Source organism: Apodemus sylvaticus, chromosome 2 (genome assembly GCF_947179515.1).
Source record: "Apodemus sylvaticus chromosome 2, mApoSyl1.1, whole genome shotgun sequence".
Lineage (NCBI taxonomy): Eukaryota > Metazoa > Chordata > Mammalia > Rodentia > Muridae > Apodemus > Apodemus sylvaticus.
Window position 1 is genome coordinate 166,755,181 of NC_067473.1, and position 144,179 is coordinate 166,899,359.

The 144,179-nt window shown below is 37.9% G+C and overlaps 2 protein-coding genes, 1 non-coding gene and 1 pseudogene across 5 annotated transcripts; 1 reads left to right on the forward strand and 3 right to left on the reverse strand.

Moving 5' to 3' along the window:
* Nucleotides 1-31,577: 31,577 nt before the first annotated feature.
* Nucleotides 31,578-34,700, reverse strand: LOC127679311 (killer cell lectin-like receptor 5). The gene is made up of 3 exons (XM_052175080.1): nt 34,565-34,700; nt 32,678-32,767; nt 31,578-31,807 (listed from the first exon to the last, which is right to left on the reverse strand). Exons 1-3 carry the CDS (start codon nt 34,659-34,661, stop codon nt 31,578-31,580), a joined length of 417 nt encoding a protein of 138 aa, XP_052031040.1. The 5' UTR covers nt 34,662-34,700.
* A 17,442-nt stretch (nt 34,701-52,142) lies between these two features.
* On the reverse strand, nt 52,143-68,034 carry LOC127678130 (T-cell surface glycoprotein YE1/48-like; annotated as a pseudogene).
* Nucleotides 68,035-79,287: 11,253 nt separating this feature from the next.
* LOC127679492 (U6 spliceosomal RNA) lies at nt 79,288-79,396 on the forward strand. Its single transcript, XR_007976797.1, has one exon. It is a non-coding gene; the product is annotated as a U6 spliceosomal RNA (small nuclear RNA).
* A 2,296-nt stretch (nt 79,397-81,692) lies between these two features.
* Nucleotides 81,693-110,700, reverse strand: LOC127679307 (killer cell lectin-like receptor 5). Of its 3 annotated transcripts, none has more exons than XM_052175072.1 (8): nt 110,481-110,692; nt 108,630-108,769; nt 107,136-107,225; nt 106,060-106,281; nt 103,924-104,066; nt 100,940-101,043; nt 81,987-82,127; nt 81,693-81,907 (listed from the first exon to the last, which is right to left on the reverse strand). In XM_052175072.1, exons 2-7 carry the CDS (start codon nt 108,742-108,744, stop codon nt 82,007-82,009), a joined length of 795 nt encoding a protein of 264 aa, XP_052031032.1. In that variant the 5' UTR covers nt 108,745-108,769; nt 110,481-110,692; the 3' UTR covers nt 81,693-81,907; nt 81,987-82,006. The 3 variants fall into 3 exon arrangements, with proteins under 3 accessions (XP_052031032.1, XP_052031035.1, XP_052031034.1); XM_052175074.1 differs by lacking the exon at nt 81,693-81,907 and adding an exon at nt 102,370-102,422 and having other exon boundaries at nt 82,029-82,127; nt 110,481-110,700; XM_052175075.1 differs by lacking the exons at nt 81,693-81,907; nt 100,940-101,043 and having other exon boundaries at nt 81,995-82,127; nt 110,481-110,698.
* Between the last annotated feature and the right edge of the window lie 33,479 nt (nt 110,701-144,179).

Sequence of the window (144,179 nt, forward strand, 5' to 3'; positions counted from 1 at the left end):
AAACGGTTGCTTTAAAATTATTTATACATTTTGATAAACACGTGAATATTAAATGTTCTTTCAGTCTTTATATTTATACATGACTCTTAGAATTTCCCAGATACTACCTTCAAAAGAATATTTGAAAGTGAAAACTGCAGGTGATCTAAGACACATAAATATCTTTTGGGTTGAAACCTCAATCAGCTGAGATGTTCAACCTCTCTACCCTGCCATAGTCTACACATTCCTCTCCATGGTTAGACCTGAAAAATGGATTCAACCAGAAAAGTTCCTACTGAGTGGAATAATCAACACCCAGAAAGACACTACTGAATATTCTCTCTCATCTGAGGGTTCTGGCTCAAAGTCTTCAGAAATTATTTACACTCTTTAGTAACAGCAGTGACCAGGAAATTGGAAAGGAGACATTGTCTGATACAGTATGGGGGCATCATAGCAAGCCATAGAGGATACAATATGAAGTTTTAATCTCAAATCATTCCATTTACATAATCATGTCACAGATAATATACTTATATATGATATTGCAAGAGGAAGATATATTAAAATAAATTTTGTAACTCTGTACCATACAAGATCTAATAATGCTCATGAAGGATATAATCTGATAGTAGATATCAATGTATTAGTAAACAGTAAGTATTTGTAACTGAATTTGCCCTTACATTAATGCCTGCGAAGGAAGCTAGCAGATAATATGGACAACAAGCTGGACATGTAACAGCATTCTTCTATCATTTTTTTTTTATTCATCAAGTTTCCTGACATGATTTATGCTTTGCCTTATTTCTTGACCAAAAAGGAATCCTTCCAGTAAAGAATGCTTTTACAAATTGTTATTTTTTTATTCTTGCTCTTGGGGTGGTTCTGGCCAAGTGAAGGTGCATGTGTCCTGAAGACAACTTTACAATGTCAGTTCTCTGACCCCACATTCAAGTCAGTGTTAGAGAAATTACCCTTTCACACTGACCTATCTTATCTGGCTCCTACTATGACATCTTTCAGATGGATAATATATAAGCATATGATGAAGTTAAACCGTAATGAATGCCTTAGCTCCCTCTACCTTAATTTCGTACAACACAACACAAGTCAAAAGATATTCTGAAATAAAATAACCAGTGCAGAATAACAATTTTCACATGGTAACAGTTAACGTGATCTAACACCAACAACTGGGCTTCCACATCAATCCAGCTCTCATGTTATAGCATCTGAAATTCTCTATAGTATATTTGATCATTTGATAGAAAAACAATAAAAGCAATAAAAGGTATTGTTACCTATGTCTCTATTCTGAAGACATTCTGATGAATGTAATTGATCCCCCATTTGTGGAAAACAGATTGGCTTTCCTAGTCTATATTCATAAGAGTCTCTAAGAAGAAAGACAGAATTAAATTTCCTCAGAGACATGCAGCCTTATGGTTTTCTGCTCCTCCTCTTGACCAAAGCAAAAAGAGGGAATTACTTAAATAAATCTGACTCAGAGAGCAAAAGAAAGAAGTAAAGTATTGTGCCAGATGCTGCAAAAGAAATGTCCATAATTGATCCTAGAAGTCTAAGAAGATAACTCTCCTGCAGCGAGAACAAAACCAGTGTTCTCAGCAAAACAATTAGAAAAATGAGGGACTTAAGTTCCTTGGCTACAGTTTTGTAATAAACTGTTAGAAATTTTCTCTAATGTTACTATGTTTTAAGTTACTCCTTGATTTTGAATTATGATAATTGCAGCTACGTATGTTTTAGGAATGCCTTAAAGCACTCACATTTCCACTGGTAAAGTCTTCCTCTTTACTCTTCTATTTATTTTAACTTTATTTTATTCTTTTTTTGGTTATTTTATTTATTTTCATTTCAAATGTTTTCCCCCTTCCTTTCCCCTCCCCAAACCCCTATCCCATGCCCCCTCCCCATATTTCTAGGAGTGGGCTCCCCACACCCACTCCTGCCTCACTGCCAAACATTCGTATACATTGAGACATTGAGTCTCCACAGGACCTAGCCTCCCTCACATTGATGCCAGATAAGGAATTCTCTGATACATAAGCAGCTGGAGTCATAGGTCCCTCCCTCTTTGGCTGGTGGTTAAGTCCTTGGGAGTTCTGGGGATCTGTTTGGTTGATATCTTTGTTCTTCCTATGAGGTTGAAAATCATTTCAGTTCCTTCGGGACTTCCCCTAATGCCCCCATTGGAGTCTTCATGCTCACTATGAAGGCTGGCTGCACGCATCAGCAAATGTATTGGTCAGGCTTTTGCAGAGCCTCTCAGGAGACAGTCATGCCAGGCTACTGTCAGCAAGCACTCCTTGGCATCAGAAACAGGATCTGGGTTTGGTGGCTGCATATGGGATGGATCTTTGCCTAGATATGGCAGTCTCTGGATGTCCTTTCCTTAAATCTCTGCTCCATTCTTTGCCCTTGCATTTTCTTTTGACAGGAGCAATTCTATGTGAAAAAATTTGAGATGGGTGGGAGGCCCCATCCCTCAACAGGACGCCATACATAACTTCTGAATATGGTCTCTACAGGTTCTCTCTCCATTTTGGAGGTTATTTCAGCTAATGTAAATCCCACTGTGTCTTGGTGTCATTCTATATGCAGTGGTTTACTGCTGATGTTTTCATTTTTCTGGGATATTGAATCAAGAAAATGAGCATGCTTAGAAAGTCCCTTTCACTGAGCTAAAGTCTCAAACCTTGGTTTTGTTTTGTTCTGGTGTTTTATTTTGATTTGTGTGTTGTTGTTGCTGTTGTTGTATGATAAAGTTGTTGTATATTAATATGTAGAATAGGTCGACAGCATACTCACAAGTCCCCACCCTTATACTTTTCTTTCTTAGAATTATAGCTGTACACCACTACAGCAATGTACTCCATTTTTCTGAGAGCATTTTTTCAAATAAATACTGAGTATTTCTTCATTTTATATATCTAGATCTCAATGTATTTAAAGTCATATATATTTATTAATCACATATACAGCATAAATGGATTAGATGATCTTCCACTGCTGAATATTCCAATTGTTTTATAGTTTTGTTTTTTTAGTTTAAAGAATATGTGGGATATACTTTAGAACACATAAAGAAAGACATTTTATACATGAAGTAATAGGATTCATGGAGAAATACATTTAAGGTACTCAGCCATAGATTATTACATGATACCTAGCTAACTTACAGTCTATCAGTTGACATGAAAATATTCACAAATGAATTTTTAGAGATGAGCTGGAGTGATTTTTCTTTTTTGAATTCTAACCATGGATTTGTGATGAGAATTCCTGTAAAGACACTGTTTCAGCAAAGAATGATTTAAACAACAGCGAAGGGGGATATTGTAATGGTGTGGATCTGGGAGTAATTATCTTATCATGGCTAGCTCTAGCCTTCTAAGTAACCTGTGTCACGACTAACATCCAGTAACTAATAGATAAAAATTTCAAGAAAGCCATGAGCATAGAAGACCACTAAGATTACCAACCTGAATGCTAAGAATGTCTTCTAATGACCCATAGAAAAGATTTGCCCATCCTGTTGTAACTGCCTCTGTGATGTACCTACTAATGTATAGTGGAATTCCCTAAATTTATTATTTTTTTAAAACTGCAAAACTTCATGAAATTACTTCCACATTGGAACACAGAGCCATGGCCACTCACAATATTTCTAGAATACACTATATTTTATTCATTTTAAGGTGAAATCTGTTTTTTTGCATGGCTAGGCCTACATTCAAAGTTCTTGCTATAGATACTGCAAGTAAGGCTGCATATTATAGGGAGGCTGCATATGCAAAGTACTTTAGATACATCAATAAGAATAATATTAATGACAATGATAGTAAAAACCAGTGATAATAATAATAGAATAAAGAGAGGATATAAAAGACTATCTGATTTCCATGGTCTGTTCTCATGACCCACCCTTTTCAGAATATGTTCAAGTCTCTCATTAATCTGTACTTCTATTTGATTGTAGACTTTCCAACTTGCTGACTTGTATTTTATGAAAACAATTTAAATTGTTCTTCAAATCAAGTGACAGAGATTAACTGAGCACTGAGAAATGGCAGGTGGCTTGAGATAAGAAAAGGAACTGAAGATGCACTGACAATGCTGATGTCTAGTTCTCTCTCTGTCTCTGTCTCTGTCTCTGTCTCTCTCTGTCTCTCTGTATCTCTCTCTCTCTTTCTGTGTGTGTGTGGGGGGGCTGTGTGTGTGAGTGAATAAGTATATATGTATTTGAGGGAGAGAGATAGAGAAAGAGTTTGATTGCATATAAGCTATGTGGTGTACATGGTAGTAGTTCTTCTCTTCTACCAAGGATTCTATGGATAAAATTTGGGATGTCTTCAGGCTTATGCAGCCAGTGCTTATATACACAGAGACATTTTTTAAAAAAAGCCAATTTTTGGTTTTTTAACCCAAATATCTAAGTCACCACTCATTCTGAATTATCATATACCTGAAGTCCCTTGAAACAGTTGACAGATATTAAATCATCTTAACAGTATAAGGAAAGTTTCAAAGGTGCAATGTAGATGCTTCCATAATACCTCCAGCAAGTCCGATTTGTCTCTACACAATTTCCCTGGATGAATCCCCCCCCCACACACACACACTCACACACACATACACACACACGGAGGACATGGAAAGTGAGGTTGATGAGCAGCAGTGTTCAAAAATGTATTCACAGTTTCCCAGTGCAGATAGAGACTTGTGTTGTCTCAGCTTTCCACAAGAAAACATTGAAGAAGTCAACTGACTTAAGTAAGGACACTGTATAGCTAGTACTAGACCTATGGCTCAAATACAGCATTAATGCATGCACAAAATATGGATACAATGAACACTTAGAAGGGCCCAAGTTTTAGCTTCCCACAATGCAGGAATCTAGGAAATGGGGAGACATGAGTAGAAACATCACACCAAGCTCTTGTGAATTCATGTAAGTTCCATCATTCACAAATTCCGTGACCACAAAAAATCAGAAAAGCTATATCTTTACAATGTTGTTGTGAAGGTTTAATAAGATACCCAAATAGCTTTTGTTTTGTTGTATCTGAGACAGGGTTTCACTATTTAGCATTGGCTGCCCTGGAACTCAGTATAGACACCTGGTTGACTTAAAAATCACAGAGATTGCCTTAGTCTGTTTCCCAAATGCTGGGATAATATGTATGAATCACCATACCCAGTTGCAAATGATTTTTAATCATAACCTGGCAAATGGATTGTGAGTCGCATCCACATTAAACATTATGATTTCCAGAACAACACTCCAATCTTTCTTTAGCATGTAAATCTGAGCAAAGTACTGACTCTTCAAGCCTGTGTTTTCATATGATCATCAAGAGTGTGTCATGTACTTCCTAAGTTTAGAGAAACTATTTTGGAATCTAGACAGAATCTCATAGTTTACAAGACAACTTTTTTTTCATAGCCTTTCACCTCCCAAAGATTCTCTAAAACAAAAAACATGCTAGATTTCCTACCTTACCATTTCAAAGAGTACAGGTATTTAGAAGAACAGGATAGGAAGTTTACATGAGAAAATGACACATTTACAGCACTGAGCCATTGCTGCTCTAGAAATCTGAGAGGTTCATGTCACACTGCCCATGGAAATACAAAGAGTGGTGAAATCATTTGTGAATCCTTATCACTACATAAAGAGTGCCATCCTTATCATGAAGGTTAGGCACATACAGAGGGCACACTTCTCTTTATTTTCAGCATATAGGTTGCCTACTCTAACATCATGCATAGACGTGAGCAAGTAAGTCAGAGCAGTTATTTTCATTACTGTGGTCATAACATTAGTAGGAAATGTGGGCCCTAACAGTATGCTTAATGAAAATGAAGGGTAGTGAATTGATACTGAACACAGAGTGGGTATTTTTGTTGTTGTTGTTGTTGTTTATTTGTTTGGACAGAGATAGGGCAATGGTCATAATTGTAAGTCTGAAGAGCAGAAACTTCCACTAAGCTCTGTAAAACTGAGCTCTGAATATATAGAAAGCTAAACTATTAAGGAGCACAATTAGCATAGAAAGGTATAGTGACTTCAGATGGAATGGAATTGATTGACACTCCAGTTTCATTTCTTTGACCAAAATGCAGCATGGAACAGGAAGTACTGATCACACATGACCAGGTAGCAAAACAGAGGTAAAAAAGGTATAGAAATTATTGTTTTCTTGAGTTTGTCTACTAAATTCATTTTTGTGAAAAAACAAACAACAAAAACATACATAAATACACACACATGTACTTATGCACACACACACACACACACACACACACACACACAATGAGTGAAAGATAGACTATGGAACTACTCCAAGGGTTGAGACACCAGCCAGGGGGTCCAAGCAAATAAATAGGTCTTCCACTCTGCCTGGTGATTCAGCTGTTGTTAACCTATATCATGTGCAAAACTAATAAATTCTAATATATACTGTCTTAGGGTTACTAGTTTACATAGAAATGGCCACCATAGGTGTCTTCTAGTTCCATATCCCCATATAGTGAGTCACAACTAAGGCCACCCCCCTCCCAGTGATTCTCTGTCTCATTCTGGACACTCACCCAAAAAAATCTTAGGAGGCAAGGAATTACTTCATTTTACATGTCATTCCTGAGCTTTAAAGGAATATGGAATAAGAATTTTGGTGAAGGCTCAGAAACCACAGAGGAACTCTTTATCTGACTTGATCCATGGCTCAGGTTTACCTATATTTCATTTCTTTCTTTGCTTTCCTTTCTTTCTTTTTCAATAATTTATTCACCACTCTCTCCACCCCTCCCACTCATACCCTCACATACCCTTCCCCTCGTTAACTTTTCTGCATTTCCTCTGAGGAGAAATCCTCCATGGATAAGAACATAATAATCAAAGGAGTAAGGAACTTGAGAATGACAGAGGAGGGAGGAGGAAAAGAGGAGGCTAGACCAGGTGTGGTAGGAGTCTAGTGAGATGTACAGAAGGTCAGAAAATTGAACAGAGGTGTATAGAAATGGGAGATGTAGAACTGGGGGTAGCCACCAAAATGCCCAAATGCTAGGAATGAAAGATGCACCCAGGGCCCTACAGGTATGACATTTGCTGAACCACTCAACAAAGGGGAGAAAGAACTGGTAGAGACCATATGAAGGGGTTTGGCATGGCCCCTGACTGAGGGATGGGACCATCCATGCTTCTCAAATATTTTAACACAGAATTGTTCCTGTCTAAAAGAAATACAGGGACTAAGAGTAAAGCAGAGACTAAAGGAAAGGCCATCCAGAGACTTTCCCACCTGGGAATCCATCCAAAATACAGACACCAAACTCAGACATTATTGCCAATGCCGAGAAATGCTTGCTGACAGGAGTCTAGTTTAACTGTCTCCTGAGAGGCTCTGCCAGAGCCTGACCAGTACAGATGTTAATGCTCACAGCCAAATATAGGACTGAGCATAGGGACTACAGTAGAGGAGTTAGAGGAAGGCCTGAAGGAGATGAAGGGATTTTCAGTCCCTTAGGAAGAACAATATCAACCAACCATATCCCCCAGAGCTCTCAAGGATTAAACCAACAACCAAAGAGTACACATGGAGGGATCCATGGCTCCACCTGCATATGTAGCAGCAGACAGCCTTATATGGCAGTGATGGGAAGGGAAGACCTTGGTCCTGTGAAAGCTCAATTCCCCCACCATTAGGGAATGAAAGAGTGGTGAGGCAGGACATGGTGTATGGGTAGGAGAGCACTCTCATAGAAGCTGGGGAGAAGGGGGATAGAATAGGAGGTTGGCAAAGGGAAACCTGAGAATGGAATAACCTTTGAAATGTAAATAAATAAAATATCCATAAAAATTAAAATTTAAAATGAAAAAAAGGATCATAAAAAAATATCCTGAGCTGGTACCTCCAATTACAGCACACACATCCTCTACCACTAAAGTCAGACAAGGCCTTGGGGAAGGGGATCCAGGATAAGCAACAGAGAGGCAAAAGCCACCTCTCTGATTCTTAGGGGACCTATATGAAAACATGCTGTACATCTGTTAAAAATGTGTAGCGGTTCAAGGTCCAAACCTTGCATGATCTTTGGTTGGTGTCTCAGTCTCTGTGAGTCCCATATGTCCAGGTCAGTTGTCTCTAAAGGAATTCCTGTGCTGTCCTTGACTTCTCATTCTCCCTCTGTCCTATTCCCCTCTCTTCCACAAGACTCTCTCAGCCTTGTCTAATATTTGACTGTGAGGTTTCTACATCTGTTTCTATCAGCTGCTCAATGGAGATTCTCAGAAGAAATATATGCTTGGCCACAGTCTGAATGCATGGGACAGTATCATAAATCTTATCAGAGTTTGGGTCTTTCCCAAGGAATGGGTATCAAGTTGGGGCAGTCATTGATTGGCCATTCCTACTATCTTTCCTCCATCTTAATTCAAGTGTATCTTGTAGGCTGGACAAAATTCAAGACAAAACAATTGTGGATAGGTTGGTGTCCATTAACTTCCACTGGAAGTCCCACTTGGTTGCAGGAGACAACCACTTCAGTCTCCATATCTCTAGCTTCCAGGAGTCTCAACAATAAACCCATAAACACCAGGAGCTTCTTCCATCCCAGGTCTCAGGCTATTCCCAGAGAATCCCTTCTATTGATTTCCGATCTTCTCTCAGCACTTAACTATACCCCAGCACCACCACACTGGATCTCTATCCCTATTCCTCTCTTCACCCACTTTCACACCTAGTTCACTCTATTCATATACCTATAATGCATATTTTATTTCCATTTATGAGTGAGATATAAGGATCTTGACTTGAGTCCTCCTTGTTATTTAGTGTCTTTGAATCTTTAGGTTGTAGCATGGATATCCCATTATTTAAGGCTATTGCTCACTTATAAGCTCATAGCATTTTTCCTTTCTGCAGCAGGGTTACCTCAGTTGGGATGATATTGTATAGTTCCATTCATTTCTCTGCAAGTTTTGTGGTATTTTTTGCTTTTAATGGCTTAATAGTATTCAATTGTTTAAATATAACACATTTTCTTTATCTATTCTTCAGGTCAGGGGCATCTAAGTTCTTTCTTGCTTGCTTGCTTGCTTTCTTTTCTTTCTTTCTTTCTTTCTTTTTTTTTTTTTTTTTTTTTTTTTTTGCTATTACCAATAAAGCCATTATGAAAATAGTGGAGTAGGTTTCCTTGTGTGGTGGTGGAGCATCTTTTAGGTACTGTTATATATTTTTACTCAATTTGTTGACCCTCTGTACTCCTCTCCTGTCCTTCTACCTCCTCTCTCTCCCTCCCAAGTTTCTACCTCCTGTGATTATTTTGTTCCCCCTTCTTTATGGGATTGTAACTTCTACACTTTGGTCTTCCTTCTTCTTTAGTTCCATATGGTTTGTGGGTTGAATTGTGTGCATTTTGAGTTTTGGGTTAATATCCATTTATCAGTGAATACATACCACGTGTTCTTTTTTGTCTGGGTTACCTCATTCAGGGTGATATTTTCTATTTCCATCCACTTGCCTGTGAATTTCATTGTTTTTGATAACTGAGTAGTACTCCATTGTGTAAATGTTTGATATTATCTGTATCCATTTCTTTCTTGACAGATATCTAGGTTCTTTCCAGTTTCTGGCTATTATAAATAAGGCTGCTATAAACATAGTGAAGAGTGTATTCTTGTTATATATTGGAGTATGCTTTGGGGTATATACCCAGTAGTACTATAGCTTGGTCTTCAGGTAGAACTATTTCCAATTTTCTGAGGAACTTCCAGATTGATTTCCAAAGAGATTTTACCAGCTTTGGCAACACATAATTAAATTTGGAATGATAAAGAAAAGATTAGCAGGGCCTCATTACAAGGTAGATTTAATTTTTCCCATGTTTTTTAAACATATTCTTTATTTAAACTTCAAATGTTATCCCCTTTCCCGGTTTCTCTCCCTCTCAGAAAACCCCTAACACATCCTCCCTCCCCTTGCTTCTATGAGGATTTTACTCCACCCAACCTACTCCCATCTACCCTTCCTCAATTTTCCTACTCTGGGGCATCTACAGAGCCTTCACAGGACCAGGGACCTCTCCTCCCATTGATGCCCGACAAGGCATTCCTCTGCTACAAATACAGCTGGAGCCATGTGTACCCTTTGGTTGATGGCTTTGTCCCTGCGAACTCTAGAGGTTTGTTGGTTGATATTTTTGTTCTTCCTATGAGATTGGAAACCCCTTTAGCTCCTTTAGACCTTTCACTAATTCCACTATTGCGGACCCGACCCTCAGTCCAATGGGTGGCTGCTAACATCTTCCTCTGTATTTGTGAGACTCTGGCAAGGCCTCTCAGGAGACAGCGATATCAGGCTCCTTTCATCAAGCATTTCTAGGCATCCACTATAGTGTGTGGGTTTTATAATTCTTTATAGGATGAATACCCAGGTAAGAGAGACTCTGGATGGCCTTTCCTTCAGTCTCTGCTCTATGCTTTATCTCCAAAATTTCTACTTTGAGTGTTTTGCTTCCTTTCTCAGACAAAACAAAGCACCTACACTTTGGTCTTCCTTCTTCATGAGTTCCATATAGTTTGGGAGTATCTTGTTTATTCTGAGCATTTGGACTAATATCCACTTATCAGTGAGTACCTACCCTGTGTGTTCTTTGTGATTGGGTTACCTCACTCAGGATGACACTTTCTAGTTCCATCCATTTACCTAAGAAATTCATTGTTTTTCAAAGCAGAGTAGTACTCCATTGCATAAATGTACCACATTTCTTGTATACATTCCTCAGTTGAAAGACATCCAGGTTCTTTCCAGCTTCTGGCTATTATAAATGAGACTGGTATAAACATAGTGGAGCAGGTGTCTTTATTACATGTTGAAGAGTCTTCTGGGTATATGCCCCGGTGTAGCATAGCTGGGTCCTCAGATTGTATTATTTCTAATTTTCTGAGGAGCTGCCATACTGATTTCTGGAGTGGTTGTACAACCCTGAAATCCAGCCAGCAATGGGGAGTGTCCCTCTTTCTCCATATTCTCACCAGCATCTGCTGTCACCTGAGTTTTTCATCTTAGCCATTCTGACTGGTGTGAGGTGGAATCTCAGGGTTTCTTTTTTATTTGAATTTCCCTGATAGCTAAGGATGCTGAACATTTCTTTAGGTGCTTCACAACCATTTGAGTTTCCTCAGTTGAGAATTCTCTGATTAGCTCTGTACCCCATATTAATAGGGTTATTTGATTCTCTAGAGTCTATCTTCTTGAGTTCTATGTAAGTATAGGATATTAGCCCTCTATCAAATGTAGGACTGGTAAAGATAATTTCCCAATCTGTTGGTTGTTGTTTTGTCCTCAGGAGGCAGAGACAAATGAATCTGAATCCTACAGAAAGAGTTCCAGGACAGCTAGGGTAGCACTTAGAAAAGTTGTCTCAGAACAAACAAAAACAACCCAAAAAAACCAAATACCACCACCCCAGAAAACACACACACACACACACACACACACACACACACCATTTAGGACAAAAGGACATTAAAATGACACCATCACTGAATGCACCTGGTTCTGAACATAGAGGAAATACCTAGAGTGGCATCATCCAGTCAGTGGACAGGTACACAAATCCTAGATTAGAAGAAGTTACTGTATCAATAATAGCTCTCCTGAGTTCAATCATTTGGGTACAGTTGTATTATAAAGTGGTGTTCCTGGAAAATACAGAGGAACATTTGAACCTCAATTTTGTTTGGATTGTTTAGTTCTATGACATAGGCTCTTGTTATATTCATTTTTCAGCATTCATGTCTTAGATTTGTAATTGCCAGTATCACAGTGTAAGCCACTAAATTAGCAAATTTGAAGTATTACCATCTTTTCTATAAGCCCTGAACTCATCATACAGTGTAGCCGCCCGCGGCCACATGCGAACCGGATATCTGGAAGAGAATTCTGGGGGTAAATGGGAAGGGGGAGAAAGAGAAATTGAGTCGAGGCGACAGTTGCTGGTCAAGACTGACTTTAATATTTTTTTGCCAAGATATATACTCTTTAGAAACAATCTTGCCCCCCAACATCAAGGAGCAGGCCAAGAACTCCTTGGCTCCATTTCTCAGCGGGTCGCCTGCTTCAAGTCTGGCTGGTCTCTGCTGGCCTCCAGGTGAGACTGCCCTGAGGCAGCCTTGGTCTTCAAGGTGAAAGCGCCATATTGTTCCCAAGGAACAAAGGCCGGAGATAACACCAGCGGAAGAGTGGGGGCTGCCAGCCAGCTTAATGCTGTGGGGGAAGGGACAATACAGGGATTAAAGTGGGTAGATAGGACAATTGATAACTTGTGTAAAAAATATTCTGCATTTCCTTGAACTATCCTTGCACCTGTTCATCAAACTTGGTATTATATTTTATGGACAAATGAAATGTTTATAACAACGGGAAAATTTTCTACATGAAAGAAAAATCAAAAGAAAACAAAATGGTAATCAACTAACTTGAGAAATCGAAGCCTGCAACAACATTTCATCTCTTAATTGTGCTTTCAATTAAGAAAATTTATCCTATCAATAATAGAAACACAGGCTGTTCATTAAAGTTATTTATGTAGTTCTATAGGAGTTTAAAAAAAACAAAAAGAACAGAATCTTTGAGGCTTTGGGGCAAAGGTTGTCCATGTACCAGAGGAGATGTGACCTGTATCCAAAAGGAAGGAGGTTGGCCTCTCTTCTGTCAAGACAGATTCCAGAGGGCATTCTCAATGCATTTGAAACTTTGTCTTTCTCTTTGCACAGCAGTCTATGTTCTGAGGTCAGAATAGTTATTTGTTAGGAGTCACAAATTATTACAGGTAACAAGTAAGGATCAACACATTTCATGTTTACCTTTTACACTTGGTGGAAAGTTATCCAGGGAAAATATCCATTCTCTTTCCACAAATACAGGGGTAGGAATTCTCACAGTTAGTATTTTCTAGTCTTGCTTTAGAAAAAAATCCACATCCTCCAGACTTAAAATTGATTTTCCTGAATTTCAAGGCATTGAAGAACAAAAACAAGAGTAGGCAACTTTGTAATGTTGAACATTGACTGAAATAATGCATGATTGAAAGCTGGTACAACCACTCTAGAAATCAGTATACCCAAAGCATTCTCCAGCCTATAATAAGGACACATGCTCCACTATGTTCATAGCACCCTTATTTTTAATAGCCAGAAGCTGTAAAGAGCCCAGATGTCCCTCAACATAGGAATGGATACAGAAACTGTGGTATATTTACACAATTGAACACAAATCAGCTATTAAAAACAAGGAATTCATGAAATTCTTAGGCAAATAGGTGAAACTGGAAAATATTATCCTGAGTGAGATAACTCAGTCACAAAAGAGCACACATAGTATGCACTCACTAATAAGTGGATATTAACTCAGAAGCTTGTAATACCCAAGATTCAATTCACAGATCAAATGAAGCTCAAGAAGGAGGAAGAACAAAGTATGGATACTCTGGTCCTTCTTAGAAGGTGGAACAAAATACCCACAAAAAGAGATGCAGAGACAAAATGTGGAGTAGAGTCTGAGGGAAAGACCATCTAGAGACTGCCCCACCTAGGGATCTATCCCATATACAGTTATAAATCCCAGAAACAATTGTGGATGCCCACAAGTGCTTGATGACTGGAACCTAATATAGCTGTCAACTGTGAGTCTCTGCTAATGCATGACAAATAAAAAGGGGGACACTCTCACCCAAACATTGAACTGAGCACAGGGTCTCCAATGGAGGAGCTAGAGAAAGGACCCAAGGAGCTGAAGTAGTTTTCAGAGCCATGGGAAGAACAACAATATGAGCCACCCAGTACTCCCAGGGATCCCAGGGACTAAACTATCAATGAAAGAGTACACATGGAGTTACTCAAGGCTCCAGACATATAGGCAGCAGGGGGTGCCCTTGTTGGACATCAAAGGGAGAAGAGGCTCTTGGTCCGGGGAAGACTCAATGATGCTGCAGTGTAGGGGAATGCCAGGATAGGGAAGCAGGTGTGGGTTGTTTGGGGTACAGGGGGAGGGGAGATGGGTTACAGGATTTTCAGTGAGGAAACCAGGAGGGGACAATATTTGAAAGGTAAATAAGAATATATTTAATAATAATTCTGAAAAAAATTATAATGGCCAAAGTATACAGAATAAAGAACTGTTTATCTAAAGTTCATCACCAAAATGTTTTCTTTTCTCTAGGCTCATTAAAAACCATATTTCATACTCACAAATTATGATCAGCAGATAAATCTGATTTTGACCGTTTCCCAAGAATTATTTTACCTCAACCTGCTATCACATTTATATTTTATCAATAAAAATGCTAGGACAATAGTCAAACAGATGTGTGTGGCACACAGAACAAGGTCATATATATTTATGTTTTGAGGAAAAAGGAGAGATTTGAAATTTCTCCTCAAATACCCACTTTTGGGAATATTCACTTTCTCCTGTGAATAGTCCCAGATGAGGGCTTGTAACTAATGATTTGGAGTCTTTCCCTTTCTTCCTGCCCACCTCATAGCTAAAGAGTCTTCACAGAAACATGGTAATCTACTGAATTCCCTGTTTGCAACAGAGCTCTGATTTCATCAGGATGTTATAGTAGAGGCCACAGCTACACTTTTTAAAAAAAATAATAATGCAGCAGCTGGGCAGTGGCAGTGCACACATTTAATCCAAGCACTTGGGAGGCAGAGGCAAGCAGATTTCTGAACTCGAGGCCAACCTGATCTACAGAGTGAGTTCCAGGATAGCCAGGGCTACACAGAGAAACCCTGTCTCAAACAAAACAAAACAAAAACTGAAACTAAATAAAACAGTAAATTTGAACACAGACCAAATTACCATCAAAACAGAAGGACTGTGTGTTTTCTGCCACCTGGACTACATAGCAAAACAAGAAGCAAAAGGGGAATTATATAATAATTGATAATTAATTAAGATCCTCTTTTATAAATCAAAAGAAATGAGATTTCCCCTCAGGTTAAAGTATTAGTAGGAGTTGGAACAAACCTCAGATGGTCAGGGAAGCATTATTGCTAGTATTTTTTTTTTCGTCTAATAGAGGAAACTGACTAAATAAGGCACTAAAATGGAGCTCCTCAATAATAAATCCAGCTAGGCCTATTGGGACACATCCCACTCATCCCAGTTTCGAGAGGATGAAGATGGGGGATAACGGTTCAGGGATAAAATTCAATATGTAGGAATTTGAGGCTAGTCCAGCTTAATGAGATTCTGTCAAAGGAGAGAAACAGAATTAGATCCACTGAAACCATATGGGACATAGACTTCAAAAGGATGAGTCTTTAGAAAAATAAAACACTCTTTGGATTTTGGACTTAGGATGAGGAGAAATGGAATATTCTAATTTACCAAATTTAGGAATGTTTAAAAAGAAAAGGAAGATAAGTTAAATCAAATAGATTGTTGGGCAAAGACAGAACAAGTTACATTACATTAAGAATGACTAAGTGTATTAGTCAACCATGAAATATGTATGTCAAACAAGCAAAAAGAGGTTCCTAGGAGACAACAGCTGTTCACAAAAGATAATTAATATGAAGAAATACCATGTATATTCACTAAGTGACTTCCATATGAGTGGACATAACTTCTTTTCTAATTGTCAAAGAATCATAATTGTCAAAATTTAGAAATGCACTTTATGTTCACATGTCAATGCAGAAATATTGTTAAACACATGTGCAATACAAAAATGCTTCTTAAGAAGGAAAATGAAGTATCCAGAAAATCAAATAACCTTATTAAAAATGGGGGTACAGAGCTAAACAGGAAATTCTCAACTGAGGAAACTCAAATGTCTCTAAAGCACCTAAAGAAATGTTCAGCATCCATAGTTATCAGTGAAATGTAAATCAAAACAACACTGAGATTCCACCTTACACCAGTCAGAATGGCTAAGATAAAAAACTCAGGGGACAGCAGATGCTAGAAAGGATGTGGGGAAAGAGGAACACTTCTCCATTGTGGGGGGATTGCAAGCTGGTAAAACCTCTCTGGAAATCACTTTGGTGATTCCTCAAAAAATTAGACATAGTACTACCTGAAGACCCAGCTATACCACTCCTGGGCATATACCCAGAAGGTGCTCCTACATGTAATAAGGGCACATGCTCCACTATGTTCATAGCTGCCTTATTTATAATAGCCAGAAGCTGGAAAGTACCCAGATGTCCCTCAACAGAGAAATTGATACAGAAAATGTGGTACCTTTACACAGTAGAGTACTACTCAGCTACTAAAAACAATGAATTCATGAAATTCTTAGACAAATGGATGGAACTAGAAAGTGTTATCTTGAGCGAGGTAACCCAGTCACAAAAGAACACTCATGATATGCACTCACTAATAAGCGGATGCTAGTCCAAAACTCAAAATAAACAAGTTACAATTCACCCAGCACAGGAAGTTCAAGAAGTAGGAGGGCTTAAGTGAGGGGTGCTATGGTTCCTCTGAGAAAGGGAACATAATACTCACAGGAGCAATAAGGGAGGCAATGTGTGGAGCAGAGACTGAAGTAAAGGCCACGCAGAGACTGCCCTACTGGAGGATTCATCCTATAAACAGTCAACAAACCCCGACACTACAACAAGAAGCATGTACCAAAAGGAGCATGCCATGGCTGTCTCCAGAGGAGCCCTACTAGAGTCTTACTAATACAGAGGCAAAAACTAGCAACCAGCTATGGTATTGGGCTTGGGGTCCCCAATGGAGGATCTGGCGGGTGGTCTGGAGGAGCTGAAGCGGTTTACAGTCCCATGGGAAGAACAATGACTTTGGCCACCCAGACACCCCAAGACTCCTAGGGACTGAGCCATCCATCAACCAAGGGGTACACATGGTTCCAGCTAAAAATGTGGCAGAGGAATGCCTTGTTGGGCATCAGTGGGAGGAGTGGTCCTTGGTCAGGTAAAGGCTCAATAGAGGCCCCAACAAAGGGAAACTGATGTGGGAGGAGAGAGGTGGGAGTGTGTTGGGTAGAGGGGCATATAGGTGGAGGCAGGGCTTGGGAGGAGGGGTTGGGAATCTTTGGGAGGGGGGATTTGGGGAGGGGGGTAATTGGGGAAAGTTTTACCATTGGCAATGTAAATGAAGAAGATACTCAATAAAAAATAAAAATAAAAAGCAAACATTATTAGAAAAAAAGAAAATGCTATCTAAATCCTCTTCTTTCTTGGATAGGCATTAGTGACATTATTTTGGAGTTTAAAATTGTGGTCAACCTCTCTTTAAAAAGAGAGTTTAAATATAGCCTATTTTGCATAAAATACTCCAAATTTCCATCAGTATGCACAAATGACCGAAAGGAAGGTAGAAAACAACTTAGGAAGATAGAAAACAACTTGCAGATTCTACACTTGTAAAAGTGATCTTTCCCTTTCACAGCATGCACAGAAAAGAGCTTTGGAAGGTGACAAAATTGCTGTGTTTCAATTTGATTATTTCTTTTGCTATGATGAAACACCATGACCAAAGAGCATCTTGGGGCAGGAGAGGATTTAACTTGTTTAAACTTCCTCATCATTGTCCATCATGGGAGAAATTCACGGCAAAAACCAAAGTGTGTATAGACCGGGGAGCCAGGAGACTCCACAGCCTTCTGTGCACAGAACACTAGGAGAGAGTGTTCATCTAGCAGAGCTTTCACTTTTGAGAGTAGAGATGAGATCTCCACCTTCTATCTGGAGGAGACCTGCTAGGAGCACACAGGGCCTAAGATCAGTGGTGCAGCTGGGACAGAAGTCTTCTGGCCACCATTTGCACCAGGGAACCAGGAGATTCCACAGCTTCCTGTGCATAGCCCACCAGGAGGGAGTGATCTCCCAGCAGGCTTTCACTTTTGAGCCCAGAGGAGTAAGGACACAGGCTTACATGCCCACAGGAGGAACAAACTCCAGCCACAGACAACAATACCAACTAGCAGCAGTAACACCAGATGGCAAAAGGCAAGCACAAGAACCCTACCAACAGAAACCAAGGCCACAAAGCAACATCAAAACCCAGTTCTCCCACCACAGCAAGTCCCAGATACCCTAACACACGGGAAAAGCAAGAGTTGAATTTAAAATTGTATATCATGATGATAGAGGGCTTCAAGAAAGTCTTAAATAATTTCCTTTAAGAAACACAGGAGAACATCGGTTAACAGGTAAAATCCCTTAAAGAGAAAACACAAAAATCCCTTAAAGAAATACAGGAGATCATGGGTCCACAGGCAGAAGCCATTAAAGAAGAAACTCAAAAATCCCTTAAAGAATTACAGGAAAACACAATCAAGTGAAGGAACTGAACAAAACCATCCAGGTAAATCTTTGGTTTAATCACAAATGTTTCTAATTCCACCTTCAATTAATAAAGAGTTTTTAAGTCTACCATTTTTTATGTAAAATTTTCCATGAAATAGTCAAATGTTTGTCTATTTATTTCTTGAATTTTATCAGAAATATTTTCCATGTAAATCTTCAATTTTATCTGAAAATGTTTATAATTCCAACTTTAATCAACTTAGAATTATCTTTATGCCTATCATTTTATCTATATAATTTCCAGGATAATCTTTAATTTCAACATGTTTTTCTATAAATTTCTACAATTTTATCAGAAATTTTTCCATGTATTTTTCCATGAAGATTTTCCATAAATCTTCAAGGTTATTAGAAAATGTTTATAATCCCACTTTGAATCAACTTAGGAATGCTTTTATGCCTATCATTATTATATCTATATAAAAATTTCCATGATAATCTTCAATTCTAACATGTTTTTCTACATTTTTCTACAATTTGATCAGAAATATTTTCCACATAAATCTTCAATTCTATCATAAAATGGTTCTATCCCATATTTCAATTAATTTAGAAATGTTTTACATGTCTACCTCTTTATTCCTTAATTTTTCATGAAAATCGTCAATTTTAAGGTACTTATCTGAAATATTTTCACGTAAATTTTTAATTATATCATAAAGTGTTCTAACATCCCTTTACTTTCCTTTTCTTTTTTTTTTATTCGAAATAAAGAAATAAATATTCTTTATTTACATTTCAAGTGATTTTCCCTTTCCTGGATCACCCTTCCCCAAAAGTGCCATAAGCCCTCTTCACTCCCCCTTCCCCAATCCACCCCTTCCTGCTTCCCTGTCCTGGTATTCCCCTACACTGCTACACTGAACCTTCCCAGGACCAGGGGCCACTCTTTCCTTCTTTTTGGGCACCATTTGATATGTGCATTGTGTCTGGGGTATTCCAAGCTTCTAGGCTAATATCCATTTATCCGTGAGTGCATACTATGAGTGTTCTTTTGAGATTGGGTTACCTCACTTAGGATGATGTTCTCCATTTCCTTCCATTTGTCTAAGAATTTCATGAATTCGTTGTTTCTAATGGCTGAATAGTACTCCATTATGTATATATACCACATTTTCTATATCCATTCCTCCGTTGAGTAACATATGGGTTCTTTTCAGCTTCTGGCCTCTGGCAAGAGGCTTCTGGTCTCTGCCTCTGGATAGGGAACATCCTTGGTCACAGCATGCCATATCCAAGCAGTACAGGAAGCCAGCTATACACCCAGCAGCCACCTAGGAAGAGGCAGCCTGCATAGGTTGAGTCCGGCCCTGCAGAGTGGAGGATCCAGTCCACAGGCCTCTAGCAAGAGCCTTCTGGTCTCTGCCTCTGGATCAAGAACAGTTTCATACTTCCCTTTTCAATAATAAATAAATAAATAAATAGAAAAAATGAAAGAAAACTGGTATTACTCTTGACTTCCAATGGGTGCATTTACATGAAGATTCCAATGCCAAGACTTGAATTTTTAAATTTAACTTAAGCTTTAGAACAGGAAGAAGCTAATACACCCAGGAGGAATAGAAGGCAGGAAATCATCAAACTCAGGGCTGAAATCACCAAGTAGAAACAAAAAGAACTAAACAAAGAATCAACAAAACTAAGAGCAGGTTCTTTGAGAAAATCAAAAAGACAGATAAACCTTTAGCCAGACTAACCAGAGGGCACAGAGACAGTATACAAATTTACAAAATCAGAAATGAAAAGGGAAAAATAACAATAGAAACTGAGGAAATTAAATAAATCATCATATCCTACTAAAAAAAGCATACACTCAACACAACTGGAAAATCTGGATAAAATGGACAATTTCCTAGAAAGATACCAACTACCAAAGTTGAATCAGTATCAGATAGACCATCTTAATGGTCCCATAACTCGTAAAGAAATAGAAGTGGTCATTGGCAATCTCCCAAGCATAAAAAAAAAAAAAAAAAAAAAAAAAAAAAAAAAAAAAAAAAAAAAAACAGGACCAGATCAGATGGTTTTAGTTCAGAATTCTATCAGACCTTCAACGAAGACCAAACACCAATACTCTTCAAATTATTCCACAAAATAGAAACAGAAGGAACACTGCCCATCTTGTTCTATGAAGTCACAATTTAGCTGATACCAAAACCACACAAAGATACAACAAAGAAAGAGAACTTCAGACCAATTTCTCTTATGAATATTGATGCAAAAATACTCAATAAAATTCTTGCCAACCAATCCAAGGACACATCAAAACGATCATTCACCATGATCAAGAAGGCTCCATCCCAGGCATACAGGAATGGATCAATATATGGAAATCCATCAATGTAATCTACTACATAAACAAATTCAAAGAAAAAAAACCACATGGTCATTTCATTAGATGCTAAAAAAGCATTTGAAAAAATTCAGCAGCCTTTCATGTTTAAGGTCTTGGAAAGATCAGGAATTCAAGGCCCATACCTAAACATAGAAAAAACAATATACAGCAAACCAGTAGCCAACATCAAACTAAATGGAGAGACATCCAACTAAAATCAGGGAATAGACAAAGCTGCCCTCTCTCTTCACATCTATTTAGTAGAGTACTTGAGTTCTAGCTAGAGTGATTAGACAAAAAATGGAGGTCAAAGAGATACAGATTAGAAAGGAAGAAGTCAAATTATCACTATTCGCAGATGATATGATAGTATAATTAAGTGACCCAAAAAACTCCACCAGAGAACTCCTACAGCTGATAAATAACTTCAGCAAAATGGCTGGATATAAAATTAACTCAAGAAAATAAGTAGCCTTCCTAGACTCAAAGCATAAACAGTCTGAGAAAGAAATTAGGAAAATGACACCCTTTGCAATAGCCCAAAACAATACAAAGTATTTTGGTATGACTCTAACAAAAAATTTAAAGATTTGTATGACAGGAACTTCAAGTCTTTGAAGAAAGAAATCAAAGACCTCAGAAGATGGAAAAACCTTCCACGCTCACGGATTCACAAGATTAATATAGTTAAACTGGCCATTTTGCCAAAAGCAATTTCCCCCATCTCTAAAGACCTCCAACCCCTCCTCCCTCCCCTTGCCTCCACATATATGCCCCTCCACCCGACACACTCCCACATCCCCACCTTTGTTGTTTGGGGCTCTGTTGAGTCTTTACCTGACCATGTACATTCCTCCCACTGATGCCCAACAAAGCCTTCCTCTGCCACATTTTTGGCTGGAACCATGTGTGCCCCTTGATTGATGGTTCAGTCCCTGGGAGTCATGGGGTGTCTGGGTGGATGAAATCATTGTTCTTCCAATGGGGCTGTAAGCCCCTTCAGCTCTTCTGGACCACCCTCCAGCTCCTCCATTGGAGACCTCATGCCCAGTCCAATAGTTGGTTGCTAGCATCTGCCTTTGTATTTGTACGTCTCTGGCAGGGCCTCTCTGGAGACAACCATTGCATGCTCCTTTTGGTATACACTTCTTGTTATCCTTAGTAGAGTTAGGGATTGTTGACTATTTATAAGATGAATCCCCAGGCAGGGCAGTCTCTGGGTGGCCTTTACTTCAGCTCCTGTTCCACACATTGTCTCCCGTATTGCTCCTGTGAGTATTTTGTTTCCTTTCTTAGAAGAACCAAAGCACCCTTACTTAAGTTCTCCTTCTTGAGCTTCCTGTGCTGTGTGAAAAGTAATGTGTTTATTTTGAGCTAACTTTTGTGTATTAGTGAGTGCATACCATGTGTGATCTTTTGGGAATGGGTTGCCTTGCTCAGGATAACACTTTCTAATTCCATCCATTTGCCTAAGAATTTCATAAATTCATTGTTTTTAATAGCTGAATAGTACTCCATTGTGAATATATATCACAGTTTCTGTATCTGTTCCTCTGTTGAGAGACATTTGGGTTCTTTCCAGCTTCCTGGCTATTATAAATAAGGCAGGAATGAACATAATGGCGCCTGTGTCCTTGTTACATGTAGGAGCATCTTTTGGGTATATACCCAGGAGTTGTATAGCTGGGTCCACAGGTAGTACTATGTCTAATTTTCTAAGGAATCGCCAAACTGATTTCCAGAGTAGTTTTACCAGCCAGAAATGCCACCAACAATGGAGATGTATTCCTTTTTCCCCACATCCTCTTCAGCATCTGCTGTCCCCTGAGTTTTTCATCTTAGCCATTCTGACTGGTTTAAGGTGGAATCTCATTCTTGTTTTGATTTGCATTTCCCTAATAACTAAGGATGCTGAACATTTCTTTACTTGCTTTAGGGCCATTTGAGTTTCCTCAGTTGAGAATTCCCTGTTTATCTCTGTATCCCATTTTTTAATAGGATTATTTGACTCTCTGGAGACTAACTTCTTGAGTTCTTTGTATACATTGGATTTTAGCCCTCTATCAGATGAAGGATTAGTAAAGATCTTTTCCCAATTTCTTCATTGCCATTTTGTCCTCTTGACTGTTCTTGTTCTTAGAGCATAAACCATTGGCATTCTGTTCAGGAACTTTTCCACTGTAACCATGTGTTCAAGATTTGTCTGTGCTTTCTTCTCTATAAGCGTCAGTGTGTCTCATTTTATGTGTAGATGCTTGATAAACTTGGACTTGAGCTTTGTACAAGAAGCTAAGAATAGGTCAATTTCCATTTTTCAGCATCTCCAACTGATCCAGCACTATTTGTTAAAAATGCTGTCTTTTTTCCATTGGATGTTTTTAGCTCCTTGGTCAAATATCAAGTGACTGTATGTGTGTGGGATCATTTCTGAGTCTTCAATTCTATTCCATTAATCTTCCGGCTTGTCTGCATACTAATACCCAACAGTTTTTATCACAATTGCTTTGTAGTAGAGCTTAAGGTCAGGGATGGTGATTCCTCCAGAAGATCTTTTGTTGTGGAGAATAGTTTTTGCTATCCTGGGGTTTTTTGTTATTCCAGATGAATTTTAGAATTGCTATTTCTAGATCTATGAAAAATTGATTTGGGATTTTGATGGGGATTGCATTGAATCTGTAGATTGCTTTCGGCAAGATGGCCATTTTTACTATATTGATCGTGCCAATCCATGAACTTGGGAGATCTTTCCACCTTCTGAGACTTTCTTTGATTGCTTTCTTCAGAGGCTTAAAGTTCCTGTCAGATATATCTTTCACTTGCTTCATTAGGGTCACACCTAGGTATGACATTATTTGGGACTATTGTGAAGGGTGTCATTCCCTAATTTCTTTCTCCTCTTGTTTATCCTTTGAGTAGAGGAAGGCTACTGATTTGCTTGAGTTAATTTTATATCCAGACACTTTGCTGAAGTTGTTTTTCAGCTTTAGAAGTTCTCTGGTGGAAGTGTTGGAGTCGCATAAGTATCTAGTTACAGACCAAACTCTGCCACCGGATAACCAGGATTCTTTGGTCCAGGAAGGCACAGGTCCGGCAGGATGATAGACAGACCCACCCACAGAGGCAGTTTCAACCTGAATGTATTTTGGAGCTCTAAAACAAGGATTTTTATACAGAGTTGGTATTACCATTCCAAAAGATTTAGCCAGTAAAGCAGGAACAATTATAACCATTTGGCACAAGGAAATGCAAAGTCAATCAGGTACAATATTTCTCATGTAACAGATACAGAGGATCAATTTATAGATGCCATCAAGCTTCCTAATTAGAATACAGCATCACTCATAGTTTACAGTAACCTTCAACGAGTTTGAAGTTTCTTATACCCCTGGGTCTTAACAAGTTTTTGAGAAATCCTTATTTAACATTTAGCTTCTACCTTGCAAAAAACGTCCTTACTTAATCAATGCTTTCTTTACCAGAGTACCAGAGCCACCCTCACTCACATACGCACAGCCATATAAACCTGCATGTGGTTGGAAGGTTGTAATTATGTAAATGACTATGAGGCAAAGTGTTGCATTCCTTTTTTAATTTTTTTTCAATATTCTTTGTTTACATTCAAAATGATTGTCCCTGTCCTGGTTCCCCCCTCCACATAAGTTCCCTAAGCCCTCTTCCCTCCATCCATTCTCCTATAAACCCCCTCCTACTTCTCTGTCGTGGTATTCCCCTACAATGCTGGAACAAGCATTTTCAGGACCAGGGACCTCTCTTTCCTCTTTCTTGGGAGTCATTTGATATGTGAATTGTGTCTTGGATATTCAGAGTTTCTGAGCTAATATCCACTTATCAGTGACTGTATTCCAAGTGTGTTCCTTTGTAATTGGCTTACCTCATTTAGGATGACTACTCAGCAATTAAAAACAATGAATTCATGAAATTCTTAGGCAAATGGATGGATCTGGAAAATATCATCCAAGTGTTGCATTTCTTAAAAGGTGGCAGTCAGTGAGTCGACTTCAAAGACTGGATTATCAGCCAGGCCATAGGAATCCTCATGAAGAGAGAAAAGGAGGGAGTCCAGAGCAAACTGCGTCTTGAGAACTAGGACCCATCTTAAGTAGATTGGTTTTTCTTGGTCCCGGCCAATAGGAAGAAGGATAGTTTCAGAAGTATAGTAAATTGCCAAGTGAGATTATCAACTTCTGTGGAGGGTGTTCCACATATTCCTAAGAGACAATTCTTGCCTCTGTCTGTAAAATTTTGTTTTACAGATTTCACTGGGCCACTGCAGCAGTATCCTATCCTATCATCTGCAAATAGTGATAGTTTGACTTCTATCTTTCCAATTTGTATACCTTTGACCTCGTTTTCCTGCCTGATTGCACTGGGTAGGACTTCAAGTACTATACTGAATAGATAGGGAGAGAGTTGGCGGCCTTGTCTGGTCCCCAATTTTAGTGGGATTGCTTCAATTTTCTCTCCATTTAACTTGATGTGGGCTAGCAATTTGTAGTATATTGCTTTCACAATGTTTAGGTATGGACCTTGGATTCCCGATCTTTCCAAGACTTTCATCATGAATGAATGCTGGATTTTGTCAAAAGCCTTTACAGCATCTAATGAAATGACCATGTGGTTTCTTTCCTTTAATTTGTTTATGTTGTGGATTGCATTGACAGATTTCCATATATTGAATCATCCCTGCATCCCTGGGATGAAGCATACCTGATCATGGTAAATTATAGTTTTGATGCATTCTTGAATTCAGTTGGCCAAGATTTTGTTCAGTATTTTTGCACCAATGTTCATGAGGGAGATTGGTCTGAAGTTCTCCTTCCTTGTTTTGTCTTTGCTTGGTTTAGGTATAAGCATTATTGTGGCTTCATAGAATTAGTTTGGTAGTGTTCCTTGAATTTCTGTTTCTTTGAAAAGTTTGAAGAATATTGGTATTATTTAATTTATTAATTTGGATACTGTCTCTGTGCCCTCTGGTTAGTCTGGCTAAGCATTTATCTGTCTTTTTGATTTTTTTCAAAAAACCAGCTCCTTGTTTTGTTGCTTCGTTGTGTAGTTCTTTTGTTTGTTTGGTTGATTTTGGCCCTAAGTTTGATTATCCTGCCATCTACTCCTCTTGGGAGTATTTGCTTCTAGAGCTTTCAAGTGCACTGTCAAGCTGTTAGGCACTCAGAGCTATGAATTTTCCTATTAGCACTGCTTTCATTGTGTCCCATAAATTTTGGTATGATGTGTCTTCATTTTCATTAAATTCTAAAAAGTCTTTAATTTCTTTCTCTCTTTCTTCCTTGGCCAAGCTGTCATTGAGAAGAGCATAGTTCAAGGTCTATGTGTAAGTGTGTTTTTCATTGCTTTTGTTTGAGCTTAAGACCACCCTTAGGCCGTGGTGATCTGATAAGATACATGGAATAATTTCAATATTTCTGTATTTGTTGAGGCCCATTTATTGACTAATTATATGGTCAGTTTTGGAGATGGTACCATGAGGTGCTGAGAAGAAGGTATATTCTTTTGCTTTAGGGTGGAATGTTCTATAAATATCTGTTAGATTCATTTGGTTCGTAACTTCAGTTAGTTTCACTGTATCTCTGTTTAGCTTCTGATTCCATGATTTGTCCATTTTTGAGAGTGGGGTGTTGAAGTCTCCCACTATTACTGTGTGGGGTGCAATGTGTGCTTTGAGCTTTATTAAACTTTCTTTTATGAATGTGGATACCCTTGCATTTGGTGCATAGATGTTCAGAATTGAGAGTTCATCTTGGTAGACTTTTTTTTTTTGACCAATACGAAGTGTCCCTCCGTATCTTTTTGGACAACTTTTTGGTCACCATATACCTCTTAAGCCATGTTCTTTCAGTTCCTTGAATATATATTGCCCCTTTGTAACAGTTGTTGGAGACTTACTTATACAAATTGTCTTTATCCATGAGTTCATAGAAAATGAGGAAAGCCATGTGAAACAAGAGAAAAACTTTTTCACACAGTCCTCCCAATACCCACACCAGTGTTATAGTGTGAAGGGTCCAGAAACTCACAGTTTAGATGGGCCATTGTCAATCCATGTCCAATCCTTTCTTTTGTTATCATAAGACAATCCAATCCAGTAACTGTTTCGAAAAACCTGGAGCTGAAGGAACTTCTGTAAAACAAACAAACAAACAAACAACATACCTTAAGATGAAATTTGTGTCTGTATGATGAGAGAAGAACAAGCAGGAAAGTTCCCAGGATTCCTGTCATTTTCCGATTTCATTTCTTCTCACCACTCAGTCCAACCATGTTCATTTTCTTTTTTTTTAATTGATATATTTTTATATACATTTCAAATGATTTCCCCTTTTCTGGGTCCCCACTCCCTGCAAATCCCATAAAAGGACATTCTACTAGAAGAATGTTTATATCAAAGCTGATATGAGTTCAATACATTATATAAAAGAAAAAACTGCAAATGTCCAGACACACTGTGTTAATGACATGACCTGTGACTATGTTTCTTACACCAAGTCCCACTGTGTAGCCAAGGCTGTCCTTGAACTAACAATCTTCCTGCATAACACAGAAAATTTTTAGATTTAGCTTTCTCTTTGACAGGTGTATCAATGTAATCTATTGCATCCTCAATGCCTGAGCTAAACAGAGAATTCTCAACAGAAGAATCCCAAAAAACCAAGACACATATAAATAAATGTTCAAATTACTTAGACATCAGGGAAATGCAAATTAAAACAACTCTGACATCCCATCTTTTACCAACAGGAATGGATAAGATTAAAAAGTCAAGTGATAGCACACGCTGGCAAGGATGGGCAACAAAGGGAACATTCCTCAATTGCTGGTGGGAGTGAAAACTTGTACAACTATTTTGGAAATGAATTTGGAGGTTTCTCAGAAAATTCCCAAAAGTTCTACCTCAAGATCCAGCCTATATACCACTCTGGAGCATATAGACAGAAGATGCTTGAACAGCTCTCAAAAACACTTGCTCAGCTATGTTCATAGCAGATTTATTTGTAATAGCCAAAAATTAGAAACAACATAGATGTCCCTCAAATGAAGAATGGATAAATATGAGGTATATCTACACAATTGAATACTTGTTAGCTACAGAAAAAAAAAGAGACATCGTGAATTTTGCAGGCTAATGTATAAAATGAGAATATTATCCTGAGTGATATAACCAAGCCCCTAAAGGACATGCATGGTACGTATTTACTTATGCATAGGTATTAACCATAAAACCCAAGATGCCCATTCTACAATCTACAGTCATAAGGAGACTGGAGTGGAAGAAGGGCACAAGCAAGGGTGCTTGAGTCTCACTTGGAAGAGGAATGGAATGATCATACAAAGCAGATGGAGGGAGGAACTGAGAGAGAGGGGGGGGAAGTAGAAGGTAGTGGGGGTTTGTGGTCAGATGTGGGGAGGGGTGGTGGGGTGTGCTTATGGCCAAGACAATGAATGGAAATCTGCAACTGATGGGGGATGTAGTAAGGGAAATCCCCAGGATGAGGTGGAGACCAGTGTAGGAGAGGTGCACATGAATCAATAGGGGTGTCATTAGCTGTGATTCACAACATTGGTGATATGGAGCCTGGGGGACGTTGCTCCTCTGGCCAGGAAAATATCCTGGGGAAGTGATAGGGATACCAATCTACCCACAGGACAATACACTCAAAATTTTTCCTGTCTACAAGAAATGCATAGGTTGTTGATGAGGGTAGAGCCAAACAATTACTGACTCAGCTTGAGACCAGTACCAAAAAAAAAAAAAAAAAAAAAAAAAAAAACCACTAATCCCAGGCCCTATTAATCAAACTTTGTTATGCTTTTGGAAAGGAGCCTAGCATGGCTGTAATCTGAAGCTCCACCCAGAAGCTGACTCATACTGATACAGACATCCATACCAGACAGTGGATAGAGCTTGGAGACTCAAGAAAAAATAGGAAGAAGAACTGTGACCCTGAAGGAAATAGGGACTCCAGAGGCAGTCCAACAGAATGAACTAACTGGGAAACTTGGGGATCTCAGAGACTAAAACAGGAAACAAAGAACATACAAGAGGCTGGACCTATACTTCCCTGAACAAATGAAGCTTGGTCTTCATGTGGCTTCTGAACAACTGAAGCGGTCACTAGACCAAAATCTGTTACCTGCACATGATTTTGCTCTTCTATCTGGTCTGCCTTCTCTGGGATCAGTGGGAGAGGACGCACCTATCCTCATGGAGAATTGATGTGCCAGGGTGAATGGATACCAAGGAAGTTCTTACCCTCTCAGAGAAGATGGAGATGGAGATGAGGTATGGATTGTTGGAGAGAGTGATGAAGAGAGGGAATGTGATCATGAAACAAAAATTAATAACTAAAATAATTATAATATTAGTAATAATAATTATAAAGTAGTACTTATGTTTACTGTATCAAATCGAAAATCCCACCATTATTTGACATCAAAAATCCTTTTACGTTGTTTTAATGTATATCAAATTGATATCGCTTTGTTACAATTAAAAAGGTTTCAAAGTGATCCTATAATTCTTTCTCTAGAAAAGTAGAGTCTTTGTTTTTGAAGAGACTTCACTAATAATAATTTAAACAGGAAAGGTCAGAATCTTGAAAATTCTGCTTTCTTTTAAGTAACCTTTCTGAACATGGATTTCCTTTTAACAAAACATAAAAATACTATGTAGTATAGATTATTTGCAGTTTCATCACAGAAAGACATGCTTTCGAGGGACTCTCTGTAGAAACCTGAGAAATAGTAGAAACTAAAAGACACAAGTGTCGCAAGTAATGAGTCTCCTTTTAACAGACCTGTGTTGCACAGTTTTGCTCACGTTATAGGAAAACCATATACAAATGAAGAAAGAAAATAGGATTCAGGATTCAGTATCTCATTATTAATGGTTAAAGACAGAGTCTAAGAGAATAAAGGGGCAAGAAAAATTCTACAGTACCAGTTCATCCTCATCATCTATCTTCAGAAGAGGTAGCCTGTAATTCACACACATCTGTTTACATCCACTCCATGTTTTTCTGTCCATGATGAAATAATAGCATTTTATACCAAAGCAGAACCAGTGTCTTTCAACTCCTCTGCCTACAACAGAGAAGGTAAATGGTTAAACTTATTTGCTGGTATTCTGTTACCAGAACCATGTACTTATTAAGCCTCTGTAAAAAGACAAAAGAAAAATCTCAGAGGTCTGAGAATTTGAGATTCTATAAGCCAGAGACCCCTGCACACCCATGATCTATGCAACATTGTTAGTAACAGTAGAGATACCAAAAACAATTTATGCTGGAGAGTGGCATCATTTCTCACACTGACACCCAAAGGGAGATGCACAATGTATGTGATGGGCATGGATGAACTTGAGGATGGTGTGCAAAGTAAATCACACCAGGTCTAAGAACAGCTTTATGTTTCCAGGCAGATCAGGCTTCTGAAACAACCAAGATCTATATGAAGCAGAGGCTTCTGAGATCCCAGGGCTGGAGAAGAAGCAATGAGCACTTGCTTCTCAGAGGCAGGTAAAGTGATGGCAAAATTTCAGGTCTACATTGTCCACATACTGCTCTACAAACTACTGTGCACTTAGCATTGTGCCATGGTCTCTGTTACAGGCTGTTTCTTAAGAGAAATAAGAGATATACAAGGAAGGCTTTGATGTTGATAGTCTGTTGTCCTGATTATGTTGATACCTTAAGTCTTGTGCCCACATGCACAAATGTTCAAGTTGAATACATTAAAATGTGTGCAGTTTGTACAGCAACATCACGTCAATATGAATATTTTCTTTAATGAAGTGCTGGGAATGAATATGCCCTATTAACAAACTATCTCCAACCTTCATTTTTCTGTGAAGAGTTATCAATGTATAACTCAGGCTGTTCTAGAATTTTCTGGAATATCAATATATTCCTGAAAATAATAATTCTCCACCCACAACCTCATAATCTTACGGATTACCCTTTATAGATAATTAAGTTATTTTAAAACAATGACACAGAATCATTTATGTGGGTCTGGAATACTTCAAAGTTGTTTTGGTGTTTTTGTCTCCTGACACAAATTCTATAATGTAGCATTTTTAAATATATTATCCTAACATAATGAGAATCATTATATCCTACTATGATAGAGAAGTAAGAATATAAAGAATAGCTGTTTGTTATCTCCAAATCCTGAAAAAAATATTTAATGATTATCAATAAACTTTGTCAGTTAAAGAAGACAAGTCATGCTAAAGGGTAAGCAAGGTTTTCTGTGACACTTGATATTCTCATCTTTCTAGTCTCATTCACTGTCACTGGCAGAGTTGCAATGTGTATACACCATGGTATAAATCCCTTGTCTGCTTCAAGAATGGTTTCTTCATTAGATAAAGTCCAACTCTCTCAAAATGTATCAGATAGAAAGATACAAACACATGTGTGTGCGCGCACGCGCACACACACACACACACACATACACACACATCATTGTTTTTATACCAGTGTAAATGTTGTAAGTCCATTTTAGCATAAATGGTTGATAAATACATTCTTACTAAAAAAGATCCATGTTCTGTCAGCAACAAAGTTAGAGACTCAGGTTTTCCCATGGACCAAAACTATCAAAATTCTCAGAGTACTAATTTGAAATTCAATCCCCATCAAGCAGTCAGACACTTCTAGAAACTTTATGATACTCTGAAACAAAACATGAATTTCTGCGTTTCCATGTCCCCACATGAAATAAAACGCTAAGTGATTAACCCAGCGATCAACATCTTCTTATGGTGCTCATCAGATTTCAAAGCATATAGAGAAGAAACAATTGATTATAATGTAATTCTGTATTCATGGTCCGCCCACACTATATACCTGTGTGCTGTGAGGAATCTAAAACAGTCTTGGTTTCCCTGTACCATTTGCTCTGTTCTTTGTTGAGGGATTCCAGAAGATCACTGCCTGCACTACACTCAATAGTCTTATTTCTCAGCAGTTCTTCCTTTAAGTCCACGTCATTTTTCATGGTGCGGCAGTTTTGGTGGAGGCGGGTTAGAGTTTCCTGAAGTTCATATTTCTCTTGACTATACTGAAAAACTAAATTAGTCAAAGACATTATATCAAAAATGCTTATAAGAAATACATATTGAACTTTAGAGAAAAAGCTTCATGTTGACAGCCTACACATATCATCACTTTTGTTGGTTCTTTAACATTTATAAATTAGCATGTCAATTAACTCACTATAGATACAGATTCAAAATTTTTCTCTAAAGTAAATAGACTATAAAATAAATAATAAAGCTGAATAAAATTATCATGAAATTAACTTCCAATCATCTCATTTTGCAGCACAGATTTACAAATAATCACCTAAGTAAAATATTCAGTGTATACTTAACACACAATGAAAATTTGAACTAAAATAAATCGTTAAAAAATTGCACAATTCTTGTTAGAGCAAATGGAATGCAATATATCTACACACATAGCTATTTTTTAAGACACAGTGGAAGTGATTTCCCCTATTAATGTGGAATAATCCAATAAAGTTTAACCTTTAATGTCACTGTACAGATGAAGTCTTTTTACTTAAGCATGATTTTGATATACACTGAAGAGATAGGAAAAGGAGGTCATTTATTCTTTGAATAACTGATTCTCACAGAATGTTTATGTAAAATTAACAATCACCTGAGATCAGAAAGCAGGCTATGGTGAAGTTCTTTGAAGAAAGATAACCAAAAATGAGATAAAATTAAGTAATCTCAACAGCTCCACACCTAAAATATTATGTATGTATGAGAACAGGATACTGTAATAAGTCAGGAAAATATATTAAAGTCCACAGATTCTGTCTGGTCCCCTGATTATAGGCAGGACAATGGAGAGTATGCAACTTTGTAGTTCATATCTAAAGCTATTCATTAAGCATAAGGTCAAAGAAGATGTATGTCAATTACTTACGGTTTGTCACCAACACTGCAAAAATTACCAGCCGAAAGGTACAGAGGATTCCGAGAGCTATCACAATGAGCTGCCAAGGGACTGAACATTCTTAAATCAATAAAACAAAGCAAGAAAATCATCAGCATGAAAAGAGCACATCCCAATACTTATAACAGTTTGAGCAGCTTAGAAACACGGGGAAATTTTGTACAAGTTGATGATACAAATTTACGGAAATGTAATGTTGAAATTGTAGATTTCTATCAAAAATGCACCCATTGTACTTTTCTTAAACAAAATTTTGAGCATAACTCAACCTAGGCCTTGTATTGTGAATCCTCCTGACTCAGCCTAGAAGTAGCTGGATGACAGAAATGTACCCTCAGACAATTATACATTAACTAAATTGCATTCTACAGAAAGTACTGGAGGCATAGATAGAATCCAAGTACAAGACACCAAACAGAAGCATGCAGTCCAACAGGAGAGCATATCTGAGGACAGAGAGGAAAGGAAGAGGGATGAATATTATTGAGAACTTGTAGGGAACCACAGTTGCTCTGGGCCTGATCTGTATATATCGACATCTTCAAAAGGTCCTATAGTTTAACTATCTCTTCTTCCATGTAATTATGATTTTGCTCTATATATTAGTAAACATTTTTGTGTATAAGGCTTTTGTAAACTTAAATTCATGCCTCTGATTACCAGAAAATCAAAGAAGAGATCTCAGCTTGAAGCACAGATAAGACAGTGAGTAGAATAACAAAAAATAGATAATAAAATGTGAGATTTCCTCTTTTTCCTTAATAAAAAATTATTCTTCTATATTTTCTGGAACTCACTTTGAGATTTTCTAATTCCCAGCCCCCCCCAATCTTTCACCCCTCTCCTTTACTCTGAAAATTTATTCTCAGGATGAGACTTCCTCTTCGGATGGAGAATTGTTTTGCTTTGTCGAATTATATTTTAGGGATATTTATGATACTTTCTTCGAAAGTTAAAGTATTGTTTGTACTGAATAGCCTTCATTTTCATAGGATTTGGATATCTAGAATATGTCATGTATTTTCAGGCCATGCTTTGTTTGTTAGTTTTAAGTTTTTCAGAAATCTTCTTGACTAGATTAAATAATATAAACACTTAATGGTTTCTCATTTCTTCTTGATTATCAAGATTTTTTTTCATACACATTCCTATTGTTATAATCTGTCCATCTGGTTTCTTCTTTTATAAGATAGCATCTAAAAAGTAGAAGTTGGTTTTTTTTCTTTTGCTTTAGGTTTTCAAATTTTAAAATTTGATTGCTTTACTTTAAACTTAATTTTGAACAACTTTGAAAATGATCGCCCTCTGTACTGGCTAGTTTTGTGTGTCAACTTGACACAAGCTGGAGTTATCACAGAGAAAGGAGCTTCAGTTGGGGAAGTGCCTCCATGAGATCCACTTGTGGGGCATTTTCTCAATTAGTGATGAAGTGGGGAGGGCCCCTTGTCGGTGGTACCACTTTGGGCTGGTGCTCTTGGGTTCTATAATAGAGCAGGCTGAGCAAGCCAGGGGAAGCAAGCCAGTAAGAAACATCCCTCCATTGCCTCTGCATCGGCTCCTGCTTCCTGACCTGCTTGAGTTCCAGTCCTGACTTCCTTTAGTGATGAACTGCAACATAGAAGTGTAAGATCAATAAACCCTTTCTTCCCCAACTTGCTTCTTGGTCATTATGTTTGTGCAAGAATAGAAACCCTGACTAAGACACCCTCCAACAAATACCCTTTTATTACCTCTCACTTTGGTGCATAACCAGCAAGATGAAATGGAACATGACAGTTTTCAATAAAAGCAAGTAGGATATTTTTAAATTGTTTAAAATTCATTAAAAATGTGACCTTGGACATTTAAAACACTTACTTCTGGAGCCGTGAGTCTCCTGAGACCTCACTTGGTTCTGCCACCCTGAAGTCTTATGAAATCTCCCAGTTGAAAATGTGACCTCCTGCTCACTCATCTCGGAAGTATGTGGAGTATGTTCTCTCTTAAATGTATCCTTGAGTGATTTCTAAGGAAAAAATTCAAATTTCCACCTTTATGAAGGTGACTAGATCTCATGATACAGAGGGTTGATAAAGGGTGGGGTCTGACTAACTCACTTAATGATCCAAATGCTCTGATATGGACTGACCCTGATTTCTATTACAAAGGAGAACGCTTTGCATATTTGTGTTAATATTGTTAATATTTCTACTGGTCACAACAATTATATTTTAAAAAATGGAAAGACTTAAAAATATACTAATAAATCACTATAATATTGACACAGCCTGTATGTGTAAAATGTACAGCACATAAAAATGTTAGGTAAAATTGGTACCACTGAATATAATTGAAAAACTTTTAAGCAATCTGTTCAAATATCAGTCAAATCTTTAGGAATAAAAATTTTGCTTTAAAGTTATTTATATATTTTGATAAATGCATGAATATTAAATATTATTTCAGTTGTTTTATCTATGCATTACTTTCAGAGTATCCCAGGCACTGCCTTCAAAAGTATATTTAAAGGTTAGTACTGCAGGTGATCCAAAACACATAAATATCTCTTGGCTTGAAGCCCCAACCAGATAAGATGTGTATGCCCTTCTCCCAGCCATAGTATACACATTCCTCCCTATACTTGAACCTGATGAGTGGATTCAACGATAAAACTCTCTAATGAGTGAGATAAAACAGACCCAGAAAGACAAATGCTGAATATTCGATTTTATCTGAGTCTTTTGGCTCAAAGTCTTCAGAAATGATTTGTAACCTTTAGTGACTTAAGCAACCTGGAAAGTAGAAAAGGGATATTTTGGGTGGGGTGTGGGGAGAATACAGATAAGCATAGAGTATACAATATGAACTTTTAATCTCAAATCATTCCATGTACACAAACATGTCATATATAAAATACTCATCTGTGATACTGAAATGGGAGGATATATGCAAATAAATTTTGCCACTGTGCAGTATACATGAGCTAATGCCCATGAAGGATGCAATCTGATAATAGATATGAATGTATTAGTAAATAGTAAGTATCTGTAACTGACATTACCCTTGCCTTAATCACTAAGAAGAGATCAGCAGATAATAAAGATAACAAGCTGCATATTGATAGCATTTTTATCGATTTTTAATACACAAATTTTTCTGAAGAAATTGATATTTTGCCTTATTTATTTACAACTTCAATCCTTTTATTACATAATCCTTTTTCATAGTTGTTATTTACTATTTTTGCTCTTAGGGTAGAGCTGACTGAACCAAGGTGAATGTATACAGAAGACAACTTTACAATGTGAGTTCTCTTACTCATCTTTATGTGGGTTCCATGGATCAAACTCAGGAATTAGATCATGCTGCTGTAACATGTACTATTACACACAGACACTTCTTACAAGGTTCCTATTATGAAATCTTTCAGATGTATAATATATAAACATTTAACCAGCTCAAGAGTAATGAACTCCATAGATCCCACTACCTTAGATTCTTAGCACACAATTCCCAGTATACTCAGAAAGAATCCAACTCAGAATAAAAGTTTTCACATACTGCCAAAGTTAACCTTATCTAACATAAACAACAGGGCTTCTGCCTCAATCCTGCTTTCATGTTATGGCATCTGGAATTCTCTATAGAATATTTGATCATTTGATAAAAAAATAAATAAAATCAACTAATGTTACCTGTGTCTCTGCTCAGATGTGATTTTCTTGGGAGGAATTGATCCAACAATTGAAGGGAAAGTTCACCTTTTCTGGTTTGTATCCCCTAAGAGGCTCCAAGAGGCAAGGTAGAAATTCATTTCCTTAGAGTGATACTCAACCTCATAATTTTTGCCCCTCCTCTTACCAAAGCGAAAAGAGGAAACTGTCTAATGAACCATGACTCTGAGAGCAAAGGAGAGAGGTAGAATATTGTGCCAGATGCTGTAAAACAAATGTCCTTCATTGATATTTGAAGACTGAGAAGTGGCAAACTCCTGCAGAGAGAACAAAACCAGTGTCTTTAGCAAAATTACAAGGAAAAAAGGGACTGAAACTTCTCTCCTACTAGTTTTGAAATAGGATGTTGGAAATTTTGTCTTATATTTTTTAATTTACATCTTGATTTTAATTTATGCTAATAGCAGCTTAAAACTAGGAATTAGGTAAGCCTTTAAAGCACTCACTTTTTCACCGGTAAACTCTTCTTTACACTCTTCTAGCTCTTTAATCAAAGATGGTATTTACTGTGAACATTGATGTCATTCCACATGGAGTGTTTTATTGCTGATGTTTTCATGGTGCTGGGAAATAGAATCGAAAACACAGAGCATGCTCAGTATATACTCTTTTTCTAAGCTAGAGAAACAGGCCTCAATTTTGTTTTGTTCTAGTGTTTTGTGTTTGATTTATTTGTTGTTCTTTGGAGATACTTTTTGTTTCTTAGCATGGACTCACAATCCTCTGGCCTCATTTTTTGCTTTCTTACAATTACAGCTGTACACCATGATACCAATTTACACAATGTTTGTGATAAGATATTTTCAAATAAATAATAAGCAGTTCTTTATTTTATAAATATTGACCTCAAGATTTTTAACACCATATATGTTTAATAATCACATACATACAACATAAATTATTTAGATAATTCTCTGTTGCTGATCATACTAGGCGTTTTGCAGTATTTTGTTAGTTTTAAAAAGATATGATATATACCTTAGAACATACTAAGAAAAACATTTTATGCATGAAGTAATGGGATTCAAGGAAACATATATTTAAGAAACACTGATATAGCTTATACTTCATTTATAGCCTATCAGTTGGCATGAAATTATTCAAAATTGATTTTTTTTTATAGATGAGATGAGGCAATTTTTCCTCTATGAGTTTTCACCATGGGTTTGTGATTAGATTTCCTAGAAAGAAGCTGTTTCAGCAAAGATTGTTTTAAACTATGGAGAAGTGGAGACACTGTAATGTTATGGGTGTAGTCTTTTGCTTCCAGAAGCTTCTCTAAGAGAGAAAACAAGGTAGATTTTCTTTCTGATCATTTTCAAGAGTGCAGGTGTTTGAAAGGAAAGGACAAGAAGGTACTTGAGCAAAAGTGAGAAACTAAAACAGCTACAGTGCTGAACAATTGCTGCTCTAGAAAACCCACATTCCTCCCTCATCTAGGAGGTTTATGTCTCACTACCCACAAAAAAAAATTAATGGTGCTAAGAGATTTTTGCATCCTTATCTCTCCTGACAGAATGTAATCTGTACAATGGAACCAAACCCCATGCACGGGGCATACTTCTCTTTGCTTTCTACATATTGTTTGCCTCCTATAACATCATGCAAAGACTGTGGAAAATAACACAAGAACTGTTTGTTCATTATTGTGACCATAGCATTACAGGGAGATAAGAGGCCTACCAGTGTACTTGATGAAGGAGGAAGGTAATTAACAGAAATTGAACACAGAGTGGATATATGTTTGTTTGTTTGTTTGTTTGTTTATTTGTATGTATGGTCAGAGATAGAAGCATGCCCATAACTGTAAAGCCAAATAACAGCTACTTCCTCTCAGCTGTGTACACTTGAGTTCTGAATTTACAGAAAAATGTAAACAATTAAGGAGCATAATTAGCATTGAAAGATATTGTGACTACAAAAAAGAATGCAATTGATTGACTCGCTAGTCTCCAGTTTTGTTTCTTTGACCAAAGTCAAGCATAAAACAGGAAGAACGGAAATCGTATGACCAGGAAATAAAAGAGTAAAGTAAAAACATGAAGAATTTTTTGTTTTCTTGAGTGTTGTCTTTAAATTGATTTTTGTGAAAAACAGCTGCAAAAATATGTACACACACTTACACACACACACACAGATATATGTGTGTGTATTCATTTTTCTGAATTCTGCTGTAAAGCTTTTATTTGGGAGCCTACAACTGCCCACTCCTTTATGTTGAGAGAGACACAATCCTAGACTCACATTCAAATCTTCCAGTCTGACCCTCATTTGCAGAGCCATCATTGCACAGCTGGGGGACATCGGGAGTAGGCAGCAGCCCACAGGAAAGAATGGGCTCATCACTTTCTTCACTGGGAGGACTGACTGATCCTGGCCAGTTTCCCACCTCTCGGGGCTTGTGTGTTTTAAGTTGGAACTTTCATAAACACAATGTATGGTAAACTTCACAGGTCTTAACAAAACCTAAAACAGCTCTATTTTTAGAGTTCCTGTGCTTGTATGCATCCTGTACATTTATAATCACAGATATTTTAGCACTCTGCCTTATCTACCCGACCGCATTGCCCTTAATTGTCTCAAGCAAGAAGAGAGAAAATGAGAAAGATGATTCAGGAATGTAGTAGGCATGATAAAAGGGGCCCACATAAGAGTTTTCTTTGAAAAAGATAGCCTTTTCAACAAATGGTGCTGGATCAATTGGAGGTCAGCATGCAGAAGAATGCAAATTGGTCCATTCTTATCTCCATGTACTAAACTTCACTCCAAGTGGATCAAGGACCTCCATGTAAAACCAGACACACTGAAACTAATATAAAAGAAACTGGGGAAGACTCTTGAGGACATGGGCACAGGGGAAAAGTTCCTGAACAGATCGCCAATAGCTTATGTTTTAAGATCAAGAATTGACAAATGGGACCTCATAAAATTACAAAGTTTCTGTAAGGCAAAGGACACTGTTAAAAGGACAAAACGGCAACCATCAAATTGGGAAAGGATATTCACCAACCCCACATCTGATAGGGGGCTAATATCCAATATATACAAAGAACTCAAGAAGTTAGACCCCAGGGAACCAAATAACCCTATTAAAAATGGGGTACAGATCTAAACAAAGAATTTTCACCTGAAGAAATTCGGATGGCCGAGAGGCACCTTAAGAAGTGCTCAATATCATTAGTCATTAGGGAAATGCAGATCAAAACAGCCCTGAGATTTCACCTTACACCAGTCAGAATGGCTAAGGTCAAAAACCCAGGGGACAGCAGGTGTTGGCGAGGATGTGGAGAAAGAGGAACACTCCTCCACTGCTGGTGGGGCTGTAAGATGGCACAACCACTGTGGAAATCAGTCTGGAGGTTCATCAGAAATCTGGTCATGAGACTTCCAGAGGACCCTGCTATACCTTTCCTGGGCATATACCCAAAGGATTCCCTGGCATGCAATAAAGACACATGCTCCATTATGTTCATATCAGCCTTATTTATAATAGCCAGAAGCTGGAAAGAACCCAGATGCCCCTCAAAGGAGGAATGGATACAGAAAATGTGGTATATTTACACAATGGAATAACTACTCAGCAATTAGAAACAATGAATTCACAAAATTTTTAGGCAAATGGTTTGATCTGGAAAATATCATCCTAAGTGAGTTAACCCAATCACAAAAGAATACACATGGAATGCAATCTCTGATAAGTGGATATTAATTAGCCCAGAAGCCCTGAATACCCAAGGCACAAAATGCATAACAAATGACTCCCATGAAGAAGTATGGAGAAGGTCCTGATTCTGGAAAGGATTGATCTAGAATTGGAAGGGAATATAAGGACAGAGAAAAAGGAGGGAGGTGATTGGAGAAGGGATGGAGAGAAGAAGGTTTATGGGACATATGGCGAGGCGGGATCCGGGAAAGGGGAAATCATTTGGAATGTAAACAAAGAATATAGAAAATAAAAATATTAAAAATAAGTTTTCTCTGGATATGTGAGGTTTTAAGTATCCAAGGATACACTTCAGTTTTGGAGAAGACATTTATAAAACAATCATGACTAAGACCTCTGCTTCTTCAGTTCTTATTCTCTGTATGTTATTTCAGAGCAGAGATTCTAATCCAACTCCACTCCATCCTCTGTGGAGTCTGCAGGCTCAGCTAATTTTTCATAAAGCACTCTTTTTAAAATGAATTTCTTTATCTTGGTGCATTGTCTCATATAGGTGGACTAATTGAGAATGATTATGTAGCTAAGCCATTCCAAAAACACTTGCTATTACCCGTTAAGCACTTGATATTAGACAAATTAGAAATTTTGACTTCTGGGATAACAGGATGATCTACCATATTTATTTTCTCCTTTTGATTGTGTATATATTTTCCTTATTTTGATGAGAAGTTTTATGCTAGCTTATTATCCAACAAGTCTACAGATTCTACTATTAAAACAGGCAAACCTACCTGTGTTTCAAATTATACCTTAGCCTTTTGTAGCTCACAGCTCTCACTCATTTTAAGTAAAGATATAGTAGTTCAATAACACAATTTTCAAATAATCTCAACTGTCATTCATAGTCCTGATGATATTATGGAATAGCCATATTCCCTATAGCTAATTCCATAGAACCCAGTCTTGATTCCTAGAACCCAAATTTAAAATCTCAGTGATTTTTTTTTAGTCTAAGGACATTGTTTTTATAGTCTGTTTTCATTTCAACTCTACACAACTTAGAATCAGATGATGTTAGAGCCAGCATTTCCAGACTTCCATATTGAACTAAGAAACAGCTACTTTCTATAAGTACTAAATATTTCCTGTGCCATACTGGGACTACTGAGTGATCCAGCCATGTGTATCAAACATCCACTGTGTTGTCAGCTCCCTAACTAAGAGGTATACATTATGGAACTACTCTAAGTGTTGAGGCACCAGCCAAGAGGATCAAGAAAGTAAGTGGGTCTTCAACTCTGCATTGTGCTTCAGCTGTTGTTAATTATATTGCATATACAGAACTAATAAACTCATATATATATATATATGGCCTTAGAGTTACTAGTTTGAAAAAATGGCCCTCATAGTCCTCTTCAGGTATCCCCAATGTAGTGAGTCATAGCTATGGCTATACCCACTGACTCTTGGGTGCCTCCCTTGTTCCAGGTCTCCATCTCGTCCTAGACACTGAAACAAATGAACTTAGGACCGAATGGCTTCTTTTGGCTCACAGGTTAGTACTGAATGTTAGTAGAATATGGAACAAGAACTTAGGTGAAAGCTCAAAGCAGGAACCACAGAGGAACTCTTTTTGGAGGACTGCAATACAGCTCGGGTTTAACTATTTTTCTTTCCAACTTTTTTTTTTTTTTACAATAACATATTTAATCATCAATGACTCCTCTCCTCACACTGTCACCCTCACAACACCTCCCTCATTAATCCTTATAATTCTACTCAGAGAATGGAAATACTTCATGGGTAATGACTTTCCTTGGAACCTCTAATTTCAGCAGGCATATCCTCTAAAGCAAAGGGCAGAAAAGGCAGCCCGGGATGGAGAAGAGGACCCAAAGGTATGCAACATAATAGCAGCAATCTCCACTGCAATTCTTAGGGGACCCATATGAGAACCAAAATGCAAACCTGTTAAAAATGTGTGAGCCTTCTGGTTCCAAATCCTGCATGACTTTCATTTATGGTTCTATCTCTTCAAGACCTCATGTGTTCAAGTTCATTGACTATGTAGATATTCTTGTGCAGTTATTGCTTCCCAGACTACCTCAGTCCTTTCTGCTACTCTTCTACAAGATACCATGAAACTTATCTACTATTTCACAGTTGGGACTCTACATTTGTTTCCTTCAGCTTCTGGATGAAGACTCTCAGGAGATAGGAATGGTATACCCTAGTCTGTAGGAGAGTATCATTTATAGTGACTGGGTTTGGCTCTTTCCGATGTGGTGAATCTCAGGTTGGGGCAGTCATTGTTTGGCCATTCCCTCAATGTTGGCTCCATCTTTATTCCTGTCTACCTTGTAGGCAAGACAACCTTTGGGTCAAAGGATTTTTTGGGTAGTATGGTGTCCATTTCCCTCAACTGCAAGTCCCACCTGGTTGCAGGAATTGGGCACTTCAGTCTCCATATGCCCAGCTGTTAGGAGTCTCAACTAAGGTCATCCCCACAAACACCCATGAGCTTCTCCCATCCCAGGTCTCAAACTATTCCCTGGGATGCCACCCAACCTTAAAAGTGTTACTAATTTTCTGATAAATTGCCAAATAGATTTACAGAGAGGTTGTACAAATTGGCACTCTCACCCCCAGTGGAGGAGTGTTCTTCATGCTCCTCATTGTTGCCAGCATATGCTGTCCCTTATATTTTTTATCTTATCCATTCTGATGGGTGTAAGGTGGAATCTCAGATTTGTGGCTTGCATTTCTCAATGACTAAGGATGTTGAACATTTCTTTTAGTGTTTCTCAGCCATTCACGATTCCTGTTTACAATTTTCTGTTTATCTCTGTTCTAAATTTTCAATTGGGCTACATAAATTGTGAGTGTCTAACTTCCTGATTTCTTTATATATTTCAGATATTAGCCCTCTGTCAAATGAAGGACTGGAGAAGACCTTTTTTCAGTCTGTAATCTGTCATTTTGTTCTACTGACAGTGTCTTTTGCCTTACAGGATTTCAGTTTCATGAGGTCCCAATTATTAATTGTTGATCTTAGTGGTTGAACTATGGGTATTCTGTTCAGGAAATTGTCTCCTGTACCAATGTATTCAAGGCTACTTCCACCTTTCTGTTCTTTTCAATTTCATCTATCTGCTTTTATGTTGCTTCACTTGAACTTGAGTTTTGTGCAGGGTAATAAACATGGATCTATTTGTTTTCTTCTACATGCAGACATCCAGTTAGACCAACACCACTTTTGTTGAAGATACTCACCGTCTTTTATTGTATGGTTTTGTCTTCTTTGTCAAAAATCAAGTGTCTGAAGGTGTGTGGGTGAACTTCTGTCTCTTTGATTTGATTACATTGTTCAGCCTATCTGTTTCTATACCAATACTATGGAGATTTTATTTCAATTGCTCTGTGGTGAACCTTGTCGTCAGGCTTGGTGTGACCTCCAGAAATTCTCTTATTGTACAGGATTAATTTAGCAATCTTGTACTTTATGCTTTTTTTTCATTTGAAGGTGAAAACTATGCTATCAAAGTTGTAAAGAATTGGTTAGAATTTTGATGAGAATTGCATTGAATTAGTATTTTGATTTTGGTAAGACAAACATTTTCACTATGTTAATCATGTCCATCCATAGGTGGCACATATTACAACTTTTAAAAGTTAAATCTATTTTTTTAAAAAATCAAATAATTTAAAATTCCAAGTGGTTTTCAGATATGTAATTTTCTTGATATTGGCTGCTGATTTATATAAACTATGTTACACACCTTCTATTGGCTATTGATAAATGCAGGGTGGAGGGGTCATTATTGTTTTAATTTGAGTCGCTATTAGTAACATCAGCCTCAATGGATAATAGTTCTCCTGCTACACTCTGCATGGATTGACCTAACTGGGGCAGTGAGCAAATGAAGAAAAGACAGACATACTGATGAATACAGAAAAGCTATGATTAGGTGATCTGGACTCACCTAATTTGTAAAGAAATTGAAATTTGTAAAGAAACATTTGTAGAAGAAAAATTTCAGGTTTTTCCTATAGACTCTCATTTGGTATACAAACCACATTTAAGGCCAAACCCAATACCCTGAAGTAGAAGGACAAAGAATAATTAATTCAATGGCAATTTTGTAAGTTCTTTGCCTCACAATGTCTCAAATGTAGTTAAATTTATTTTCTTTGGTTATGTATTGTGGTTTCTAGTTTTGTAGATATGGGGTTCTGTGTGTGCAAATGTGTATGACTGTATCTATTTGTACTTCTTGAGCTTTCCCTTTGGTTTTTACTTTCTGTTTCTTTGTTTTTTTTCCAACTTTTTTTGCTTTATGTCATGGCATACTATTATTAAATATCATTAATATTATTAATATTAATAATAATAATAATATTTTAGATGTCAGTTTGTACCCAAAAGAGAAAGAGAGAAGGAAAGGATATTGATTTGAGAGTGTGAAGGAAGTGAGAATGAACTGAGAAGTGTGGATAACAAACCATAATATGAATGTATAGCATTATACCATCTATTTTCAATACAAATATTTTTAAAGTAGAATAAAACTTCTTTGAAAAGTAAATCCAATTGTAAGTGCATTGATTGATACAGAGAATATATTCAGTGAAGCTCTGTTATAATATTTAAAAGAGAGGAAGGAGTATGCTACTATAACAGAAAAACTAAGTTTAGCTCCCATTCAACACACTGCAATCTGTATTGGGCACCACAACTGCCTTCCTGTAAAAAATATTTTTAAAAGTTGAATAGAATATACAGTAAAATAAAGGTGATACATATCTATAAACTCAGCATTTGTGAGTAAACACAGGTGACTAGATTTGGGGAATCTGAATAAGTAGGGTTACATGCCAGGTCACACTGGGATTTTGAAAAAGAATCTGATCAAATGTTAACTGATAATTAAAAGTTTATTCAATACTTTTGTGAAAGGGAATGAAGCCAATTCATTTACAACTAGGGTTCAGTAGAGGTGAGAATTACAAAGGATTAGCAGCATGTGGCATCCAGTCTTTCACCTAATAGGCAGGGCAAGATGAATATTGAATCTATGGAAATTGATCATTCAAATTGTAAATGATTAATGTAGACAGAAGCAGGAGTGCACAATGGTAGCTTCAACATTTTGGAAGCAGAGGCAGGAGTTTCAGGATTTCAAGGCTAGCTTGGGAAAGTGAGTTTGAACCAAGCTAGCATAATTAGAATATGTGCTAAAGAAGATGAAGCAGGGATGAAATCGACTGAATGTAAATGGTAAAGGGAAAATCTTAAACAGAAGGCAATTATTGAGCCCTAGATATACATTGGGGAAAATGGATTATTCTGATTTACCATAGGACAGACAAATGGCCAAGTGGGCCATGAATCATAGACAGAGCAGGTAAAATACAGTAGGAATGAGTATACATAATAGCCACCCATGAGATATGAAGAGTGTATTCAATAAATCATTGTGATGAACATGGGCAAAGAGCACAGGATCTGGAAGACACTAACTTAATTATTCACAGATATGAAAGAAGCACATAGTCTGAATCATGACCTCTTGACTTTACCTCACATAGTGATGCCCACTTACACCTCTACGCAAGAAACACAAGCTAGGCTCACAGCTGCTCACTGGATTCTTTAGAAGCTAACATTATAATAAGAGCAGAAATTATTGCATCTCCCCATTGGAGAAAATGCTTGCTGAACTACAGAAACATTCATTACAGAAGGTGTCTTCTCAACTGCTGATACCTCACTCCAAATGTTTCCTGCTGCCCATATCTGACTCTTTGTGGTGCTGTAGACTATAAACAATTTTGTTAAATTTCTGTCAAGTAATTGTGGCAAACACTGTCAACTCTAACCATTGTAAGATATAAGCAGAAAGAACAGGAGAAGCCTCTTCAAAATGTTACTTCTTAAAGGATGTTTGTATATTTTTCCAATTTTATATATAAAAAACTACAGTTAAGAACAGTAAGGACATTTTGTATGATACGAGCATACTAATGCATCTGATAAGGTATAGTCTATTCCTTGACTACCCTTGTTACAGCCTTCTTAAGGGTATTCATGTAACAGAGAGAAAATTATTTTTCTTTTAATTTGGAACCTACCTGTCCATTCTGCCAGGGCCACATTTCGAATAGAATTGAGCTGTACCTGCCATGTTCCCTGGCACTGAAGGGAAGAAAGTTTGCAGAGGAAGTTACCACTGTGGATGCTATGTCTCAGTATCTTTCAGCATTGTTTCTGCAGCAGTTAAAAGAAACTCAGTGAATACCATAAATAAAATGGCACTATGAGCAAAAGCCAGCAACAACAGTATATTCAACCTGAAAAGTTTCAAACACTAGGATTACAAAATAGCACACTAGAAATAAATATTCTTGGTATCTATGAAGAACAAAAGCATAGGACAGGCTCTCATACCCATTGTGCCAGCAGTTGAGAGACAGAGACATGAGAATCAGGAGTTCAAGGATAGCTTGGCTAACACAACTCCCTATCTAAAAACAACAAGAAAACAATAAAAGTTTAAAATATTTTTAAAGATATAAAGTACAACTCAACATGTAAATAAACTCTGAACACTTTTATCAGACAAAGAGAATTATTTGGGAAAATCAATATTTATTGTTTTTAAAATCAACCCAAGCAAATCAGTAGCCTTCCTATACTCAAAGGATAAGCAGGCTGAGGAAGATCTTAAGGAAATGACACCCTTCACAATAGCCACAAACAATATAAAGTATCTTTGTGAGACTCTAACCAAATGAATGAAAGATCAGTATGGCAAGAACTTCAGGTCTCTGAAGAAGGAAATCGAAGAAGACCTCAGAAAATGGACACTTCCGGAGGACCATGCTATACCTCTCCTGGGCATATACCCAAAGGATTCCCCGGCATGCAATAAAGACACATGCTCCATTATGTTCATAGCAGCCTTATTTATAAAAGCCAGAAGCTGGAAAGAACCCAGATGCCCCTCCAAGGAGGAATGGATACAGAAAATGTGGTATATTTACACAATGGAATACTACTCAGCAATTAGAAACAATGAATTCACAAACTTTTTAGGCAAATGGTTTGATCTGGAAAATATCATCCTAAGTGAGGTAATCCAATCACAAAAGAATACACATGGAATGCAATCTCTGATAAGTGGATATTAATTAGCCCAGAAGCCCTGAATACCCAAGGCACAAATCGCATAACAAATGACTCCCATGAAGAAGTATGGAGAGGGTCCTGATCCTGGAAAGGATTGATCTAGCATCGGAAGGGAATATAAGGACAGAGAAAAAGGAGGGAGGTGATTGAAGAAGGGATGGAGAGAAGAAGGTTTATGGAACATATGGGGAGGGGGGATCTGGGAAAGGGGAAATCATTTGGAATGTAAACAAAGAATATAGAAAATAAAAATATTAAAAAATATATAAGCTACTCTTCAATTCACCAAAAAGAAAAAAAGAAAAAAAGAAAATGGAGAAATCTTCCATGCTGGTGAATTGACAAGATTAATATACTTAAAATAGCCATCTTGCCAAGGGCAATATATTCAATGCAATCCCCATCAAAATCCCAACTCAGTTCTTCATAGAGTTAGAAAGAGCAATTCTCAAATTCATCTGGAATTACAAAAAACCCAGGATAGCTAACAATATTCTCAACAGTAAAAGAACTTCTGGGGGAATCTCTATCCCAGACCTCAAGAAATACTACAAAGCAATGGTGTTAAAAACTGTAGGGTATGGGTACAGTGACAGGTAAGAGGACCGATGGAATAGGACTGAAGACCCAGAAATGAACCCACACACCTATGGTCACTTGATCTTCGACAAAGGAGCTGAAAACATCCAGTGCAAAAAAGATAGCCTTTTCAACAAATAGTGCTGGTTCAAATGGAGGTTACCATGCAGAAGGATGCAAATTGATCCATTCTTATCTCCTTGTACTAAGCTCAACTCCAAGTTGACCTCTACATTAAAACCAGACACACTGAAACAATAGAAAAAAACTGGGGAAGACCCTTGAGGAATGGGCACAGGGGAAAAGTTCCTCAACAGAAAACCAATAGCTTATGCTCTAAGATCAATAACTGACAAATGGGACCTCATAAAATTACAAAGTTTCTGTAAGGCAAAGGACACTGTCAAAAGGATAAAACAGCAACCAACAAATTTGGAAAAGATCTTCATCAAGTACCTACATCCAACAGAGGGCTAATATCCAATATACACAAAGACTGAAGAAGTTAGACCCCAGAGAACCAAATAACCCTATTAAAAATGGTGTACAGAACTAAACAAAGAATTTTCACCTGAAGAAATTTGGATTGCTGAGAATCATCTTAAGAAATGTTCAACATCATTAGTCACTGGGGAAATGGAAATCAAAACAACCCTGAGATTTCACCTCACTCCAGTCAGAATGGCTAAGTTTAAAAACTCAGAAGACAACAGGTGTTGGCAAGGATGTAGAGAAAGAGGAACACTCCTCCACTGCTGGTGGAATTGCAAGATGGTAGAATCACTCTGGAAATCAATCTGCCTATTTTTCAGAAAACTGGGCATGACACTCCCGGAGGACCCTGTTATACCACTCCCAGACATATACCCAGAAGATTCCCCAGCATGCAATAAGGACACATGCTCCACTATGTTCATAGCAGCCCTATTTATAATAGCCAGATGCTGGAAAGAACCCAGATGTCCCTCAATGGAGGAATGGATATGGAAAATGTGGTATATTTACGCAATGGAATATTACTCAGCAATTAAAAGCAATGAATTCATGAAATTCTTAAGCACATGGTTGAAACTGGAAAATATCATCCTAAGTGAGGCAACCCAATCCAAAAGAATACACATGGAATGCAATCACTGACAAGTCGATAATAATTAGGCCAGAAGCTCTGAATACTCAAGACACAATTAGCTTATCAAATGATTCCCAAGAGGAAGGAAGGAGAGGGCCCTGGTCCTGGAAAGGCTTATATTTAAGTGACTCACAAAACTCCACCAGCGAACTCCTACAGCTGATAAACAACTTCAGCAAAGTGGCTGGATATAAAATCAACTCAAGCAAATCAGTTGCCTTCCTATACTCAAAGGATAAGTAGGCTGAGAAAGAACTTAGGGAAATGACACCAGTCACAATAGCCACAAACAATATAAAGTATCTTAGTGGGACTCTGACCAAACAAGTGAAAGATCTTTACATCAAGAACTTCAGGTCTCTGAAGAAGGAAATCAAAGAAGACCTCAGAAAATGGAAAAATCTGCCATGCTCATGGATTGGCAGGATTAATATAGTTAAATGGCCATCTTGCCAAAAGCAATATACAGATTCAATGCAATCCCCATCAAAATCCAAACTCAGATCTTCATAGCGTTAGAAAAAGCAATTCTCAAATTTATCTGGAATAACAAGAAACCCAGGATAGCTAAAACTATTCTCAACAGTAAAAGAACTTCTGGGGGTATTAGTATCCCAGACCTCAAGCAATACTCCAGAGCAATGGTGTTAAAAAACTGCATGGTATTGGCACAGGGACAGGCAAGTGGACCAGTGTAATAGAATTAAAGGCTCAGAAATGAATCCACACACTTATGGTCACTTGATCTTCATCAAAGGAGCTAAAAACATCCAGTGGCAAAAAGATAGCCTTTTCAACAAATGGTGCTGACTCATGCAGGTCAGCATGCAGGAGAATGCGACTCGATCCATTCTTATCTCCTTGTACTAAGCTCAACTCCAAGTGGATCAAGGACCTCCACATAAAACCAGACACACTGAAACTAATAGAAAAGAAACTGGGGAAAACCCTTGAGGACATAGGCACAGGGGAATAGTTCCTGAACAGAACACCAATAGCTTATGCTCTAAGATCAAGAATTGACAAATGGGATCTTACAAAGTTTCTGTAAGGCAAAGGATACCATCAAAAGGACAAAACAGCAAACAACAAATTGGGAAAAGATCTTCACCAACCCTACATCTGATAGAGGGCTAATATCCAATATATACAAAGAACTCAAGAAGTTAGACCCCAGGGAACCAAATAACCCTATTAAAAATGGGGTACAGACCTAAACAAAGAATTTTCACCTGAAGAAATTCAGATGGCCGAGAAGCACCTTAAGAAATGCTCAACATCATTAGCCATTAGGGAAATGCAGATCAAAACAACCCTGAGCTTTCACCTTACACCAGTCAGAATGGCTAAGGTTAAAAACTCAGGAGACAGCAGGTGTTGTCAAGGATGTGGAGAAAGAGGAACACTCCTTCACTGCGGGTGGGATTGTAAGATGGTACAACTGCTCAGGAAATCTGTCTGGCGGTTCCTAAGAAAACTGTATATGACACTTCCAGAAGACCCTGCTATACCTCTCCTGGGCATATACCCAGAGGATTCCCCAACATGCAATAAGATTACATGCTCCACTATGTTTGTAGCAGCCTTATTTTTAATAGCCAGAAGCTAGGAAGAACCCAGATATCCCTCAATGGAGGAATGGATACAGAAAGTGTGGTATATATACACAATGGAATACTATTCAGCAATTAAAAACAATAAATTCATGAATTTTTTAGGCAAATGGATGGAACTGGAAAATATCATCCTAAGCGAGGTAATGTAATCACAAAAGAATACACATGGAATGCAATCATTGATAAGTGGATATTAATTAGCCCTGAACCTCTGAACACTGAAGATACAATTAGCATTCAAATTATTCTGATGAAGAAGGAAGAAGAGGGCCCTAACCCTGGAAAGGCTTGATCCAGCATTTTAGGGGAGTACCAGGACAGAGAAAAGGAATGGGGAAAGATAGGAGAATGGATGGAGAGAAGAGGACTTATGGGACATATGGGGAGGGGGACTGGGGAAGGGGAAAGCTTTTTGAATGTAAACAAAGAATATGGAAAATAAATTAAAAAATAAAAAACAATAAATAAAAAAGGACAGGGAAATGGGAGGGTGTGATTGGGGAATGGGTGGAGGGAAGAGGGCTTATGGGACATATTGGGAGGGGTGAACCTAGAAAGGGGAAAGCATTTGTAATGTAGTCAAAGAATATAGAAAATAATAAATAAATAAATAGATAGATATATAGATATATAGATAGATAGATAGATAGATAGATAGATAGATAGATAGATAGATAGATAGATAGATAGATAGATAAAACTATCAATACAGGAGCAATGATAAGTGGAAGATATGAAAGCTGAAGGGATGATTCTGACAATTAAAGGATCAAAAATATATTAAAATATGACTATTAAGAAAAATTAAACCACAGAAACATGACTTACTAAATGAAAATCAAAGTGCAAGCCAGGGCCCATATAGGTCTCCCACAAGCACAGGCTTATGCATCTACACTTGCTTATATACCATGACTTCATACTAATACCCTATTGCTGAAGACACAACAAACTGTTGCACCAGGATACAGAGATTTAATCTCAAATCAATCAGAAAGCATTTTTCATTTTATTAGATTTCAAAGAGTCAAAGGTGCATAGGATGCTGCTTGGAGGAGAAACGATATGAAGGGCGTTACTCCTACCATGTTTAGGAACATACCTACTAAGCAAGTTATGCCCACTTGTACCATTGTTGAAGGATAACTAATTGCTTTCTTACTGAATTTGAATCATTTACCACATGAGGGATGCCATGTTTTAAATTCTAATGAAATCAAAGCACACGAATGGAGCAATCTTGGACCCTAGAGCTGAATCTTCTATAATACTTCTGTTACATGGCCATATGGAAAAATGTATTATACATATTTATATTTATTACCTAGACCTATTTAGGGTTTTCATTGATGTGAAGAAGTGATGATTAAGCACCTCTTACAAGGGACAATGTTTAACTGGGATTAGTTTTCAGGTTCAGAAAGAGGTTCAGTCCCTTATCATGAAGGGATCCTGGCAACATCCAGCCAGATGGGGGCTAGAAGAGGAGCAGAAAGTTCTACATCTTTATCAATAGGCAGATGGAGAAGATTGACTTCCATGTGACTAGGAGAAGTGTCTCAAAGTCCTTGTCCCTGGAAACACTTTCTTCAACAAGGCCATACAAACTCCAACATGGCCATACTTCCTACTACTGCCAATCCCTAGGACATGGATATTCAAACCACATCCACCTCCATAGGCTTGTTCAAATACAGGAATCTATGGGGGACATACAGAAATATAGCATAAGGCAAAACGCATTTAGTCCAATTTCAAAAGTCCTTATAGTCTATAGCAGTCTCAATAATGTTAGAAGTACAAAATTCAAAGTCTTTTTCTAAAATTCAATGACTTAAAAGTAATTTCCTATAAAATAAAAATCAAACAACAGATCACATACCTCCAACATCACAAGATATTTAATACTATTCAAAAATTTCATATGGAGGAAATACTAGACTAAAGCAAGACAGGAAACAAGCTAAGCAACTCCAAAGTCTGCATTTCCATGTCTGATATCAAAACAATCTTTAGATCTCCAACTCCTTTTTCATCTCTGTTGACTGCAACACATTTCTTTTATCTGGGCTGGTTCCATCTCTTCTTAACAACTTTTGTGAGTTGACAGATCCTTGTTCCACTATTTGGATTGACACATGAACTTCCTTTCTCCGCCAAAGGGCTTACATCTCTTACATCTTACATCTCTGGCTCTGCCCTTTGTAGCATTCTAGGTTGTGGTTGACTCCACTCTACTATTGCTGCTGTTCTTGGTGGGCATCCTCTGCCACATATGCATCTTTGGTTTGTGGTCCAGTCCTGGGGAATTCCTGGAGATCTGGACTATTGACACTGTGGCTCCCTCCATGGAAGTGAGATCCCCCTCAGCTCCTGAAGTTCCTTCTCCAACTCTTCCATCAAGGTCCCTTGTGCACAATTCAATGGTTGGCTCTCTATTTGTCAGATTCTGGAAAAACTTCACAGGAGACAACCATATCAGGCTCCCATTAGCAAGCATGTCCTGGTGTCAACATTAATGTCCAGGGTTTGGGGAATGGAATTCCCACCAAAATTCCAACTCAATTCTTCATAGACTTAGAAAGACCAATTCTCAAATTCATTTGGAATGACAAAACCCCAAGATAGTTAAAACTATTCTCAATAATAAAAGAACTTCTGGGGGAATCACCATCCCTGACCTCAAGCGGTATTGCAGAGCAGCAGTGATAAAAACTGCATGGTATTGGTATAGTGACAGGCAGTTAGGTCAATGGAATAGAATTGAAGAACCAGAAATAAACCCACACACCTATGGTCACTTGTTATTTGACAAAGGAGCCAAAAACATCCAGTGGAAACAAGACAGCATTTTCAACAAATGGAGCTGGTTGGACTGGTGCTCAGCAGGTAGAGAAATTCAAATCAATCCATTCCTATCTCCTTGTAAAAAGCTCTAGTCCACATAGATCAAGGATGTCCACTTAAAAGCAGATACACTGAAACTAATAGAAGAGAAAGTGGGGAAGGGCCTGGAATACATTAGCACAGGGTTAAAGTTCCTGAACAGAACAACAATCGCTTATGCTCTAAGATCAAGAATCATCAAAGGATACTGCGTAAAGTTGCAAAGATTCTGTAAGGTAAAGGAAACTGTTAATTGGACAAAATGGCAACCAAGAGATTGACAAATGATCTTTCTCAATCCTACATCAGATAGAGAGCTAATATCTAATATAGACAAAGAACTCAAGTAGTTACACTCCAAAGAACCAAGTAACCCTATTGAAAATGGGGTACAGAGCTAAACAGAGAATACTCAACTAATGAGTACTGAATAACTGAGAAGCACTTAAAAGAAGTTCAACATCCTTAGTCATTAGGAAAATGTAAATCAAAATAACCATGAAAGTCCACCTCAACCAGTCAGAATGACTAAAATCAAAAACTCAGGTGACAGCAGATGCTGGCAAGAATGTGGAGAAGGATAAGCACTCCTCCATTGATGGTGAGATTGCAAGTTGGTACAACCAGAGTGGAAATCAGTCTGATGGTTCCTCAGAAAACTGGACATAGTACTACCTGAGGACGAAGCTATATCACTTCTGGGCAAATACCCAGAAGGTTCTCTGACATATAACAAGGACACATGCTCCACTATTTTCATAACCACCTTATTTATAATATCCAAAAGCTGGAAAGAACCCAGATGTCTCTCAACAGAGGAATGGATACTGAAAATGTGGTACATTTACACAATGGAATACTAGTCAGCTATTAAAAACAATGAATTCATGAAATCTTCAGGCAAAAAAAATGGATGGAGCTAGAAAATATCCTGATTGAAGTAACCCAATCACAAAAGAACACACACAGAATGCACTCACAGTTAAGTGGATATTAGCCATCCCATTAACTCGCTGGTAAAAGAACTTTCTAATTTCATTATAGAGATACTTAATGCTACGAACTCTCCTCTAGCACTGCTTTCATTATATCCCTTAAATTTGAGTGTGTTATGGCTTCACTTTCATTGAATTTTAGGAAGTATTTAATTTCTTTCTTTCTTTCTTTTCTAAGCCAGAGATCATTGACAAGAGAGTTGTTCAATTTCCATGAGGTGGTAGGCATTTTCTTGTTTTACTATTGAAGCTTTAATTCATGGTGGTCTGATGAAACACAAAGCAATTTTCCAATTTTCTTGTATCTGTTGATGCTTGCTTTTTGAATATATGCTCAACTTTAGAGAAGAATTCATGAGGGGCTGAGAAGATGGCATTTTGTTTTGTGTTTAGGTGAGTAGTCTATAGATGTCTGTTAGGTCCATTTCACTCATAATGTCTGCTAGTTTCATTATTTCCCTGTTTAGTTTTAGTCTGGATGACCTGTCAATTACTGAGAGTCAGGTGTTGAAGTCTTCCACTATTAATATGTGGAGTTTAATGTAGGTTTTAAACTTTAGCAATGTTTCTTTTTCAAATGAGGGTACCCCTGTATTTGAGTATAGTTGTTCAGAATTGAATTGTCATTTTTCTTTGATGAGTATGAAATGTTGTTACCTGTCTCTTTTAATTAATCTTGGATGAAAGTCTACTTTATAAGACATTACAATGGCTACAGCAGCTTGTTTCTTGTGTCCATTTGCTCGGAAGGGTGTTTTTCTAGCTATTTACTCTGAGGTAATGTCTATTTTTGTTTCTGAGGTATGTTTCTTGTATACATTAGAATGATGGTTCATGCTTTTCTATTTATTTTCTTAGCATGTGTCTTTTATTGGGGAAATGAGTTCATTGACATTGAGAGATATTAATGACCACTGATTGTTATTTCTTATTATTTTATTGATTGTAGTGGTGGTGGTGGTGGTGGTGGTGGTAGTAGTGGTGGTGGTGGTAATGGTGGTGGTGGTGGTGGTGGTGGTGGTGGTGGTGGTGGTGGTGGTAGTGGAGGTGGTAGTGGTAGTGGTGGTAGTGAAGGTGGTGGTGGTGGTGGTGGTGGTGGTGGTAGTGGAGGTGGTAGTGGTGGTAGTGAAGGTGGTGGTGGTGGTGGTGGTGGTGGTGGTGGTGGTGGTAGTGGTGGTGGTGGTGGTGGTGGTGTGTGTGTGTGTGTGTGTGTGTGTGTGTGTCCAGTTCCCTTATTTTGCAGGTATGGAGGTACTCATTTCATGTATTTTCTTGGATGTAGTTATCCTCATTGAATTGGAGTGTTTCTTCTAGTATTTTCTAGGACTTGATATGTGGATAGATAGTCTTTTGATTTGGATTTGTCTTGAAATGTCTTCTTTTCTCCATCTGTAGCAATTGAGAGATTTGCTGAATATTATAGTCTAGGTTTAGATCTCAGGATTTTTAGAATTTGCAACACATCTGTCCAGGCCTTTCTAGCGTATAGAGTCTGTTCCAAAATCTGTTGTAATTTTGATAAGACTGCATTTGTATGTCACCTGCCCTTGTTTCTTTTCATATTATTTCTTTGTTCTGCAGATTTGGTGTTTGATTATGTGGAAGGGGGATCATATTTTCTGGCACCGTATTACTCCTATTCTATAGGCAATTGTATATTTAGAGGTATCACTTTATTTAGGCTGGGAATTTATTTTCTATCATTTGTTGAAAATATTTTGATGGTCTTGGAGCTGGGAAATTTAGCCTTCCTCTATTCCTATTATTCTTTGGTTAGTTCTTTCCATGACATTCCAGATTTCCTGGATATTTTGTCTCAGGAATATTTTAGAGTTAACATTTTATTTGATTGATGTATTAATATCTTCTTTTGTATTTTCTATACTTGGGATTGTCTCATTTATCTCCTGTTTTCTGCTCATGATGCATGTATCTCTTGTTCTGTTCTCATCCCTAGATTTTTCATCTTTAGAATTACCTATGTTTAACTTTTCTTTATGGCTTCTATCTGTCTTTGCTGCTAAATATATTAGAAAAGTAATTGGGGAAGAGCCTTGAACAAATGGACACAGGACCAAGTTTTCTGAACAGAACACCAACGGCTCATGCTCTAAGATCAACAATCAACAAATGGGAACTAATAAGATTGAAAATCTTCTGTCAGGAAGAGAATCTTCTTTACACAGTTGTCCATAGCACCTGCAGAGTGGCAGAATTTGTCAAAGTGCTTAGCAGAAATGTATATGTGCTGATCCCTAAAGGAGACATCTACATCAATTTCTTCACCTCCATTCCAACAGCAAATTTCATGGCAGAACAGGGAAGAGGACATAGAAAGACTATCAGAACCAGAGAAGGGAAATATCTCTGTGAACCGTAGCCTTCTAGAAAAGATTAAATTTCTGCAAAGATTATTTTTTCCTAAGAAATCACTATTCTTAGGTGACAGCTCCTGGAAAATGCAGATTCAATTCCTTATTGAGTATGAGGCCACTGGTAGTTTTCCTTCTTCCAGTGGCTGGCCTACCACCATGCACCTAGGGACAATTTATTAGTAAGACCCAAGACGTCAGGAGACATTTACAGCTTTTAGTGGGAGTAGGGGATTATATATTCAGATATTATTTATTTATGTGTAATGGTCAAGAAAAATAAACATTACTAGTAAAGATAATCATTGAAGCATTTTCCACCAGATTATAAATAAACAAAACACATTACACTACACAGCACCTTGAAATGTATGGTAGGTATACATGTGTGTGTGTGTGTGTGTGTGTGTATAAACATGGTCTTATGTTTATTAATAACCAACAATTTTATAAGTCAACAAAGAAAAATTATTATAGGAATATCTGAGTGACACAGGGTTGATTGATGTATCTGTCATGATCATTCAGTTACTTCATACCATCTTAAGTTGTTGACTTTCTAGAGCCCTTTGCATCTTAGAAAACACAGTCTTGGGATATATGCAGTATTAAGCCACTTTTTTTCAGTTCCTCAAACATACATACACTGTCTGTAACACTTGTTCAGAGACTGCCTTATGCAACTTGTCCTTCCAAATGATCTTCATAGAAAATGAAAAAAGTCATGTGAAACTAGAGAAAAGTCTTTGCACACAATCCTCCCAATTCCCACACCAGTGTTAGAGTCTGAAGAGTTCTGGAAACTCACAGTTTAGATGAGCCATTTTCAATCCATGTCCACTCCTTTTCTTCTTTATGATATGACAGTCCATTACATTAACTGCCTGGAGTAATAAGGAATTGAAGGAACCTCTGTGAGGGAACAATAAGACACCTTATTTATGTCTGTTTGATGAAAGAAGAACAAGCAGGAAAAGCTCCCAGCATTCCTGTGTCATTCTCTGCTGTCCTGTTCTCCCACTGCTCAGTCCTACCATGTTCATTTTCAAACTGAATTATTATTAGCACATTTAAATTAAAACGGACATCAGGTACATAAGTTAAAATTTTCAGGTGTCCTGAAATACTGGTTTCATGGTGTGATTTGTGATTATGTTTCTTAGAAAAAGTCTCACTACATATTCAAGGCTGTTCTTAAATGTACACTCTTCCTACTTAAGGCAGAAATTTTTTTAGATTTAGCCTTCTTTTTGACTGATGCATCAATTTCTTATATTGTATCTTCTATGCCTGAGCTAAACAGAGATTTCTCAACAGAGGAATGTCAAAAGACAAAGAAGCACATAAATAAATGTTCAAAGGCCTTAGCCACAAGGGAAATGCAAATAAAAACAACTATGAAATACCATTTTGCACCAATAAGAATGGCAAAGGTTAAAATTTTGGAAATTAATTTTGTGTGTTTTTTCAAAAAATTGACAATAATCTTACCTTAACAACCAGTGTCTCTTAAAATCAATGGACTCAATTCTCCAATAAAAAGACATAGACTAACAGACTGGATACAAAAGCAGGACCCAGTATTTTTCTGCATACAAGAAACTTACTTCAGGCACAAAGACAGACAGTACTTCAGAGTAAAAGACTGAAAAACAATTTTCCTAGCAAATGGTCCAAAAAAAAAAAAAGCTAGGGTAGCTATTCTAATATCAAATAAAATCAACTTTCAACCAAAATTAATCAAAAAAGATAAGGAAGGACTCTTAATATACATCAAAGGAAAAATCTACCAAGAACTCTCAATTATAGACATAAATGCTCCAATAATAAGGGCAATGACATTCATAAGAGAAACTTTAATAAAGCTTAAAGCACATACTGCATCCCACACAGTAATAGTGAGAGATTTCAATACCCCACTCTTGGCAATGGACAGATCAGGGAAACACAAACCTAAGAGAGGAACAGTGAAACTAACTGAAGTTATGAACCAAATGAATTAACAGATGTCTATAGAGCATTTTATCCTAAAACCATAAAAGTATACCTTCTCACCATCTCACGGTACCTTCTCCAAAACTGACCATATACTCGGTCACAAAACAGATCTCATCAGATATAAAACGATTGAAATAATTCCATGCACCCTATCAGATCACCAGGGTCTAAGGCTGGTCTTCAATAACAATGAAAACAACAGAAAGCCCACAAACACATGGAAACTGAAAGACATTCCACTCAGTGATAGCTTGGACAAAGAAGAAATAAAGAAAGAAATTAAAGATTTTTTTTTAGAATTTAATGAAAATGAAGGCATAACATACCCAAACTTATGCTACACAATGAATGCAGTACTACAAGGAAAACTCATAGCTCTGAGTGCCTCAAGAAAGAAACTGTAAAGAGCATGAAATAACAGTGTAACAGCAGAGCTGAAGGCTCTAGAACAAAAAGAAGCAAGTATACCCAAGAAGAGTAGATGGAAGGAAATCATCAAACTCAGGGCTAAAATCAACCAAGGTAACTCATTCATGTGTGACATTTTACCTTTGATGCAATTCTAACATAGAGAAACTTTGTTTTAGGGGATATAATATATTAACAATATATGATATATTATAATATAATATGTTTTGTTAGGTTCTTTCACTTGTTTATTTAGGTTTCCTGTAATTCTTTAAGTTATTTTTGTGTTTCCTCTTTAAGGTCTTCTACCTGTTTACCTGTGTTCTTCTGTATTTCTTTAAAGGACTTATTTATGTACTTCTTGAAGTCCTCTATTATCATCATGAGATGTGATTTTAAATATAAATCTTGATGTTCCAGTGTGTTGGCATAAGCAATAGAAACACACAACTACATTCTAGTTCTTAATTGTGCTGTCAGTAAAGTGGGATATTGAAATGATTGAACCTACTGATGACAAAGTATGTTCTATTCTTCCGGACTATGTATTTGCTTCTGTGTCATTTGGGAAATAGACAATGATACCGCAGGGCTTGGGGCAATGTGTCCATCCTCCAGACAAAGGTGTTCTGTGTACCAGGAAGAAGGAGGACTTCTGCTGTGTTAAGACAGGTTTCAGAAGAGCCACGCTCATCACCCTTGCCTCCTCACTCTATTTGCACAGTGAGCTGAGACTTGTGGTTAAATCATTTGGTTACTAAGTAATGGTCAATCAACACAGGAAATCAACAAAGATGAAAAAACGTTCTACTTTTACATTCCTTGATTTGTCACACTAAATCAGAGAATTTATCTACTCTCTTTTCACAGATATAGATGTGGGCTTTGCCATAGTCTACTATATCTGTGAAACTGAAAAATGCACTGCCTACACCTTATATAGTGATTTGATTACTGTGAAATCACTACAAAAAAAATTGTAATTGGCTGTTATTTAAGTTTGAAGCTTATATTTATTTAGTACAGTGGTTGAAAACAAGGTTTATTAACCAAAATGAACAGAATATGGAATTAATCTTAAGTGTTTCAATAAATCCATTAATTTCCTCTGAACTCAGGAAAAAAATTCTTGTACCAGCAACATGGCCCACTATACCTGACAACTCATGTTCAGACTTCAGACCTCACAAAGTAGGAGAGGAATAACTCCCTAATTGCTCTCTAGCTACACACATGCTGTGAAATGCACATGCACATGTATGTACATAAAAATAAGTGAAATAAAAATGAAAAATAAAATGTTCATTTGCTCACAACTCAACTCTTCATATACTCTGCACTGCTAACTTTTCATGAGAATCTTAACTTAATTTCCCCATATTTTTAAGGCATAATTTTATGTTAAAGTTTATTTCCTCTGATACTCTTTGCAGAAACAAGAGAAAAAAGAAGAAAAATACGATAGATGGCACAGAGGACATGGTGTTACATACCTCGTTTTTCAAGAAGAAAAGGGAGGTTTGGAATTCAGTCACAAAAGAGGGTTTGGGACTGCTATTGTGACTCTTGTTCTCCTGACCCCAGAGACAATGTGACTTCAGTGAAACATGATGATTCATTGAATTCGCTGCATTCAGCACAACTGCAATCTCTGCAAGATGGTGTATTAAGTGCCACAATTAAGTGTATATTTTTTTTGGAAATTTTAATTGAAAATATAGCCTAAAAGATAAGATACTAGGGAAGGTGAATCAAGCTTCTAATCACACCTTTTGGGAGGCTGAATTAGGAGGATTTTAACTAAGTCAGACTAGGCATACATATGTATATGTATATGAACATGTTCTTATATTTATGAATAACAAACAACTATATAATCTAACAACAGTAAAAAATGTCATATGAGTGTGTGGGAGACTAAGCCTCAATGTGTCTGCCACCATCATTCTGTCATTTCACATAGTCTCAAGTTGTTGGCGTTATAGCACCATGTGCATCTTAAGCCGCTTTCTGTCAGTTCCTTGAACATATATTGTCCCTTTGTGACATTTGCTCAGAGACTGACTTATGCAAACTGTCTTTGTCCATGAGCTCATAGAAAATGAGGAAAGCCATGTGAAACTAGAGAAAGGCCTTTTCACACAATCCTCCCAATATCCACACCAGTGTTAGAATGTGAAGGGTTCAGAAACTTACAGTTTAGGTGGGCCACTGTCAATCCACACCCAAACCTTTTTTTTTTAATTATCCTATGACAATCCAATCCAGTAACTGTCTGGAATGACCTGGAGCTGAAGGAACTTCTGTAAAGGAAACACACACCTTATGATAAAACTTGTGTCTGTATGATGCGAGAAGAACAAGCAGGAAAGTGCCCAGAATTCCACAGTCATTTTCTGATGTCGTGTCTTCTTAACACTCAGTCCCACCCTGTTCATTTTCTGAAGGACTTCCTAGTAGGAGAACATTTATATCAAAACTGATGTGAGTTCAATACATTATTTAAAATAAAAAAAACTGCAGGTGTACTAGGTTCATGACATGATTTTTGACTGTTTCTTAGACCAAGTCTTACTATGTAAGCAAGGTTGTCCTTGAACTCACAATCTTCCTGCATCAGGCAGAAATTTTTTGGAGTTAGCAATCTCTTGGACAGATATATCAATTTCATCTATTGCATCCTCATTGTCAGATCTAAAAAGAGAATTCTCAACAGAGGAGTCTTGAATAACCAAGAAGCAGATTTAAGTGTTCAAAGTACATAGCCATCTCAGTAATGCAAATCAGCACAACTCTGACATCCCATATTTTACCAATAACTTAGGGAACTCATAGGCAAAAACACCAAACAAAGAACATACAAGGGGCTGGACCTATCCTTCCCTGCACATGTGAAACTTGGTCTTCATGTAGCTCCTGAACACTATCCCTAAAACTTTTGCCTGCACATGGATTATGTTCTTCTAACAGTGTTTTCTTGTCTGGCCTCAGTGGGAGAGGATGCACCTAGCCTCATGGAAAATTGATGTGCCAAGGTGGGGGCACTCCTAGGACACCCCCATTCTCTCAGAGAAGATGGAGATGGAGATGGAGTACGTATTGTGGGAGGGAGTGACCAAGAGAGGGGATGTGGGAAAATTGTAAAATGAATAAGTAAAATAATAATACTTAAAACAATTACTTTAAAATAATGGTTCTGTTTACTGTATCAAATGGAAAATCATACAATTATTTGACATTAAAATCCATTTATGCTGTTTAAACATATATCACATAGATGTATTAATATGGCACTGTGCTGTAATTAACAAAGTTTTAAATATGATCATGCAATTATTTCTTTAGAAAAGTATAGTCTTAATATTTGAAGAGACTTCACTGATAATAATTTAAACAGGAAATGTCAAAATAATGGAAATTCTGGTTTCTTTTAAATAATCTTTCTGAACATGGATTTCTTTTTAATAAAGCATAAGAATACTATGCAGTATAGATTAATGGCAGTTTCATCAGGGAACATCATGCTTTCTGGGAGACTCTCTTGCAGAATCCTGAGAAATAGTAGAAACAGAAAGACACTAGCATCTGTAGTATCAAGTCTTCTCTTAACAGAACTGTGCCCCACAATTTTGTTCCCCAAATACAAATGAAGAAAAAATGGCTTCAGTGTCTCATTACTCAGGGTTAAAGACAGAGTCTAAGAGAATAAAGGGCAAGAAAGATTCTACAGTACCAGTTCATCCTCATCATCTATCTTCAAAACGGATAGGCTGTAATTCACACATATCTGTTTACACCCAATCCATGTTTTTCTGTCCATGATGAAATAGTATTTTATCCCATAGCAGAACCAGTATATTTCTCTCCTCTGCCTACAACAGAGAGGGTAAATGGTTAAACTTATTTTCTGGTATTCTGTTACTAGAACAATGTACTTATTAAGCCTCAGTAAAAGGAAAAAGGAAAATCTCACTGAACTCAGAATTTGAGATTCTTTAATGCCCAGAAAACCCTGCATATCTATGATCTATGCAACATTGTTAATAACAGTAGAGATACAGAAAGCATTCTATGTGTCAATCATGGCTGAATCAGTAGAGAAAATGTAATACATATAATCAAAAGAATATTTAAAGGGAAATGAATCAGCCAAGCCTGGTGACTTATGCTTAGAACCAAGCACTGCAAAGAGGGAGGCAGTAGAGTCACCACCAGTTTTGGCCTGACTAGGCTAAGTAGTGAATTCCAGTCCATTCTTGGGTATACACTGAGTTCCAAGTCACTCTGAGATGGAGAGTGACATCATGGCTCCCACTGAAACTGAAAAAAACAGATGCTGATGTATGTGATGGGCATTGATGAACTTGAGGATGGTGTGCAAAGGGAAATACACAAGGCCTAGGACCAATTTCATGATTCGAGGCATATCAGATTTCTAAATCAGCTGAGCTCTATGCAACAGGTTTCTGAGATACCAGGGGCTGGAAAAGAGTCAATAAACACTTGCTACTCAGAGGCAGCGGGTGGCAGAATTCTGAGTCAACATTGTCCCCACACCACTGGGCACTTAGCATCATTCCATGGTCTGTGTTACATGTTCTTAAGAGGAATAAGAGATATACGAGGAAGGTTTTGATGTTGATAGTCTGTCGTCATGATTAGGTTGATGCCTTAGTGTTGTGCCCACATGCTTAACTGTTTCAAGTTGAATACATTAAAATTGGTGCAGTTAGTATAGCAGCATTACTTCAATATGAATATTTTCTTTAATGAGGTGCTGGGAATGACCAGACCCTATCAACAAACTTTATTTCCAACCTTTGTTTTTCTTTGAAGAGTTATCAATGAATAGCTCAGGCTGGCCTGGAATTTTCTAGGATGTCCATATATTTCTAAAAGTTTTAATTCTCCACCCATAACCTCATAATCCTAGGGATTATCCTATAGAGATAATTAAGTTATTTTGAAGTAATGACACAAAACCATTTATATGGGTCTGGAAAACTTCGAAGGTTGTTTTGGAGTATTTGTTTCCTGTCACATATTATATAATGTAGCACTTTTAAATATATTCATCATGATATAGTGAGAATCATTATATCACTATCCCAGACTGGGGAGATTATATACAAAAGGTCTTTGTTATCTCCAAATCCTGAAAAAAATAGTTAATGATGATTGATAAGCTATGCCAGTAAAAGATGACCAGTCACACTGAAGAGTAAGAAATATTCTGTGACACCTGACAGTCTCATCTTTCCAGCCTCATTCACTATATCACCAGCAGAGTTGCAATGTGTACACAAAAATGGTGTAACTCACTTGCCTGGTTCAAGGACCATATCTTTGTTATAAATAGTCTAATTATTTCAAAATATATCAGATGGAAAGATACACACACACACACACACACACACACACACAAGTTGCTGATTTTATACCTGTATCAATGTAAATCATCTAAGCCCATTTTAGCATAATTAGTTGATAAATAGACTCTTACTAAAAAGATCATGTTCTGACAGCAACCAAGTTGGAGAATCAGATTTTGCAAAAACAAAAACTATCAATATTCTCAGAGGTAGTGATTTGTAACTCAGTCTCCAGCAAATACCAAACACACACTGACTTGTATAAACTTTAAGATTCTCTTAATCCATACATGCATTTCTAGGTTTCTGTGTCCCCAAATGAATTAAAAAACCCCAAATGATTAACCCAGAGATCACCGGCATCTTGAGCTGCTGGTTGGGCTTCAAAACTTGTAGAGAAGAAAGAATATATAATAATGCAATTCTTTATTCAAGGTCCTCCCATGCTATATACCCGTGTGCTGTGAGGACTCTAAATAAGTTTTGGTCTCTCTGTACCATCTGTTCTGTTCTCTGTTGAGGGATTCCAAAGATCCTTGCCTACACTATACTCTATATTCTTATTTCTCAGCATTTCTTCCTTTAAGTAAAGGTTATTTTGACAGTGCTACAGTTATGGTGGAGGTTGGTTAGAGTTTCTTGCATCCATGTTTTTCTTGACTATACTGAAAAACTAAATTAGTCAAGGATAGTAAATCCAAAATGATTATAAGAAGTACATATTGAACTTTAGAGAAAAAGTTTCATGTTGACAGCCTACACATATCATTGCTTTTGTTAGTTCCTAAACATTTATAAATTAGCACTTCAATTAAGTAACTATAGACACAGATACATCAATTTTCTTTAAGGTAAGTTACTATAAAATAAATAATACAGCTGAATAAAATTATGGTAGAGGTAACTTCCAATCACTTCTCTTTTGCAGCAAAAATTTACAAATAATTACCTAAATAAAATATTCAGTGAATACTTGACACACCATAAAAATTTGAACGTAAAAAAATGATTAAGAAATGACACAATTCTTATTGGAGCATATGGAATGCAATATATCCACATATATAACTATGTTTTATCACAACCTAGAAGTCATTTATTTCCTTTGTAAATGTGGAGGAATCCAATAAAGTTTAACCTTTAATGTGTCTGTTCAGATGAATTCTTTTTGCATATGCATGATCCCAATACATTGAATTAATAAGAAAACGTTTTGGTTCTTTGCATAGCTATTTCTCACAAAATGTTTATGTAAGATTAACTATCACCTGAGATCAGAAATCAGAATATCACCTAGTCCTCAGAAGGAACATAAAAAAATGATACAAAAACAGGCAACTCCCAACAATGGCAGTGCTAACACAGTTAATGAATGAGAACAGGTCACTCTAATGATTCAGGAAAAAATTATGAAAATCCAAAAATTCTGGCTGATCACCTGATTATAGACAGAACAATGGACAGAGTATGTAACTGCATGGTTCATGTATAAAGCTAATTTTAGGTGGAATGTCAAGCAAAATGTATCTTAATTACTCACTGTTTGTCACTGCAACAGTTATCAACAGATGGGCACACAGTGTTCCAAGACCTATAACAATGAGGTGCCAGGCAACAGAACACACTTCAACCAACAAAATAAGACAAGAAAATCATCACCATGAAAATAACAAATCTCAATACTAATTGCAATTTTGTATGGCATGGAAACATGGGAAAATTTTGCACAATTGAATGATAAAAACTGACTGAATATGTGTTCTCAAAGTTATAGATTTCTACCTAAAATGCACCCACTGTAGAAATCATATGTGTGCAAAGTTTTACAACATTTTGAAATTATTTCAGCCATAACCTTGTATTGTGAATCCTCCTGACCCAAACTAGAAGGAACTGAGTGACAGGCATGTGCCCTCACCCAGTTCTAAAGGAACCAAAGTGCATTCTACAGAAGGCTTCGGAGGCATAGATACAATCCAAGTAAAAGAAACCAAGCTGGATCATGAAGTCCACCAAGAAAGATAAATGAGGATGGAAAAGAAGGAAAGAGGGAACTGGAAGGGAACCACAGCTGCTCTGGACTTTATCTGTATACATCCCCATCCTTGAAAGGTCCTATAAGATGACTATCTCTTTTTCCATATAAGTGTGATTTTGTTCTATGTAATACTGAAACTTTTGGTGTACCTAAGGCATTAGAAATCTGGGAATCACTTCACTGATTACCACTATATCAAAGAGGAGAAAGATCTCAGCATGGAACACAGCTGTGACTGTGTGTACAGAGTAACTAAAAGAGAATAAAAAGTGATATATATATATATATATATATATATATATATATATATATATATATATATATATATATATATTGCCATTAATGAACAAAATTATTTTTGATGTTTTCAAGAAATCAAATGGGATTGACTCCTTTCAGCCCTCCTAACCTGTCATCCCCTTCTTTCTTCCCTCTGCAACTTTATTCTCAGGAGGAGATTTTCACTTCTTATGGATAACTGTTTTGGCCTTGTTGCCTCAGATGTTGGGGATATATATGACAATTAATATATTTTCTTTGAGAATGAAAGTATTGTTCCTAGTGCATAAGCTTCATTTCTTTAGGATTTTGTTTGTCTGGAGCATTTGGTGTTTTTGCAGATTCCAGTTTGTCTATTAGTTTTAAAGTTTTCAGAATTCTTCTTAACTAGAGTAATTAATTTTAAAAAAAATTCTTAATGGTTTCTCACTTCTTTAGTCTCAAGAATTTTTTGTATAGACTTTCATTGTGCTAATCTGCCCAATGGGTATGTTCCTGAGAACTGGAAGGGAACCACAGCTGCTCTGTACTTTATCTGTATACATCCCCATCCTTGAAAGGTCCTATAAGATGACTATCTCTTTTTCTTCCCTCTGCAACTTTATTCTCAGGAGGAGACTTTCACTTCTTATGGATAAATGTTTTGGCCTTGTTGCCTCAGATGTTGGGGATATATATGGCAATTAATATATTTTCTGGGTTTCTTTTTAACTAGCTAACAAATAAAAAGGTTAGTTAAAGAAGTAAGATTATACTTTTTTCTTTATTTTTTTAAATCTTGATAGCTCTGTTTTTTTAAACATAATTTTGAACAATGTTGGGCATGATTTTCCTCCAACTTATCCTCTTCCTTATGCATAACCAAGCCCAGATGGAATGGAACATTACAGTTTTCCATAAAAACTAGTAGGATATTTACAGTTTTTAAATTTTATAATGTGTAAGAATAAAGATGTGATTTCAGACACTTAAGACAACTCTGAGGCCAGCTTCTCTGGGCCCTTGATTCTCCTGAGGCCTCTCTTGGTTCTGCAACCCTGAAGACTTATGAAATGTCAAAGGTGATTAAGTGACATCCTGATCACTCATGTTGGCAGTATGTAGAGTGTGTTCTCCATTAAAATATGTCAACAAGAGATTACTAAAGTAAAAGTTAAAATGTCCACCTTTAGAAAGGTACCTGTATCTAATGATACAGAGGGTTGAGAAAGGGAAAGGGTGGGGTCTGACTCAGTCACTTAATGATCCAAACAAACTGATATGGAGTTACCACAATTTCCTACAGGGGAGAACCCAGTGCAGATTTCTATTAATGTACTTTATATTTCTAATAGTCAAAGCAATTATTTTTAGTTAATATGGAAAGAAACAAAAATTTACCTATAAGTTATTATGATATTGACACAATCTGTGTAAAATATTCAGCATGTACAAAGGCTAGGTAAAAATAGAATGAATATCATTAAGAAACTTGTAAACAATCTATTCAAATAACAAACAGTTCAGGCTTTGGGAATAAATAAAACTGTTGCTTTAAAATTATTTACACGTTTTGATAAACACGTGAATATTAAATGTTCTTTCAGTCTTTGTATTTATACATGACTCTTAGAATTTCCCAGATACTATCTTCAAAAGAATATTTGAAGGTGAAAACTGCATATGATCTAAGACTCTTAAATATCTTTTGGGTTGAAACCTCAATCAGCTGAGATGTCCAACCTCTCCATCCAGCCATAGTCTACACATTCCTCTCCATGGTTAGACCTGATAAATGGATTCAACCATAAAAGCTCCTACTGAGTGGAATAATCAACACCCAGAAAGACAATATTGAATATTCTCTCTCATCTGAGGTTTCTGGCTCAAAGTCTTCAGAAATTATTTACACCCTTTAGTAACAGCAGTGACCAGGAAAGTGGAAAGGAGACATTGCCTGGTGCAGTATAGGAGCATCATAGCGAGGCATAGGGGATACAATATGAAGTTTTAATCTCAAATCATTCCATGTACATAATCATGTCACAAATAATATACTTATATATGATATTGCAAGAGGAAGATATATTAAAATAAATTTTGTAACTCTGCACCATACAAGATCTAATAATGCTCATGAAGGATACAATCTGATAGTAGATATCAATGTATTAGTAAACAGTAAGTATTTGTAACTGAATTTGCTCTGACATTAATACCAGAGAGGGAAACTAGCAGATAATATGGACAACAAGCTGGGCATGTAATAGCATTCTTCTATAGTTTTTTTTATTCATGAAATTTCCTGACATGATTTATGCTTTGCCTTATTTCTTGACCAAAAAGGAATGCTTCCAGTACAGAATGCTTTGGCAAATTGTTATTTTTTTCTTCTTGCTCTTGGGGTGGTGCAGGCCAAGTCAAGGTGCATGTGTCCAGCAGACAACTTTACAATGTCAGTTCTCTGACCCCACATTCAAGTTGGTGTTAGAGAAATTACCCTTTCACACTGTTCTATCTTATCTGGCTTCTACTATGACATCTTTCAGATGTATAATATATAAGCATACGATGAAGTTAAACAGTTATGAATGCCTTAGATCCCTCTACCTTAAGTCACAACATATTCTGAAAGAAAATAAACAGTGAAGAAAAACAATTTTCACATGGTAACAGAGTTAACCTGATCTAACACCAACAACTGGGCTTCCACATCAATCCAGCTCTCATGTTACAGCATCTGAAATTCTCTATAGTATATTTGATCATTTGATAGAAAAACAATAAAAGCAATAAAAGGTATGTTACCTATGTCTTTATTCTGAAGACATTCTGATGAATGTAATTGAGCCCCCAATTGTGGAGGACAGATTGGCTTTCCTGGTCTGTATCCTGTAAGAGTCTTAAGAAGAAAGACAGAATTAAATTTCCTCAGAGTGACATGCAACCTCATTGTTTTCTGCTCCTCCACTTGACCAAAGCAAAAAGAGGAAACTGCTTAAAGAAATCTGACTTGGAAAGCAAAAGAAAGAAGTAAAGTATTGTGCCAGATGCTGCAAAAGACATGTCCATAATTGATCCTGGAAGTATAAGAAGATAACTCTCCTGCAGTGAGAACAAAACCAGTGTCCTCAGCAAAACAATTAGAAAAATGAGGAACTTAAGTTCCTTGGCTTCAGTTTTGTAATAAGTTGTTGGAAATTTTCTCTTTTTTTACTATGTTTTAAATTACTACTTGATTTTGAATTATGATAATTACAACTACTTATGTACTAGGAATGCCTTAAAGCACTTGCATTTCCACTGGTAAAGTTTTCCTTTTTATTCTTCCATTTATTTTAACTTTATTTTATTCTATTATTGGTTATTTTATTTATTTTCATTTCAAATGTTTTCCCCCTTCTTCATTTCCCCTTCCCAAACCTCTTATTTCTAGGAGTGAGCTCCCCACCCACCCACCCAGTCACTCCTGACTCACTGCCAAACATTCCCCTACATTTGGACATTGAGTCTCCACAGGACCTAGCCTCCCATCACATTGATGCCAGATAAGGCAATCCTCTGGTACAAAAGCAGCTGGAATCATAGGTCCCTCCTACTTTGGCTGGTGGTTAAGTCCTTGGGGGCTCTGGGGATCTGGTTGGTTGACATCTTTGTTCTTCCTATGAAGCTGCAAATCATTTTACCTCCTTCAGGCCTTCCCCTGATGCCCCCACTGGGTTCTTCATGATCACTATGAAGACTGTCTGCAAGCATCAACATATGTATTGGTCAGGCTCTTGCAGAGCCTCTCAGCAGACAATCATACCACGCTCCTGTCAGCAAGCACTCCTTGGCATCAGAAACAGTGTCTGGGTTTGGTAGCTGCATATGGGATGGATCTCTGCCTAGATAGGGTAGTCTCTTGATGTCCTTTCCTTAAGTCTCTGCTCCCCTCTTTGTCCTTGCATTTTCTTTTGACAGGAGCAATTCTATGTTAAAAAATTTGAAATGGTTTGGTGGCCCCATCCCTCAACAGGGCACCATACATAGCTTCTGAATGTGGTCTCTACAGGTTCTCTCTCCATTTTGGAGGTTATTTCAGCTAATGTAAATCCCATTGTGTCTTGGTGTCATTCTATATAGAGTGGTTTACTGCTCATGTTTTCATGTTGCTGGGATATTGAATCTAAGAAAATGAACATGCTCAGAAAATCTTGAGCTAAAGTCTCAGACCTTGGTTTTGTTTTGTTTTGGTGTTTTATTTTGATTTGTGTGTGGTTGTTGTTGTATGAGAAAGTTGTTGTATCTTAATATGTGGCATAGGTTGACAACATACTCACAAGTCCCCTGGCTTCATTCTTCTCTTTCTTAGAATTATAGCTGTATATCACTACACCAATGTACTCCATTTTTCTGAGACCATTTTTCTGAATAGATAATGAGCATTTCTTCATTTTATATATCTAGATCTCAATGTTTTTAAAATCATATATATTTATTAATCACATATACAGCATAAATTGATTAGCTGATCCTCCACTGCTGAACATTCCAGTTGTTTTATAGTCTTTTGTTGTTCTTAGTTTAATTAATATGTGGGATATACTTTAGAACACACTAAGAAAGACATTCTATGCATAAAGTCATAGGATTCAGGGAGAAATACATTTAAGGAATTCAAGTATAGATTATTACATGACACCAAGTTAACTTACAGTCTATCAGTTGACATGAAAATATTCACAATTGAATTTTTCGAGATGAGCTGGAGTGATTTTTCTTTTATGAATTCTAACCATGGATTTTTGAGGAGAATTCCTGGAAAGACACTGTTTCAGCAAAGAATGATTTAAACAACAGCAAAGTGGGGACATTGTAATGGTGTGGATCTGGGAGTAATTATCTTTACCATGGCTAGCTCTAGCCTTCTAAGTAACCTGTGTCAGGACTAAGATCCAGTAACTAATAGATAAAAATTTCAAGAAAGCTATGAACATAGAAGACCACTAAGTTTACCAACCTGAATGCTAAGAATGTCTTCTAATGACCCATAGAAAAGATTTGCCCATCCTGTTGTAACAACCCCTGTGATGTACCTACTAATGTTTACTGGAATTCCCTAAATTTATGATTTTTTAAAACACAAAACTTCAAGCAATGACTTTGACATTGGAACACAGAGCCATGATCACTCTCAATGTTTCCAGAATATACTATATTTTATTAAGGTGAAAGCTGTTTTTTGCATGGCCAGGCCTACATTCAAATCTCTTGCTATAGATACTGCAAGTGAGGCTGAACATTCTAGGAAGGCTGCACATGCAGAGTACTTTAGATACATCACTGTAATTGAGAGTACAGTTCAGGGTAGGGGCATTCTTGACATGTACAAAGGCTTGACCTCATACAACATAATGATGATAATAACAATAAGAATAATATAAATGACAATGATAGTAAAAACCAGCAATAATAATAATAATAATAATAATAATAGAATAAAGAGAGGATGTAAAACACTATTTGACTTACATAGTTTGTTCTCATGACTCACCCTTTTCAGAATATATTCAAGTCTCTCATTAAACTGTACTTTTATTTGATTGTAGACTTTTCAACAAAAGTCTGTAGACTTGCTGACTTGTGTTTTATGAAAACAATTTAAATTGTTCTTCAAATAAAGTGACAGAGATGAACTGAGCACTGAGAAATGGCAGGTGGCTTGAGAAAAGAAAAGGAAGTGAAGATGCACTGACACTGCTGGTGCCTAGTTTTCTTCCCCCCCCCCCCTCTCTCTCTCTCTATCTGTGTGTGTGTGTGTGTGTGTGTGTGTGTGTGTGTGTGTGTGTGTGTGTGCTTGAGAAAGAGAAGGATGGGGAGGGAGAGAGAGAGTGAGTGAGTGTGTGAGTATTTGAGGGAGAGAGAGAGTTTGATTGCATATATGCCATGTGGTGTACATGGTAGTCAGAGGACAACTTCAGGGAGTTTGTTCTTCTATTCTACCAAGGATTCCATGAATAAAATTTGGGATGTCTTCAGGCTTATTTATCCAGTGTTTTTATACACTGAGACATTTTTTAAAAAGCCAATTTTTGGTTCTTGAACCCAAATATCTGAGTCACCACTCATTCTGAATTATCATATACCCGAGATCCCTTGAAACAGTTGACAGATAATAAATCATCTTAACAGTATAAGAAAAGTTTCAAAGGTACAATGTAGATGCTTCCTTAATACCTCTAGCAAGTCTTATTTTTCTCTACCTAATTTCCCTGGATGAATACCTCCTACACACACACACACACACACACACACAGAGAGAGAGAGAGAGAGAGAGAGAGAGAGAGAGAGAGAGAGAGAACATGGAAAGTGAAGGTTGATGAGAACATGGAAAGAGGCTGATGAGCAGCAATGTTCAAGAATGTGTTCACAGTGTTCCAATGCAGGTAAATACTTGTGTTGTCTCAGCTTTCCACAGGAAAACGTTGAATAAGTCAGCTGACTTATGTAAGGACACTGTATAACTAATACTGGACCTATGGCTCACATACATTATTAATGCATGCACAATGTATGGAAACAATGAGCACTTACAAGGGCCTGAGTTTTAGCTTCCCACAAATCAGGAATCTAGGAAAGGGGAGTAGAAAAACCACCCCAGGCTCTTGTGACTTTATGTAAGTCCCATCATTCACAGATTCCTTGACCACAAAAAATCAGAAGAGCTATATCTTTACAAGGTTGTTGTAAAGGTTTAATAAGATACACAAATAGCTTTTTGTTTTGTTGTATCTGAGATGGGGTTTCACTATTTAGCATTGGCTGGCCTGGAACTCAGTATAGACACCTGGTTGTCTTAAAAATCACAGAGATTGCCTTAGTCTGTCTCCCAAATGATGGAATAATAGGTATAAATCAACACACCCAGTTGCAAATGAATTTTTTATTCCTAAGCTGGCAAATAGATTGTAAGTTGCATTCATATTAAACATTATGATTTCCAGTACAACACCTCAATCTCTTCTTAGCATGTAAATCTGAGAGAAGTACTGACTATTCAAGCCTGTGTTTTCATGTAGTCATCAAGGGTGTAAACTACTTCCTAAGTTTAGAGAAACTATTTTGGAATCTAGACAGAATCTCATAGTTTACAAGAAAATTTTTTACTTAGCCTTTTACCTCCCCAAGATTCACTAAAACAGAAAACATGTTAGATTTCCTACCTGACCATTTCAAAGAGTGCAGCTATTTAGAAGAGCAGGATAGGAAGTTTACATGATAAAATGGCACATCTGCAGCACAGAGCCATTGCTGCTCTAGAAATCTGTGAGGTTCCATGTCACACTGCCCATGGAAATACTGAGTCCTGAAAACTTGGTGAATCCTTATCACTGCATAAAGAGTGCCATCCTTATCATGAAGGTTAGGCACATGCAGAGGGCACACTTCTCTTCATTCTCAGCATATAGGTTGCCTACTCTAACATCATGCATAGATGTGAGCAAGTAAGTCAGAGCAGTTTGTTCATTACTGTGACCATAACATTAGTAGGAAATGTGGGGCCTATCAGTATGCTTAAAGAAAGTGAAAGGTAGTGAATTGATACTGAACACAGAGTGGGTATTTTTATTGTTGTTGTTGTTGTTTATTTGTTTGGACCGACATAGGGCAATGGTCATAACTGTAAGTCTGAACAACATAAGCTTACTCTAAGCTCTGTAAAACTGAGCTCTGAATTTATAGAAAGCTGTAAACTATTAAGAAGCACAATTAGCATAGAAAGATACAGTGATTTCAGATGGAATGGAATTGATTGACACTCCAGTTTCATTTCTTTGACCAAAGTACAGCATGGAACAGGAAATACTGATCACACATGACCAGGTAGTAAAAGCGAAGTAAAAAATGTGTAGAAATTATTGTTTTCTTGATTTGTCTACTAAATTCATTTTTGTGAAAAAACAAACAATAAAAACATACATAAATGCACACACATGTACACATGCACACACACAGACACACACACAAACACACACACACACACACACACACACACACACACAATATGAGTGAAAGATAGACTGTGGAACTACCCCAAGGTTTGAGAAACCAGTCAGGAGGTCCAAGCAAATAAATGGGTCTTCCACTGTGCCTTGTAATTCAGCTGCTGTTAACCTATAGCATGTGCAGAACTAATGTTTTTTTTATTCAATATATTCTTTATTTACATTTCAAGTGATTTTCCCTTTCCTGGATCTCCCCTCCCCGAAAGTCCCATAAGCCCTCTTCCCTCCCCCTGTTTCCCAATCCACCCCTTCCCACTTCCCTGTCCTGGTATTCCCTGACACTGCTGCACTGAGCCTTTCCAGGACCTGGTGCCATTTCTTCCTTCTTCTTGGGCATCATTTGATATGTGCATTGTGTCTTGGGTATTCTGAGCTTCAAGGCTAATATCCATTTATCCGTGAGTGCATACCATGTGTGTCCTTTTGAGACTGGGTTACCTCACTTAGGATGATGTTCTCCAGTTCCATCCATCTGTCTAAGAATTTCATGAATTCATTGTTTCTAATGGCTGAATAATACTCCATTGTGTATATATACCATATTTTCTGTATCCATTCCTCTGGTGAGGGACAACTGGCTTCTTTCCAGCTTCTGGCTATTATAAATAGGGCTGCTATGAACATAGTGAAGCTTGTATCCTTATTACATGCTGAAGTATCCTCTGGGTATATGCCCAAGAGTGGTATAGCATGATCCTCTGGATTATCATTCCCAGTTTTCTGAGGAACTGCCAGACTGACTTCCACAGTGGTAGTACCAGCTTGCAACCCCACAAGCAGTGGAAGAGTGTTCCTCTTTCTCCACATCCTCTCCAGTACTTGTTTTCTCCTGAGTTTTTGATCTTAGCCATTTTGACTGATGTGAGGTGAAATCTCAGAGTTGTTTTGATTTGCATTTCCCTGAGGACTAAGGATGTTGAACATTTCTTTAGGTGCTTCTCAGCCATTCGATATTCCTCAGGTGAAAATTTGTATATATGCTGTCGTAGGGTTACTAGTTTAAATAGAACTGGCATTGGGTGTCTTCTGGTTCCATATCCCCATAGAGTGAATCACAGTTAAGGACACTCCCCAGTGATTCTCTGTCTCATTCTGGACACTGATGCAAACAAACTTAGGAGGGAAGGAATTATGTCATTTCACCTGTCATTTCTGAACTTTAAAGCAATATGGAATAAGAATTTTGTTGGAGGCTCAAAACAGAAATCACAGAGGAACTCTTTTTCTGACTTGATCCATGGCTCAGGTTTAATTATATTTCATTTCTTCCTTTCCTTTCTTTCTTTTCTCAATAATTTATTTATTCACTACTCTGTCCTCCTCTCCCACTCACACCCTCACATTCCCCTCCCCTCATTAACTCTTCTGCATTTACACTGAGAAGGAGAAAACCTCCATAGGTAAGAACATAATAATAATAGGAGTGAGAAACTTGGGAATGAGAGAGGAGGGAGGAGGAAGAGAGGAAGGTAGACCAGGTGTGGTAGGCGTCTAGGGAGATGTACAGAAGGTCAGAAAATTGAACAGAGGTATATAGCAGTGGTAGATGTGGAACTGGAGGGTAGCCACCAAAAATTCCCATATGCTATGAAAACAATGTGCTTCCAGGACCCAACAGGTATGACCTTTGCTGAACTACCCAGCAAAAGTGAGAGAGAACTTGTAGAGACCATATGGAGGGGTTAGGCATGGCCTCTGACTGAGGGATGGGGGCATCCACCCATCTCAAGTATTTTAACACAGAATTGTTCCTGTGTTAAAAGAAATACAGGGACAAAGAGCAATGCAGAGACTGAAGGAAAGGCCATCTAGAGACTTTCCCACCTGGGGATCCGTCCCAAACACAGACACCAAACTCAGACATTATTGCTGATGACAGGAGTCTAGTATAACTGTCTCCTGAGAGGCTCTGCCAGAATCTGTCCAGTACAAATGCTGATGCTCACAGGCAAATATGGGCCTGAGCACTGGGACTGCAGTAGAGAAGTTATGGGAAGGCCTGAAGGAGCTGAATGGATTTGAAGCCCCTTAGGAAGAACAGCCATATCAACCAACCATATCCTCCAGAGCTCTGAAGGATTAAAACAACAACCAAAGAGTATACATGGAGGGAACCATGGCTCCACATGCATATGTAGTAGCAGATGGCCTTATATGGCAGTGATGGCAAGGGAATCCCTTGGTCCTGAGAAAGTTCTATCCCCCCACCATCAGGGAATGAAAGAGTGGTGAGACAGGACTCAGTGTGTATAGGGGAGCAACTTCATAGAAGCAGGGGATGGGGGGATAGGGTAGAGGATAGGTGGTTTGCAAAGGGGAAACTAGGAATGAAATAGCATTTGAAATGTAAAGAAATTAAATATCCTATACAAGTTAAATTTTAAAATGAAAAAAAATTCATTAAAAAAAAAACATAACCTGACCTGGCACCTCTAATTACAGCACACCCGTCCTCCCCCACTAAAGCCAGATGAGGCAGTCCACCTTTGGGAAGGGGATCCAGGATAAGCAACAGAGAGGCAACCTCCTCTCTGATTCTTATGGGACCTATGTGAAAACATGTTGTAAATCTGTTAAAAATGTGTAGCGGTCCAAGGTCCAGCCCTTGCATGATCTTTGGTTGGTGTCTCAGTCTCTGTGAGCCCCATATGTCCAGGTCCGTTGTCTCTGAATGAATTCCTGTGCTGTCCTTGACTTCTCAGTCTCCCTCTGTTCTATTCCCCTCTCGTCCACAAGACTCTCTGAGCCTTGTCGAATATTTGACTGTGGGACCACGACATCTATTTCTATCAGCTGCTGAATGAAGATTCTCAGAAGATATGTATGCTAGGCCACAGTCTGAATACACAGGAGAGTATCATTAATCTTATCAGAGTTTGTGTCTTACTAACGTTGGGGCAGTCATCGGTTGGCAATTCCTACTATCTCTGCTCCATCTTAACTCAAGGGTATCATGTAAGCTGGACAAAATTTGAGACAAAACTATTATGGATAGGTTGGTGTCCATTACCTTCCCCTGGAAGTCCCACTAGGCTGCAGGAGGCAGCCACTTCAGTCTCCATATCCCTAGCTGCCATGAGTCTCAACAATGGTAAACCCCATAAACACCAGGAGCTTCCCACATTCCAGGTCTCAGAGATGCCCTCCTATTCCCCCTTTCCTCTCTCTCTCTCTCTCTCTCTCTCTCTCTCTCTCTCTCTCTCTCTCTCTCTCTCTCTCTCTCTCTCTCTCTCTCTCTCTCTCTTCTCTTTCTCTCTCAGGGCCTAACTGTACACCAGCACCACACTGGATCGCCATCCCTATTCCCCTCTTCACCCACTCTCCCACCTAGTTCACTTTATTCTTCTACCTATGATGCATATTTTATTTCCCCTTACAAGTGAGATATAAGCATCTTGACTTGAGTCCTCTATGCTACTTAGTTTCTTTGAATCTTTAGATTGCAGCATGGTTATCCTGTAGTTTATGGCTAATGTCCACTTACAGGTCAGTACATAGCATTGTCTCTTTCTACATCACGGTTTCCTCACTTGGGATGATATTTTATAGCTCCATTCATTTCCCTGAAAGATTTATGGTACTTTTGTTTTTAATGGCTTTAATAGTGTTCCATTGTTTTCTTTATCCATTCTTTGGGTCAGGGGCATCTAAGTTCTCTCATTTTTTTGCTATTACCAATAAAGCCACTATGAAAATAGTTGAGCAGGTTTCCTTGTGCTGTAGTGGAGCATCGTTTAGGTAATGCTACACATTTTAACTCAACTTCTTTACCCTCTGTACTCCTCTCCTACCCCTCTCCCTCCTCCCTCTCTTTCACCGTCCCTCTACCTCCCGTGATTATTTTGTTTTGCTTTTTATGTAGGATTGAAACATCTACGTTTGGTCTTCCTTCTTCTTAAATTCCATATGGTTTGTGGGTTGTATTGTGCATATTTTGAGTTTGGGGCTAATATCCACTTATCAGGGAGTACACACCTTGTGTGTTCTTTTTTTGTCTGGGTTACCTCATTCAGGATGATATTTTCTAACTCCATCCATTTGCCTGTGAACTTCATGAAGTCATTGTTTTTGAGAGGTGAGTAGTACTCCATGGTGTAAATGTTCCACATTTTCTCTATCCATTTTTCTCTTGACAGACATCTGGTTTATTTCCAGTTTCTGGCTATTACAAATAAGGCTTCTATATACATAGTGAAGCATGTGTCCTCGTTATATGTTGGAATATGTTTTGGGTATATACCCAGTAGGAGTATAGCTGGGTCTTCAGGTAAAACTGTTTCCTTGCTGAGGAACTTCTAGGTTGATTTCTAAAGAGGTTTTACCAGCTTCAGCAATACATACATAAATTTGGAATAATAAAGGAAAGATTAGTATGGCCCCTTCACAAGGTGGGTCTATTTTTCCCAGGTTTTTAATACATTCTTTATTTACATTTCAAATATTATTCCCTTTCCTGGTTTCTCCCCCTCCCAGAAAACCACTAACCCATCTTCCCTCCCCCAGATTCTATGAGAATGTTCTTCCACCCAACCTACTCCCACATACCCTCCTGCAATTTCCCTACTCAGGGGCATTTATGGAGCCTTCATAGGACCCAGGACCTCTCCTCCCATTGATGCCTGATAAGGCCATCTCTGCTACAAATGCAGCTGTAGCCATGTGTACACCTTGGCTGATGCCATAGATCTTGGGAGCTCTGGGGTTTGGTTGGTTGATATCACTGTTCTTCCTATGAGGTTCCAAACCCCTTCAACTCCTTCAGTCCTTTCTCTAACCCTCTTTTAGGGACCCCTCCCTCAGTCCAATGGTTGTCTGCTAACATCTGCCTCTGTATTTGTGAAGCTCTGGCAGGGCCTCTCAGGAGACAACCATTTCAATCTCCTTTCAGAAAACATTTTTTGGCATCAACAATAGTGTCACAGTTTGGTACTGCCTATAAGATGAATCCCCATGTAGGAGAGTCTCTGGATGGCCTTTCCCTCAGACTCTGCTCTGCCTTTCCCTCAGACTCTGCTCTACACTTCACTTTATCTCTACAATTGCTCATATGAGTATTTTCTTCCCTTTCTCAGAAAAACTTAAAGCACCCACACCTTCTTCTTCTTGAGCTTCATGTTGTTTGTGAGTTGTATCTTGTTTATTCTGAGTTTTTGGGCTAATATCCACTTATCAGTGAGTAAATACCCTATGTGCTCTTTCTGATTGAATTGCCTCACTCAGGATGACACTTTCTAGTTCCATCCATTTGCCTAAGAATTTCATGAATTTATTGTTTTTAGTAGTTGAGCAGTACTCTAATGTGTAAAGGTACCACATTTTCTGTATCCATTTCTCTGTTGAAGGACATCTGGTTTCTTCGAGCTTCTGGCTATTAAAAATAAGGCTGCTATGAACATAGTGGAACATGTGTCCTTATTACATGTTGGAGCATCTTCTGGGTATATGCCCATGGGTGGTATAGCTGGGTCCTCAGGATGTATTATTTCTAATTTTCTGAGGAACCACCAAACTGATTTCTAGAGTGGTTGTAACAGCCTGCAATCCCACCAGCAATGGAGGTGTTCCCCTTTCTCTTGACATGCTTGCCAGCATCTGTTGTCACCTGACTTTTTCATCTTAGCCATTCTTACTGGTGTGAGGTGGAATCTCAGGGTTGTTTTGATTTGAATTTTACTGATAATTAAAGATATTGAACATTTTAGGTGGTTCACACGCATTTGAGTTTCCGCTGTTGATAATTCTCTGTTTAGCTCTGTACCGCATTTTTAATGGAGTTATTTGATTCTCTGGAGTCCAGATTCTTGAGTTCTGTGTATATATTGGATACTATTCCCCTATCAGATGTAGGATGGCTAAAGATCGTTTCCCAATCTGTTGGTTGCTGTTTTGTCCTCAGGGGCCAGAGACAAATGAATCTGAGTTCCTGACTATCTGTCCTACAGAGAAACTTCCAGAACAGTTAGGGTAACACTGAGAAAAACTGTCTCAGATCAAAGAAACAAAGACGAACAAAAACAAGCCAAACAAACAAAAACCAGCACCCCAGGAAAAAAACATTCAGGACAAAAGGATATTAAAATGACACCATCTCTGAATGCACCTGAACCTGGACATGGAGGAAACACCTAGAGTGGCATTATCCAGTCAATGGATATGTACATAGATCCTAGATTAGAACAAGTTACTGTATCGATACTAACTGTCCAGAGTTTGATCATTGGGGTACAGTTGTATAATACAAAGTGTAGTTCTTGGAAAATATAGAGAATATGTGTGCCTCAATTTCATTGAATTGTTTGGTTCTATGACATTGGCTCCTGCTATATTTATTTTTGATTAATCATGTCTTGGCTTCCTAATGGCCAGTATTACAGTCTAAACCATTACATTTAGCAAACTTCAAGTATTACCACCTTTATATAAGGCCTCAACTTATCATACATGGATTAAAGTGGGTAGATAAGAAAACTGGTATCTTGGGTAAAAGATATTCTGCATTTCCTTGAACTATTCTTGCAACTGTACATAAAACTTCATATTGCATTTTATGGACAAATGAAAAGTTTATAACAATGAGAAAAACTTCTACATGAATGAAAAATCAAAATGAAACAAAATAGTAATCAACTAACTTGAGAAATCAAAGCCTGCAATGGCTTTCATCTCTTAATTGTGCTTTCAATTAAGACAATTTATCCTGTCAATAATGGAAACTCAGGCTATTTATTAGGGTTCTTTATTTAGTTTTATAGGAGTACAACAAAGCAGAAAGAACAGAATCCTTGAGAGTTGGGGTAAAGTTTGTCCATGCACCAGAGGACATCACCAGTGTCCTGTCTCCATCAGAAAGTAAGATGGCCTCTCCTCTATCAGGTCAGAGAACATTCCCAATGCGTTTGCAGCCTGATCTTTCTGTTTGCACAGCAGACTATGTTCTGTAATCAAAATACATGTTTTCTAGGACTCACAAATTATTATAGACAACAATTAAGTATCAACATATTTCATTTTTACCTTTTACTCTTGGTGGAGAGTTAACAAGGGAATTTATCCAGTCTCTTTCCACAAATACAAGGGTAGGAATTTTCACACTTAGTATTTTCTAGTCTTGCTTTAGATAAAAATCCACATCCTCCAGGCTTGAAATTGACTTTCCTGATTTTCAAGGCATTGAAGAAGAAAAACAAGAGTAGGCAACTGTTTAATTTTGAACATTCACTGAAATAATGCATGATTACAAGCTAGTACAAACACTCTGGAAATCAGTTTGGCAGTTCCTTAGAAAACTGGGCATAATACTACTGGAGGAACCTGCTATACTACTCCTGGGCATATACCCAAAGGATTCTCCATCCTATAATAAGGACACATGTTCCACTGTGTTCATAGCAGCATTATTTATAATAGCCAGAAGCTGGAAAGAACCCAAATGTCCCTCAACAGAGGAATGGATACAGAAATTGTGATATATTTACACAATGGAATACTACTCAGCTATTAAAAACAATGAATGTATGGAATCCTTAGGCAAATGGGTAGAACTGGAAAATATCATCCTGAGTAAGGTAACCCAATCACAGAAGAAAACACATGATATGCACTCATGATAATTGGATATTAGCCCAGAAGTTTGGAATACCCAAGACACAATTCACAGATGAAATGAAGCTCAAGAAGAAAGAGTAACAAAGTATGGATACTCTGTTTCTTCTTAGAAGGGGGAACAAAATATCCACAGAAGGAACTACAGAGACAAAGTCTGAAGCAGAGTCTGAGGAAAAGACCAGAAAATATTGTGGATTCCCACAAGTGTTTGCTGACATAAACCTGATATTGCTGTCACCTGAGAGTCTCTGCTGGCACATAACAAATATAGAAGGGGATACTCTCATCTAGTCATTGAGCTGAGCACAGGTTCCCCAATGGAGGAGCTAGAGAAAGGACCAAAAGGAGCTGAAGGTGTTTGTAGCACCATAGGAGGAACACTGATATGAGGAACACAGTACCCCCAGAGCTCCCAGGGACTAAACCATCAACCAAAGAGTACCCATGGGTCCAGAAGCATAGGCAGCAGAGGATGGCCTTGTTGGACATCAAAGGGAGAAAGGCCCTTGGTCCTGGGAAGGCTCCATGCAACAGTGTAGGGGAATACCAGGATAGGGAAGTCAGAGTGGGTTGATTGGGAAACAGGAGGAGGGGAGATGGGATATGGGATTTGGAGGGGGTGGGGACCAGGAAAGGGGACAACATTTGAACTGTAAATAATCTATCTAAAAAATAAAAAAATTCTATTGGCCAAAGTATACAAGACAATAGAGCTGTTTATCTAAAGTTTGTCATCAAAATGTTTTCCCTTGGCTCATTAAAAAGAAATGGTCTCCTGAACACACCAAAACTCTATATCTCATTTCACACTGACAAATTTTTGATCAGCAGGTAAATCTGAATTTTAACATTTCTGAAGAATTATTTTGCCTCAACCTACTGTTACATTTATATTTTGTCAGTGAAGATGCTAGGACAATAGTAAAACAGATGTGTGTGGCACACAGAACAAGGTCTTATATGTTTGTGTTTTAAGGAGAAAGGAGAGATTTGAAATATAGTCACAGATGAGGGCTTATTATTACTGTTTCATATTGTTTCCTTTCTTCCTGCCCACCTCATAGCTAAAGGGTCTTCACAGAAACATGGTAATCTACTGAATTCCCTGTACACAAAAGAATTCTGATTTCAGCACGATGTTATAATAGAGGGCACAACGACCCTTTTGTTAAAAATAAGTGTAGCTAAATAAAACAGTAAATTTGAACACAGAACAAATTACCATCAAAACAGAAGGACTATGCATTTTGGGCCACCTGGGCCACATAACAAAACAAGAAGTAAAAAGGGAATTATATTGATAATTAATTAAGATCCTTTTGTATAAATCAGCAGAAATGGGATTTGCCCTTAGTTTGAGATCTTAGCAGGAGCTGGAACAAACCTCAGATAGTTAGGGAAGCACTATTGCTAACTTTTTCCCCTAATAGAGGAAGCTGACTAAATAATGCATTCAAAATGGAGATCCTCAATAATAAATCCTGCCAAGCATAAAGGGACACAATCCATCATACCACTTTTGAGAGGACAAAGACAGGGGCATAACAGTTCAAGGCTAAACTTTAATATGTAGGAGTTTGTGGTTAGTCAGCCTTAATGAGATTCTGTCAAAGAATAGAAATAGAATTAAATCCACTGAAACCACATGGGACCTAAACTTCAAAAGGATGAGTCTTTAGCAAAATAAAACACACTTTGATTTTTGGACTTAGGATGAGGAGAAGTGGAATATTCAAATTTACCAAATTTAGGAATATTTTTTTTAAAAGGGGCGATAAACTAAACCAAATAGCTTGTTGAGCAAAGAGAGAACAAGTACTCATTAGGGAAATGCAAATCAAAACAACCCTGAGATTTCACCTTACACCAGTCAGAATGGCTAAGATTAAAAATTCAGGAGACAACAGGTTTTGGAGAGGATGTGGAGAAAGAGGAACACTCCTCCACTGCTGGTGGGGTTGCAAATTGGTACAACCACTCTGGAAATCAGTCTGGCGGTTCCTCCAAAAACTGGGCACCTCACTTCCAGAAAATCCTGCTATACCACTCCTGGGCATATACCCAAAAGATTCCCCAGCATGTAATAAGGATACATGTTCTACTATGTTCATAGCAGCCCTATTTATAATTGCCAGATGCTGGAAAGAACCCAGGTATCCCTCAACAGAAGAATGGATGCAAAAAATGTGGTATATATACACAATGGAGTACTATTCAGCCATTAGAAACAGTGAATTCATGAAATTCTTAGGCAAATGGATGGAGCTGGAGAACATCATAGGTAACCCAGACTCAAAAGACGAATCATGGTATGCACTCACTAATAAGTGGATATTAACCTAGAAAACTGGAATACCCAAAACATAATCCACACATCAAATGAGGTACAAGAAGAACAGAGGAGTGGCCCCTTGTTCTGAAAAGACTCAGTGAAGCAGTATAGAGCAAAATCAGAACAGGGAAGTGGGAAGGTTTGGGTGGGAAAACAGGGGGAGGGAAGGGGACTGATGGGACTTTCGGGGAGTGGGGGTCCAGAAAAGGGGAAATCATTTGAAATGTAAATAAATATATCAATAAATTAAAAAAAATGATCAATATCATTAGAAAAAAAGAAAAAAAAGAAAAAAAAAGAAAAACTAAGTACATTTGTCAGCCATGAGATATGCGTGTCAAACATGGGCAAAAAATAGGTTCCTAGAAGACACCAGCTGTTCACAAAAGATAATTAATAAAAAGAAAGAACATGTGTTCTCAGTGACTTACACATAAGTTGAGATGACAGCTTATATACTTGTCAAAATTTCATAATTGTCAAAGTTTAGAAATGTACTTTATGTTCACATGTTATTGGAGAAATGTTGTCAAACATGTGTGCAATACAAAAATGCTCCATAATAAGGAAAATGAAACACTGATCTGAGAAAAAAGCTCAAGTTAGCAAAAACATCATAACAACAACAACAATTGGGAAAGATGCAGGAAAGTACAGAGCCAATCACAAGTCTGTGCAAAGTATATGACACTCAGCAGTGGGCCATCCTCATTTATATATAGTATAAGTGAGCACATGCCTGCTTACTTGGGGCCAGGTTAAAGGTGCAGAGAAGAACTTTGGAAGGTGACAAAATGGCTGTGTTTTAATTTGATAGTTTCTATTGCTGTGATGAAACACAATGACTAAAGCAACTTGGTGCAGGAAAGGATTGAATTTGTTTAAACCTCCTCATTATTGCCCATCATGGAAAAAATTCAGGGCAAGAACCAAACTGTGCATGAGCTTGAAGGCACATCAGATGGAAAGTGCAGCCTATAGCCTTGCTCCACAAAATTTTCTCATCCTACTTTCTGAGCATACCCAACAATACTATCCCAGGTGTGATACCCACAATAAGCTAGGCCATCCTATATCAGTCACTAAATAAGAAAATGCCCTACAGGCTTGCTTAGAGCCATATCTTATTGAGGCCCTTTCTCAATTGAGATTCCCTCCTTTCAGGTGACTTCTGTCAAGTTCTCATAAAACTTGTTTGCAGAATGGTGCTTGAAAATACAGACATATTTGTTAAAACTGATATATCTCATGACCTCCAGTGGGTGCATTGACATACAGACACCAATGTTAAGACTTGAATTTTTCAATTTAATTGTCATTTTCCAAACTAAAGGACATTACAAGTGAATGCACTGCATGATCCTGACTTTGAAGAAATACCAAAAGTGACATGGTCTAGAAAACTGACAATTATGAATATGGGTTATGGTTTAAAACATATCACTAGGTCCCTCCTGAATTTCTTGAAGTTTAGTATGATGCTATAAAAGAAATTGCTTAGCCAGGGAATATATTTCTGTTCTGGACAGCTTATTATCGTTATTATTATTAGGCTTCTTAAGACAGAATCACACTCTGTAGTGCACACATAGTATATCTATGAGATTTCAGCTTTCATCAAATGGATCCAAGAGAGATAGAGAGTGAATGCGGACATGTGGAGATTATGGAAGTTTGTATGAGTTTCCTGAACCAGTCAGGCAACGATTCATCAATTCTAAACATTTATTTACCAAAAATAAATGTCTTCTAAAGACATAAATTCTCCTATGTGCAAAAAGTAAAAAAAGTTAAACAATCAACTAACAAATAGAAACACACAACTCCATCCTATTTCTTCATTGTGCTGTCAGAGAAGTGGGATTTTGAAAAGATTGATCCTAGTGATGACAAAGTGAGTGCTATTTATCAGGATTATGTATTTGTTTCTGTGTTATTTGGGAAATAGAGAGTGATACCTCAGGGCTTGGAGCAAAGACATCCATTTAACAGACAAAGCTGCTCTGTGTAGCAGGAAGAAAGAGGTCTTCTGCTGTATTAAGACAGATTTCGGAAGAGTGTTTCTTCCCTTGCCAGCTCATCACCATGTTTGTACAGTGGCCTATGAACTGGTTAAAACATTTGGTCATTAAGTAGTCACAAATCAACACAGGAAATCAACAAAGATGACAAAACATTTCAATTTTTTCTTTTCTTCATTTGTCACACTGAATCAGGAAATTTTCTATTCTTTTTTCACAGACATAGGTGTGGGCTTTGCCATAGTCATCATTATATCTGTGAAACTGAAAAAAATGCATTGTCTATGCCTTATATAGTGATTCCATTACTGTGCAATCACTATTATATATATATATATATAATGAGCAGGTATTTAAAAATTTACACTGATTTAGGCCAAGGTTGTTAAAACAAGGTTTAGTAACAAAAAATGTACAAAATATGGAGTTAATCATAAGTAAATGAATAAATCTGTTAATTTCCTCTAAGCTCAGGGAAAAAAAGGTTTTGTACCAGTAACATGGCCCACCAAACCTGACAACCTGAGTTCACGTTGGCCCTGGTGGTGGGCCATAGATGTATGTTGAACACGGTATGTTGAACATCAGACCCCACAAAGTAGGAGAGAAATAACTCCCTAATTTTCCTCTAGCTACCCTTGTGTTGTGAAATGCACATGCACATGCATGTACACAAAACAAAAATAAGTGAATTAAAAATGAAAAATAAAATGTTCTTTTAATCACAACTCAACTCCTCATATACTCTGCACTGTTAAATTTTCATGAGAATCTTAACTTAGATTCCCCATATTTCTAAGGGATAATTTTATATTAAAGTAGATTTCCTCTGATCCTCTTTACAAAAACAAGAGAAGAAAAGAAAAATACAATATATGGCACACAAGACAAGGTCTTGTACACCTCCTCGTTCAAGAGGGAAAGAAAGGTTTGGAATTCAGTCACTGAAGAGAGTTTGTGACTGCTGCTGTGGTTCTTGCTCCCTTGTCCCCAGAGACAATGTGACTTCACTGAAATATGATTTACTGACTTCCCGTCATGCAGCTCAACTGCAAGCTCTACAAGATGGTAGATTAAGTGCCTCAACCATATTCTTCAGAAAATATAAACTAAAAAAACAAGGCACAAGTAAAGGTGAGTCAAGCTTCTAACTTCACCATTAGGGAGGCTGAATTAGGAGGATTTTAACCAAGTCATACTAGGCTATAGAATAAGGCCCTAATGTAATAGTAAGTAAAATAAAACCTTACTCAATGAGCTTATGAACAGTTAATAAGCACATTCCAATACAGGCTTTGGCTTCAGCAGAGCTGAAACATCAGAAGATCAGCATAGCCTGGCAGCTAGTCTTTCTCCTAATTGGCAGGGCAAGAAGAACATCTGCGTGAAATGGTCATTTAAAAAATAAATAATGAATCCACAAAGATCAAGAGCTCAATGAATGTTTGGGAAATACATTCAATTTAAAACAGTCTTATCTAGTAAAACAAAAAATCTATGACAAAAAATACCAGGCAGAGAAAGATATCTAGCAAGCTACTTGGAGAAAAATTGGAAAAGGAATAAAACTTTAACAAATGGTTACCTTTATTTAACCTTGGATTTAAACCAGAAAGAAAGGGCATTTTGATTTACTGTAAGAAATAAGAGGGAAGATTAAATGAAGCCAAGGTGGCCATGAATAACATACTAGAAAGGGGAGATACAGTAGGAATGAGTGTACACATTAGCTAGCCATGAGACTTCATTTGAGTATAACCAGTAAAGGATGTATGTTGTACACAGAGAGGAAAGGATCCAAAGATACTAACTAATCTCAGATACACATGAAACACATATGCTGCATCATGAGCTCTTTTCTTTACTTTCATAGTAATGCTCACCTAGACCTGTGCACAGGAACACAAGATAGGTTCACAGTTGCTCACTGGGTTCATTAGAACACGGCAGTGTAACATATGGGCAAGTTTCTGTGCCTTCACATGGGAGAAAATGATTGTGGTGACACATGAACATTCTGACCACAGGCACCCTTACTCAAACTTCGTCTCTGGCCTTAGTAACATCACCATCATCAGGCAAGAGTTCTGAATTATAGTCAATATCCACAAAACTCTCTTAACTTGAAAGCAGGCATCTTCTCTCCTGCTGGCATCTCACTCTAAATGTTAACACCTGCCTGTCCCTGGCTCTCTATTTGCTGGAAACTGTAAAGAATAAACCTAAAGAAAGAGAAGCAGTCATTGAAAGTCTCCCAACCAAAAGAAAAGAAAAGAAAAGAAAAGAAAAGAAAAGAAAGAAAGAAAGGAAGGAAGGAAGGAAGGAAGGAAGGAAGGAAGGAAGGAAGGAAGGAAGGAAGGAAGAAGAAATAAAGAAAAAGAAAAAAAAGAAAAGACAGAGAACCAGATAGTTTTAGTGCAGAATTCTATCAGACCATCAAAGGAAACCTAACATCAATATTTTTCAAAGTATTCCACAAAATAGAAACAGAAGGACCACTACCCAACTAATTTTATGAAGCCACAATTACACTAATACCAAAACCACACAAAGATCCAACAAAGAAAGAGCACTTTAGACCAATTTTTCTTATGAATACTGACGCAAAAATACTCAATAAAATTCTTGCTAACTGAATCCAAGAACACATCAAAATGATCATTCACCATGATCAAGCAGGCTTCATCCCAGGGATGCAGGGATGGTTCAATATATGGAAATCCATCAACGTAATCCACTACATAAACAAACTCAACTAAAAGAACCACATGATCACTTCATTAGATGCCAAGAAATCATTTGAAGAAATACAGCACCCTTTCAGGTTAAAAGTCTTGGAAAGTTCAGGAACTCAGGGCCCATACCTAGACATAGTAAAACCAATATACAGCAAACCAGTAGCCCACATCAAAGTAAATGGAGAGAGACTTGAAGCAATCCCACTAAAATCAGGGAATAGACAAAGCTGCCCTTTCTCTCCATATCTATTCAATATAGTAATTGAAGTTCTACGTATAGCAATTGGACAACAAAGGAGGTCAAAGGGATAAAAATTGAAAAGGAAGAAGTCAAACTATCACTATTTGCAGATGATATGATAGTATACTTAAGTGACCTCAAAAACCACCAAAGAACTCCTACAGCTGATAAAGAACTTCAGCAAAGTGACTCAATATAAAATCAACTCAAAGAAATCAGTATCCCTCCTGTACTCAAAGGATAAACAGACTAAGATAGAAAATATCGAAAAGACACCCTTCACAATAGTCACAATCAATATAAAATATTTTGGTGTGACTCTAACCAAACAATGAAAGTTATATATGGCAATACCTTCAAGTCTCTGAAGAAAGAAATTGAAGAAAAACTCAGAAGATATAAAGAGATCCCATGCTCATGGATAGGTAGAATTAACATAGTAAAAATGGTCATCATGCCAAAAGCAATCTAAAGATTCAATGCAATCCCCACCAAAATTCCAAATCAATTTTTCATAGAGTTAGAAAGAGCTTTTCTCAAATTCATCTGGAATAAAAAACAAAAAACAAAAAAAAAAAACAACAACAAAAAAAAACAAAAAACAAAACAGGATAGCTGAAACTATTCTCAACAATAAAAGAACTTCTGGGGGTATCAGTATCCTGGACCCCAAAAAGTACTACAGAACAATAGTGTTTAAAACTGCATGGTATTGGTACAGGGACAGGCAGGTAGATCAATGGAATATAATTGAAGACTCAAAAATGAACCCCCAGACCTATGTCACTTGATCTTTGACAAAGAAGCTTTTTTCCAGTGGAAAAAAGATAGCCTTTTCAAGAAATGGTGCTGGTTGAACTGATGATTAGCATGTAGAAGAATGCAAATTGATCCATTCTTATCTCCTGGTACAAAGCTCAAGCCAAATGGATTGAGGACCACCACATAAGACCAGAATCACTGAAAGTAGTAGAAAAGTAAGTGAGGAAGAACCTAGAGCACATGGGCACAGGGGAAAATTTCCTGAACAGAACATAAATAACTTAAGCTCTAAGATCAAGAATTGACAAATGGGATCTCATAAAATAACAAACCTTCTGTAAAGCAAAGGAAACTATCAAAAAGATAAAATGTCAACCAACAAAATGGAAAAAGATCTTTACCAATCCTACATTCAACAGAGGGCTAATATCCAATATATGCAAAGAATTCAAGACATTAGATTCCAGAGAACCAAACAACCCTATTAAAAAATCGGGTACAGAGCTTAACAAAGAATTTTCAACTGAGGAATATTGAAAGGCTGAGAAGCACCTAAAGAGATGTTCAACATCTTTAGTCATCAGGGAAGTGCAGATCAAAGCAACCCTGAGATTTCACTTCATACCAGTCAGAATGCCCAAAATCAAAAACTCAGGATACAGCAGGTGCTGGGGAGGATGTGGAGAAAGAGGAGCACTCCTCAGTTGCTGTTGGGATTGCATGCTGGTACAACCACTATGAAAGTCAGTTTGGCAGTTCCTCAGAAAATTGTGCATAATACTACCAGAGGACCCTGCTATACCATTCTTGGACATATACCCAGTGGATTCTACAGCATTTAATAAGGACACATGCTCCACTATGTTCAGACCAGCCTTATTTATAACAGCCAGAAGCTGGAAAGAACCCAGATGTTCCTCAACAGAGGAATGGATACAGACAATATGGTACATTTATACAACAGAATACTCTTAAAAACTCTAAGATCAAGAATTGACAAATGGGACCTCATAAAATTACAAAGTTTCTGTAAGGCAAAGGACACCATCAAAAGGACAAATCTGCAACCAACAAATTGGGAAAAGGTCTTCACCAACCCTACATCAGATAGAGAGCTTAATATCCAATATATACAAAGAACTCAAGAAGTTAGACCCCAGAAAACCAAAGAACCCTATTAAAAATGGGGTACAGTAGAGACAATGAGCAGCTGCAGCAGAAGCAGCAACAGCAGCAGTGGCTGGTCCAGAGGAAGGGCCATCAGCAGTAGAACCAAGCAGACAGCGTCCAGGCAGACCCTGCGCCCACGACCACTGTCCATTGCTGGCCAGCCAGGCTGCAAAAAGCAGCGGATTTACAGTGCCTTTCACCACACAGAAGCCACATCAGAACCCTGCCTTCCGCGAGTCAGTTATGAGGCCTCCATATTGGTTCTCGGTCACCAAAGAAATCAGACTGAGGTACGCAAATATAACCGGAGACCAACATCGCAGGGGTCTAATCACGATGGGCGTTGGCCTGCACCCAAGCCCTGGGCTGATGTGGTGGTGGGGCCACCAGGGTGCAAACCTGGCCAGGAGGTTGTTTGCCCGGGCCGCCGCCATTTTGCCTACAGAAGCCAGAGAGACCTAGCAGGCAAAACCAAATCAGCTAACGGGCATAGCCCGAGGCAGACATAGCAGGGGTCTCAGACGGTCAGGCCCTGGACTGCCCCTAGGCCCTGGGCTGCTCGGTGAGCCATCTGTGTGCCTACTGGGACAGGAGGTTGTTAGCCCAGCAGACTCTCCCAGCACTCTCAGGGAGCACGCACGCACGCACGCCACCATCCTAGCCACCTGACAGACCCAATTAACACTCACAGCTGAGGGGAACTTTGCTCAGACATTGGCCTGCCAGGCTTTTGCCTAGACTCAGGGCCTGTGCAGCTAGGCTAGCCTTGTGTGCACCAACCCGGTTGGGAGTTCCGCTGCCCAGCAGAGTGATCAGAACACAGAAAAGGTCCCTGCAGCATACACCCTCAGCACTCCCTGATGGAGCAAACCAGCACCATCTGGTTCACAGACACAATCTGGGGCAAAGAACACTAGGGCTGAAAGGGCACCCAAGAGGAGAACAGCACATCAGCAATCTGCAACAGGGGAAACCCTGCCATCCAGTATTGCAGAAATAGCCCTAGAGCCTCTCAGGAGGCTGAAACACCAGCCAGAGACAAGACCAATTAGCTCCAGAGAACAAGATAGCAAAGGGCAATCGCAGGAACACTACTAACAGAAATCTAGGCAATATGGCAGCATCTGAACCAAACTCTCCAACATCAGCAAGTCCTGGTTATGCCAACACACCGGAGAAAAAAGATTTGGATTTAAAACCACTGTTCATGATGCTGCTAGAAGAACACAAAAAGGACATGAATGAATCTCTTAAAGAAATACAGGGGAACATGAATAAGCTAGAAACCCGTATAATGGAAACACAAAAATCACTTAAAGAAATGCAAGAGAATAAGGCCCAAGAGATAGAAGCAATAAAGAAGAAAGGCAAAAAAAAAAAAAAAAAAAAAAAAAAAAAAAAAAAAAAAAAAAAAAAACTTAAAGAAATGTAGGAGAACTTGAGTCAACAAGCAGAAGTCATGAAAGAGGAAATATAAAAATCTCTTAAAGAATTACAGGAAAACACAAACAAACAAACGATGGAACTGAGCAAAGCCATCCTGGATCTAAAAACAGAGGTAGAAACAACTAAGAAATCACAAAGGGAGACAACTTTGGAGATAGAAAACCTTGAGAAGAAATCAGGGGCCATAGATGCAAATATAAACAACAGAATACAAGAGATGGAAAAAAGAATCTCAGATGCCGAAGATACCATAGAAACCATTGACTCAGTTGTCAAAGAAAATGCAAAATGCAAAAAGCTTGTATCCCAGAACACCCAGGAAATCCAGGATACAATGAGAAGACCAAACCTAAGGATTATAGGTATAGATGAGAGTGAAGATTTATAACAGAAAGGGCCAGCAAATATCTTCAACAAAATTATGGAAGAAAACTTTCCTAACGTAAAGAGAGAGAGATGCCTATGAATATACAAGAAGCCTACAGAACTCCAAACAGACTGGACCTGAGCACAAATACCTCCCATCACATAATAATCAAAACCCCAAATGCACTAAACAAAGACAGAATATTAACGGCAGTAAGAGAGAAAGGCCAAGTAACATATAAAGGAAGACCTATCAGAATCACACCAGACTTCTCACCAGAGACCATGAAAGCTAGAAGATCCTGGGCAGATCTCATGCAGACTCTAAGAGAAAACAAATGTCAGCCAAGACTACTATACCCAGCAAAACTCTCATTCACCATAGATGGAGAAACCAAGATATTCCAAAACAAAACCAAATTTACACAATATCTTTCCACAAACCCAGCTCTGCAAAGAATAATAGGAGGAAAACTCCAATACAAGGAGGGAAACTACACCCTGGAAAAAGCAAGATAGTTACCTTTCTTCATCAAACCCAAAAGAAGATAACCACTCAAATATAAAAAGAACATCAAAAATGATAGGAAGTAATAATCACTATTCCTTAATATCTCTTAACATCAATGGTCTCAAATCCCCAATAAAAAGACATAGACTAACAGAATGGATAAGGAAACAGGGCCCTACAATTTGCTCCATACAGGAGACACACCTCAGTGTCAACACAAACCCAGCCCTACAAAGGATAATAGGAGGACAACACCAATACAAGGAGGGAAACTTCAACCCGGAAAAAGCAAGATAGTAACCTTTCATCAAACCCAAAAGAAGTTAAGCAATCAAATTTAAAAAATAACGTCAAAAATGATAGGAAGTAACAATCACTATTCCTTAATATCTCTTAACATCAATGGACTTAATGCCCCAATAAAAAGACACAGACTAACTGACTGGATACGTAAACAGGACCCTACATTTTGCTGCTTACAGGAAACACACCTCAGGGTCAAAGACAAACACTACCTTAGAGTAAAAGGCTGGAAGACAATTTTACAAGCAAATGGTCTCAGGAAACAAGCTGGAGTAGCCATTTTAATATCAGATAAAATTGACTTTCAACCCAAAGTCATCAAAAGAGACCCTGAGGGACACTTCTTGCTGGTCAAAGGAAAAATACAAAAAGAAGAACTGTCAATCCTGAATATCTATGCCCCAAATGCAAGGGCACCCTCTTTCGTAAAAGAAACTTTATTAAAACTAAAAGCACACATTGCACCTAACACAATAATTGTGGGTGACTTCAACACTGCACTTTCCTCAATGGACCGATCAGGAAAACAGAAACTAAACAGGGACACAATGAAACTAATTGAAGCTTTGGACCAATTAGATTTAGCAGATATATATAGAACATTCTATCCTAAAACAAAAGAATATACCTTTTTCTCAGCACCTCATGGTACCTTCTCCAAAATCGACCATATAATTGGTCACAAGACAGACTTCAACAAATATAAGAAGATAGAACTCTCAATCCTGAACATCTATGCTCCAAATGCACGGGCACCCTCTTTCGTAAAAGAAACTTTATTAAAGCTCAAAGCACACATTGCACCTAACACAATAATTGTGAGTGACTTCAACACTGCACTTTCCTCAATGGACGGATCAGGAAAACAGAAACTAAACAGGGACACAATGAAACTAATTGAAGCTTTGGACCAATTAGATTTAACAGAAAACTGGGCACCTCACTAACAGCTTAATGACACACCTGAAAGCCCTGGAACAAAAAGAAGCTATTTCACCCAGGAGGAGTAGAAGGCAGGAAATCATCAAACTCAGGGCTGAAATCAATCAATTGAAAACAAAGAGAACCGTACAAAGAATTAACGAATCCAGGAGCTGGTTCTTTGAGAAAATCAAAAAGATAGATAAACCCTTAGCCAGACTGACCAAAGAGCACAGAGAAAGTATCCAAATTAACAAACTTAGAAATGAAAAGGGAGATATAACAACGGAAACTGAGGAAATCCAAAAAATCATCAGAACCTACTACAAGAGCCTATACTCAACACAACTGGAGAATCTGGAGGAAATGGACAATTTCCTTGACAGATACTAAATACCAAAATTAAATCAGGACCAAACAGATCATCTAAACTGTCCCATAACGCCTAAAGCAATAGAAGGAGTCATAGAAAGTCTTCCAACCAAAAAAAGCACAGGACCTGATGGTTTCAGTGCAGAATTCTATCAGACCTTCAAAGAAGACTTAACACCAATACTCTTCAAACTATTACACAAAATAGAAACGGAAGGAACACTACCCAATTCCTTCTATGAAGCCACAATTACTCTGATACCAAAACCACACAAATATCCAACAATGAAAGAGAACTTCAGACCAATTTCCTTTATGAACATTGATGCAAACATACTCAATAAAATTCTTGCCAACCGAATCCAAGAACACATCAAAACAATCATCCACCATGATCAAGTAGGCTTTATCCCAGGAATACAGGGTTGGTTCAATATATGGAAATCCATCAATGCAATCCACTACATAAACAAACTCAAAGAAAAAACCCACATGGTCATTTCATTGGATACTGAAAAAGCATTTGACAAAATTCAGCATCCTTTCATGCTTAAAGTCTTGGAAAGAACAGGAATTCAACGCCCATACCTAAACATAGTAAAAGCAATATACAGCAAACCAGTAGCCAGCATCAAACTAAATGGAGAGAAACTTGAAGCAATCCCACTAAAATCAGGGACTAGACAGGGCCGCCCCCTCTCTCCTTATCTTTTCAATATTGTACTTGAGGTACTAGCTCGGGCAATTCGACAACATAAGGTGGTCAAAGGGATACAAATTGGAAAGGAAGAAGTCAAACTATCATTATTTGCAGATGACATGATAGTCTACCTAAGTGACCCAAAAAACTCCACTAGAGAGCTCCTACAGCTGATAAACAACTTCAGCAAAGTGGCAGGTTATAAAATCAACTCAAGCAAATCAGTGGCCTTCCTATACTCAAAGGATAAGCAGGCTGAGAAAAAATTAGGGAAATGACCCCCTTCACAATAGCCACCAACAGTATAAAGTATCTTGGGGTGACTCTTACCAAACATGTGAAAGATCTGTATGACAAGAACTTCAAGACTCTGAAGAAGGAAATGGAAGAAGACCTCAAAAAATGGGAAAACCTCCCATGCTCATGGATAGGCAGAATCAATATAGTTAAAATGGCCATTTTGCCAAAAGCAATATACAGATTCAATGCAATACCCATCAAAATCCCAACTCAATTCTTCACAGAGTTAGAAAGAGCAATTCTCAAATTCATCTGGAATAACAAAAAACCCAGGATAGCTAAAACTATTCTCAGCAACAAAAGAAATTCTGGGGGAATCAGTATCCCTGACCTCAAGCAACACTACAGAGCAATAGTGTTAAAAACTGCATAGTATTTGTACAGTGACAGGAAGGCAGATCAATGGAACAGGATTGAAGATCCAGAAAAGAACCCACACACCTTTGGCCACTTGATCCTCGACAAAGGGGCTGAAAACATCCAATGGAAAAAAAGATAGCCTTTTCAACAAATGGTGCTGGTTCAACAGGAGGTCAGCAGGCAGAAGAATGCGAATTGATTCATCCTTGTCTCCTTGTACTAAGCTCAAATCCAAATGGATCAAGGACCTTCACATAAAGCCAGACACTTTGAAGCTAATAGAAAAGAAACTAGGGAAGACCCTTGAGGACATCGGTACAGGGAGAAAGTTTCTGAACAGAACACCAATAGCATATGCTCTAAGATCAAGAATTGACAAATGGGACATCATAAAATTACAATGTTTCTGTAAGGCAAAGGACACCATCAAAAGAACGAATCGGCAACCAACAAATTGGGAAAAGATCTTCACCAACCCTACATCCGATACAGGGCTAATATCTAATATATATAAAGAACTCAAGAAGTTAGACTCCAGAAAACCAAACAACCCTATTAAAAATGGGATACAGAGTTAAACAACGAATTCTCACCTGAAGAACTTCAGATGGTGGAGAAGCATCTTAAAAAATGCTCAACTTCATTAATCATTAGGGAAATGCAAATCAAAACAACCCTGAGATTTCACCTTACACCAGTCAGAATGGCTAAGATTAAAAATTCAGGAGACAGCAGGTGTTGGCGAGGATGTGGAGAAAGAGGAAAACTCCTCCACTGCTGGTGGGGTTGCAAATTGGTACAACCACTCTGGAAAGCAGTCTGGCGGTTCCTCCGAAAACTGGGCACCTCACTTCTAGAATATCCTGCTATACCACTCCTAGGCATATACCCAGAGGATTCCCCACCATGGAATAAGGATACATGCTCTACTATGTTCATAGCAGCCCTATTTATAACTGCCAAAATTGGGAAAGAACCCAGATATCCTTCAACAGAACAGTGGATGCAAAAAAATGTGGTATATCTACACAATGGAGTACTATTCAGCCATTAGAAACAATGAATTCATGAAATTCTTAGGCAAATGGATGGAGCTAGAGAACATCATACTAAGTGAGGTAACCCAGACTCAAAAGGTGAATCATGGTATGCATTCACTAATAAGTGGATATTAACCTAGAAAACTAGAATACCCACAACATAATCCACACATCAAATGAGGTACAAGAAGAAAGGAGGAGTGGCCCCTTGTTCTGGAAAGACTCAGTCAAGCAGTATTCAGCAAAACCAGAACGGGGAAGTGGGAAGGGGTGGGTGGGAGGACAGGGGGAAAGAAGGGGGCTTATGGGACTTTTGGGGAGTGGGGGACTAGAAAAAGGGGAAATCATTTGAAATGTAAATAAAAAATATATCGAATAAAAAAAAAAAGAAATTCTGTACCAAAGTTAAAGATAATCACCAAATGATAAAATAAAACTTTTGATCATTCCTTCAAAAAAAAGGGAGTGCTGACTTGCACTTGTACAAAAAAATATAACTGACATCATTCAAGAGATAAAACATTTCTGCCTAGAATCCCAACACCTGAGAGATCATGAGTTTAATGACAGCCTAGGTGAGAAGAATCCCTATCTCACAATATGAACAAAAAATTCAATTTATTTTTAAATTATATAATATTGACTTAACATAAAAATACCTAGGAAACTTGTTAAAGGGCAAACACATAATTATGATATGATTAATTAATGTTTGTATTTCTAAAAACAATTAACAATCATAAAAAATGATAAATGCATGATGTGAAGGCAGAAGGGTAATTCTGAGAATTCAAGGACAAAGGTTGATGGATACTGGAAAATAAGAGACAGGGGAGGATAAAAGATAGGTTAACCAAAACTAAGGAAGTACAAAATGCCTTAAAGAAACCTTCTACTTAGTAAGCTTATAGTGACCAACACAAAATACACTCCATCTTTCCTTGGAGGCTGGAGGGTTTTTTTTTTTTTGTATCTGCAGTTTTGTTTGTGTGTTTGTTTGCTTGCTTGCTTGAGGGGGGACATTTTTTTGCCTTATTCAGGTTTTTACTGTTTTCCTGCTTGCTTGATTTAATTTTTCCTTTTGTGTTCCTTGTGTTTTGTGGAGAGACAGATAACATGACATTGAGTGTGTAGGAAGGTGTGGAACAACAAGTATTCAGTGGGAAGGGAACCTGATCAAAATAAGTGCTATGAAAAAAGTTAATTAAAACATAAAAATTTAACATTAGAAAAGAGTTACACTTACAGAAGATATTTGTTTTTAAACGAAAAACAAAGTGCAAGGAAAAAGATATCTCCAGAGGAATTATTTAATGATCAGGGTGATGACAGAGGTCTCCCATGCAACACAGGCTATTGCTCTTACCTTTGTTTACCATAACTACATGGTAAGGCCGTATTGCTTATGATACTCAACACATTGACATCAAGAAATAGAAAAATCAATCTCAAACCAATATGGAAATCTCTTCTCCCTAGGCTGGCCTGGTTTTTCAGGTTGCATGGGAGAAAAGATATGAGTAGTTTTATCCTGCCCTGGATGTTACATGCTACAATGCTGACCTGCTGAACAAGATATGTTATAGGATAAATAGATGCTTTTTTATTGGAACTGAGGCCTTTACCATAGGAGGCAATCTTGTTTGGTGCTGTAATCCTAATAAAAATCCAAAGATTTAGGGTGGTCACAGGCCTTAGATTGGAATTTGCTACAGCTGCTCTGCTAAGTAGTCATGGGATAAAATGCATTCTTCACATTTATAGTTATGGCCTAGACCAGGGCTGCTCTCCATCAGAGAAGCTTCTTTATACAGTGAGTCATAGTCCATGCAGTGTGGCAGAATTGGTCAAAGGGCTTAATAGAAGCATTTATGTGCTCAGCCCAAAAAAAGACTTCTACATCAATTTCTCCCTCTCCATACAACCAGAAAGACTCAGGGAAGAGAACATAGAAAGAATGTAAAAACTACAGTGGGGAAAGAGCTCTGTGAAATGCAGGCACTGGACATGATGAAATTTCTTCAGGATTACTTCTTCTTAAGAAATCACTATTGTTTGCTAATAGGTCTTGACAAAAGGGAGATTCAATTCTTTATTGAGGATGTGGCCACTTGTGGGGTTCCTAATTCTAGTAGATAACCTATAACCGTGCACATATGGATAGTTAATTACAAGGGCATGACTTAGCAGGACACATGCTAGACCTTTATTGGGAGTAGGACATGATATTTTCATCTTTTTTGATATATATGGACTACTAAGATATATATATAATTATAATTATTATTATTATTAATAAAAATAATCAGTGACCAGTTTTCTACCTGATCATAAAAAAATAAAAAATTTGAAATTTACACAAGACAACACCTTGAAATAGAAGGTAGGCATACATATGTATATGCATATAAAATGTTCTTATATTTATGAATAACCAATAATTATATAAACTAACAACAGTAAAAAATGTCATATGAGTGTCTGAGAGACTCAGGTTCAATGTGTCTGCCATCATCATTCAGTCACTTCACACAATCACAAGTTGTTGACTTTCTAGCAGCATGTACATTTTAAGACACTTTGTGTCAGTTCTTTGAACATACACCTCCCCTCTGTAACACTTGCTCAGAGACTGACTTACGCAAATTGTCTTTATCCATGAGCTCATAGAAAATAAGGAAGACCATGTGAAAATACAGAAAGGTCTTTGAAGGTCTTTGCACACAAATCTCCCAGTACACACACCAAGTGTTAGAATCTGAAGGGTCCAGAAACTCACAGTTTATATTGGCCATTGTCAATCCATGCCCAATCCTTTTTTTTATTATCATATGACAATCCAATCCAGTAACTGTTTCTAAAAACCTGGAGCTGAAGGAACCTCTGTAAGGGAAACAAGACACCTTAAGATGAAATTTGTGTCTGTATGATGAGAGAACAAGCAGGAACATTCCTAGCATTCCTGTGTCATTTTCTAATGTCATATCTTCTTACCACTCAGTCCCACCATGTTCATTTTCTAAAGGACTTCCTACTAGAAGAATATTTATATCAAACTGATGTGACTTCAATAGATTATTTAAAACTTTATGTGTCCAGGCACACTGGGTTTGTGACATGATCTGTGACTTTGTTTCTTAGACTAAGTCTAACTATGTAAAAAAAGGCTGTCCTTGAACTCACAGTCTTCCTGAATAAGGCAGACATTTTTGAGATTTAGCATTCTCTTTGACAGATATAACAATTTTATCTATTGCATCCTCTTTTCCTGAGCTAAACAGAATTCTCAACAGAGGAATCTTGAATAACCAAGAAGCACATTAAATAAATGGTCAAAGTACTTATCCATCAGGGAAATGCAAAATAGAATAACTCTGACAACCCATCTTTTACCAATGGGAATGGATAAGATAAAAAAGTCAAGTATAGCACTTGCCAGGCAATGATGTTCAGCAAAGGGAACACTCCTCCATTGCTGGTGGGAGCAAAAACCTGTACAACCACTTTAGAAATGAATTTAGTGGTTTCACAGAAAATTCACAATAGTTCTACCTCAAGATCCAACTATATCACTATGGAGCATATAGCCAAAAAATGCTTGACGATCCCACAAAGCACTTTCTCAGCTTTATTCATAGCAGGTTTATTTGTAATAGCCACATATTGGAAACAACTTAGATTTCCCTCAACTGAAGAATGGATAAAGAATGTGGTACATCTACACAATGGAATATTATTTAGATATGAGAAACAGAGACATCATGAGTTGTGCAGGCAAATGGATAGAACTTGAAAAGATTATCCTGAGTGATGTAACCAAGTTCCTAAAGGACATGCATGGTATGTATTCACTTATAAGTAGATATTAGCCATAAAACACATGCTGCCCATGCCATAATCCACAGACACAAGGAGGCTGGACAGGAAGAAGGGCACAAGCAAGGATGCTAGAGTCTCACTTGGAAGAGGAATTGAATGGTCATACAAAGCAAATGGAGGGAGGAACGGGGAGGGAGAAGACATGCAGAGGGTAGTGGGAGTGCATGGTCATGTGTGGGGAGGGGTGATAGGATGTGCTGATGGTCAAGAGAATGAATGGGAATCTGCAACTGATGGGGGAGGTGGCAGAGGATATCTCCAGGATGAGATAGAGACAAGTGTAAGTGAGGTACACATGAATCAATAGGGGTGTCATTTGGTTTGACTCACAAAATTCTGGATATGGAGCTGGGGGAGGCTGCCTCTTGTGGCCAGGTAATATCCTGGGGAAGTGATAGGATTTTGATTAGGATTACAGCACCAAACAAGATTGCCTCCTATGGTAAAGGCCTCAGTTCCAATAAAAAAGCATCTATTTATGCTATAACATATCTTGTTCAGCAGGTCAGCATTGTAGCATGTAACATCCAGGGCAGGATAAAACTACTCATATCTCTTCTCCCATGCAACCTGAAAAATCCACCAATCCACCCACAGTACATTCCACCCAAAATTTATCCTATCTAAAAGAAATGCAGGGTTTGGTGATGGAGCAAGACTGAGGGAAGAACCAACCAATAACTGATTCAACTTGAGACCCATGCCACGAAAAGCACTAATCCCAGAACCTATTAATCATACTCTGCTATGCTTGTAGACAGGAATCTAGCATGGCTGTCCTCTGAAATCCCACACAGCTGCTGACTCATACAGATACAGATGTCCATACCAGAAAATAGACAGAGCTTGGGGACTCATGAAAGGATAGGAGGAAGGATTGTGGGCCCTGAAGGGAATAGGAACTCCACAGGAAATCCAACAGAATCAACTAACCAGGAAACTTGGGGAATCTCAGAAACTAAATCACCAAACAAAGAACATACAAGAGGCTGGAACTATGCTTCCCTTTACAAGAGAAACTTGGTCTTCATGTGGCTCCTGAACAACTGGAGGAGGCAATATCCCAAAATCTGTTACCTGTGCATGGTTATGTTCTTCTAACTAGGCTGCCTTGTCTGGCTCACTGGGGGAGGATGCACCTATCCTCATGGAGAACTGATGTGCCAGGGTGAGTGGATACCAAAGAAGTCCCTCCCTCAGAGAAGATGTGGTTGGAGATGGGGTATGGATTAATAGAGGTAGTGTCCAAGAAAGGGGATATGGGCAGTACAGAAAAATGAATAAGTAAATTAATCAGAATAGCAATAATATTAAATAAAATAGTGGTTATGTTTACTGTACCAAATGGAAAATTACACCATTATTTTGCATTAAAAATCCTTGTATATTGTTATACTGTGTATTAAATTGATGTATAAATATAGCACTGTGTTGTAATTAACAAAGGTTTCAACGTGGTCATGCAATTATATCTCTAGAAAAGTATAGTCTTTATATTTGAAGAGACTTCACTAATAATAATTTAAACAGGAAATGTCAGAATCTTGGAGATTCTGCTTTCATTTAAATAACCTTTCTGAACATGGATTTCTTTTTAACAAAAAAAGAATACTATGCAGTATAGATTATTGGCAGTTTCATCAGGGAAAGACATGCTTTCTTAGGGACTCTCTTGAAGACTCCAGAGTAATGGTGGAAATTGAAAGAGACAAGCATCTCTTAAGTAACAAGTCTCCTCTTAACAGACCTGTGTCCCATACTTTTGCTAACATTATAAGAAAATCATATACAAATGAAGAAAAGAAAACAGGATTCAGTATCTCATTATTAAGGGTTAAAGGCCAAGTCTAAGAGAATAAAGGGGCAAGAAAGATTCTACAGTACCAGTTCATCCTCATCATCTATCTTCAGAAGAGATAGCTTGTAATTCACACAAATCTGTTTACATCCACTCCATGTTTTTCTGTCCATGATGAAATAATAACATTTTATACCATAGCAGAACCAGTGTCTTTCAACTCCTCTACCTACAACAGATAAGGTAAATTGTTAAACTTATTTTCTCATATTCTGTTACCAGAACAATGTACTTATTAAGCCTCTGTAAAAGACAAAAGGAAAATCTCACTAAACTCAGAATTTGAGATTCTATAATGTCCAGGAAACCCTGTACATCCATGATCCACGCAAACTTGTTAATAACAGTAGAAATACAAAAACAATTTATGTGTCAATCAGGAATGAATCGGTAGAGAAAATGTAGCACATATACACAAAAGAATACTTAAAGGGAAATGAATGAGCCCAGCATAATGACTTGTGCTAATAACCTTAGCACTCCAAAGAAGGAGACAGTAGGGTCACCACCAGTTTTAGGCCACCTTAGGCCAAGTGGAGAATTCCAGTCCAGCCTTGGGTATACAATGTGTTCCAAGTCAACCTGGGCTGAAAGTAACATCATTTCTCACACTGACATCCAAAAGGAGATGCCTATGTATGTTACTGGCATTGATGAACTTGAGAATGGTATGCAAAGTGAAGCACACCAGGTCTACGACCAACTATATGTTTCTACACAGGTCAGGTTTCTAAAATATCCCAGCTCTATATGAAGCAGAGGCTTCTAAGATATCAGGGGCTGGAGAAGTGGCAATGAGCACTTGCTACTCAGAGGAAGATTATCTGATGGAAGAATTCTTGGTCTACATTGTCCCCACACTGGTCCACAAACTACTGTGCACTTAGAATTGTGCCACTGTCTGTCTTACATGCTCTTATGTTAAGAGAAATAAGATACATACAAGGGAGGTTTTGATGTTTATAGTCTGTTGTCCTGATTCTGTTGATACATTAAGTGCTGTGTCCACATGCCCAAATGTTTCAAGTTGAATACATTAAAATGTGTGCAGTTTGTACAACAACGTAATCTCAGTATGAATATTTTCTTTAACGAGGTGCTGGGAATGACCATTCCCTATCAACAAATTTTATCTCAACCTTCACTTTTCTGTGAAGAGTTATCAATGTGTAACTCAGTCTGGCCTCGAGTTTTCTGGGATGTTCATATATTCCTGAAAGTTAGACTTCTCCATCTACAACCTCATAATCTTAGGGATTATGCCTTACAGATAATTAAGTTATTTTAAAGTAATGACACAAAACCATTTACACGGGTCTGGAATACTTTGAAGGTTGTTTTGGAGTTTTTATTTCCTGTCACAAATTCTATAATGTAGATTTTAAATGTATTAATCCTGACATAATGAGAATCACTATATCCTACTATCACAGAGTGGTGAGATACAGGAGCTCTTTGTTATCTCCAAATCCTGAAAAAAATAGTTAATGCTGATTGATAAACTGTTTCAGTTAAAGGTGTCAAGTCACACTGGCAGGTAAGAAATATTCCTGTGACACTTGATATTGTCATCTTTCCAGCTTCATTCACTGTGTTACCGGCAGAATTGCAAAGTGTACATACCAAAGCATAACTCCCTTGTCTGTTTCAAGGATGGTCTCTTTGTTATAAATAGTCCAACTCTCCCAAAATATGTCAGATGGAAAGATACACACATGGGCACACAAATACACACACACACACACACACACACACACGCACACACATCGTTGTTTGTATAACTGCACCCATGTAAATGTTCTAAGTCCCTTTTAGCATAAATAGTTGATAAATACACTCTTACTAAAAGGATCCATGTTCTGTCAGCAACAAACTTGAAGACTCATATTTTTGCAAAGACAAAACTATCGAAATTCTCAGGGGTACTGATTTGTAATTCAATCCCCAGCAAGCAATAGGTATACCAAACACACATTTGCTTCTAGAAACTTTAAGATTCTCTTAATCCAAACATGGATTTCTAGATTTCCATGTCCCCAAATGAAAAAAGAAATGATTAACCCTGATTAACTTAAGCTGTTGGTTGTACTTCAAAGCTTCCAGAAAATAAGCAATAGATTATAATGTAATTCTGTATTCATAGTCCTCCCACACTATATTACCTGTGTGCTGTGAGGAATCCAAATCAGTCTTGGTTTCACTGTACCATCTGCTCTGTTCTCTGTTGAGGGATTCCAGAAGATTGTTGCCTTCACTACACTCTATAGTCTTATTTTTCAGCAGTTCTTCCTTTAAGTTGACATCATTTTGCATGGTGCTACAGTTATGGTGGAGGTTGGTCACAGTTTCCTGCAGTTCATGTTTTTCTTGACTATACTGAAAACCTAAATTGGTCAAGGATATTATATCAAAATGTTTATAGGAAGTACATATTGAACTTTAGAGGAAAAACCTCATGTTGACAACCTACACATACAATTATTTTTGTTGGCTCTTTAACATGTATATATTAGCACATCAATTAACTCAGTATAGACACACATACATCAATTTCTCTAAGGTAAGTAGACTGTAAAATAAATAATACAGCTCAATAAAATTTGGTGTAGGTAACTTCCAATCACTTCATTTTTGCAGCACAAATTTACAAATAATTACATAAGTAAAATATTCCATGAATACTTAATAAATCATGAAAATTTGAACTAAAAAAGTAAATGGCACAATTCTTATTGGAGCATATGGAATGCAATATATCCACATACATAACTATGTTTAGCACATCCTGGAAATGATTTCCTCTGAAAATGTGGAGAAATTCAATAAAGTTTAACCTTTAATGTCTCTGTACAGATGAAGTCTTTTTACTTAAGCATTATCTCAATACACTAAAGAAATAGGAAAAGGTCATTAATTTTTTTGCATAACTGTTTTTCACAAAATGTTTATGTAAGATTATCACTTAAGATTAGAAAGCAGATTATCACCAAGTCCCTAGAAGGAACACAATCAAAAATGAGACAAAACCGGGCAACTCCCAACAGCCCCAGAGCTAACACATTAGGTGTATGAGAACAGGACATTGTAATGAGTCAGGAAAAAAAAATATTAAAGTCCAGATATTCTGACTCATCACTAATTATATGCAGGTTAATGGACAGCATGTGTAACTGCATAGTTTGTGTCTAAAGCTATTCTTTAGGTGGAATGTCAAACAAGATGTATCTCAATTACTCACTGTTTTTCACCAACACTGCAACAGTTACCAGCAGAAAGGCACACAGGATTCCAAAAGCTATCACAATGAGGTGCCGGGGAACAGAGCACTCTTAAATCAACAAAATAAAGCAAGAAAATCATCACCATGAAAATAACACATCTCAATACTAATTACAATTTATGTAGCATGGAAACGTGATAACTTTGCACAAGTGAATGATACAAACTGACTAAACATGTACTCTCAAAATTGTAAATTTCTACCTAAAATACACCCACTGTAGAAATATTATGTGTGCAGTTTCACATCATTTTGAACTTATATTAGCCTTGTCCTTGTATTGTGAATCCTCCTGACTCAACCTAGAAGGAGCTGGGTGACCGGCATGTACCCTCACGCAGTTCTAAAGGACCCCAAGTGCATTCTACAGAAGGCACTGGAGTCATAGATACAATCCAAGTACAAGATAAAAAAGTGAAGCATGCAGTTCACCAAGAAAGATAACTGAGGATGAAGAAGAAGGAAAGAGGGATGGATGTTCTTGAGAACTGGTAGGGATTCACAGCTACTCTGCAACTTATCTGTATACATCCCCATCATTGAAAGGGCCTATAGTTCAACAATCTCTTTTTCCCTATAAGTGTGATTTTGATCTATATAATACTAAACCTTTAGATGTATCTAAGACATTTGAAATCTGAAACTCATGTCTTTGATTAGCACTGCATCAAAGAAGAAAATTATCTCAACTTGGATCATAGCTGTGACCGTATATACAGAGTAAAAATGAGAATAAAAAGTGATATATTTGCTTTTTAATTTATAAGCAAAATTATTCTTTGGTATCTTCAGGAGCTCTAACTGGTGTTTACTCCTTCCTAGATCCACTAACCTGTCATCCCCTCTTCCTTCAGCTGCAACTTAATTTCCAGTAGGAGACTTTCCCTTCTGATGGACAAATATTTTTGCCTTGCTGCATTAGATGTTGGGGATATTTATGACAAAACACTTTCTTCAAGAATGAAAGTGTTGTTCCTAATTTAAAAAACTTCATTTCCTTAGTATTTTGTCTCTCTAGAACATGCAGTATTTTTTCAGACTCGAGTTTTAAAGGTTTCAGAATTCTTCTTGACTAGACTAAATAATACAGATTTTCCTAATGATTTCTCACTTCTTGATTCTCAAAGTTTTTTTCTTTTAGATTCTCATTGTTCTACTCTCTCCATCTGATTTCTGTTGTAACTGGCTAACAACTAAAGAGTAGAAGTACTGGAATAATTTTTTCTTTTTTAAAATTTTAAAACTTGATTGCTATTTAAAGTTAGTTTTGAACAATTTTGTACATGATTACCCTCCAACCAATATACTTTTCTTCTCTCACACTTGTACATAACCAAGCCCAGATGAAACAGAACATTACAGTTTTCCACAGAAGCTAGTAGGATTTTTCTAATTTTACAAGGTTTAAAATGTGTAAAAAGTAATGCAACTTTAGAAACTTAAAGCACTTACCTCTGTGGCCAGCCTCTCTGGGATCCTGAGTCTCCTCCTCGTGCCTCACTTGGTTCTGCAAACCTGAAGGCTTATGAACTCTCACAGTTGAATAAGTGATCTCCTGCTCAATCATCTTGGGAGTATGTAGAGTGTGTTTTCTGTTCAAATATATCTTTGAGTGATTTCTAAAGTAAATGTCACAATGTCTACCTATAGTAAGGTAACTGGATCTGATGATATATTGGGCTGGGAAAGGGTGAGGTTTGACGAACTCACTTAATGATCCAAACACCCTGACTTGGATTGACCCAATTTCCAATACAGGGGAGGATTCATTGTAGGTGTCTATTAAAGTCATTTATGTTTCTAATGGTTCTAGCAATATTAATTGCTAATAAATATGGGAAGAATTAAAAATTTACTATGTCATTCTAATACCGATACAGCCTCTCTGTTCAAAATAGTCAGCACAAAAACTATAAGGTAAAGTTGGTACCCCTAAAAATAACTGAAAACTTTACAATAAATATAATATAATATAATATTCAATATATTAAAATATATAAATATTTTATATAAAATATAAAAATAAATACAATATTGATTTAAAATTATTTACATATTTTGATGAATATTAACTGTTCAGTCTTTTTATTTATACATGACTCTCAGAGTTCTCCAGAAACTAGCTTCAAACAAATTTTGAAGGTTAATACTACAAGTGATCCAACACATGTAATTATCTCTGGGGTTGAAGTCCAAAGCAGCTGAAGGTCCAACCTCTCCACCAGTCATAGTCTACACATTCTTCTCTGTGCTTGGACCTTGTAAATGAATTCAATAACAAATATCCTACTTAATGGGTTAAGCCAGACCCAGAAAGACAAATTCTGAATATTCTCTCTCATCTGAATCTCCTGGATCAAAATGTTCAGAAATGATTTATAACCTTTAGTAATTGCAGCAATCAGGAAAGTAGAAAGGCGGCATGCCGGGCAGGGTGTGGGAGCAACAGCAAGCAGCATAATATATGATATGAAGTTTTAATCTCAAAACAGTCCATATACATAATCATGTCACATATAATATACTCATATATGGTGTTTCAAGAGGAAGCTATATGAAAATAAATTTTGTCACTAGGCAGCATGTGTGAGCTAATGTCCATGAAGGGATACAATCTGATAATAGATATCAATGTATTAGTAAATAGTAAGTATTTGTAATGGACATTAATCTTACATTAATAACTAGGATGAGGACCAGCAGATAATATAGACAAAAAGCTGCACATTGATAACATTCTTATCTAGTTTTTTTAATTTATAAAGATTTCTAAAGCGATAAATTTTTGCCTTATTTTTTGACATAAAAAGAATCCTTCAATTTCAGAATTCTTTTTCAAAATTGTTGTTTATTATTATTGTTCTTGGAATGAGTATGCTCAAGTCAAGGTGCATGTCCAGAAAACAACCTTACAAAGTTTTCTCTCCACCTTCATGTGAGTTCCAGGGATCAAATTCAAGTATTCAGTCAGGCTTGTGTAGCAAGTACATTTACACACTGATCTGTCTTACCTGGTTCATTATTTGTCTTCATACAAATGGATAACATGTAAACATCTGATCTGTTAGAGTTATGAACTCTATAGATCCTTCTACCTTAATTTTTTAGCATACAACACAAGCCACAGCATACTCTGAAAGGAAATACTAGAGCAGAATGGCAGTTTTCGCATGCTGCCAGAGTCAACCAGATCTAACACCACCAACAGGGCTTCCCCATGAATCCCACTCTCATGTCACAACACCTGAAATTCTCTTGAGTATACTTGATAATTTGGTAGAAAATAAAAGCAGCTATTGTTACCTGTGTCACTATCCCGAAGTGATGCTGGTGGAGGAAACTGATCCAATTGGGGAAAACGTTGGCTTGTATTTGTCTGTATACCCGAAGAGGCTCCAAGAGGACAGGCAAAACTAAATTTGCTCTGAGTGGTACTCAACCTCATGATTTTTCTGCCCCTCCTCTTGACCAAAGTGAAAAGAGGAAATTGCTTAATGAAAGCTGATTCTGAGAGCAAAGAAGAGGAGCAACACATTGTGCTAGATGCTGCAAAACAAATGTCCAGAACTGACATTTGAGGACTGATAAGATGAGCACACCTGCAGAGAGAGCAACGCCAGGATCCTTAGCAAAACCACCAGGGAAAAAAAGGGACTGGGAATGCTCTGCTCCTAGTTTTGTAATACGCTGTTATAATTTTCTCTTATTTTACTATTTTTTAAGTTTACTCCTTGATTTTGAATTATGCTAATAGCATTTTGAAGTATGTATTAGGAAAGCCTTTAAAGCACTCCCGTTTCCACGGGTAAAGTCTTCCATTACACTCTTGTAACTTTTGAATCATACATAATATTTACTGTGAACATTGATGTCACCATATATGGAGTGGTTTTACTGCTGATGTTTTCACAGTGTTGGAAACTTGAATTCAAGACAATGAGCATGCTCAGTAAATGCTCTTCCTCTGAACTACAGACTCAGGCCTCGGTTTTGTTTTGTACTGGTCTTTTGTTTTTGATTTGTTTGCTTGTTTGTTTGTTCGTTCTTCTTCTTGTTTGAGATAGTTGTTGTATCTTGCTATGTAGCATGAGCTGGCCTCACACTCACAGTCCTTGGGCCTCACTCTTTTCTGTCTTAGATTTACAGCTTTATACCTATATACCAATATACACTATTTTTCTGATAGATAATTTTCTAATACAAAATAAACATTTCATCATTTTAAAAAGATTAAAAGATTAAAAAGATTAAAAGATCTCAAGATTGTTAAAGCCATATGTACTTATTAAGCATTTATATACATCATAAATTAATTAGATAATCCTCAACTTCTGAACTATCTAGTTGTTTTATGGTATTTTGTTGTAATTAGTTTAAAATTTTCATGGGATATACTTTAGAATATACTAAGAAAGACATTTTATACATGAAGTCATGAGCTTCAAGGAGATATACATTTAACAAACTCCAATATAGATCATCACATGATTATTAGTTAATTTACACTCCACCAGTTGGCATGAAATTATTCACAGTTGATTTTATAAGGATGAGATGAGGTGATTTTTTTTTCTTCTATGAGTTTTGCTCGTGGGTTTTTTTGATGAGAATTCCTGTAAAGAAATTGTTTCAGCAATGACTGAGTTAAACTACAGAGAAGTGGGGACATTGTCATGTTTTGGTCTAGGGACTTATCATTTTACCAGAGGCTAGCTCTAGCATGCTAAGTTCCCTGTGTCAGAACTAACATCTTGTGACTAATAGATAAAAACTTCACGAAATCTATGAACAGATGGTCAGGAGCGACCATGAGGCTGCTGGGAATTAAACTCAGGGCCTCTGGAAGAGAAAACACTGGTCTTAACCCCTGAGCCATCTCTCCATCCCCTTAAAAAGAAGATTTATTTTATTTATGAGTACACTGTAGATGTCTTCAGACACAGCAGAATGGGGCATCAGATTCCATTACAGATGGTTGTAAGTCACCATGTGGTTGCTGGTAATTGAACTAAGGATCTCTAGAAGAGAGGGCAGTGCTCTTAACCCTGAGCCCTTTCTCCAGCACCCCAGGATAGCAAAAACTATTCTAAACAATGAAAGAACTTCTGGGGAAATCACCATTCCCTGACCTCAAGCTATACTATAGACCAATAGTTATAAAAATAAAAAAAAAGCTACATGTTATTAGTACAGAAAGAGGCAAGTAGATCAATGGAATAGAATTGAAGACCCAGAAATGAACCCACACACTTGATCACTTGGTCACTTGATCTTTGACAAAGGAGCTAAAACCATTCAGTGGAAAAAAGACAATTTTCAACAAATGGTGCTGATTCAGCTGGCAGCTGCATGTAGAAGAATGCAAATTGATCCATACTATTTCTCCTTGCACAAAGCTCAAGTCCAAGTAGAACAACACCTCCACATAAAACAAGATATACTGAATCTAATAGAAGAGGTGGGTAAGAGCCTTGGATACTAGGGCACAGGGGAAAACTTTCTAAACAGAACACCAATGGCTTATGCTCTAAGATCAACAATTGACAAATGAGAACTCATAAAATTGAAAAGCTTCTGTAAAACAAGAACATTATCAATAGGACAAAATAGCAATCCACAGATTAAGAAAAGATATTTACCAACCCTGCATCCAATAGACGGCTAATACCCAAAATATACAAAGAACTCAAGAAGGCAGACTCCAGAGAAGCAAATGATGCTATTGAAAAGTGGAGTAGAGAACTAAATAGAGAATTCTCAACTCAGGAATCTTGAATAGCTGAGAAACACTTAAAGAAATGTTCAACATCCTTAGTCACCAGGGAAATGCAAATCAAAATGACTCTGAGATTCTACCTCACACCAGTCAGAATGGCTAAATTCAAAAACTCAAGTAACAGCAGATGCTGGAGAGGATGTGCATAAAGAGGAGCACTCCCCCATTGATGGTGAGATTGAAAGTTGGTACAACCACGTGGGACTGTTAAAGGTAGCCTGGTTTCTGGTTGACCTACATTAAAACCCCAGAGACCCAGCAGATAACTCTGCGAGGAATGGTAGGAATTAGTCATGCTCCTAGACACTAGGCTCCTGACAGGAGGCCACAGCTCTCCACTCCGTAGTTTTGTGGCTATCAGTCACAAAGCATCAAGAGAGAGCTCCATTTTTAATGAGGTACCTAAAGCCCTGATGGGCTTAGTCAATTAATCTCTCCTTCCCAGACACTATTCCCTGCAAAACGTATTTAAACTCAGTCCTGCTCTGAGAAAGTAGGGTATGGTTTCACTCATCACAACTCTCTACCACGACAATAAATGCTTTAAAACTATGGAATGCCTCTTCTTATCATGATCCACCATGCTGGAACATTGGAGCAGGTCTTCCTCTGAAGAGCTATGTCTAATCTCATGCAGTAGACATGCACTCTCAGGCAAGGTCTCTACCAAGCCTAGCCACCCACTGAGCAAGCCAAGGACTCTCTCCTCCCTGCACAAACCAGCTGAAGAGCCAGCTCAAGTGGCCCCCATTCCTTTTTCAGCTCTTCAGCAGCATCCAGTGGTGTCTGGGGTGTTCATGAGCCTGATAACCTGTCATTCTCAACCTCCCTGTAAGTCAGAACCCTGATCCAACTCCAACAGATCCCCAGGGACCTCAAACTGTATTTCCCCACCTGCAGCATGGGGTCCCGCAGCTGCAATGGCATGAGTGTCTGTGCAGCCAAAACTTTCGGAGTCCACTTTGCCCAGTGCCGAAAACCTGGGCCAGATGTGGGTCACCTTTTAACCCATAAAACCACTCTAGAAATCAGTCTGGCACTTCCTCAGAAAACTGGGCATAATATTACCCGAGGACCAGGCCACACCACCCTTGAGCATATACCCAAAAGATGCTCTAACATATAACAAGGACACATGTTCCACTATGTTCATAGCAGCCTTAATTATAATAGCCAAATGCTGGAAACAACCCAAATATCCCTCAACAGAAGAATAGATACAGAAAATGAGTACATACACACAATGGATTGCTATGCAGCAATTAAAACAATGACTTCATGAAATTAATAGGCAACTGGATAAAACTTGAAAATATCACCCTGAGTGAGGTAACCCAGACACCAAGAAACACATGGAAGGACAGGGATAATAAATGTAACAGATATTCAAGGAAGGGCCAAGTGGGGAACGGCCCCACCTGGGGATACATTATGTCTGAAGACACCAAATTCAACACTGTTGCTATGGGCAAGAGGTGACCGGAACCAAGTGTGGCAGTTCCTGAGAGAGGTCTGGCCAGCAACTGACCAAAGCAGACATGGATACTTGGAGCCAACCATCAGGTTAAACTCAGGGAACCTGGTGGACTAGCTGGCAGGACTGGAGGAACAGAGGGGGATTGCAAACCCATTGTAAGAACAAAATAGTCTGTCCTGAACACCCAGTTCTCCCAGAGTCTAGATCACCAACCAGAAGTCCTATAAAGGGATCTTTGGCTCCAAATACATACATAGCAGAGGATGGCCTTTCCTGAAAGCAACGGGAAAAGAGGCTCTTGGTTCCAGGGATGTCTGATGCCATGGAGTAGGGAGATGCTGGTACATTGGGGTAGGAGAGTGCACGGTCATACAGGGAAAAGGGAAGGGGGAGCTGATGGGATGGGGGTTCGAGGGATAGCTGGAAAGTGGGATGTCATGGAATGGAGGGTTGGTGGAGTGTGTAAACAGGAAATGGAATATCATTTGTAATGAATGGAATGATTAATAATAAAAAAAGAAAAAAGAAAGAAAAAAGAAAAAGAAGCCTATGAACATAGCCTACCACAGCCAGAAAACTAAGAATGTCCACTGATGACATATAGAGAAGAATCCCCCATCTTGCTGTAACCACCTCTCTAATGCATCCACCAATGTATGCTGAATTTCCCTGTATTTGTGACATTCTAGGTCCTCATCTGGAAGTCAGCATGTAGAAAAATACAAATTGACCCATTCTTATCTCCTTGTACAAAGCTCAAGTCCAAGTGGATCAAGGGCCTTCACATAAAACCAGACACTCTGAAGCTTATAGAGGAAAAAGTGGGGAAGAGCCTTGAACACATGGGCAGAGGGGAAATTTTCCTGAACAGAATATCAATGGCTTATGCACTAAAAGTAAGAATCAACAAATGAGACCTCATAAAACTGCAAAGCTTCTGTAGGGCAAAAGTCACTGTCAATTGGACAAAACAACCAACAAATTGGGAAAAGATCTTTACCAATCCTACATCTGATAGAGGGCTAATATCCAATGTATACAAAGAACTGAAGAAGTTAGACTCCAGAGAGTCAAATAGCCCTATTAAAAATGGGGTACAGAGCTAAACAGAGAATTCTCAACAAAGGAAACTCAAATAACATGAAGCACCTAAAGAAATGTTCAGCATCCTTAGTTATCAGGGAAATGCAAATCAAAACAGCACTGAGATTCCACCTCACATGAGGCAGAATGGCTAAGATGAAAAACTCGGGGGACATCAGTGCTGGAGTTGATGTGGGGAAAGAGGAACACTTCTCCATTGCTGGTGGGATTGCAAGCTGGTAAAACCACTCTGGGAATCAGATTGGTGGTTCCTCAGAAAATTAAACATACTACTACCTGAAAACCCAGCTATATCACTCCTGGGCATATACCCAGAAGTTGCTTAAGGACACATGCTCCACTATGTTCAGACCAGCTTTTTATAATAGCCAAAAGCTGGAAAGAACCCAGATGTCCTTCAACAAAGGAATGGATACAGAAAATGTGGTACATTTACAAAATGGAGTACTACTCAGCTATTAAAAACAATGAATTCATGAAATTCTTATGTAAATGGACGGAACTAAAGTGTCATCCTGAGTAAGGTAATCACAAAAGAACACACGTGGTATGTACTCACTGATAAGTGGATATTGGCTCAAAAGCTCAGAATATACAAAAAACAATCACTGACCACAGGAAGCTAAAGAAGGAGGAAGACCAATGTGTGAGTACTTTGTTTTTAATGAGAAAGGGAACAAAATACTCACAGGTGCAATTATAGAGACAACGTGTGAAGCAGAGACTGAAGGAAAGGCCACCCAGAGACTGGGGATTCATCCTACAGTTACCAAACCCTAACACTATTGTGGATGCCAAGAAGTGCTTGCCGAAAGGAACCTGTTATAGTTGTCTTCAGAGGGGCCCTACCAGAACCTTACAGATACAGAAGCAGATTTTAGCAGCCAACCATTGGGCAGAGAATGGAGTCCCCAATGGAGGAGTTGGGGGGAGAACTGGAGGAGTTGAAGGAGTTTGCAGCCACATGGGAAGAATGATGATGTCGGCCAACCTAATCCCCACCCACAGGGTTCCCAGGGACTAAGCTATCAACCAAAGGGTACACATGGTTCCAGCCACAAGCATAGTGGAGGAATGCCTTGTCAGGAATCATTGGGAGGAGAGGTCCTTGTTCCTTTGAAGGCTTGATAGATGCCCCAGCATGGGGAATCAAGGGGTGGTAGGTGGGAGTGGGTTGGGCAGAGGGCCCTCTTCTTGGACATAGGGGGTGGGATGATGGGTTGGAGGTTTTCTGGGAGGGGAGAAACTGGAAAATGTATAACATTTGAAATGTTAATGAAGAACATATTCAATTAAAAATATAACTACAAAACTTCATGAAACTGCTTCCACATTGTAGCTAGGAGCCATTGTCACCCAAAATGATTCCAGAATATGCTATTGCTTATTTCTTTTAAGGGGAAAGATGGTTTTTGCATCAATAGCTCTCCATTCATAACTCTTGCTGTGCACATTACTAGTGATGTTGCTCATGTTGAGGAATTTAGACACTTCATTGGGACTGAGGGTGCAGTTCAGGACAGGAGATGTACAAAGTCCTGACCTCATACAACAAAGTAATCATAATAATAACAATAATATTACAAATGACAGTGATAGTAACAAAAACAATGATAATAATGATAAAGAGAGGAAGTAAAAAGATTATTTGATTTCAATAGTTTTTTGCCATGAACTCACCCTATTTAGAATATGTTCAAGTCTCTCAATTTGACTGTACTTTCATTTGATTGTAGATTTTCCAACTGGCTGCCTTGTTTTCAATTAAAATAATTTAAATTGTTCTTCAAAGTAAGTGGCTGAGGTTAACCAAACACTAAGAAATGGTGGATGGCTTGAAACTTAGAAGAGAAACTGAAGATGCAGTGACAAGTCCTGTGCCTGATAGAGTAGGGCTGAAGAGATTCTCTCCTCCATTACTAACTTCCAGCCAGCTTTGAATCACCACTGATAAGAGGCTTCCTTATTTCCTTTTAACTCTGACTTCCAATGTCTTCTCGCACTTCTTAATCTTCTCATGTCCTTACCAAAAGACTGTGCTGCCTGTGTCTTGGATGATGAGGTTTTGTCTCATAAAATTGTTCCATTTATAGACTTAAAGAAAAAAAACAACTTTTATCTTAAACATTATTTTTTCATGAGTGTGTATGTGTGTGAATGTGTATTTGATAGAGGACAGAAAGAAAGAGAGGAGAGAGAGAAGAGAAAAAGAGAGAGAGGAGAGAGGAGAGAAAGAGGCAGACAGAGAGACATAGACAGAGAGACAGAGAGTTAGAGACAGACAGACAGACAGACACACAGACAGTATTTGAGTACATAGATGCCATGTGATGTATATGGTGGTCAAACAAATACTTTGGGGAGTTAGTTCTTTTCTTCTACAGAGTATTCCATGGATCAAATATGGGGATGTCATTAGGCTTTGTGTGCCCAGTGCTCTTACACTCTGAAATATTTCAAAAGTCCAATTTGTGGTTCTTTAACCCAAATATCTCTGAGTCACCACTCAAGTCTGCCATTATCATGCACCTGAAAGAGTTGACAGACATTAAATCATCTCAACTGTGTAAGAAAAGTTCCAAGGATGCAGTGTAGATGCTTCCATAATATCACCAGTCTCTTTTGTCTCTACCCCCTTGCCCTGGGAAAATCCCTGTATTCCCCCACACACACACATATCTTCTCTTGGAGGACATGAAAAGTGGGGTGGAGGAGCAGCAGTGTTGAAGAAAGTGGTCACAGTGTCCCAGTGCAGGCTTGTGATTTCTCAGCTTTCCACAGGAAAGGCGTTGAAGAAGTCAGGTGACATACTTAAGGATCCAGAATAACAAACTCAGGACCCATGCTCTAAATACATCATTAAAGCATGCACAGAATAGTAATACAATGAGAAGGTCCTGGGTTTTTGTTTTCCACAAAGTTGGAATCTGGGAGCTTGGGAGACATGAGTGGAAACACAAACCCAAGTTTTTGTGACTTCATGTAAGTCCCATCATTCACAAATTCCTTGACCACAAAAAATCAGAAAAACCATGTTTTTACAAGGTTGCTGTGAAGATTTAATAAGACGCACAAGTAACTTTTTGTTTTGTTCTGTCTGAGACAGGGTTTCACTATTTAATCCTGCCTGACCTGAAACAAACCATGTTGACCTAGTTGGCCTCAAAATCGGAGAGAGTGCCTGCATCTGTTTCCCAAGTGCTGGTATTAAATTGCTGAATCACCACATGCAGCTTCCATTTAAGTTTTAATCATAGCCTGGCAAATGGACTGTAAATTGCACTCAGCATTAAACATTATTATTTCCAGAGAAATACTCCAATCTTTGCTTAGCATGTAAATCTGAACAAAACACTGAATCTTCAATCCTGTGTTTTCAGGGGGTCATCAAGTATGTGTCACCTACTTCCAAGGTTTGGACTAACTGCAATCAGGAATATAGACAGACGCTTGAAGATTTCGGAGAACATTTTTTGGAACCTTTATCCTCTAGAAGCTTCTCTAAGACACAAACCAGGCAAGATATTCTACCTGACTATGTCAAAGAGTATAGGGGTTTGGAAGGACAGGAAAGGGAGGGAACATGAGCAAAAGTGAGAAACGGACATGTCTATGACTCTGAGCCATAGCTCCTCTAGAAAACCCACATTCTACCCTCAAATCTTGGAGGTTTCTGTCACACTGCCCATAGAAATATTAATGGCACTGAAACCTTTTTTTGCATTCTTATCTCTGCTAAGATAAAGATACAAAAAGGGTGCCTTACCACAGAGGCCAGGCACATGCACAGGACACACTTCTTTATGTTTTTGGCATATAAGTTGCCTCTTCTAAAATCATGCAAAGACTGTGAGCAAGAAGTCAAGAGCTGTTTGTTCATTACTGTGGCCATAACCACAGGAAATGAGAGGCCTATCAGTGTATTCAATGAAGGAGGGTAGTTAACTGAAACTGAACTCAGAGTTGGTGTTTATTTGGACAGATACAGGAGCATGCCCAAAGCTGTAAAGCCAAAGAGCAGCAGTTTCCTTTATGCTCTGTACAACTGAGTTCTGAATTTATAGATGACTGTAAAGTGTCAAGAAGCACAATTAGCATTGAAAGATATAGTAACTGAAAATGGAATGGAAATGATTGACACTCCAGTTTTGTTTTTATCACCAAATTGCAGCAGAAAAATCAGGTACTACTGACCTCAAATGACCAGATAATAAAACAGTGAAGTGAAAAACGTGAAGAAATATGTTCTTTTAGTTTTGCCTTCTAAATTCATTTTTGTGAAAAAGCAAACAACAAAACTCATACATAAACACACACAAATATATGCATTTCCTGTGACTGCTTTGCTGAAAAAGCTTTTAGTTACCAAACCACAACTGCCCACTCCTTTCTGTTAATGCAGACACAATCCAAACCCCACATTCAAACCTTCCAGTCAGAACCTCAGACCTCAGTGACATCACTGCACAGCTTCAAGCTGCTCTTCTTGTCCCAGGCTGAGGTGAGGGGCACCTGGAGTAGTCGCTAGCCCACAGGAAAGGACTCATCACTTGCTTGACCAGGAGGACTTGGCCAGTGTTCCACCTCCTGGTGCTTCTATCTTTTAATGTGGCACTTTCACCACCACAAAATATGGTAACTTCACAGGTCTTTAAAAAACTCAAACAGCTCTATTTTAAGATTTCCTGTTCTTGTATCCTCCCTGGGCATTTATACTCACAGCTATTTTAACACTCTGTCTAATCTGCCTACACACACATTTCTAGATGTACTCAGAGCAAGGAAATGAGGAAGATGATTCAGGAATGCAGTAAATGTGATAAAAGGGACCCATAAAACAGTTTCATGTGGATATCTGGGATCTCCAATACCCAGTGATACGATTCACTCTTGGAAAAGACAGTTAGGTAACAAATCATAAGACCATTGCCTCTTCGGTCCCTGTTTTCACACTGTGTCATACTTCAGAGCAGAGATGCTAATCAAACTCCACTGCATCTTCTCTGGAATCTACAGGCTCAGCTCATCCTCTTTAATGCACTCTTTTTTTGAGTTTATATATTTGAAAATGTTAGGTGGTATCATATAGTTTAGAATGGCCAGAGTGACTGTGTTGCTGAGATACCAGTGAACACTTGATCTTATTCCATCTAACCTGTGAATTCTCCAATTATAGCATGATCTACCACACCAAGTCCTTGTATCATTCTTTTACTGTTGATGTATTTATTTTTATTTAGATGAGAAGCTTTATTCTAACTTATTTTTCAATGAGCCTAGGGAACCCCCTAATAAAACATGCAAACCTAGCTGTGGTTCAACTTATACCTTAGCCCTTTATAGAAAACAGCTCTCACTCATTTTAAGTCAGATATAGGAGTCTAAGAGTATAATTGTCAAATAATCTCAGCTATCATTTTCAGACCTGACAAAAATATGGAATAGCCATATTGTAAATATGGCTATTATTATACTAATATATATATATATATATATATATATATATATATATGGCTAATATAGTAATCTTCTGTAGAACCAAGTTTTGATTCCCAGAATCCACATTTAAACTCTCAATGAGCTTTAGTCTGACATTTTTATGGTTGGTTTTCATTTCAGTGCACCACATATTAGAACCTGATGATGTCAGGATTTCCAGGTTTCAATCACGTGCTAGAAACAGCCATCTCCAAGAATCCTAAAGGTTTTCAGTGCCACACTGGGACTACTGAGGAACCCAGCCTCGTGGACTGAACAAGCACTGGGTTGTCATCTTCCCCACTGAGAGACAAAGCCTGTGGAACTACTCCAAATGTTGACACACCAGTCATGAGGAGCAAGCAAATAAATGGGTCTTCCATTCTCCATTGTGATTCAGTGGTTGTTAACACTAAATCCTATATATGTTACCTTAAGTTTACTAGTTTGAATAAAAATGGCCCTCATAGCCCTGATCAGGTTCCATATCAGTAATGTAATATGTCACATCTAAGGCCACAGCCATCGATTGTTGGATGCCTCTCCCTTATCCCAGGTCTCTGTCTTATCCTGAACACTGAAGGAATTTTGGAAGGAACGGTTTGTTTCATTTCACATGTTGTTACTGGATATTAAAGGAATATGGAACTAAAATTTATGTGAAGACTCAAAGCAGAAACCACAGAGAAACTCTCTTTCTGGCTTGCTGCATAGTTTAGGTCTAACTATTGCTTTTCTTCTTTTCTTTCTCTTTTCTTCAATAATTTATTTTATTATTTACCACTCTCTCCACTTTTCCCACTCACACCTTCAGAAAACCCCCTTCATTAACCCCCTCTACTTTTCATCAGAGAAGGGGAAACCCTTCATGGGTAAGAAGGTGAGAACCTAGTCTGGCCCCTTCAATTACAGCTGGCACATCCTCTCTCTCTAAGGCCAGATGAGGCAGTCCTTGGGGGAAGGTATTGAAAAGGTAAGCAACAGAATAGCAACAACCTCCACTCAAATTCTTGGAAAGCCCATATGAAAACCAGGCTGCACATCCTGTTAAAATGTGTAGGAGTCCTAGGTCCAGCCCTTACATGCTTTTTGGTTGGTGGTTCAGTCTGTGTGAGGCCACATGGGTCCAGGTTAGTTGACTATGTAAGTCTTAGTGGTGCCCTTGAACCCTCAGGCTCCCTCTTCCTATTCCTTACACTACCACAAGACTACTTGAGCCTTACCTAATATTTGACTATCAGGATTCTACATCTGTTTCCATCAGCTGCCGGACAAAGACTCTCAGAAGACAGATATGCTAGGTTCCAGTCTTCAAGCATAACAGTATCATTAATAATGTCAGGGTTTGACTCTCTCCCATGGGTTGGGTCTCAAGTTGTGGCAGCCATTAGTTGGTCATTTTCTCCATCTCAGCTCCATCTTTATTCCTGCCCAGATTGTAGGCTGGACAAACTTGGGTCAAAGATGTTGTGGGTAGGTTGGTTTCCATTTTCCTCAAGTGAAAGTACCACCTGTCTGCAGGAAGTGACTACTTCAGTCTCCATATCACTTGTTGTTAGGTGTTGCAACTAGGGTCACCCACATAAACAAACAGATGCTTTCCCATGCCAGGTCTCAGACTATTCCTAGAGATTACCCTGAACTGATTTTCTTTCTCTCTCCTAGCCCTTATCTATATGCTATCACCACATAGGATCCCCATCCCCATTAGCCAACTCATGCACTCTCATATTTAGCTTCTTCCATTCATGTACTTCTGATGTATATTTTATTTCCCCTTCTGAGTGAAATATAAGCTTCTTCACTTGAGTCCTCCTTGTGACTTAGTTTCTTTGAATCTGTGGATTGTATCATGGGTATCCTCTACTTTATTATTAATGTCCACGTGAGTAAATACCATGTGTGTCTTTTGGGACCTGAGTTACCTCGCTCAGAATGATAATATCTAGTTCCATTAATTTACTGCACATCTCATGGTGTCCTGTTTTTAATAGCTGAAGAGTATCCCATTGTGTAGATATACTTCATTTTCTCCATCCATTCTACAGCTGAGGTGCATCTAAGTTGTTTCACATTCCTTGCCAGGAGCCATTCTCACTTAGATCTCAAAACCCCTCCTTTCAGCCATTTCTAGCCTGCCTTTTCTGGCCTGCCTTTAGAAAGAAATATCCTAGCTTAAAGATTTATCAAATAGTTAAATAATTAGTACATGCAGAACTCACTTGAGTGGGCTAGAACAAATGGAGCTCACCTGTGGTTAGGTTATCATGACCACTTTATTGTGCCAAGATTCCTGCAGCAATAGCTAGGTTTTCCCAGAAATTATGAGAAACTGTTTCTTAGAAATGAAGCCAGTGCCCTGAGATTGTTCCCCCTTTACCTCTCCCTACATCTTGCTTTCTTCCCTTTATATTGCCTGTGTGAAAAATAAAATTTGACAGCTTGATCAGAATACTGTCTTGCTGTCCATCTCTTGCATCTCTTGTCTCTTACCTTCTCCTAGGTGATCCAGGGACCCTATTGACTGTCCTGCGGGTCGGGACAATTCCTGGCTATTATGAATAAAGCTTCTATGAACACAGTTGAGCAAAGGTCCTTGTGATGTGTTGGAGCATCTTTTAAGTATAGGCCCATAAGTGGTATAGCTGGACCTTGTAAAAGAAGTTTTCTCAATTTCCTGTAATATTGCCAAATTGATTTCCAAAGTGGTTGTACAAATTTGCATTCCATCTACCACTAGAGGAGTGTTCCTCATGCTCCACATCCTTGCGAGCATGTGCTGTCTCTTAAGATTTTACCATGACCAATTTGATGGCATATGGAATCTCAGAGTAGTGATTTGCATTTCCCAGATGTCTAAGGTTGCTGAACATTTTTTTAAAAAAAATGTTTCTCAGCCATCTGAAATTCATCTGTTTAGAATTCTCTATTTATCTCTCTACTCCAATTTTAATTGAGTTATTTAGACTGTGGGTGTCTAACTTCTTGATTTTGTTATATATTTTGGATATTAGCCCTCTGTCAATTATAGGGTTGTTGAAGATCATTTCCCAATCTGTAGGCTATTGTTTTGTCCTATTGACAGTTACTTTTGCTTTAAAGAGTATTTCAGTTTCATTAAGACCCATTTATTGGGTCGTCTGGCGGCGGCAGCAGCAGCAGCAGTGGCTGGTCCAGCTGAAGGGCCATCAGCAGTGGAACCAAGGTGACAGGGTCCAGGCAGGCCCTGCACCCAAGACCACGGGCCATCGCTGGCCAGCCGGGCTGCAAGCAGCGGCGGATATACGGTGCCTTTCACCACACAGAAGCCACATCAGAGCTCTACCTCCCGCCAGTCACGAGAGACTCACCTCCATCTTCGTTCTCAGACTCCAGAGAGAGCAGACAGACTGGGGTACACAAATATAACCTGAGGCCAACATCGTGAGGGTCTAACCTCAATGGGCATTGGCCTGCACCCAGGCCGTGGGCTGTTCAGGGGACCATCAGTGTGCTAACCCGGCCAGGAGGTTTTTTGCCCGGGTAGGCATATGCACCGCCATTTTGGCTACAGGATGCCAGAGAGTTCTAGCAGGCAAAGCCAGCTAACAGGCATAGCCAGAGGCTAACATAGTGGGGGTCTAGACCCCAACAGGGCCCTGGACTGACCCCAAGAACTGGGCTGCACAGTGGGCCATCAATGTGTCAACCCGGCCAGGAGGTTGTTAGCTCAGCAGACTCTCCCAGCACTTTCAAGGAGCATGCGCACGCCCGCCATCCTGGCCACCTGACAGAGCCAATTAACAGTCATAGCCTGAGGGGAACTTTGCCCAGACCTTGGCCTCCCAGGCTTTTGCCTAGACTCAGGGCCTGAGCAGCTATGCTAGCATTGTGTACACCAACCCTGTTGGGAGATCGGCTGACCAGCAGAGTGATCAGCATGCAGAAAAGGTCCACACAGCATACAGCCTCAGCACTCCCTGAAGGAGTAAAAGGGCACCATCTGGTTCACAGACACAATCTGGGGCACAGCACACTAGGGCTACAAGGACAGCCAAGAGGAGGACAGCACATCAGCAATCTGCTACTGAGGAAACCCAGCCATCCAGTGTTGCAGAAATAGCCCCAGAGCCTCTCGGGAGGCTCAAACACCAGCCAGAGTCAAGACCGACTAACTCCAGAGAATAAGATGGCAAAGGACAAATGCAGGAATGCTAGAAACAGAAATCTAGGCAATATGGCAGCATCTGAACCAAACTCTCCAACATCAGCAAGTCCTGGTTATGCCAACACACCAGAGAAACAAGATTGGGATTTAAAATCACTGGTCATGATGCTGCTAGAAGAACACAAAGGGCATAAATGAATCTCTTAAAGAAATACAGTGGAACATGAATAAGCAAGAAACCTGTATAATGGAAACACAAAAATCACCTAAAGAAATTCAGGAGAATAAGGCTCAAGAGATAGAAGCCAATAAAGAAGAAATGAAAAAAAATTAAAGAAATGCAGGAGAACTTGAGTCAACAGGCAGAAGTAATGAAAGAGGAAACACAAAAATTTCTTAAAGAATTATAGGAAAACACAAACAAAAAAAAATGATGGAACTGAGCAAAACCACCCTAGATCTAAAAACAGAAGTAGAAACAACTAAGAAATCACAAACGGAGACAACTTTGGAGATAGAAAACCGTTAGAAGAAATCAGGGGCCATAGATGCAAGTATAAACAACAGAATACAAGAGATGGAAGAAAGAATCTCACATGCCAAAGATACCATAGAAACCATGGACTCAACAGTCAAAGAAAATGCAAAATGCAAAAAGCTTGTATCCCAGAACATCCAGGAAATCCAGGACACAATGAGAAGACCAAACCTAAGGATTATAGGTATAGATGATAGTGAAGATTTACAACTGAAAGGGCCAGCAAATATCTTCAACAAAATTATGGAAGAAAACTTTCCCAACTTAAAGAGAAAGAGATGCCTATGAATATACAAGAAGCCTACAGAACTCCAAACAGACTGGACCTGAGCAGAAATACCTCCCGTCACATAATAATCAAAACCCCAAATGCACTAAACAAAGAAAGAATATTAAAGGCAGTAAGAGAGAAAGGCCATGTAACATATAAAGGAAGACCTATCAGAATCACACCAGACTTCTCACCAAAGACCATGAAAGCTAGAAGATACTGGGCAGATCTCATGCAGACTCTAACAGAACACAAATGTCAGCCAAGATTACTATACCCAGCAAAATTCTCAATCACCATAGATGGAGAAACCAAGATATTCCATGACAAAACCAAATTTACACAGTATCTTTCCATAAACCCAGTCCTACAAAGAATAATAGGAGGAAAACTCGAACACAAGGAGGGAAACACCCTGGAAAAAGCAAGATAGTAACCTTCTTTCATCAAACCCAAAAGAAGATAACCACTCAAATATAAAAATAACATCAAAATGACAGGAAGTAATTAATCACTGTTCTTTAATATCTCTTAACATCAATGGACTCAATTCCCCAATAAAAAGACATAGACTAACAGACTAGATAAGGAAACAGGACACTACATTTTGCTGCATACAGGAAATACACCTCTTTGTCAAACACCGATGCAAAAATACTCAATAAAATTTTTGCCAACCAAATCCAAGAACACATCAAAACAATCATCCACCATGATCAAGTAGGCTTTATCCCAGGGATGCAGGGTTGGTTCAATATATGGAAATCCATCAATGCAATCCACTACATAAACAAACTCAAAGAAAAAAAACACATGGTCATTTCATTGGATGCTGAAAAAGCATTTGACAAAATTCATCATCCTTTCATGATTAAAGTCGTGGAAAGAACAGGAATTCAAGGCCCATACCTAAACATAGTAAAAGCAATATACAGCAAACGGGTAGCCAGCATCAAACTAAATGGAGAGAAACTTGAAGCAATTCCACTAAAATCAGGCACTAGACAGGGCTGCCCCCTTTCTCCTTATCTTTTCAATATTGTACTTGAGGTACTAGCTCGGACAATCAGACAGCATAAGGAGGTCAAAGGGATACAAATTAGAAAGGAAGAAGTCAAACTATTATTTATGAGGTACAAGAAGAATGGAGGAGTGGCCCCTTGTTCTGGAAAGACTCAGTGAAGCAGTATAGGGCAAAACCAGAACAGGAAAGTGGGAAGGGTTGGGTGGGAAAACAGGGGGAGGGAAGGGGGCTGATGGGACTTTTGGGGAGTGGGGGTCTAGAAAAGGGGAAATCATTTGAAATGTAAATAAAAATATATCAAAGAAAAAAAGAAGAAAAAGAATATGGAACATATCTCCAGACCAATATTTAGTTTTCATATTAACATAACTTTATTCTTCAAAAAAAAAGACCCATTTATTAATGGCTGATCTTAGTACCTGAGCTAATTGAATAAAGCTACTATGAACATAGTTTCAGCACATGACCTTCTGATGTGTTGGAGCATCTTTTAAGTATAGGCCCATGAGTGGTATAGGTGGATCTTATAATAGTTTTCCCAATTTCCCAAAAACTTGTCAAATTGATTTCCAGAATGATTATAAAAATTTGCATTGTATCTACATCTTCAGAATGTTGTCTCTTGTACTGGTGAGTTTAAGGCTATTCCCAACTTTCTCTTCTTTTAAATTTTATGTATCTGGTTTTATGCTGATTCACTTGAACATGAGTTTTGTACAGGGTGATAAACATGGATCTATTTGTTTTCTTCTACTTGGAGAAATCCATTTAAACCATCACCATTTGTTGAAGATGCTCTACCACTGTATGGTTTTGCCTTCTTTGTCAAAAATTAAGTTTCTGTAGGTGTCTTTGACTTGATGCCATTGATCAGCCTATTTATTCCTGTACCAATACTATGCAAATTTTATTTAATTTTTAATTAATTAATTAATCCATTTAAACTTCAGATTTTATTCCTTTCCTGATCAACCCTCCAATTGTTCCTCATCCAATATTGCCTCCCTGCCCCCTGTCTCCATGAACATGTTCCCACCCTCTACCCCTCACCCCACCAGACTTCTAAATTCCCTAGGGCCTCCAGTCTCCTAAGGGTTAGGTACCTTCACTGACTAAACCCAGACATGGCAGTACTCTGCTGTATATGGGTTGGGAGCCTCAAATCAGCTGGTGTATGCTGCCTTATTGGTGGCCCCATGTTTTAAAGATTTACAACGTCCAGATTAATTAAGACTGCTGGTCCTCCTACATGGTCATCCTACTTGTCAGCTTCTTCAAGCTTTTCCCTGTTTCAACCACAGAGGTCAGCAGCTTCTGTACATTGGTTGGGTGCAAATATCTGTATCTGACTCTTGCAGCTGTATGTTGGGTCTTTCATAGGACAGTCATGATAGGTCCCTTATTGTGAGCACTCAGAGTGTCAGGCCTTGCCCCCCCCTCCATGAGCTTGATCCTACATTGAGCCTGTCACTGGACCTGCTTTTCCTCAGGATCCTCTGCACTTCCATCCCTGCAGTTCTTTCAGACAAGAAAAAATATGGGTCAGAGCTTTAACTATGGGATGGCAATCCATCCCTCACTTGATGCCATGACATTCTGGTGGAGGTGGGCTCTACAAGTTCCCTCTCCCCACTGTAGAATATCTCCTCTAGGGTCCCTCCTTTCAATTACAGAGAGTCTCTCACCTCCCAGGTTCCAGGTACATTCTGTAGGGTGCGCCAAAATTCCTACCTCCTGAGGTTGCCTGTTTCCATTCTTTCTCCTAGTTCTTGGGGCTTCAGTACTTTTCCCCAATACCACATCATTCCCCCCAGATATCTACTTTCCCTCCTAGGTCCTTTCCTCCCTCCACCATTATGATTGTTTTCTTCTCCCACCCAAGTGAGATAGGCATTCTCACTTGGACCCTTCAGCCTTTGGACCTTTGTGAATTCTGTAGACTGTATCTTGTGTATTCTGGGATGTTTTGTTTTGTTTTGTTTTGTTTTGTTTTGTTTTGTTTTGGCTATATCCACTTATTAGTGAGCACTTGCCATGCATGTACATTTGTGTCTGAATTACCTCACTCAGGATGATATTTTTTAGTTCCATCTATTTGCCTACAAAACTCAGGATGTCCTCATTCATAATAGCTGAGTAGTATTCCATTGTATAAATAAACAACATTTTCTGTATTCATTCTTCTGTTGTGAGACATCTGGATTGTTTCCAGCTTCTGGCTATCACAAATAAGGCCACGATGAACTTAGTGGAACACATATCCCCTATGTTAATTTGCCAATACATGAACATGAGAGGTCTCTCCATTTTCTGAGATCCTCTTCAATTTCTTTCTTGAGAGACTTTAAGTAATTGTCATACAGGTCTTTCACTTGTTTGGTTAGAGTTACCCCAAGATATTTTATATTATTTGTAGCTATTATGATGGGAGTTTTTTCCCTAACTTCTTTCTCAGCCTGTTCATCATTTATATCAAGGAAGGTCACTGATTTATTTGAGTTAATTTTATATCTGGCCACTTTGCTAAAGTTGTTTATCAGCTGGAGAAGTTCTCTGGTAGAATTTTTGGAGTCACCTATGTATACTATTGTATCATCTGCAAATAGTGATACCATTATTTCTTCCTTATGAAATCATACCCCCTTAATCTCTTTATGTTGTCTTATTGTTCTTGCTAGCACTTTGAGCACTATATTGAATAGATATGGGGAGAGTAGGAATCCTTATCTTGTCCCTGATATCAATGGGATTGCTTCAGGTATGTCTCCATTTAATTTGATATTGGCTGTTGGTTTGTGGTAAATTGCTTTTATTATGTTTAGGTATGGGCCTTGAATTCCTGATCTCTCCAGTACTTTTAACATGAAGTGGTATTGTATTTTGCCAAATGCTTTTTCTACATATAAGGAGATGATCATGTAATATTTTTTCTTTGAGTTTGTTTATACTGTGAATTACATTAATGAATTTTCATATATTGAACCAACCTTGCATCCTTGGGATGAAGCCTTCTTGATTATGGTAAATGAAAGTTTTGATGTGTACTTGGATTCGGTTTGCAAGAATCTTATTGAGTACATTTGCAATGATATTAATAAGCAGGATTAGTCTGAAGTTCTCTTTTTGTTGGGTCATTGTGTGGTTTGGGTATCAGAGTAATTGTGGCTTCATAGAATGAATTAGGTAGTGCTCCTGCTTTTTCTATTTTATGAAATAGTTTGAGGAACATTGATATCAGGTCTTCTTTGAAGATCTGATAGAATTCTGCACTAAATCCATCTGGCCCTGGGCTTTATTTGGCAGGGAGGTTTTTAATTTTTCAATTTCCTTATGGTATATGGGTTTATTTAGATAGTTTACCTGCTCTTTATTTAACTTTGATATGTGGTGACTGTCTAGAAAACCATCCATTTCATCTAGATTTTCCAGTTTGAGTATAAGCTTTTGTTGCAGCATCTGATGATTTTTTGAATTTCCATAGTTTCTGTTGTTATATCTTCCTTTTCTTTTCTGATTTTGTTAATTTGGATGCTGCCTCTGGACCCTTTAGTTATTTTGGCTAGGGGTTTATCTATCTTGTTGATTCTCTCAAAGAACCAGCTTTTGGTTTGGTGATTGGTTGTATTGCTCTCTTTGTTTCTATTTGGTTGATTTTGGCCCCAAGTTTAACTATTTCCTCCCATCTACTCCTCTTGGGTGTGTTTGCTTCTTTTTGTTCTAGAGCTCTCAGGTGTGCTGCTAAGTTGCTAGTGTGAGAACTCTCCAGTTTCTTTATGAGGACACTTATTGCTATGAATTTTCCACCTAACACTGCTTTCATTGTGTCTCATACGTTTGTGTATGATATGCTAATATTTTCATTAAATTCCAAGAAGTCTTTAATTTCTTTCTCTATTTCTTCCCTAACCAAGTTATCATTGAGTAGAGAGTTGTTCAGTTTCCACCTGTATGTGGGCTTTCTCTTGTTTTTGCCGTTATTGAAGACCAGCCTTACACCATGATGATCTGATAGGATGCATGGGATTATTTTAACATTCTTGTATCAGTTGAGGGTTGCTTTGTGACCAACTATATGGTCAGTTTTGGAGAAGGTACCATGAGGTATTGAGAAGAAGTTATATTCTTTTGTTTTAGGGTGAATTGTTCTGTAGATATCTGTTAAATCCATTGCTCATAACCTCTATTAGTTTCACTGTGTCTCTGTTTAGCTTATGTTTCAAAGACCTTGTCCATGTGGTGAGAGTGGGGTGTTAAAGTTGCCCACAATTATTATATGGTGTTCAATGTGTGTTTTGAGCTTAGTAAAGTTTCTTTTATGAATGTGGGTGCCCTTCCACTTGAGGCATAGAGGTTCAGAATTGAGACTTTCTCTTGGTGGATTTTCCCTTTGATTAAAATGAAGTGTCCTTCATCATCACACTTGATAATTTTTGGTTGAAAGTCTATTTTATTGGATATTAGAATGGCAATTCCAGCTTGTTTCCTGGGACCATTTTCTTGGAAGACATTTTTCCATTGTTTACTCTGAGATATTGTCTTTCTGTGTTATTGAGGTATGTTTCTTGTATGCAGCAAAATTCAGGATCTTGTTTGCATATCCAGTGTGTTAGCTTATGTTTTATTTTTATGGCTGAGTTGAGTCCATTAAGATTGAGAAATATAAAAATAGATGACTGTTGGTTTCTGGTATGTGTATTTTTCTAGATGACTTTATGTGCTTTCAGTTTTCTCCTTTGGCTTTGGTGTGAGATGTTTAATATCTTGTGTTTTATTTGATGTAGGTACATTTGCTGTGTTGGAGTTTTCCTTCTAGGATACTCTCTAGGGCTGAATTGGTAACTAGATACTGTTTGATTTTGGTTTTGACCTGGAATATTTTGTTTTCTCTATGTTGATTGAGAGTTTTGCTTGGTATAGTAACCTGGGCTGGCATTTGTGTTCTCTTAGATTCTGCATGATCTCACACTAGACTTTTATAATTTCTGTTGAGAAATCTGGTGTAATTCTGATAGATCTCCCTTTTTATGTTACTTGGCCATTTTCTTTTGCAGCTTTTAATATTCTTTCTTCATTCTGTGCATTTAGTGTTTTAATTTTTTAAATTTTTATTAAATATTTGCCTTATTTACATTTCTAATGTTATCTACTTTGCTCTTTTCCCCTCTGAAAACCCCCAAATCCCATTCCCCCTCTCACTGCTCACCAACCCACCTACACCCTCTTTCCTGTCCTGGCATTTCCCTACACTGGGATATAGAGCCTTCACAAGACGAAGGGCCTTTCCTCTCATTGATGTCTGACAAGCCATCCTCTGCTATATATGTAGCGGGAGCCATGAGTTCCCCCCCCCCCGCCATGTGTAGTCTTTGGTTGTTTTTTTTTTGTCCCTGGGAGCTCTGGGGGGACAAGATGGTTCATATTGTTGTAAGTGACACCAAAAATTCCACCAGAGAACTACTAAACCTGATTAACAACTTTAGCAAAGTGGTTGGATACAAAATTAACTCAAACAAATCAGTAGACTTCATCTACTCAAAGGATAAACAGGCTGAGTAAGAAATTGAGGAAACACCACCCTTCACAATAGTCACAAATAATATTACATACCTTGATTTGGCTCTAACAAAGTAAGTGAAAGGTCTGTATGACAAGAACGTCAAGTCTCTGAAGAAAGAAATCAAAGATCTCAGAAGATGAAAAGATTTCCCATTCTCATGGATTTGTAAGATTAATATAGTAAATATAGCCATATTGCTGAAAGCAATTCACAGACTCAATTCAATCCCCATCAAAATTCTAACTCAATTCTTCACAGAGTTACAAAGAGAAATTTACAAATTCATTTGAAATAACAAAAAACCCAGGATAACAAAAACTATTCTCAACAATAAAAGAACTTCTGGGGGAATCAGCATCCTGGACATCAAACTGTATGACAGAGCAATAGTGATAAAAATTGTATGGTATTGGTACAATGATCAACCATTAGAATAAGCACAGGGTCCCCAATGGAGGAGCTAGATAAAGGACTGGATGACCCAAAGGGGATTGTTGTCCCATAGGAAGAACAACAATATCAACCAACCAGAGTTACCCCCAGAGCTCCCAGGGACTAAGTCACCAACCAAGGAGTACATATGGCTCCAGCTACATATGTAGCAATGGATGGCTTTGTCAAGCATTAATGGAATGAGAGGTCCTTGGTCCTTTTTTTTTTCTTTTTAAATTTTGTGCTGTACCCTTTTTATTACTAAAGTACTGGGGAAGTCATTGAATGACAGTTGCTTTTTTATTTTTAACTAAATGTCTATGCAACATTTTTTAATTTTACAAATGAATTGTATTATGCACATTTTAAAATAGAAAATTGCATTTTAGAAATATTTAAATTTATTAATATCAAACATATTAATATTTCTAACAGTACCAAAAGGCATAACAAAAACATAATGTTTCCTTTAATTCTTTTTTTAAACTTTTTTTCCTATGAAGCCTCAATAGATGCCCTAGTATAGGGGAATAGAGGACAGGGAGGCAGGAATAGGTGGGTGGAGGAATAACCTCATAGAGTCAGGGGGAAGAAGGATGGGATAGAGGATTTCTGGGAGGTAGGGGAACCAGGGAAAGGGATAACATTTGAACTGTAAATAAAGAAAATATCCAATAAAAATAATAAGGATAAGAAGAAATTCCTTGGTTTTAGAAAATATTTATTGACAGTTTAATATTATTTTATCATCATCATGTTCATTATTGACACTTCATGACACAAACCCTCAGACTATAGCCCACAATGGACACAAATACACTTTGTAGGCTAGATTGCCTTCAAACTCATGTACCTATAAAATCATAAATCTGAATCACTACATCCAGCTGGCCTCAATAAATATGACTGGATCTATGGGGTTCCCATTTATCATCAAATGCATCAGATTAATCAGAGAGAGACAGAGAGAGACAGAGAGAGAAAGAGAGACAGAGAGAGAGAGACAGAGGACAGATGAACTATGAAGGTTGTATGGGTTCATTGAACAAGCATAGCAACTATTCATCAAGTATTTTTCAGGTTAATTCTTCTACCTGCAAAAAATAAAATAAAAAGTTACCAACCAACTTACAATAAACACCAGCTGCATCCTACTGCTTAATTGTGATGTCAGAGTGAAGGGTTATAAAAGTGAATTTTCCTAGTGATGATAAAGAATGTGTCTGATTATCCACGATCTGTATTTACTTCTGTGTGTCATTCAGGAAACAGAGAGTGGTCCTTCAAGACTTAGAGCAAAAGGTGTCCATTGTCTAGACACAAGGTTTTCTGTTTACCAGGAAGGAAGATGGCTTCTGCTCTGTTAAGTCAAATGTCCAAATATTTCTTCACTTTCTACGTCATCATGCTACACAGCAGATGGAGTTCTGTGAATAAATGATTTAGCTGTTACGTAATCACAAGTCTTCACAGGAAACAAACAAATATGGACACATTCCATTGTTACCTTTCCTTCACACTACATACTAACTGGAGCAGGGATTATTTCAGACTCTTTTCACATATACAGCCATGGGTTCTAGCACAGTCACCATCTTGTATATGAAATGAACTTAGAAATGCACAGCTTCCTATGTAATGTACTGAATTCAATGCTGTCAAATCACTATAAAACAAAAAATAATGGACCATGATTTACATTTGAAGCTTATACTGATGCAGACCATTATTTTTAAATTATAACTTATTGAATAAAATATGGAGAATATAAAATTAGTAAAATTTTCACCAAAAGTCTGTCATTTTCTCTAAATTAAAAGAAAAAAGTCATGGCTTAGCAACATGGTTCTGTGAGTATGGTTTGTTCCCACCAAACCTGACAACCTGAGTTCAGGTCCCTGATACTACAAAGTAGAACAAGAGAAGTGACTTCTTCAACTTCCATCTAATGACACATGTACTGTGATGTATGCACACAAATGTGCATACTTTTACACAAAAATAAGCAAATGTACTAAATATAGAAATTTTATCACAACTCAACTTCTTATCTATTCCCCATTGTTGATTTCTAATCCTCAAATAATACACAGATTCAGTATCACTAAGAGATGACTTAAGTTATTTTTCCAATGGTATTTTTATGATATTGACAATTAAAAAGAAGAAATAAATGTATGGCAATATTCTTCAATCTCTGCAGAATGGTACATTGATACTAAAAATTCCTTGTGAAAAATAATTTAAAATGGAGATATGGAGCCTGAAGAGGCTACCTCCTATAGACAGGTAGGACTCCTGATGTATAGATAAGGACACCAAACCATACACAAAACCTTCAAACCAAACTCTGTTCTGCCTACAAGTAGTGCAGGACAAAGATGTAACAGAGACTTACTGAATTCCTAATCAATGACTGGACCAACTTGAGACACATTCTATGGGCAAGAACCAATCTCTGGCACTATTAATGATACTGTTATGCTTCCATACAGGAACTCAAAAAAAACTATGCTCTGAGAGTTTCCACCCAGCATCTGACTGAAACAGATGGAGAGATCCACAGAGAAACATTGACTGAGTTCAAGACTTATTGTGGAATTGTTCAGCGGAGGATTAGGGGATCCTAAGGAGGTGGGAAACTCCACAGGAAGCCTAACAGACTCAACTAACCTGAACACTTGGGGGATACCTAAGACCTAAATACAAATCAGTGATCATACATGGGCTGGACCCCCCATGCCCCATCACCACCACATATATGTAGTAGCTGAGCAGCTTGGACTTACTGAGGGTCCCTCAAAAACTGGAACAAAGACTAACCCTGATTCTGTTTCCTGCCAATGGATCATGTTCCCTGAACTGTTAATGTGTTGATGTATGTCTCTACCCTCAGAATTTGGATAGTTAAATTAAGAGGATTATAAATCAGGGCAGAATATGCTATGAATATGCTATGAAGCAGAACCCTGACCTAATAATAGTGAAAAATGTACTAAATATATTTATGATCAGGCAAGGAATAGTTTTATATACAGACTAAAGCTTCAGTAAAGCTGAGACTCCAAAAGTATCAGCACAGTATGGTAGAGCATTTGTGTTCTTAATAGTCAACAAAAGATGAAAAATCAGTCTGTGAAAATGATCATTCAAATATTAGATAATGAGTGCATACAGGTGCAGTGGCATACAACTGTAGTCTGAGCATATGGGAGTCAGAGGCAGGAGGATCAGAATTTATTGGTTAGGCAACACAGGGAGATTGAATCAGGCTATCATAAAAAGAATCTATGTTAGAGAAGATGAACCAGGGAAGGAAATCCACAGAACTCCACAAGGATAAGATAGCAAGGGGATGAATCTTCAAAAAGATCACGAGCCCTGGATTTAAACCAGAGAGAAATGGAACATATATATGCTCTGCAGAAACAAAAAGAAAAGGTATGAATGAGAATACACAACCATGAGATGATTATGAGTGCAATCAATAAAGCTTTGTTTAACATAAGCAAAAAGTAAAAGGCACAGCAGACACTAACTATTCACAGATACGCATTAAGCACATATTCTGAGTCATATATATGCTCTTAACTTCATCTCCATGGTGAAGCCCACCATGACTTCTACACAAGAAACACAAGTTAGACTCAGATCTGCTCACTAAGTTCAATAGAAGCCAACATTGTAATGGATGGGTAAGCTTCTGTATCTTCCCACTGAGAAAAATGTAGAGAAGCCCTGCTGATTAAGATCAAAGTCTACCATGACCTGATAGTTCATCAGAGCTTGAAGCAAAATGGAAGACTCCCTTGGTTTCATTTGGGGCAGAGAACATTCAAAAAATGGAGTTAGGTGGCTATGTAGGTAACAACAATCTGGGAGGATAAAGGTGTGGAAAACTTAATCAAAACATATGCTATAAACATATAATTTAAAACTCAAAATATAACTTATAGAAAGTTTTAGAACCACAAAAATCATGACTCATTACATGAACATCAGAGTGGAAGGCATTGAATACATTCAGAAAAGTCATTGGTCAAAGAGAATACAGAGCCCTCCAAAACTTCACATGGTATTGACATTGCCCTGACCATAATTGCATGGCAGCAACCTATTGCTGAAGACAACACACAGTTGGATGTCAGGACATAGACAAATCAATCACAAACCAATCAGAAATCATTTTTCCCTGGACTGGCTTGCAAAAGGTCAGAAGGTCTTTTCAGGCTAAAGGAAAGAAAAGCTATAAATGGTCCTACTCAGGACTGGACCCTGATTGCTGCCATACAGATCAAAGACAAAGTGTGCCTGATGTTATCATTGTTACAGGATAACTAGCTACTTTCTTACTGAAGTTGAGCCGTTACCACATGAGGAATTTCATGTTTCGTGTTATAATACAAACACATAGACTATGACTAAGAAGGTCACAAGCTCTATGGAGAAACCTGCTACCATAACTTTGATAATGACTCAGGAGTTCTAATTGTATTCTTCATATAATTATATATACCATTATATATGTGTTCAAACCCTAGACCTGGATCACTCCAAGCCTTGGTTAGAGAAGTGTCTTTTTGCAGTTACCAGTACTGAGCTATAGAACTAGTCAATGTGCTGATGAGAAGAGAATATGCACTAAGAACTAAAGGGGGCAATTTCTTAAATCTATCTATTCCACAATCACATTCAGCAATACTCAGAGAACATCAGAGAGAAAGCATAAAAAAATATAAGGGACATAGAAAGGGCATACTCAATAAACTGTTCCCATTGGGACATGATAAGTATATTCCACAAGCTGTTAACCATGTGACACCTACACATGACCAAGTCATCCCAAATCCTGCATGGATGAGGAGGACCCTCTGTTCTTAATTAATCTCTATTGTTAGGTGACAACTTCTGGGAAAGAGAGTTCCATTATTTTTTGAGGATGTGGCCACTGGTGGGTTTCCTTGCTCCAGTGGAAGGCCTACAACCATGCACCTATGGACAGTTATATAAGAAAACATGGGATAGAGGTAAACATGTTAAGCCATATGCAGGGGAAACTTGATAGGACAAGAAGAGGGTGAATATGGTCAAATTTCATTCTGTATATTGTATGAGATTTCTTTTCCTTCATTTTATGCTACATTTTATTGTGGTTAATTGTTTTTCAAGACAGGGTTTCTCTATGTATCCCTGGTTGTATTCAGATTTGCTCAACAGACAAGGCTGAACTTTAAATGAAAGATCCACCTACCTCTGCCTCCCAAATTCAGGTAATAAAAATCATGCTTCACTACAAGTCAGTTGCCTTTTAAGGAGACTACTAGACAAAGAAATACTATTAATAAAATCAGTGAGCATTTTTCTACCACATCAGAAATGAATATAAAATCTTAGATTTTATACATTGCAATGTCACAATAGATACATATATGTGTGAGTGTGTGTGAGTCTATTTGTGTGTGGGGGGGTGTGGGTGGGTGGGTGGGTGTGTGTGTGTGCATACATAAAAGTTTTCAGATAAACAAAGCAGTGAATGTAAAGAGATATTCATACTAATTGTTTGTGTCTGGATGATCTCGTTTCATGTCACCTTAAGCTTTTGTTTGTGACCTATGCATCTTAAACACCCAACCATGACCTTGTTCAGTATTGTATTACTACTTGTCTGCTTCTAGATCATTCCACTTCTGTGTCTAACACTTCCTCAAACACTGACTTATGCAAGTTGTTCTGACCAGTGAGCTCCAATGAAAATGAGGAACAAAGACTGTGAAATGTGAGAAAAGCCTTTGCACACAGTCCTCTCAACTCTTGTATTGGTGTGAAGAGTGTGCAGGGTTATAGAAACTCACAGGTTAGATGGTCCATCACCAATCCAGTGCCATTCCTTTTTCCTGTTATTATATGCCCATCCAATCCAGTTCCTGTTTTTATAAAGTTGGGGAATAAGGAAGAAAACAGTACATCATATGAATTTCTGTCATTTTGATAAAGAGAACAACAAGGAATTTTCTTATCTATTCCCATCAGTTCTCTGCTGTCCTGTCTTCCAGACCTTCAGTTGCTACATGTTCATTTTCTAAAGTAATTTCCCGTGTGTAACTCATTAATGTCAAAACCAATATTAGGTTCTTAAGTTCTTTAAAATGATAGTTTTAGGTTTCTAGTGGCACTTAGTTCATTAGATAATTTATTACAGTGTTTCTTAGACAATGTCTGACTGTGTAGCTAGGCTGGGCATGAAATCAAAATCCTCCTGCTTCAGAATCCCAAGTATACACTACACACTGGCTCATTAAATAATTTCTGATAATTTGTAAAATTGTTCAAATGATTTTTCCCAAGGACTAAAGAAGCATATTGGAAGTATTCATCATAAGTGATGCCCTGTTCTCAAAGCAAATCCACTGAGATGAAATATATTAATGTATAATAATGTATTAATGTACTTAATGTATATTAAGCACCACTCTTCAGAGAGAAAGCCTTTCTTTCTGTAGTTCATAACTAGAAATGACAGAAATGAGCAAGAGATGGAAAGAAACCTAGAAGTATTTAGTATGTCTTACATGTGACAGCCAAGTAGCATATAGTCACATTAAACTTCAGAATATATATTATAGGACAAGTTTAAATTTACTATGTATACTGTATCAAATTTAACTTTATAACATTAGTTATCATTGAAATTTATAATGTTATAGATTAATAACATTATAATTGTTTAAATGTATATTAAATTGATATATATTTGACCATGTTTAAATGACAAAGTTTCAACACAATCCTGCAAACATTTCTACAGAAGAATATCATCTACATATTTGAAAAGATTTCCTAAGTAATAAACATAAACAGACAATGTCAGTGTCTTGGCCACTTCGTGGTTTTTTTTTTGTTTGTTTGTTTTTTTTTTTTGCAAAGCATGTTCTTTTATTTAGAAGGGAAGTAAAACTGTTTTATTATAAAATTGAAGATTTACATGGAAAATATTTCTGATAAAATTGAAATACATACAAAAACATGTTAAAATTAAAAATTATCATGGAAAATTATACAGATAAAATGGTAGGCACAAAAATAATTCTAAGTTGAGTCAAAGTGGTATTATAAACATTTTCAGGTAAAATTGCCGATTTACATGGAAAATATTTCTGATAAAATTCAAGAAATATATAGAAAAACATGTTAAAGTTGACTATGTCATGAAAAATTATACAAATAAAATGGTAGACATAAAAACTTTCTAAATTAAATCAGAATGGAATTAAAAATATTTTGTAATAAAATCAGAGATTTACAAGGAAAACATTTCTGATAAAATAGAAAAATATATAGCAAACATGTTAAAACTGAAGATTATGATGAAAAATGATGCAGATAAAATGGTAGAAATAAAAATTACTAAATTAATTGAAAGAGGAATTACAAACATTTTCTGATAAAATTGAAGATTTACATGAAATATTTCTTTTAGTCTATGTCATTTTATTGGGGAATTGAGTCCATTGATGTTAAGAGATTTTAAGGAATAGTGATTGTTGCTTCCTGTTATTTTTGGATGTTATTTTTATGTTTCTGTGGTTATCTTCTTTTGGGTTTCTTGGAAGATTATGGTCTTCTTTTTCTGCAAGCCTGGCAGATCTGTTTCAATGCACTCCACCGATTTTCATGCATGATGAAATAATAACATTGTCTGCTACAGCAGAACCAGTGTCCTTCCATGTGTTTGCCTGCAACAGAGAAGATGTGTGGTTAAATTTCCTATTTTCTCATATTTATGTCAGAATGCTGTGCTTATTATTAAACATCTATAAGTGAGGAAAATCCCAATGCTCTCAAACTGAGGTGGTAGAATTCCCAAAGACCTCTACACACCCATACTCTGTGTAGCATTGTTCATCACAGTAGAGAAATGGAAAAAAATTTTCTTTTGTGAATGAAAAATAGAAAATATGTAGCACATATGCTCAGCTGAATGCTATTTAGCCATTAAAGGGTAAAGTAAAGCTTGCCAGGAAGGACATTGAAAGAGTGAGGCCAGTGGGTAACCACCAGGGTAAGTTCATCCTAGTATGAGTAGTAAATTCCAAGACAGATTGGTCTATACCATGAATTTCATGCCAGCCAAGGCAACATAATGAAACTATGTCTCACACCTAAACCTCATAAATACACATTCTGACCAATGTGACCAACTGTGCAGTAAGCGTCTCCCAGGCAACTCTGGCCTGCTGCTCACTTCGTGTTGAGACACTGGAGCTATTATGAGGATACTGATTACTAAAGAAACAGCAGGGTCTTTGTAATCACCCTGCTTTCTCAGAAGTTTGCAAGATAGTCCCCCAGAGAAACATGAATGAATTGGAGAATATCATGCAAAGTGAAGAACACTAGACCCAGAACCATAGGCTTCTAACTCAGCACAGCTCTAAGAAGTATAGGAGGCTGTAAGACGCCTGGAGCAAGAGGAGGGTGGGAAATGAGCACTTGATACTCAGAGACAGTTACTTGGAAGATGGAATTCTTGATCTGCAGTACTGCACAGTGCCCAGAGGGGTCCATATGCTTCTGTGCACTTGGTGCTGTGCTGTAGTCTCTGCTAAATGTTCTGACCTTATTAGACACATTAAGAAGTTTTGAAGATGATTGTCTGTTCTTTTGATTGTGGTGATACCTTCAAGGGTCATTGTCAAATGTATACAGTTCAGTAAATTAAAATATATATAATTATATGGCAACAACATCACAATATGATTAGTACTGGGGATGGCCAAGCTCTATTGACAGTTTTAATCTTCATCCTTTGTTTCTGTAAAAGAGGTATCACAATGTACATTGGGCTGGCCTAGAATTTGCTGTGCTGACTACAATGTCCTCAAATTTAAAATTCATCTGCCTTGGCATTGTAAACACAAGCATTAAAACATTATCCTATCATTTAGTAATGATTCATATTTTGTTTTAAAACAAGAACATAGCACGGGAGATGGTGGCGGCAGTGGCAGCAGCAGCTCGTCCAGTGGAGAAGGCCACCACCAGTGGGACCAAGGCGACAGGGTCCAGGCAGGCCACCATTGGACACGGCTGGTCAGCCGAGCTGTGAGTAGCAGTGGAGTTACAGTGCTTTTCACCGCACTGAAGCCACATTAAACCTCTGCCTCCCGCCAGCCAGTTACGAGAGGCTCTCCACCATCTTGGCCCTGGATGCCAGAGAGATCTTACAGCCCCAGGTACACAGATATAGTCCGAGGCTAACATCACTTGGGTCTAAGACTGACAGGTGTTGGCCTGCACCCAAGCCTAGAGCAACTCGGTGGGCCATCTGTGTGCCAACCCAGCCAGGATGTTGTTTACCCAGCAGACTGTCTGGCACTGACAGGGGGCCTGTGCCCATCTTGGCTACGAGACTCCAGAGAGCTCTAACAGACAAAGCCAGTTAACAGATATAGCCCTAGGCTAACATCGTGGGGGTCTAAGCCCAACAGGCATTGGCCTGTACCCAGGCCCTGGGCTGCTCGGTGAGCCATCTGTGTGCCAACCAGGCCAGGAGGTTGTTTACCCTACAGACTGTCCCTGCACTTGCAGAGGGGCATGTGTCGCCATCTTGGCTATTGGACGCCAGAGCACTCTAACACACAAAGCCATCTAGCAGACATAGCCCGAGGTGGAACATCATTTGTGTCTAAGCCTAACAGGCATTGGCCTGCACCCAGGCCCTGGGCAGCTCGGTGGGCCATCTGTGTGCCAAACCAGTCAGGAGATAGTCTGCCCTACGGACTGCCTAGCACTTGTAGGGGCACACAGCACCATCTTGGTTACCGGAAAGAACCAGTTAGCAGATATAGCCTGAGGCAAACATTGCTCAGGCCTAAGCCTGTCAGGCCTTTGCCTGGACACACAGCCTGAGCATCTAGGCTAGTCCTGTGTACACCAACCTGGTTAGGAGATCTGCTGCCCAGCAGAGTGATCATCACTCAGAAAAGGTACCGCAGCATATACCATCAGCACTCCCTGAAGGAGCAAGCGAGCACCATCTGGTTCACAGACATCATCTGCGGCAAGGCACACTAGGGCTGCAAGGGCACGCAAGAGGAGGACAGCACATCAGCAATCTGCAACAGGGGAAACTCAGCCATCCAGTGTTGCAGAAATAGCCCTAAAGCCTGATAGGAGGTTCAAACTCCAGCCAGAGACAAGACCAACTAACGCCAGAGAACAAGATGGCAAAGGGCAAATGCAGGAATGCTACTAAAAGAAATATAGGCAATATGACAGCTTCTGAACAAAACTCTCCAACATCAGCAAGTCCTAGTTATGCCAAAACTCCAGAAAAACAAGATTTCGATTTAAAAATCACTGGTCATGATGCTGCTAGAAGAACACAAAAAGGACATAAATGAATCTCTTAAAGAAATACAGGGGAACATGAATAAGCAAGAAACCCGTATAATGGAAACACAAAAATCACCTAAAGAAATTCAGAAGAATAAGGCTCAAGAAATAGAAGCCAATAAAGAAGAAACACAAAAAAAAAAAAATTAAAGAAATGCAGGAGAATTTGAGTCAACAGGCAGAAGTCATGAAAGAGGAAACACAAAAATTATAGGAAAACACAAACAAACAAATGATGGAACTGAGCAAAACCATCCTGGATCTAAAAACAGAAGTAGAAACAACTAAGAAATCACAAAGGGAGACAACTTTGGACATAGAAAACCTTGAGAAGAAATCAGGGGCCATAGATGCAGATATCAACAACAGAATACAAGAGGTGGAAGAAAGAATCTCAGATGCCGAAGAAACTATAGGAACCATTGACTAAACAGTCAAAGAAAATTCAAAATTCAAAAAGGTTGTATCCCAGAACATCCAGGAAATCCAGGACACAATGAGAAGACCAAACCTAAGGATTATAGGTATAGATGATAGTGAAGATTTACAACTGAAAGGGCCAGCAAATATCTTCAACAAAATTATGGAAGAAAACTTTCCCAACTTAAAGACGGCGATGTCCATGAATATACAAGAAGCCTACAGAACTACAAACAGACTGGAACAGAACAGAAATACCTCCAGTCACATAATAATCAAAACCTCAAATGCACTAAACAAAGAAAGAATATTAAAGGCAGTATGAGAAAAAGGCCAAGTAACATATAAAGGAAGACCTATCAGAATCACACCAGACTTCTCCC

Bases quoted from the DNA above. Each gene is read 5' to 3' on its own strand.
- LOC127679311 (XM_052175080.1), bottom strand. From the start codon at position 34,661: ATGAGTGAGCAGGAGGTCACATTTTCAACTGGGAGATTTCATAAGACT. The intron at 32,768-34,564 runs GTAAGTGTTTTA...TATTGATTTAAG, and splicing joins GGAGACTCACGGCTCCAGAA to AATGTTCAGTCCCTTGGCAG. The intron at 31,808-32,677 runs GTAAGTAATTGA...TGACTAATTTAG, and splicing joins TGCAGTGTTGGTGACAAACC to TTTTTCAGTATAGTCAAGAG.
- LOC127679307 (XM_052175072.1), bottom strand. From the start codon at position 108,744: ATGATTGAGCAGGAGATCACTTATTCAACTGTGAGAGTTCATAAGCCT. The intron at 106,282-107,135 runs GTGAGTAATTGA...TGACCAATTTAG, and splicing joins TGCAGTGTTGGTGAAAAACA to GTTTTCAGTATAGTCAAGAA. The intron at 82,128-100,939 runs GTGAGTTTCTGG...CTTGAAAATCAG, and splicing joins GACAATGGCCAATATAAACT to GAAAGTCAATTTCAAGCCTG.